This window comes from Oncorhynchus gorbuscha, linkage group LG09 (assembly GCF_021184085.1).
Source record: "Oncorhynchus gorbuscha isolate QuinsamMale2020 ecotype Even-year linkage group LG09, OgorEven_v1.0, whole genome shotgun sequence".
Lineage (NCBI taxonomy): Eukaryota > Metazoa > Chordata > Actinopteri > Salmoniformes > Salmonidae > Oncorhynchus > Oncorhynchus gorbuscha.
In genome coordinates this window covers 33,857,375-34,001,553 of record NC_060181.1, presented here as the reverse complement: position 1 = coordinate 34,001,553, position 144,179 = coordinate 33,857,375, and the positions used below count along the sequence as shown (strand labels likewise).

Below are 144,179 nucleotides of genomic sequence, written 5' to 3'. Positions count from 1 at the left end.
GGTGTAAAAGGTGAACGAAAAATCAAAAAGGAAATGGTCTCACTGTGGTTACCAGATACTGTGAGGGTTAAAGGTAGTGTCTCACATCTGATACTGGGGAGAAGACTACCATCTAAGGCGAACATGGGCATGGGCTTCCCTAACTGTCTGAGAGGAATGTCATGTTTCCGAGCCCATGCTTCGTCCATAAAACAACCCTCAGCCCCAGAGTCAATCAAGGCACTGCAGGAAGCAGCCGAACCGGTCCAGCGTAGATGGACCGACAAGGTAGTACAGGATCTTGATGGAGAGACCTGAGTAGTAGCGCTCACCAGTAGCCCTCCGCTTACTGATGAGCTCTGGCTTTTACTGGACATGAAATGACAAAATGTCCAGCAGAACCGCAATAGAGGCAAAGGCGGTTGATGATCCTCCGTTCCCTCTCCTTAGTCGAGATGCGAATACCGCCCAGCTGCATGGGCTCAGTCTCTGAGCCGGAGGGAGGAGATGGTTGAGATGCGGAGAGGTGGAACACCGTTAACGCGAGCTCTCTTCCATGAGCTCGGTGACGAATAGCTACCCGTCGTTCTATGCGGATGGCGAGTGCAATCAAAGAGTCCACGCTGGAAGGAACCTCACGGGAGAGAATCTCATCTTTAACCTCAGCGTGGAGTCCCTCCAGAAAACGAGCGAGCAACGCCGGCTCGTTCCAGTCACTGGAGGCAGCAAGAGTGCGAAACTCTATAGAGTAATCCGTTATGGATCGATCACCTTGACATAGGGAAGCCAAGGCCCTGGAAGCCTCCTTACCAAAAACTGAACGATCAAAAACCCGTATCATCTCCTCTTTAAAGTTCAGATAATTGTTAGAACACTCAGCCCTTGCCTCCCAGATAGCTGTGCCCCACTCCCGAGCCCGACCAGTAAGGAGTGAAATGACGTAAGCGATCCGAGCTCTCTCTCTTGAGTATGTGTTGGGTTGGAGAGAGAACACAATATCACACTGGGTGAGAAAGGAGCGGCACTCAGTGGGCTGCCCAGAGTAACATGGTGGGTTATTAACCCTAGGTTCCGGAGACTCGGAAGACCAGGAAGTAGCTGGTGGCACGAGACGAAGACTCTGAAACTGTCCTGAGAGGTCGGAAACCTGAGCGGCCAGGGTCTCAACGGCATGACGCGCAGCAGACAATTCCTGCTCGTGTCTGCCGAGCATTGCTCCCTGGATCTCGACGGCAGTGTTGTGAGAATCCGTAGTCGCTGGGTCCATTCTTGGTCGGATCCTTCTGTTATGCAGGTGAATGAGGACCCAAAAGCGACTTAACGGAAACAGAGTCTTTATTCCAGTTTTAAACAAAAGCGATAATCCTGGATATTATCTAGGTCAATGCAAAAACAGGAAAACTGAAATCCACTTGTGAGTAGAGAGGAATGACTGGAGACGCGACCACAGACTGCAGGTCGCTTCGGGAAGGCACCGGCCGTAGCTGACATTGACACCTGCTCACACGCAGCATCAGAAGAAGGTAAAACACGACAGGGCGGAACAAGGACACAGAACAGCGAACATCAAGCAAGGATCCGACAAGGACAGAAGCGGAAAACAGAGGGAGAAATAGGGACTCTAATCAGAGGGCAAAATAGGGGACAGGTGTGAAAAGAGTAAATGAGGTAGTTAGGAGAATGAGGAACAGCTGGGAGCAGGAACGGAACGATAGAGAGAGAGAGCGAGAGAGGGAGAGAGGGAGGGGGAGAGAGGGATAGAAAGAGGGAAAGAACCTAATAAGACCAGCAGAGGGAAACGAATAGAAGGGAAGCACAGAGACAAGAAATGATAACCAATGACAAAACATGACAACACATGCCTTGTATCCAACCTGCTGAATTGCTTCTCCATTAATCCTCCAATTGTTTAACCATTGATATGTTCTAGACCATTTTGAGACAACTCCACCAAAAAGCCCAAAACCCCAAATCCTTTGGTATTTGTTTCATTCGTCCAATGTTGATATTGTCAGAAAATGTTTTGCATGTCAGCAATCAAGTTTTCAAGAGAATCATACGCGGCAGAATTTTGTATTTTGAAAGTAAAGTACTGTACAGTCGTGGCCAAAAGATTTGAGAATGACACAAATGTTAATTCTCACAAAGTCTGCGGCCTCAGTTTGTATTATGGCAATTTGCATATACTCCAGAATGTTATGAAGAGTGATCAGATGAATTGCAATTAATTGCAAAGTCCCTCTTTGCCATGCAAATGAACTGCATTTGCATCTGCACGCACAGTGAAGTGAATACTTTTGGAGGATGGCCTGGTGTCAAGAAGGGCAGCAAAGAAGCCACTTCTCTCCAGGAAAAACATCAGTTACAGACTGATACTCTGCAAAAGGTACAGGGATTGGACTGCTGAGGACTGGGGTAAAGTCATTTTCTCTGATGAATCCCCTTTCTGATTGTTTGGGACATCCGGAAAAAAGCTTGTCCGGAGAAGAAAAGGTGAGCGCTACCAGCAGTCCTGTGTCATGCCAACAGTAAAGCATCCTGAGACCATTCATGTGTGGGGTTGCTTCCCAGCCAAGGGAGTGGGCTCACTCACAATTTTGCCTAAGAACACAGCTATGAATAAAGAATGGTACCAACACATCCTCCGAGAGCAACTTCTCCCAACCATCTAGGAACAGTTTGGTGACGAACAATAACTTTTCCAGCATGATGGAGCACCTTGCCATAAGGCAAAAGTGATAACTAAGTGACAAAACAAAACATTGATATTTTGGGTCCATGGCCAGGAATCTCCCCAGACCTTAATCCCAATGAGAACTTGTGGTCAAGCCTCAAGAGGCGGGTGGACAAACAAAAACCCACATATTCTGACAAACTCCAAGCATTGATAATGCAAGAATGGGCTGCCAACAGTCAGGATGTGGCCCAGAAGTTAATTGACAGCATGCCAGGACGGATTGCAAAGGTCTTGAAAAAGAGTGGTCAACACTGCAAATATTGACTCTTTGCATCAACTTCATGTAATTGTCAATAAAAGCCTTTGACACAATGCTTGTAATTATACGTCACTATTCCATAGTAACATCTTACAAAAATATCTAAAGACACCGAAGCAGCAAACATTGTGAAAATTAATATTTGTGTCAATCTCAAAACTTTTGGCCACGACTGTATAGAAAATTATTTTTACCATCTACTATTCTTTCTATTCAGAATTTCAGAAATAACCGTTTTTGCATTTTTTTGCTATTGGATTAAATGGTAGTTAAAACTCCTTAAGAGGTCCTATTGATGAACCTGGATGTCAATCTAAGTAACATAATAAAAATATCCTCATCAAAATCTTTCAATTTAAGATAGATATTTTTTGCATGGGTTGCATCTCAATCCACCACTTTCTCCTATGTCAGCATCTGCAGTGGAAGGTGGCTGAGCTACAATTTCATTGAAACTTTATTTAACTAGGCATGTCAGTTAAGAACAAATTCTTATTCGTTCAATGACGGCCTAGGAACAGTGTTTTTTAAAAATCTTGTCAGCTTGGGGATTTGACCTATTGGTTACTAGTCTAACGCTCTAACCACTAGGCTACCTGCCGCCCCGTTCACAATGGTGTTTGTCTGACCATGAGACATCCGAAAATCGGTCTGTCCAAATAGTTTGGCCTACAAACAAATGGAAGTATGGAGGTAGTTTTGTGCCAACAAAAATAAGGGGTTAAATATGTGTCCAAAAAACACAAATATTTCCTGAGCTCTCTTATCCCCTTGATATAGGACAGACACTTCAAAAGCTTATTCCTTATGTTACATTTTCTGACTGTCTTTTTTCACCATTTATGAATGTGTTATTCAATGCGTATCAAAAACATGTCATATGTTAGCTTACTATTTCTAAAACATAACTGGGGTCACTAGACAGGATGGAGGTAATGTGTAAAGTAAGGTCAAAAGGTAAAAAACTCTAAATAAAATGATCACAGACACGTTCTTGCGTACAGTATCTCTAAACATTGACACGTAAAGGAAAAAAGCAAAAACATTCTAAAGTCTTTACAGAATACAACTTTTGGTTCGGTGAAGCTAGTACTATCTAATCATGGATTGTAACATGGTAGAGTAAATAATGTCATAAGTTCAATTTCCAAATTCTGTAATTAATCCCCTTTGCATTACACAGTTGAATGGCACTCAAGACTCTGGAATGTGATGCAAAGCTGAGCCCATGTTGAGTGTGCATGATGTGTGAATATGTTTTTCTATTTTCTAAGTGTGGGCACATGCTTATGGCCACATTGGGATTGTACTTGTCTACAACCTGCATTGTGTACGAGGCCTTTTGGATCCTATGATCTCTAATTACATTTTTGACTCTCCGTTCTCAATGGAGTAACAATTGATCATCATGCAAATGGTACTGAAAGTACTGCCCACTCTATCGTCAGGCTATCGTCATTAAGAACAACTGTGTGTGTGTGTCACACCCCGATCTGTTTCATCTGTCTTTATGCTTGTCTCCACCCGCCTCCAGGTGTCTTCCATCTTCCCCATTATCCACAGTGTATTTATACCTGTGTTCTCTGTTTATCTGTAGCCGGCTTGTTTTGTTCGTTAAGCCGACCAACGTTTTCCGCCTTGCTCCTGTCTGTTTCTAGTTCCTTTATTCTAGCTTTCCCGGTTTTGACCATTCTGCCTGCCCTGACCCTGAGCCTGCCGTTCTGTACCTTGTCACATCACACTGGGTTATTGACCTCTGCCTGCCGTTCTGTACAATTTGGACTCTGAACTGGAATACCAACCCCTGGAACCCTGAAGCGCTGTTCGACATGTTCCTGCATGGAGTTTCGGAGAAAGTAAAGGACGAGCTTGCAGCCCGGGAACTACCGACAGATGTCGACTCACCCATCGCCTTCTGGAACGAAAGAAGAAGAGGGGATTCGATTGCACTCGCCTGCCCAAGCATTCAAACTCGCCTCTGAGACACACCATCCCCGTTGCCGAGAGAACCCGAGGCTACCCGGGTTCTCCTGAGCGTCTCCGAAGTCTACCAATTCACCCCTTCCCGAGCCAATGCAACTAGGCAGAGCTAAAGTAGGCTGTCTCCAGCAGAACGGCTATACAGCCTTCACAGTAAGAGTTGCCTGTATTGCAGAACTACTGATCATTTCGTCTCCACCTGTCCACTAAAAGACCAGGCTCACCGGTAGGAGCGAGTACTCTGGTGGGCCATACGGAGAACTTCTCTTCTTCCCTTACTCGCACCCCTTTTCATTGAGGACTCCATAACTGCTGGGTTCATCTGTCCTTCTGCCTCCCCCGCTGGCACAGGGTTCTTCTTTTTGGAGAAGAAGGACAAAACATCATGGTGAAGAATCGCTACCTGCTACCACTCATCTCATCAGCCTTCGAGTCGTTCCAGAGGGCCACTGTGTTCTCCAAGCTGAACCTACGGAATGCCTACCACCTGGTGAGGATACGGGAAGGGGACGATTGGAAGACTGTCTTCAACATGGACAGCAATCACAACGAGTATCTGGTCATGCCATTTTGCCTTACCAACTCCCCAGCTGTGTTCCAGGCTCTTGTTAATTATGTTCCTTGCGATGACATGTTGAACCGGTTCGTCTTCGTCTACCTTGACGACATCCTCGTCTTCTCCTGCTCCACCCAGGAACACGTGCTCCACGTCCGACAGTTTCTCCAACGCCTCCTGGAGAACCAGCTTTCTGTGAAAGCAGAGAAGTGCTTTCGCTCCACCATCCCCTTCCTGGGTTACATCATTACTGCAGGAGTGTACAGATGGGTCCAGGGAAGGTGAAAGTGGTGGTAGATTGGACGTTAACCGGATGTTTGCTCCTGACGAGGTCCGCTCCTCGGTCCTGGAGTGGACCCTGATAATGCAATTTACATGTTAAAAATAATGACTAAAGAATTCCACCCTGAAACCATATAATTGTATGAACTTTTCTTAGAATCATAAAACTATAATCTGATGATGTGTGTAGTTTTAATCAGAATTAGATCAAGGACCTTTGCTACTTTTTAGTATGTAAGCAGGGTGCAAGTGTGAAACAAATGATAAGAGGAGCGGTCGACAGACAAGTTGTACTACTGTGTTCCTTACAGGACATTCTCTCCCCACCCGTGGAGTGGAGAAACTGTTAGGCTTGCAGAAGATTATGAAACATGTTGCAGATTAACTTCTTGATGCACCCATCCTGTTAGCGGGATCATTTTCATCAACATCTGCTGAATTGCAGCGCACCAAATTAAAATTAAATTACTAAAAATATTACATTTTCATGAAATCACAAGTGCAATATAGCAAAACACAGTTTAGCTTGTTGTTAATCCACCTGGCGTGTCAGATTTCAAAAAACGCATACCAAGCGTTTATGTAAGGACATCTCTCTCAGCAGACAAAACATTACAAACGGCTAGCAGCAAAGTAGATTGGTCACGAAAGTAAGAAAAGCAATCAAATTAATCGCTTACCTTTGATGATCTTCGGATGTTTGCACTCATGAGACTCCCAGTTACACAATAAATGTTCCTTTTTTCCATAAAGATTATTTTTATATCCAAAATGCCTCCATTTGGTTGGCGCATTATGTTCAGAAATCCACAGGCTTGAGCGGTCACGATGGGGCAGACGAAAATTCCAAATAGTATCCGTACATTCCTAGAAACATGTCAAACAGTTTTTAGAATCAAACCTCAGATTGTTTTTACAATATATAATCAATAATATTTCAACCGGACCGTAGCTTCTTCAATAGGAGAGAGACAAAATGTCTGCTCCACTCTGTTGGCACATGCAAAATGCTGCTGGCACCCAGCCATCCACTGATGTGATGTGATCTTTCTCGCTCACTTTTCAGAATAAAAGCCTGAAACTATGTCTAAAGACTGTTCTCGCCATGGGGAAGCCATAGGAAAAGGAATCTGGTTGATATTCCTTTAAATGGAGGGAGGGCATGCAATGGAACAGAGAGCTTTCAGGAAAATCAGCACTTCCTGGTTGGATTTTCCTCAGGTTTTCGCCTGCAATATCAGTTCTGTTATACTCACAGACAATATTTTGACAGTTTTGGAAACTTTAGAGTGTTTTCTATACTAATACGACAATTATATGCAGATTCTAGATTCTGGGCCTGAGAAATAGGCAGTTTCATTTGGGTACGTTTTTCATCCAAACTTCAAAATTCTGCCCCCTATACTCAGCAGGTTAATTTAATCGCTATTTCTGACTTTTGTGAGCCCTCTCCTTGGCTGGAAAATGGCTGTATGGTTTTCTGTGACTAGGCGCTGACCTAACAAAATCGCATGGTGTGCTTCTGCAGTAAAGCCTTTTTGAAATCGGACATTGTGGTTGGATTTACAAGAAGTTTATCTTTAAAATAAATTGTGTATAATGCTTGTATGTTTGAGGAATTTTAATTTGGGGATTTCTGTTTGAATTTGGTTCCCTGCAATTTCACTGGCTATTGTTGAGGTGGGACGCTACCGTCCTGATGGGTACCTGATGGGTTCCCTGGTTTATCAGCCCCAGCTCTTCCTTGAGCAAGAGGAAGAGGTCGGCATACCTTCGGCCCAGATGTTTACCCGCCGCTGTCGTCATACCTGGAACAGAGCCCTTCTCAAAACCACCTCCAGGTCTCGACGACAAGCCGACTGCCACCGGACCCCGACTCCCAGGTATCGTCTCGGGCAGAAGGTATGGCTCTCCACCCGGGATCTACCCCTCCGAGTCTAGTCCCTCCAACTTTCCCCCATCAGTTTATTGGCCCTTTCCCCATCTTCAAGGTCATTAGCCCCTCTGCTGTTCATATTCTATTGCCCCGTACCCTCCGTATACATCACACTTTTCATATGAATCAAACAGCCCTTTGTCTCCTGTCTCCTGAAGGTTCGACCTCGGGGCAGGGGATTACAGTACCTGGTTGACTGGGAAGGTTATGGCCCGGAGGAGAGGTGCTGGGTCCCCGCTAGGGACATCCTGGACCCAGGCCTCATCGCTGATTTCCAATGCAGGCACCCATTCAACTAGGTATGCGCTCAGGTCCAGTTTCAACTGTTCTGCCTTACTATTATTCGACCATGCTGGTCATTTATGAACATTTGAACATCTTGGCCATGTTCTGTTATAATCTCCACCCGGCACAGGCAGAAGAGGACTGGCCACCCCACATAGCCTGGTTCGTCTCTAGATTTCTTCCTAGGTTTTGGCCTTTCTAGGGAGTTTTTCCTAGCCACCGTGCTTCTACACCTGCATTGCTTGCTGTTTGGGGTTTTAGGCTGGGTTTCTGTACAGCACTTTGAGATATCAGCTGATGTACGAAGGGCTATATAAATACATTTGATTTGATTTGATTTGAGGTAGGACGCAGGTTGCGCCTGGGGGTACTGTCATATCCTGATCTGTTTCACCTGTCTTTGTGCTTGTCTCCACCCCCCTCGAGGTATCGCCTATCTTCCCCATTATCCACAGTGTATTTATTGTCTGTTTGTCTGTTGTCAGTAAGTTTTGTTTGTCAATTGTACCAGCGTTTCCCCCCTTGCTCCTGTCTGTTTCTAGTTCCTCTTTTTTTTCTTCTTTTTTTACCCATTTTTCTCCCCAATTTCGTGGTGTCCTATTGTTGTAGTAGCTACTATCTTGTCTCATCGCCACAACTCCTGTACGGGCTTGGGAGAGACAAAGGTTGAAAGTCATGCGTCCTCCAATATACAACCCAACCTAGCCGCACTGCTTCTTAACACAGCACGCATCCAACCCGGAACCAGCCGCACCAATGTGTCGGAGGAAACACCGTGCACCTGGCAACCTTGGTTAGCGCGCACTGCGCCCGGCCTGCCACAGGAGTTGCTGATGCGCGATGAGACAAGGACATCCCTACCGACCAAGCCCTCCCTAACCCGGACAAGGCCAATTGTGCGTCGCCCCATGGACCTCCTGGTCGCGGCCGGTTACGACAGAGCCTGGGCGCGAACCCAGAGTCTCTGATGACACAGCTGGCGCTGCAGTACAGCGCCCTTAACCACTGTTCCTCTAGTTCCTCTTTTCTAGTTTTCTCGGTATTGACCATTCTGCCTGCCCTGACCCTGAGCCTGCCTGCCGTTCTGTACCTTGTCATATCACACTGGATTATTGAACTCTGCCTGCCCTGACCCTGAGACTGCCTGCCGTTCTGTACCGTTTGGACTCTGATCTGGATTACCGACCTCTGCCTGCCCTCTACCTGTGGTTTTGCCTGCCCCCTGTTCTAGTAATACACTTTTGTTACTTCAACACGCTCTGCATCTGGGTCTTCCCTAAAACGTGATAGTGTGAAACAGTTTGCAGTAGCTGATAAGTGTCTTATCATTTTGACCAGTGCCATGATAATCACAGCCATTGAAGAGGAGTGGGACAACATTCCACAGGCCACAATCAACAGCCTGATCAACTCTATGTGAAGGAGATGTGTCGCATCTGTCACACACCAGATACTGACTGGTTTTCTGATCCATGCCCCTACCCTTATTTAAAGGTATCTGTAATCAACAGATGCATATCTGTATTCCCATTCATGTGAAATCCATAGATTAGGGCCTAATGAATTGATATCAATTGACTGATTTCCTTTTATGAATTGTAACTCAGTGAAACCTTTGAAATTGTGGCATGTTGCGTTTATATTTTTGTTCAGTGTATATAACAGAAACCATGTTAAATGAACAATGTACAGGAATACAACAGTACCCAATGTCAGTCAATGAAAAATAAATCAAATGTAGTAAGATTCAGTTGGGTTGTTAGTTGGCTCTCTTTGTTATCTGTGTAACTATCATATAAAAACTACGCATCCAGGTATTTTATATTATTTAAACTGATATAATCACATTTGACAATTGATGTTATACAAGCGATGTTACACAAGCCTCGAAAGTTATAATGATGTTTAGGGTATAGGGAGGAGTAAACAATTGTTGAAGGCTGTGAGCTCCAAAACAACAGAAACCCGTGATTGTGGGTGGCCTGTGTGATCCATAGAAGGGTTTCATTCCATTTCTAGTTCCACATGTTCCTAACAACACAGTCACGAATAAGGAATGCACATAAAAGTTCAATATTGAAGAATCCTGAATGATTGGTCCAAAATAGGCATATCAAGTTTTGTATGTGCGTTCGTAGTTGGTAACTTTGCTGTTTGTAACGTGTATGGAACAAAAAAATGGAATAGAAATATATTAGATGGATTATACGGTTCTGGTTGAGGGTTTTTATAAGGTTTCCTCAAAACCATCTGATTTCAATCACACTGGGAGCATGTACAACAGGAAGAGCTCAGCTTAACACACCTGATTATTTGTGTAAAGCTTAGAGGGATTATGACCTGACAGACTGTTTTATTCTGTAGACTGTTTACTTTCCCTATCGTGTATTGACTCTGTACTTTACAACTCATAATGCACCAGCACAATGTGGATTTGGTGTTCATGGTTGAAAAGGAGGATTTTTAACAGGTTTATTATACTTATGTACAGTATATATATCCTTCTTATTCCGGATATATACAGTATATACACCTATAATACCAACTGGGTTTGAACCTCGTTTTGAATGTCTGTACTCCAACAGACGGTTAGCCTGCTGAGCTAAAGCATTAAGTACATATTTGGTTTTCATATATTTTATTTGAGTCAAAATAAATACATTGCAAGACAAAACAAAACATGCCACAATGTTTAATAAAGCATTTATCTTAATTTAATATTTAATAATGATTAAAAATAAATACTAAGCACAGGTTTTCAGATCTCAGCCAGGTTCATCATGCAAAGATAGTTCATGTTTCAAAGTACTTCATCAAACCACCTCCACGACACTTGCATCTTACAGTGAGATGGATGGAGAGATTTATAATTTTCTTGGAGCATCGTGTCATTCCCACATTACTCATATACCACACATGCTAAACAACCTGTCTGCTTACATAATGTTAATGGTATTTGCATTGGGTTCAAATAAATATGAAATTGCCATTTAAAAGGCGTATCCTTCCTTTAAGGGTGGGGTGTGTAGATTACATGGACAGAGGGAAGTGGTTGAATGCATTTTCATTAATGAATCTACTTTGTACCAGCCCACATCCTATTTCTGTAAATCAATAAAGCCTAAACCAAATTTCATGTAAATCAAAGGCTATTTGGGATTGCATGCATTTTGAATGACTTCAGATTAGATTACTTGAAGCATGTAGTTATTTCTACATTAAACTACATTTAAGGTAGAAAAATAGCAACTTTGATGTTGGAGTGAACTGTCACTTTAATGAGGACACTTCAATGAAGTCTTCCATTAAACTGTATATAACATGATGTGATACAAACTCAATACACAGAAATCAAGGACACTAATGATGTGTAGTGCTCAACTCCCAAAACTAACTTAAGATCTGTGCATGTAACTTGAGTTTTTGCAAATCTTCCATTGACATCAATGGGATCTCAAGTCAAGTTAGGATTCATTTCCATTTTGCAAGTTATCACATTATTAGTGTAAACTCCCTATTCAAATATCTGACCAATTAAGGAATGCACTCTGATTTTTACATATATTTTTTAACAATAATCTTTAACATTATACAACTGAACAGTTACATAAGATGCAAAGCAAAACATCTGAGATGTTTGTACCAATATTGTTTTGTACCAATGGACAAGTCAGAATATAATAAAAATGCTGGTTGTCTTGATAACAGGGTCAAAGATGATGACGTCATATAGAGTAATACAAATACTAGCAAGGTTGCCCAATATTTATGCACAAACAAAAGTGTAATAAATAAAAAAGTATGAAACCATTCATTCCGATCATTTTCATTCTTAAAATATAACATACTAAATTCCTGATGAACTATACATATCTACAGGGGCTGTGATTTGATTTTGCTTGTAGCTCATCCTTATCTGCTCTTGTTCTGTTGACCAGAGTTTGCCTGAAAAAAATAATAATGATTATCATTAATATCTGTCATATCAGATAGATTATTATTTTCTTGATCAAGCAAGGAAATAATAATATTGTTCAGGGGGGTTTGGCTTGACCAGACCTATTAATAAACATTCTCACCCATAGTATGGAACCAAGGCCCTACTGTTGATTTTCACAATAATTTAATTGCTTGTTCATGTCAATATCACATATTCTCATTGAACCCAATTTACTGGTCATTTACACTGAAACTGACAGGTTATTCAAACCACACACACAAGGTGGACAATCAGTCAATGTTTTTTTGCCATTCGTCAAAAATAATGACTCATTTCGATTGAGCCTCATATGGGAACAGATTGGCCAATGAATGACTCACAATGGGATGTGGGGAGAGGCAGCATTGTATAGGCTTCTTCCCATCCAAGATATATCCATTACATTTAAGGATATTATGAATATGATTGGTATGCACTGGGCAGGGCCACTAGAATGCAGGTGTGAGTCAATCTGCCGCCTTTATTACCAAAGTAAGTACAAGGGTATCAATCACCAACAAAACAATGGTGCTGGGTGCCATTCACAGGAAGTATCCCTTATAAGCCTTTGTAAGAGTGACATATAGTGGCATAAAAGATTGTAGGGCGTTGCTGTGAATGGACAAACTGGGTACTGATCCAACATAATCTGATATCAAATAGGAAAGACCAACTGTTTTAAATGGACTCCTCTTTGGCCATAGCAGGCCAATTGGATGTCAACAAAACTAAACTACAGATTGCAAATTAGATTGAATGTGTTCTATCATTCCATCAATGTGCACGTGACACTCAACACAATGAAAACATATGTATTTCATTTTTGTGCTGCAAATTATTTGCATAAATTCCTGTAATGTGATTTACCTGACTATGTCCTGTAACTCTCTCCGCTGTGTAGTGTATTTTAAATAGTTTAATGTATGTGTGTGCTCTGCTTGTGTGTAATCTGCTGCAATGTAAAAGCCATTGAAGAACAGTATTATGAGGTTGATTTGATATGTATTAATAACAACAGCAGCAAAGAGCAGAGCTGAATGCATTTCTTTGCATTATGCTTCTCCCCTATTGTTTGGATTATATGGCTGTGTACTGTGTGGCTTGGTTAAGTTTGTTTAAGCTGAAAGGGCTCGCTCTACCCATTTGTCCCTGTGGTAAGCACTTGAGCCCGAAGTTTTCTGGCCCTTCCTTCTTTCTCAGTCCTTTCGATACTGCTCTTTGTGTTTTGCAAGTGTCTTGGATCATTATTCTTGATGCTATGATGACAACTGGGAAAAGCAACAGATTTGGACAATGGGATATGGATACTATCAATAGGTGGAACCTGCAGACATCATTCAATCAAGTATCCATATGTACCTGAACTTGAATACGCAAAATGTGGCTGTCACAACTATCCTGAGCAATATGTTATTTGCATGTCACAGGTCAATGATGTTTTAAGCCATATTTTAGTGACATAAAATTCACAACCAATCTGGAAAGGTCTTAGATTGTGGGTCTGTTAACATCACCAATCAGGAGCTGTGTTGGATTTAGGTACCTGTTGGTATGTCACCTCCACATCTTCCTGCTCAGGGGTTCACTATGTACATGCCTGTTTTATTCTTCTTTCGGGGCTCATCCTGCTGAGAGATATAACTCAGTATCAGACAGATGCATTCATTTCAGAACTTCCTTTCAAAACAACCCTTCCTCTAATGTCTATTGTCAGATTATCCCATTCTCACTAAACGTATGCAAAAATGATGTAGGTGAAGTTCATGAAATCCATTCAGCATTGTTAGTCCAATACACTTAACACTCACAGTAATTCAAATATTTGGTTTAAAGTATTTCACTCTGGCTTTTCAATTTGCAGCTTTTGCTGTGATGTGGTTTTGTAGAGGTATGCCACATTGTTTCCCCCACTATATGGTTCTTTCTATTTGTTGCTATTACAGATAACCACGGCTTTTGACATCAAGATGCACTTGAGTTCTTACATCCGGACACTAGAGTGCTTTAATAACAAACTTTACTCAGAGATAGCCCCAAAGGAAGACCAAAGGCCAAAGGGAAGGCCATTAAGATTAAAGAGGAAGCTGGATTGTAGATGATCAAAAGTATTATTGTTCCTATTCTTTTGTTGTTGATCATATTAAGTATCATCAAATGTACAGAGGGGGCCAGGCCAATTTGATTCATTTGTATTGTACAGTGGCTTGCGAAAGTATTCACCCCCCTTGGTATTTTTACTATTTTGTTGCCTTACAACCTGGAATTAAAATTGATTTTTTGGGGTGGTTCATATCATTTGATTCACACAACATGCACAACACTTTGAAGATGCAAAATCTTTTTTCTTGTGAAACAAACAAGAAATAAGACAAAAAAACAGAAAACTTGTGCATGCATAACTATTCACCACCCCAGAGTCAATACTTTGTAGAGTCACCTTTTGCAGCAATTACAGCTACAAGTCTCTTGGGGTATGTCTCTATAAGGTTGGCACATCTAGCCACTGGGATGTTTGCCCATTCTTCAAGGCAAAACTGCTCCAGCTCATTCAAGTTGGATGGGTTCTATTGGTGTACAATAGTCTTTAAGTTATACCACAGATTCTTAATTGGATTGAGGTCTGGGGTTTGACTATGCCATTCCAAGACATTTAAATGTTTCCCCTTAAACCACTCCAGTGTTGCTTTAGCCATATTCTTAGACTCATTGTCCTGCTGGAAGGTGAAGGTGAACCTCCGTCCCAGTCTCAAATGAATGAATGAATCTCATGAAGACTAAAACAGGTTTCCCTCAAGAATTTCCCTGTATTGAGTGCCATCCATCATTCCTTCAATTCTGACCAGTTTCCCAGTCCCTGCAGACGAAAAACCTCCCCACAGCATGATGCTGCCACCACCATGCTTCACTGTGGGGATGGTGTTCTCGGGGTGATGAGAGGTGTTGTTTTTGCGCCAGACTTAGCGTTTTCTTGATGGCCAAAAAGCTACATTTTATTTATTGTTGAATTTTACCCCCTTTTCTCCCCAATTTCATGGTATCCAATTGTTAGTAGTTACTATCTTGTCTCATCGCTACAACTCCGGTATGGGCTCGGGAAAGATGAAGGTCGAAAGCCATGCGTCCTCCGAAACACAACCCAACCAAGCCGCACTGCTTCTTAACACAGCGCGCATCCAACCCGGAAGCCAGACGCACCAATGTGTCGGATGGAAACACAGTGCACCTGGCGACCTGGTTAGCGTGCACTGTGCCCGGCCCGCCACAGGAGTCGCTAGTGCATGATGAGACAAGGATATCACTACCGGCCAAACCTTCCCTAACCCGGACGACGCTAGGCCAATTGTGCGTCGCCCCATGGACCTCCCGGTCGAGGCCGGCTGCGACAGAGCCTGGGCTCGAACCCAGAGTCTCTGCCCTAGACCACTGCGCCACCCGGCCTAAAAAGCTACATTTTAATCTCATCTGACCAGAGTACCTTCTTCCATATGTTTGGGGAGTCTCCCGCATGCCTTTTAGCGAACACCAAACGTGTTTGCTTATTTTTTTCTAAAGCCATGTCTTTTTTTCTGGACACTCTTCTGTTAAGCCCAGCTCTGTGAAGTGTACGGCTTAAAGTCGTCCTATGAACAGATACTCCAATCTCCGCTGTGGAGCTTTGCAGCTCCTTCCGGGTTATCTTTGGTCTCTTTGTTGCCCCTCTGATTAATGCCTTCCTTGCCTGGTCTGTGAATTTTGGTGGGCAGCCATCTCTTGGCAGGTTTGTTGTTGTGCCATATTCGTTCAATTTTTTACTAATGGATTTAATGGTGCTCCGTGGGATGTTCAAAGTTTCTGATAGTTTTTTATAACCCTACGCTGATCTGTACTTTTCCACAACTTTGTCCCTGACCTGTTTGGAGAGCTTCTTGGTCTTCATGGTGCCGCTTGCTTCGTGGTGCCCATTGCTTAGTGGTGTTGCACACTCTGGTGCCTTTCAGAACAGGTGTATATATACTGAGATCATGTGACAGATCAGGTGACACTTAGATTGCACACAGGTGGACTTTATTTAACTAATTATGTGACTTCTGGAGGCAATTGGTTGCACCAGATCTTATTTAGGGGCTTCATAGCAAAAGGGGTGAATACATATGCACGCACCACTTTTCCATTTTACATTTTTTAGAATTGTTTGAAATAAGTCATTTTTTAAATTTCACTTCAACAATTTGGACTATTTTGTGTATGTCCATTACATGAAATCCAAATAAAAATCTATTTAAATTACAGGTTGCAATGCAACAAAATATGAAAAACGCCAAGGGGGATGAAAGGCATTGTATTGCAGTGCAAGGCACTGTATTGTACTAAATGTGGTATTAGTAATATTAGCTGCTGTAATATTCAACATTTCCAGCCCCAATGGCAGATAAAGTCTATGTTGAGGTAGACCACTATAAGTGCATGATCGGATGATCAGATTTCATGTTTAGAGGTATTCTTACAATGGTCTCAAAGGTCTTTCCATTGGGTTGCTCCGGCTGGTACTGGGGGCCATGGGAGACATGTCCGGGGAAAGAGTCGATGTTGGGGGTGCTCTTTTTTTCATCTTTTGACCTTTTACAGCACCAACGCACCACCTGTTGAGAGAGCAACATATAAGAAAGCTATCAGACATTGCGGAAAACTGTTTGCGTTAAAGTATCACAAAATATTTTTTTCCAAATGGACACAAAATACCATGCAGGTTACTCACCATCATGATGAAGATGATTATGAGGAGTAGCAGGATGACAGCGGCTAACACCAACAGAGCAATGGCCCATCCCGGTACCCAGTCTCTGAAACCACCACCATTACCTCCGGAAGCAACGTTGGCAGTTGTGCTAGATTTAGTTGTGGTGCTTGACTGAGGCCTGGTGGAAGGCTTCAGGGGACGTTTCGTAGAACCGCCAGATGGGGAGGTGGTTGATCTCTTACTGGTTTTTGCTGAGTCCACCCTCCCAGGTGAAGTACTGGCACCATGACTTTTGGTTGGTGGAAAAGTTGTATTGGTACTGTTGTTTCCCCCTGAGCCATCGGTTATCACTGAAGATAAAGTAGATGTAGCACTGGGTGTACTGCGTGCACTATCGTTTCTCATCCCACTGCCTATAGTGGTAGAGACGGTTGCAACGCCAATTGGACCTTCTTTGGTTTTGTCAAATGAGGGATCTTTCGTACTGGTAGCCAATGGAGTGGTTGTTGGCTGTTTAGTAGTAGTGGTTGTTGGCTGTTTAGTAGTAGTGGTTGTTGGCTGTTTAGTAGTAGTGGTTGTTGGCTGTTTAGTAGTAGTGGTTGTTGGCTGTTTAGTAGTAGTGGTTGTTGGCTGTTTAGTAGTAGTGGTTGTAGGCTGTTTAGTAGTAGTGGTTGTTGGCTGGTTAGTAGTAGTGGTTGTTGGCTGTTTAGTAGTAGTGGTTGTTGGCTGATTAGTAGTAGTGGTTGTTGGCTGCTTAGTAGTAGTGGTTGTAGGCTGTTTAGTAGTAGTGGTTGTTGGCTTTAGTAGTAGTGGTTGTTGGCTGCTGATTAGTAGTAGTGGTTGTTGGCTTAGTAGTAGTGGTTGTTTAGTAGTAGTGGTTGTTGGCTGATTAGTAGTAGTGGTTGTTGGCTGTTTAGTAGTAGTGGTTGTTGGCTGGTTAAGTAGTAGTGGTTGTTGGCTGTTTAGTAGTAGTGGTTGTTGGCTGATTAGTAGTAGTGGTTGTTGGCTGCTTAGTAGTAGTGGTTGTTGGCTGGTAAGTAGTAGTAGTTGTTGGCTGATTAGTAGTAGTGGTTGTTGGCTGTTTAGTAGTAGTGGTTGTTGGCTGTTTAGTAGTAGTGGTTGTTGGCTGTTTAGTAGTAGTGGTTGTTGGCTGGTTAGTAGTAGTGGTTGTAGACATGGGAGTTGTATTTGTTAGGATTTTAGCAGGTGTGGTGGGGATGGTTATGTTTGGAACCACGGCTGGTACTGGTGTTGCTTGAACTGAACAGAGAAAAGAGGAACTCACTCAGGTAAAACATTCAATCAGAGTAATGAATCAATAAATATGACATTATGTAAAAATACAATTGGTATATTTGTATGTCTTACATTCGGTATAATTTGAATTTATCTGGAGAACGGCAGAAGGATTGTCTTTGATATGTTTCAGGAAGAGATACTTGACCACCCATTGATTGATACCCTCTGTGTAGAAAACTATGGTAGCGTTTGCTATCACTGATCCATGACTGTGAAAGATAAGATTCAGAAAATTAAGAAAGTTAAAGATAATACAGTATAATAACAAATCCAACACCCAACCTTGATCAGGTGGATTGCGGGCATTAAACACGGCTTGCAAACCAGAATATCATAAGTTTGGCCCTGCGTGAGGCACAGCCATTTTCAATGTTTTTGTTTTGTTTCAAAGTTTGATATGTCTCTACGCTAACCCACCAAAACTTAACATTTAGGATATTGCGTCATTGAAGCTATAATTTCTACGAGATTATGTAGTTTAGACGAGACATGTCATTCCAAGTCATAATTTAACGTTTCTATCTAAGTCAAGGACAGATATAAATACAGTGTTTATACTTTAGTGACACATCCTCTTAAAAGCAGATTGAGGATCCAGGTGACTCAGCCAAGCTTACTGTACCTGAAAGTCATTGTTGCAATGCCCTCATAAACGGATCCTGTTGAGCACGTACGACACCCATAGACTTCAGCAAGCTGCAAAATACTACATTAGTCCACCATTTCCATCATTGTCATGAGACCATCCCTTACAGAGATCATTCCTGCTGTGATAATTGCTGTAAGTAAGTAAGTCAGCCTTGGACAAGGCCAGAACAGCGCATAGGTCCTTGCTGTGGTATAGTGGTATTGTTTAATTCAAGGCATGGTTCTTAAGCTTACCAATTGGTTGACCTCGTCATACATTTTCTTGTAGTCCTTAGAATTTGGACTCAACAGGGAGTCATTGAAGACACGATTGATGATCTCCAAGCAGATCTGGAAGGCCATTTTTGCTGTGGGGGTGGTGCTCATACCCGCTGGGGTGACTGAACGGGGCACTCGAAAGAAGCTGGCAGACAGGGCACCTGTGAGAAGCAAAAAGATACACCTTACTCAAGTGGATAAATTAAGGCTAAAGTGTAAGGTGAACAAACTTTCATCTTGGGAGTTAGAGGATACATGAGGGAGCCTAAAGTGCTAACAGATAGATGTCAAGTCTTCATTTGAGCCAGTTTGCTACAGCAAGAAAATAATCCTGCAGCAATAGGACATGTGAATTATTAAATGTATTACAATTAAATGGACACTTCTTGTTAGGGTTGATACATTTTATGTGAGGGCAAATCAATTAGATCAATTACACACTTTTAGAAGCCTTTTAAAATCTTGAAGACATGACAAGTTTGCATTTCCTGCTGTGTATGTAACTGTTATGATTTTTGTATTGTCAATTTGTTGTCTACTGTATTTAAACGCCACTTTAAACGTGTACATGATAATGCAATAAAATTGACTTGTGGAGACAATAAAGTCAGGAAAGTAAAGTGCAGGAAAATTCTCAGCAGCAAAAGAGATTAAGATCCCACATCTGTACACACACATAGAGTTAGCTGTTGGCTGTACAGTTTAAGATTGAAGATTAAAATTGTATTTTTACTTACTTTACCAGTTGTCCGTGCGGTTGGTCCTTTTGTAGGTAGGAATGTGAGACAACATATCCACAGGAAAGTATAATTACATCAGCTTGTCAAAGAGCTGGTAGTACTTTCAGATTTCTATCACCTGGCGCATGCGGAGAACCATGTAAACACGTTCTTGGGAAGTATGCATAGGTCTCTTGCATGTATTTTCATCTTGTGCGCATGCTTCAGGTGATATAAATCTGAACGCATTACCTGCACTTTCAAAAGTTGGATGGAATTATACTTTTCTGGGGATACTGTATATTGTATCACATTCCTACCTGTAAAAGGACACGTACAACCCGTAAAGTAAAATATAATTTTATTTAACATTCAGGCCTGTAGAGATCATAAAAGGAAACTTTGCTATCCAAACACTCATTTATGCCCGACATAGAATTCAATGTGTACCGGATTACTCTATCCTCATTACTCTTTAGCTTAGATTACTATATTCGCATCAGACATCAATTGAAGAACAATACCCCTCTCAAAAGTGTTTGCACTTAGATTGACTTTGCTAATTAGTTGTTGTGGGATGATCAACTCATGGAGATCTGAGTGTAGAGAACATTCGAGCGATTCCATCACTGTCATTAATATGCAAGGCATTTAGGGTTGGGACTAAGACTACAGTATACAAGGACCATTGTCCTTTTAGCTCAAATGAACCAAACCAAAGTAGATTGAATTGAATTATGGATATATTTCAAAATAATTGTATTTTCAAGTCACAAAAAGTAGGGCCTCTTTTCCCACTTAAAATCAGTCAAATATACCTGAATCAACACCAAGACAATCACCAGTCAATTTCTTTGTAGGGGTTGATACATTTTATGTTAGGGCAAGTCAAGTGTGACATTTTTCCAACTTCAAGCTACAGAAACATTTCTCCTTCCTTTTTCCACAAAGCAACAATAATGTTGTATTTACTTAACTGAATGAGTTTTCTTACCTGAGATTGCAAGTACTAAAATGCATTGTGTAGTCCTCAAAAGGTTAGTCGAAGGTCGTACCATCTTGATGATTAAAATCAGGCTATTTAAACAAATTCAACCAAATATATTATACAAATGATTTAACTTCTCAAGTATGGACTTTTCAATGATGAGTGGAATTTGTCATCTGCAGGGTGAGGTACCAGTCTTTTATATGGGTTAACCTAACTCAATTGCCACGTGGGTCTGAGGCTGGGCCGTGATAAAACTGAGTGAGAGGTGACTCATACCTCAACTTTGTTTGCTTCTGTGATTCTTGAGCTACAGCATCAAGGCACATTTGTTTGACCTGTACACACAATACACTGAATTGGATCAGAAAAAAGCAATATCTATATTTGTCCTGACACTTGTGTAAATTGTTGGCTGGGCTGCAATTTATTTAACAATTATTTGATCTTGGGAGTCATACTGAGACCAAGGTGTCATTTACAGATAAGCCCTGAATTACATAAATGACTGAGAATAAACACTTTAAAACATAACTTCAAAATGCAAGCAGGAACAAAAACATGGTCGTAAAAAACAAACACATTCATCAGTAAAAAGGTCCTCAATCAGCTTTCTGAATTACCATAGAGGCACCAGAACATCACTTTAACAACATTTTGAAGATTGTTCCACAAATAAGGTGCAACAAAAACTAAAAGCTGATTTACCTAACTCAGTAGAGACCAAAGTAATTCCCAGTTAGACATCCCTGAGACAGGGTGTGGTAACTCATATGTCTAAAGTTTAATAAGGATGTTAGGTAGAGTGAGACCTTTTGAAAAAGGGCTTTATACACGAAAACATAGTTTGTATCAACCTACGTGACATCAAAGAGGGCCAATCAACTTTCTGGTAGAGAATGCCGTGATGAGTACAAGAATTGTCGCCCGTAATATAGCGCTTTAATGAACTGGCAGCTGCGTTCATATAGAGGATGTTGCCATAGTCTAGGACCGATAAACTCAAATAATTAGGGGTTCAACAAGGGTTCTTCTAAGATCCTCAAAGTTCTTCAAGAATCTAAGGGTTCTTGGTACTGAAAATTGGCACCAAAAGGTTCTTCCAAGAACCCCATAGGAGATGGGGTTCATCGACCACCCTCCTTAGTCTTGCAGGAACCTAACTGCCCAAATGAAACATTTGAATTTGAATTTGGAACGATAGCTGGTGCAGGCACTTAACTGAAACATTTTAATATCTCCTCAATTTAAGGTAAGGTTTGTCCCTTGTGTTATCGAAATTGATGTTGTTTTATAATACCATCTATACATATTTGTGCAAGAGGTAAGAATATATAGGCTATAAGCATATGTTGAAGGCTAGCCGTATTGGGTGCAGAACTACTCACTTTGTGTCTGTGTCTGCAGGTATGCAGACAAGGGGGCACACAAAGGTATGACAATTGGTATGTTAAGCAGATCACTTGTACCATCCTCCTCCCTTACATCTTCAATGAAAATTCCATAGGCCTCTACATTCTGGACAAGGTATGAGTATGAAAACCATTATATAAAAAAACAAGATCATTCACATTTACCACAAAAAAGACAAGTTATGAATACTGTTGTGTGCATGTTTTGTTAATCATCTTTATAATTACTATTTTTTGGATTCTCAGACTTCACCCTCCTTACACCTCTGATGAATATAACAGGAAACCTGTTAGATCACCATGCACTGCAAAATCATTCTGGCTGTGGATACGTAGAACGTCAACACATTAACATCAACACGCAAGAGGGTATTCCCATTCCATTTGGGGCTCTGCTGAGTTTACCTCATATTTGCTTTGCCTCTAAAATCATAATATTCACTGACAACTAAAATATTTTGTTATTGTTATTATGCATGTTATTATTATTATTATTATTAATAGTATTAATAGGGTTCTTCCTCGAGGATCCATTCAAATCGGTTCTTTGAAGATCTTCAAAGAACTTATAGGGGTTCCCTGTAAGTTCCCTGCACTGTAACGGCGTTCGTCTGTTGAAGGAGAGTCGGACCAAAATGCAGTGTGGTGGTTACTCATGTTCTTTAATGTAGAATAGCGATACATGAAATAACTAAATAAATACAAAACAACAAACGGAACTTGAAAACCTAATTACAGCCTATCTGGTGAACACTACACAGAGACAGGAATAATCACCCACGAAATACACAGTGAAACCCAGGCTACCTAAATATGGTTCCCAATCAGAGACAACGAGAATCACCTGACTCTGATTGAGAACCGCCTCAGGCAGCCAAGCCTATGCTGGACACACCCCTAAATCAACCACAATCACAATGCCTACAAAACCCAATACGACAACACAACAAAAACCCATGTCACACCCTGGCCTGAACAAATAATGAAAGAAAACACAAAATACTAAGACCAAGGCGTAACAAGCACATCACAGATAGTCAATTGACAGGTTAACTGTCGAGTCAGCTAGAGGCTGGCAGAGGGAAGAGCAGTCGATTGACTGACCAAGGTCAACTACACCACAAGCCTACCGAGATAAAAACGATGATTAAAAGCATAATTTATCTCCTTCTTCTGTTTTGATGCCAGTCAGACAGAACTTGCTTGTTATTGGAATAGCTAAATAGTTTCAAATGCTGTCATTGATTAGGATCTGTTTATACACAAACAAAACATCACCTTGACGTTAGTTTTTGCCTAACCTATTCTTATAATTGTGCTTCAAAGGGGAAGGGAGTTGTGTGGCAAAGGAGGACACAAAGAAAGTTTTTGACGTATGTAGCTTGTCACCCGCGTGTAAAATTGCTTTTTAATCCATCTATAATAGGTTGTATTTGCTGTCACAAAGCCTTGGAGCCTTTGCTTACTGTTATTAGGTCCTTGTATCCACCCAAATGACTTGTCATGTTGGAACGATTTACACAATGTTGCGTAATGGCAAACCCTGTGGGATGCAATTCATCAACCAGAAAAAAAAACTATGAATAAGACCAGGGTTGGGGAGTAACTGATTACAAAAAAACTGTAACTGTAATCAGTTACCTGCAAAAATATGGTAATCAGATTACAGATACTTTAGAAAAAATGGATGATTACTCATTGGATTACTTTTAATTTCAGAATGGATGTTTCCAAAATGTTTTGATTATGACACTTTTCTGTTTTCTCAATGACATTCAATTCACCATTGAAAAAAAGGCTCAAGTTTAAGTTTGTTACACCTGAGCGAATCTGGCCACAAGTCAGAGACCACAATGATAAAATGCCAAATGCATTTGATAGATTATTTTTGTCTAGACTATGATTGAGCTGAGTGATTGACTATCCAACACAACATTAATAATCAACAACACAAGTGAGGTACAGTACCTGTAATCTTGAATTTTCTTCCATGGCCACAAAATGTTTCAAGGCTGGGATTGTATTAACCAATGTATGACCAAATGAACATCATATTACTCACAGGCTAGTAAGACATTGGGTGCAGACTTTCTGTTGATTTTCAACTATAAAAAATATGTTTCAAATCATTCTCAGCTGATATCTCAAAGTGCTGTACAGAAACCCAGCCTAAAACCCCAAACAGCAAACAATGCAGGTGTTGGCTATCTGTAGGAAAAATGCAGTTAGTGCTGGCTGTGCCGGGTAGAGATTATAACAGAAAAGTGGAAGAATGACCAGCATGATTAATATCTTAACTAACTTGTCTGCTATATACATTACCTATACCGTGGTCCTTGAAGAGCCTCTACAGGGTTCTCAGTGTCTATGTTTATTTTTTTATTTTTTTATCCCGCTTACCACAGACGTTGAATTTTGATGCAATTTTTGATGCAAGAACCGCGAAAAGGTTGGGTTTAGGTAACAATAAATGAAATACATTTTAAAAAGACGGAAACCAAACACTCCACATCATGCCTAGGTTTTGTATGGGGGTCAGGATGAAATCTCCATTTCAACATTTTACCTCTACCCTATGCTGCTTAGAAAGCATGATATTACTAAGCTTATTGTATCATGACTCAAGATATGACCCAGATGCAGACATGGGAGGCGGATAGTACAGTTCTCAGGTGATTTATTAGAAACTTGGGGCAGGCAAAGGGCAGGTCGAGGGCCGGCAGAGGTTGGTGATCAGGTCAGAGTCAGGCAGGTTCAGGACGGCAAGTAGGCTCGGGGTCAGGGCAGGCAAAATGGTCAGAACCGGAAAAAAATAGGAAACAGAATTAGAGAAACAGAAAGCTGGGAAAGAACGCTGGTAAGACCTGACAAGACAAGATGAACTGGTTACAGGCAAACAGAGAACACAGGTATAAATACACAGGGGACAATGGGAAGATGGGCGACACCTGGAGGGGGTGTAGAGACAAGGAATAAGACAGGTGAAACCAATCAGGGTGAAACATATTGAACACACAAGTACCTCACTATACCCAACCTCTGTAAGGGATATTGGCAAGTGCCATTGTCAGAGTCAACTAACCCGGAGTCATCAGCCTTCCACACAACATCTGATAATATCAAACATCATATGAACTGTAACTGACTTCTTCTCAAATGCCTCTCAGACCACAATGGAAAAAACTGAGAATAGCATATAAACATAGCATAGAATATTAATATTAATATTAAGCATATAGTTCAACACAATCAAACCATGATTAATCCACAATTCAATAAAATATAGCTTATAAAATAAGTTTAAAATCATTAATGTACAAGCTGTTATTGTGTGTGTTGACATGGCTGCATGTGTGTGCATAGCCGCATGCATGTGTGTGTGTGTGTGTGTGTGTGTGTGTGTGTGTGTGTGTGTGTGTGTGTGTGTGTGTGTGTGTGTGTGTGTGTGTGTGTGTGTGTGTGTGTGTGTGTGTGTGTGTGTGTGTGTGTGTGTGTGTGTGTGTGCGTGCGTGCGTGCGTGCGTGCGTGTGTGCGTGCGTGCGTGCGTATACCTGGCTGTGTGCCTGTGTGCATAACTGCGTGGGTGTGTGGGCATGCATAAAAACATGAATGTTCCTCGTTTTCTCATGCTCCTCCTCTGAAGGGGTGTCCCTCCATCCCCCTCAAGTACCCTCAACAAATCATCACATGGGGTTTGTTTGGACATTTCAAACTATTTTTAAAGCATGGCAAGCATTGTCAGCTTTTTAAAATAATAAGAGCACCATGAATTAAAAACATTGTTGCTACAGTCATTTCTTTGGAATACCAAAAAAAGTATCAGTAGAATGACCAGTAAAACACAGGTGGCCACAAGACCCACAACTGGGACTGATGTAGACGATCCAAAAGCTGGGACTGATGAGACTTTAAGGACTGCAAAACATCAGACCAATACTCAAAGAAAAATGTATATGAAATAGAGAATAAATATAAGTGGACACATTGCTGTAGATAAAATATAGAATAAATATCTTGACAACTGACTGGAAAAGACTGCACCTCCAAACCTGCTTGTTAACACTAACATCACAAATCTTAGACTATCAAAGACATTATGAAAAGATAACAAGCGGTCAAATAGGTTCTCTCACCTCCAACTGTCACCCAGCTCTCTAGTTATTCTCCTTCATTAGACATACACTTATAGGAGCTTTTACCTGCCTGATTATGCCACTATGGGGATAGTTAAATTCTCCGTTGGTCTCATTCTTGATGCGTAATCCGTCTTTGTAGTACTCAGTCCTGATATCTAAATCCACAGCGCATAGTAGTAGATTCTCCCTCCGTCTCCCGGATCGCAGCAAAAACATATTTACACTGTAAATCGGCATGCATTAATCAACATCACTGTAGACGTCAAAGACAGACATCACACACAATTGAACAATTTCGTCTGAGCTTGTGTCTCATAATGCATTGAACTCTACAATTACAATTGTCATGGAGTACAACAGTCATACCATGCAATGTGATGTTGACAGCAGTACTGTACTCTCCTGTTCCAGATTCACACCAGTATTACTCCACTGTCCCCTTCAAGAGTGTAGCTGATGGTACATGTGGACCCTGTTACTGACTCCTTGTTATGGTCAGACAGACATTGACAGGTATCCTCTTTCTGTACCTTTTCAGTCTCCATCCAGTAGCGTTCCCCTTCTCCTCAGAGCTCAATGTGACAGATTTCCATGCAAAATGCTGGGTTTTATTGGGACTTGTGGTAAAAGAAACTAAAGGAGGATGCATATCTAATACAAAGACATACTTGGTCAGAGTTTCAACTGAGATACAGTAGTGTGAGATAGACAAGCAGGCAGACCAGAGAAACTGAAGTTCGCTATTTGCCTCTCCCAGCTACACACACATACCCTCCTTCGTGAGTAGAACCAGCAGGGATAAGAGTGTAGAATCTCCCTGCGTTCCCATTACTTATGTCATATAAGGGCTCAAGAGGTTATTCTTTTCTGTAGAGAACAATCTTGTTCCAGAAGAATCTCCAGCCTGTAGATAACTCTTTAACCCCACAGCTCAGTCACCAAGTCTCCAGGGTTTGAACCTCTGTCAGTAATTTTGGCAGGACTGATTCTGTACTAGGGCGCTGTACTGGACATCCTGTCCTTATACCACTTATACTCCCAGTCTCTTACATCTAATAATGACTATCTATCCACCGAATATCTGGGTCCAGTCAGACTACAAGGTCACAACAGCATTGGGTCTGTCTGTACGAACACAACACACACAATTATCTCAGTTTTACAATTCTGAATATATTAATCGATACTCATGACAAAAAGCTTGAGGTTACATTAAGAACCGTAAATGGATCATGTGTAGACAATACAATTAAGTAAAATGCATCATCCATTCATGTTTTGGTAAAAAATATAGTTTATTTCAGATTCACCATTAATATTTATCTGGAGTGGATCACTGTACAGGGTGTAGTAGGCAGGGTCCTCACTCCCAGCTCTGCACCAGTACTGCCCTCCATCTGAGACACTGACTCGGTTGGTAGGAGTATCCAGCGATAGTAACTGGGTCAGAGCCTTGGCTGTGTCTGTACCAGTAGATTGTCCACCCAGAAGACTCGACTGTACAGGTCAGTGTCACTGTATCGCCTGTGAATACTGACCTTTGGCCGGACTTCAGTGTGGCTGTCGGACGATTATCTTTTGGAATTAAGGAAAGGGTGTTATGCAACAGGAAAACATCTCTCAAATCTGCTGCCTGATATGTCCTCTTGAGTAACTGATCAAAATTCAGTGAGGCAGAATAACCTACTGACACATAACATGTCTATGATTGACTCAACATTGACTCAATGTCCAACTGTATGACAAAAAGTCACACACAAGAGAGTAACTCACCATTTATTGTCAGAGTAAACACGTCGCTTGGTTATGAAGATGTGGGTCTAGAGAATCTGTTCCCTTCACACCAGTACTGACCCTGGTCAGATACAGAAGCTATACTAATGGAACACTATTGTTACCGCTGTCTTTGAACCACTGATAGCTCCAGTCACTGTGAGATCACACAGTACAGGTCAGAGTGACTGTCTCTTGGATATTTAGTCAGTGAAGCCTTGGGCAGATCTGTTGAGACATATTACAGATTAGACACATACATGATCTTAACTGGGTACATGCAATTTAAAATGAGTCTTTAAAAGAAGATAAATGTTTTGCTCAGAATGAGTACTGTGGCAGTAATGACATTTTGTCAGCTGGTGATTGTCAAGCAAATAACTGCCTGTCTCATGGTAATTGACCGTTTATTAACATTAACACATTTAGCATCTCCTGGCTCCCCTGCAGAGCCTACAAGCCACTGATGCAGACCTTCGGAACATCTACAGTCTAATAAATCAGAATAGCATGTTAGAACCTGATATGGCTAAGCCATATGACTGAGGGCTAGACTAGTTCATTTAGCAGACAAGATTTGTTTAGAATTCCGTGGCATTGGCCTCCCGAGTGGTACAGCGGTGTAACGCACTGCATCGCAGTGCTTGAGGCGTCACACAAAGGTACAAACACATGAGACACACACAAAGGTACAGACACATGCATACGCACACATTGTGATACTGTTGTATGGTGGTATTGAGCATTTTGTGTTGAGAAAATGTGGTGGTCTAGGGATGTTATAAGATGTACTGTTTTATCTTTAGCTCATTCAGAACAAACATAGTTCACTGTTTTATCTTTTGTCTTATATGTAATGTCGATGCTTTGGTGTGCTTGAAACCCAGGAAGAATAGCTGCTGTCTTGGCAGCAGCTAATAGGGATCCCTAATGAATCAAAATAAATATACTACAGACCCCGGTTTGATCTCAGGCTGTGTCACACCTGGCCGTGCCTGGGAGTCCCATAAGGCGGCACACAATTGGCCCAGCGTCGTCCGGGTTAGGGGAGAGTTTGGCCAGGGGGGGTTTACTTGGCTCATCGCAGTCTAGTGACTCCTTGTGACAGGCCGGACGCCTGCATGCTGACACCGGTCGTCAGTTGAATGGTGTTTCCTCCAACACATTGGTACAGCTGGCTTCCGGGTTAAGCACGCAGGTGTATAGGAGAGTGGTTTAGCGGGAGAAAAAGGGGGTCAAAAAATATATATATTCCGTGGCATTACTTTTTCTTTTTTTTACTGAAATATTTGTTATTGAACGCACACAAGAATGGTATGTAGGTACTCCGTAGAAAATACGATTCTTATATAAACATAAAATAGCAGACAGATACAAAAATAATAAATCATTCACAATAAGATATACAGAACAGGGACAGGTAAACAGAAATAGGGCAGATGTCACCCCCCATGTCCATCCTTTCATCAACACCCCCTTCAAGATCCCGCCTTTAATCTACCCTTGGGCGGCAAGCGCATGCCGGGTAGATTAAAATATCACAAGGAAATGTACAAATTCACAGCGCCAAATGGTCCAAATAAGAGAGGAGAAGTTGCCAGATTTGATAACATTTTGATAATTTATTGCTCAGAATATATCTAATTATTTCCAAGTGTAGCTTGTTTGCCAAATCGCTGAGCCATAAGTTGGTAGATGGAACTTCCTTCCTTTTCCTAAACAACAACATACATTTTATTGCCGAAATGAGACTGAGAGTTTAGTTGTTTTTGGAGGTTGGTTAATCTGTTTAGGGTTTCTGACACTCCCACGATGATCAGAAGCAGATCAAATCAAATCAAATCAAAAATCAAATTTATTTGAGTCTGAGTCGATTGAAGTCTCCAGAACTTCGGGGATCCTAAAAATTCCATACCAATAACCATGCAAGTTAGAGCACTTCTTCCGAAGGTGATGCCTCTCCTTGTTCGGGCGGTGCTCGGTGGTCGACGTCGCCGGTCCATTTTTAATTTTCCATTTGTCTTGTCTTGTTTTTCCACACACCTGGTTCTCATTTCCCTCATTATGTGTTGTGTATTTAACCCTCTGTTTCACCCATGTCTTTATGTGGTATTGTTTATTCTGTTTCATGTTATGCGCACGTTAGTCTGTTGCGCTGGGTTATGTTAACCCGAATTGTTATTTCGTGTTTATTTTGCAGTGTGCTTTTGGTTCGCCTAAATAAAAGGCTCAGTTGGCTACCCAATATCTGCTCTCCTGCACCTGACTCCCTTACAGCCATTTACGCATAACTGACACATAGGGCAAAGCAGTGGAGTAGTGTACACTCCTCAGCATGACATATATCACACATAGGGGAGGTATCAGGAAATATCCTATTCAGCTTAGTTTTTGAATAGTGTAATCTGTGTAATACCTTGAATTGTGTGAGACGATGTCTGGAGTTAATGGAGCAGGTCTGGATCTACTCCATATACTATCTTCCCAGTCTGCTACAGAAATATCAGTGCCTAGCTCTTCCTCCCATTTTGCCTTAATGGTATCTGTAGAAGGTGTGCTGACAGATTTAACAGGGTCTTATAGACAAGATATCAGTTTGCCTGTGGTGGGACAGATTTTTATGCATCCATCAAACATCGAAGGTTTAGCATTTCCAAATGTAGCAAGATGTTTTCTAACATAGTCTCTAATCTGTAGGTATCTGAAAATGTTACTTCTGGGAAGATTATAGGTTTCCCTCAGCAAAGCAAAGGAGGCAAAGGTCCCTTCCATATATAGATCCCCTATGGTATTGATGCCTAGTTCTCACCATTGCTCAAATGTGTTGTCAAAGTAAGAGGCAAAGGAGGGATTCCTCACAATAGGGAGCAGGAATGATATTGGATTAAGGTAAAAAAAAAGACTTGCGTCATCCAGCCGAAATGTAACAGCACGGAGTTTATCAGCCCAATAATAAAATATAACATTTGGGAGAGACAGTCTGACTTCCATCTTGGATTTACAGAGGTGTTTTTTACCTATCCTGTGTGTTTTTAGAATCCCAGATGAATGGATTGATAATTGAGTCCAGTTGTTTATGAAAGGATGTAGGTATGAATACCGGGATGTTCTGGTATAGCTAAAGCAGTTGTATGAGGAAGACTATTTTAATGGCATTAATTCTTCAGAGCAGGGAAATTTGGAGAGTTCTCCAAAATAGTATGTTTGCCTTGAGTTTTTGCATCAGATAGGGGAAATTCTCTTTAAATGGAGAGGAGTATTGTTTGGTAACTACAATTCCTAGAACGGTACATTAATTTAAATTGTAGAAGTTCTAACCAAGAGGGGTTTTGCAACCACATGGACATTAATTCGTTCTTGTTCCAATTAATTCTATATCCCGAGAAGGCACCAAACAGGTTAATAAAATCAAGAATAGATTGGGCTTCAGTTACAGAGAGAAGAATGCCATCTGCGTATAGAGAAATCTTGTACAGAGTATCTTTAGTATTATAGCCGTGTATTGGTGTGTGAGATCTGATCGCTTGAGCGAGAGGTTCAATGGCTAGACCAAAAAGCAGAGACGACAGAGCACAACCCTGCCTTGTCCCTCTATAAAGGTTAAGGTCCCTCTGTCATGTTTTGTCTTATATTGTCTTGTCATTTTGCTTTTCCTTCTGTTCGTTTTCCCCCTGCTGGTCTTTTTAGGTTCGTTCCCCTTTTTTCTCTCTCCCTCTCTCTCTCTCTTCTCTCTATCGTTCCGTTCCTGCTCCCAGCTGTTCCTAATCCCCTAATCAATCATTTAGTCTTCCCACACCTGTTCCCTATCTTTTCCCCTGATTAGAGTCCCTATTTCTCCCCTTGTTTTCCGTTTCTGTCCTGTCGGATCCTTGTATATTGTTCACCGTGCTGTGTCTTTGTATCGCCCTGTCGTGTCGTGTTTCCCTCAGATGCTGCGTGGCGAGCAGGTGTCTGAGTCTGCTACGGTCAAGTGCCTTCCCGAGGCAACCTGCAGTTTATTATCGAGTCTCCAGTCAGTTCTCGTGATTACGAGTGGAATTGTTTTTTATGCTTTATTTACCGCTCCGATTTGTCTAGGAGTATTGCTATTTCCTTAAACTGGATTAAAGACTCTGTTTTCGCCAAGTCGCTTTTGGGTCCTCATTCACCTGCATAACAGAAGGATCCGACCAAAGAATGGACCCAGCGACTACAGACGCTCGTAACACTGCCGTCGAGATCCAAGGAGCCATGCTCGGCAGACACGAGCAGGAATTGTCTGCTGCTCGTCATGCCATGGAGAACCTGGCCGCTCAGGTTTCCGACCTCTCTGGACAGTTCCAGAGTCTTCGTCCCGTGCCACCTGTTACTTCCTGGTCTGCCGAGCCTCCGGAACCTAGGGTTAATAACCCACCTTGCTACTCCGGGCAGCCCAAGGAGTGCCGCTCCTTTCTCACCCAGTGTGATATTGTGTTCTCTCTCCAACCCAACACATACTCTAGAGAGAGAGCTTGGGTTGCTTACGTCATTTCACTTCTTACTGGCCGGGCTCGAGAGTGGGGCACAGCTATCTGGGAGGCAAGGGCTGATTGTTCAAACAATTACCAGAACTTTAAAGAGGAGATGATTCAGGTTTTTGACCGTTCAGTTTTTGGTAGGGAGGCTTCTAGGGCCCTGGCTTCCCTATGCCAAGGTGATCGATCCATAACGGATTACTCTATAGAGTTTCGCACTCTTGCTGCCTCTAGTGACTGGAACGAGCCGGCGCTGCTCGCTCATTTTCTGGAGGGACTCCACGCAGTGGTCAAAGATGAGATTCTCTCCCGGGAGGTTCCTTCCAGTGTGGACTCTTTGATTGCTCTCGCCATCCGCATAGAACGACGGGTAGATCTTCGTCACCAAGCTCGTGGAAGAGAGCTCGCGTCAACGGTGTTTCCCTGCTCCGCATCGCAACCATCTCCCTCCTCTGGCTCAGAGACTGAGCCCATGCAGCTGGGAGGTATTCGCATCTCGACTAAGGAGAGGGAACGGAGGATCACCAACCGCCTGTGCCTCTATTGCGGATTTGATGGACATTTTGTCAATTCATGTCCAGTAAAAGCCAGAGCTCATCAGTAAGCGGAGGGCTACTGGTGAGCGCTACTACTCAGGTCTCTCCATCTAGATCCTGTACTACTATGTCGGTCCATCTACGCTGGACCGGTTCGGGTGCTACATGCAGTGCCTTGATAGACTCTGGGGCTGAGGGTTGTTTCATGGACGAAGCATGGGCTCGGAAACATGACATTCCTTTCAGACAGTTAGACAAGCCTACGCCCATGTTCGCCTTAGATGGTAGTCATCTTCCCAGTATCAGATTTGAGACACTACCTTTAACCCTCACAGTATCTGGTAACCACAGTGAGACTATTTATTTTTTTATTTTTCGTTCACCTTTTACACCTGTTGTTTTGGGTCATCCCTGGCTAGTATGTCATAATCCTTCTATTAATTGGTCTAGTAATTCTATCCTATCCTGGAACGTTTCTTGTCATGTGAAGTGTTTAATGTCTGCCATCCCTCCCATTTCTTCTGTCCCCACTTCTCAGGAGGAACCTGGCGATTTGACAGGAGTGCCGGAGGAATATCATGATCTGCGCACGGTCTTCAGTCGGTCCCGAGCCAACTCCCTTCCTCCTCACCGGTCGTATGATTGTAGTATTGATCTCCTTCCGGGGACCACTCCTCCTCGGGGTAGACTATACTCTCTGTCGGCTCCCGAACGTAAGGCTCTCGAGGATTATTTGTCTGTGTCTCTTGACGCCGGTACCATAGTGCCTTGTTCCTCTCCGGCCGGGGCGGGGTTTTTTTTTGTTAAGAAAAAGGACGGTACTCTGCGCCCCTGCGTGGATTATCGAGGGCTGAATGACATAACGGTTAAGAATCGTTATCCGCTTCCCCTTATGTCATCAGCCTTCGAGATTCTGCAGGGAGCCAGGTGCTTTACTAAGTTGGACCTTCGTAACGCTTACCATCTCGTGCGCATCAGAGAGGGGGACGAGTGGAAGACGGCGTTTAACACTCCGTTAGGGCATTTTGAGTACCGGGTTCTGCCGTTTGGTCTCGCCAATGCGCCAGCTGTTTTTCAGGCATTAGTTAATGATGTTCTGAGAGACATGCTGAACATCTTTGTTTTTGTCTACCTTGACGATATCCTGATTTTTTCACCGTCACTCGAGATTCATGTTCAGCACGTTCGACGTGTTCTCCAGCGCCTTTTAGAGAATTGTCTCTACGTGAAGGCTGAGAAGTGCTCTTTTCATGTCTCCTCCGTTACTTTTCTCGGTTCCGTTATTTCCGCTGAAGGCATTCAGATGGATTCCGCTAAGGTCCAAGCTGTCAGTGAGTGGCCCGTTCCAAGGTCACGTGTCGAGTTGCAGCGCTTTCTAGGTTTCGCTAATTTCTATCGGCGTTTCATTCGTAATTTCGGTCAAGTTGCTGCCCCTCTCACAGCTCTTACTTCTGTCAAGACGTGTTTTAAGTGGTCCGGTTCCGCCCAGGGAGCTTTTGATCTTCTAAAAGAACGTTTTACGTCCGCTCCTATCCTCGTTACTCCTGACGTCACTAGACAATTCATTGTCGAGGTTGACGCTTCAGAGGTAGGCGTGGGAGCCATTCTATCCCAGCGCTTCCAGTCTGACGATAAGGTTCATCCTTGCGCTTATTTTTCTCATCGCCTGTCGCCATCTGAACGCAACTATGATGTGGGTAACCGCGAACTGCTCGCCATCCGCTTAGCCCTAGGCGAATGGCGACAGTGGTTGGAGGGGCGACCGTTCCTTTTGTCGTTTGGACAGACCATAAGAACCTTGAGTACATCCGTTCTGCCAAACGACTTAATGCTCGTCAAGCTCGTTGGGCGTTATTTTTCGCTCGTTTCGAGTTTGTGATTTCTTACCGTCCGGGTAGCAAGAACACCAAGCCTGATGCCTTATCCCGTCTTTTAGTTCTTCTGTGGCTTCTACTGATCCCGAGGGGATTCTTCCTTATGGGCGTGTTGTCGGGTTGACAGTCTGGGGAATTGAAAGACAGGTTAAGCAAGCACTCACGCACACTGCGTCGCCGCGCGCTTGTCCTAGTAACCTTCTTTTCGTTCCTGTTTCCACTCTTCTGGCTGTTCTTCAGTGGGCTCACTCTGCCAAGTTAGCTGGTCATCCCGGTGTTCGAGGCACTCTTGCTTCTATTCGCCAGCGCTTTTGGTGGCCGACTCAGGAGCGTGACACGCGCCGTTTCGTGGCTGCTTGGTCGGACTGCGCGCAGACTAAGTCAGGTAACTCTCCTCCTGCCGGTCGTCTCAGACCGCTCCCCATTCCTTCTCGACCATGGTCTCACATCGCCCTAGACTTCATTACCGGTCTGCCTTTGTCTGCGGGGAAGACTGTGATTCTTACGGTTGTCGATAGGTTCTCTAAGGCGGCACATTTCATTCCTCTCGCTAAACATCCTTCCGCTAAGGAGACGGCACAAATCATCATCGAGAATGTGTTCAGAATTCATGGCCTCCCGTTAGACGCCGTTTCAGACAGAGGTCCGCAATTCACGTCACAGTTTTGGAGGGAGTTCTGTCGTTTGATTGGTGCGTCCGTCAGTCTCTCTTCCGGGTTTCAACCCCAGTCTAACGGTCAAGCAGAGAGGGCCAATCAGACGATTGGTCGCATACTACGCAGCCTTTCTTTCAGAAACCCTGCGTCTTGGGCAGAACAGCTCCCCTGGGCAGAATACGCTCACAACTCGCTTCCTTCGTCTGCTACCGGGTTATCTCCGTTTCAGAGTAGTCTGGGTTACCAGCCTCCTCTGTTCTCATCCCAGCTTGCCGAGTCCAGTGTTCCCTCCGCTCAAGCGTTTGTCCAACGTTGTGAGCGCACCTGGAGGAGGGTGAGGTCTGCACTTTGCCGTTACAGGGCACAGACTGTGAGAGCCGCCAATAAACGTAGGATTAAGAGTCCTAGGTATTGTTGCGGCCAGAGAGTGTGGCTTTCCACTCGCAACCTTCCTCTTACGACAGCTTCTCGTAAGTTGACTCCGCGGTTCATTGGTCCGTTCCGTGTCTCCCAGGTCGTCAATCCTGTCGCTGTGCGACTGCTTCTTCCGCGACATCTTCGTCGCGTCCATCCTGTCTTCCATGTCTCCTGTGTCAAGCCCTTTCTTCGCACCCCCGTTCGTCTTCCCTCCCCCCCCCTCCCGTCCTTGTCGAGAGCGCACCTATTTACAAGGTACGTAGGATCATGGACATGCGTTCTCGGGGACGGGGTCACCAATACTTAGTGGATTGGGAGGGTTACGGTCCTGAGGAGAGGAGTTGGGTTCCGTCTCGGGACGTGCTGGACCATTCACTGATTGATGATTTCCTCCGTTGCCGCCAGGATTCCTCCTCGAGTGCGCCAGGAGGCGCTCGGTGAGTGGGGGGGGTACTGTCATGTTTTGTCTTATATTGTCTTGTCATTTTGCTTTTCCTTCTGTTCGTTTTCCCCCTGCTGGTCTTTTTAGGTTCGTTCCCCTTTTTTCTCTCTCCCTCTCTCTCTCTCTTCTCTCTATCGTTCCGTTCCTGCTCCCAGCTGTTCCTATTCCCCTAATCAATCATTTAGTCTTCCCACACCTGTTCCCTATCTTTTCCCCTGATTAGAGTCCCTATTTCTCCCCTTGTTTTCCGTTTCTGTCCTGTCGGATCCTTGTATATTGTTCACCGTGCTGTGTCTTTGTATCGCCCTGTCGTGTCGTGTTTCCTTCAGATGCTGCGTGGTGAGCAGGTGTCTGAGTCTGCTACGGTCAAGTGCCTTCCCGAGGCAACCTGCAGTTTATTATCGAGTCTCCAGTCAGTTCTCGTGATTACGAGTGGAATTGTTTTTTATGCTTTATTTACCGCTCCGATTTGTCTAGGAGTATTGCTATTTCCTTAAACTGGATTAAAGACTCTGTTTTCGCCAAGTCGCTTTTGGGTCCTCATTCACCTGCATAACACCCTCTATAGGTGCGACAATGATTGGTTAGTGAGTATTCTTGCACATGGGTTCCCATGTAGAAGCTGGATCCATTTTATGAACCCATCTCCAATATTACATTTCTGTAGGACCTTAACTAGACCGGACCACTCAATTTGGTCAGAGGCCTTTCGGTGTCCAGCGATATAACGGCAAAGTCCACGTTCGGTAACCTCTGAAAATACATAATGTTGAAGAGACGCCTGCGATTGAATAATTAGTTTCTCTTAGGGATAAAGTTGGTCTGATCTGAATTAACCAATTTGCCCACTAAAGTGCTAAGACTGTTAGCCAGAGTTTTTGCTAAGCTCTTTTGGTCTGTATTGAGGAGAGATATTGGTCTGTATGACCCTACTTCTTACAGATCTTTACCCTTTTTCTGTATAACTGTAATAAACGCCTCATCCTAAGTAGGTGGGAGAGCTCCATCCTCATTGGCCTGAACAAACAGTTTGTGCAGGTAGGGAGAGAGCATGTTGCTGAATGTTTTATAGAATTCACAAGGGAATCCATATTTTATTTTATTTATTTATTTTATTGTATTTAACCTTTATTTAAGTAGGCAAGTCAGTTAAGAAGAAATCCTTATTTACAATGATGGCCTACCAAAAGGCAAAAGGCCTCCTGCACTGACGGGGGATTAAAAATAAAAATAAATTAAATGAAAATATTGGAAAAAACACATATGTGAGAGACAACACAACACTACGTAAAGAGAGGCCTAAGACAACAACATAGCATGGCAGCAACACATGACAACACAGCAAGGTAGCAACACAACATGACAACAACATGGTAACAACACAACATCGCAGCAGTACAGGGCACAAACATTATTGGGCACAGACAACAGCACAAAGGGCAAGAAGGTAGATACAACAATACATCACGCAAAGCAGCCACAACTGTCAGAAAGAGTGTCCATGATTGAGTCTTTGAATTAAGAGATTGAGATAAAACTGTCTAGTTTGAGTGTTTGTTGCAGCTTGTTCCAGTTGCTAGCTGCAGCGAACTGTAAAGACGAGCAACCCAGGGATGTGTGTGCTTTGGGGACCTTTAACAGAATGTGACTGGCAGAACGGGTGCTATATGTGGAGAATGAGGGCTGCAGTAGATATCTCAGATAGGGGGAGTGAGGCCTAAGAGGGTTTTATAAATAAGCATTAGCCAGTGGGTCTTGCGACGGGTATACAGAGATGACCAGTTTACAGAACAGTATAGAGTGCAGTGATGTGTCCTATAAGGTGCATTGGTGGCAAATCTGATGGCCAAATGGTAAAGAACATCTAGCCTCTCGAGAGCACACTTACCTGCCGATCTATAAATTACGTCTCCGTAATCTATCATGGGTAGGATGGTCATCTGAATAAGGGTTAGTTTGGCAGCTGGGAGGAAAGAGGAGCGATTACAATAGAGGAAACCAAGTCTAGATTTAACTTTAACCTGTAGCTTTGATATGTGCTGTGAGACGGACAGTGTAGCATCTAGCCATACTACCAAGTACTTGTATGAGGTGACTACCTCAAGCTCTAAACCCTCAGAGGTAGTAATCACACTTGTTGGGAGAGGGTAAATCTTCTTAGCAAACCACATGACCTTTGTTTTGTGGGTGTTCAGAACAAGGTTAAGGGCAGAGAAAGCTTGTTGGACACTAAGAAAGCTTTGTTGTAGAGCGAGGCCCGTGGTCTTGCCACTCTTTAGAGATGTAATTGTTTCTCGAATTTCTCAGCGAGATATTTTCTCATTCAGGAAGTTAGAATCTTCCTGGTTCAAGTAAAGGAGATTCCAGTCCTTTATATTTTGGGTTTGCATAATTAAGGGGTTAGGATCTGCTTTAGATGTATATAGAGTCTCGTAAAACTGATGGAATCTGTCATTAATGTCCTTGGGGAAAGAGAGTAATTCCCCGGTTTCAGATTTAACTTTGTGAATCATTTGGTCACTCACTTTTTTAAAGTTGTCTGGCAAGTCATTTGTGCGGTTTGTCACTAAACTCAAAATATTTTTGCTTGGAATAGAGAAAAGATTTTGCAATATATTCAAATTTAAATAGTTTATTTATTTTGTTTCTCCATAGATGAATGACTAGCATTCTCCCAATCCAGTAAGTGAATTTGTTCCTCCAATTCTACACATTTTTCTCTGCTTTACCTTCTTCTGGCAGCCTTAAAGAAGATGATACAGCCTCCCACAATACTGCTGGGGAAGTCTCTGTGTTGTTGTTGGTATCAAAGGAAAATGTAATTTGGTCTTTAAGATGCTCACAGAATATCGGTTCTGTGAGGAGCTGACTTTTCAACCTCTCGCTTGATACGATGTCACCCAATCTCAGGGAAGAGGTGAGTGAACTGTGGTCAGAGATGATAATATCATGATACCTCACATTACAGGTATCCAGGAGTAATTTAGCATAAACCAAAAAGTAGTCAATACGGGTATAAACATTTTGAACATGAGAATAAAAGGACTATTCCCTACACGTAGGGTTGGAGATCCTCCAAATATCAAATAAGTTAGATTTTTTTTATGTAGGTATTTAAAAAATTGTTTGAGTAGGGGGCAGGGGTATGCCCCGTTAGAGGATTTATCCAAATATTGGTCTTGCACACAGTTAACGGTCCCCTCCAATAACCAGGTTAGTATAGGAGATAGCTGGAATTAGGACAAGGACTCTTTTGAAAAAGGTGGGGTTATCAATTTTTGGCCCATAGATATTCAATAAAGTTACAGAAGTAGAATGGATCTCTCCTATTGCGATCACATTGCGACATTCTTTATCTGCAATAGGGGTTTTATGTACAGTAGAAAGGGAATTATTTTCTGTACCAGAATTGCTTTGCCTCTCGTTTTGGCGGAGAAGCTAGAATGATACACTTGACCCACCCACCCACCAACATTTAAGTCTGCTATAAGATTTTTTTTTCAGACGAGTTTCTTACAAAAATATAATATCAGACGAGAGTGATTTCAAGTGGGCTAGGACCTTGCCTCTCTTGAATGATTCATTTAAACCCTTGACATTCCAGGAAATAAATGTAAGCCCCGCCCTCCTCTCCTTTATTGTTCCTATGGTGACCTGCATAACATGCAACTCAATAAAAAGGTATAAAAGCCCACCAAACCATCAAGAGCAGCATATGTAGCACTTACACTGACCCCCCCCCCCCCCCCCAGCAAGCACCCTTACTAGCCACCCTGTCCCCCAACCTTCCCCAACATCTACCCTCCCCCTCAACCAACCTTGAACAAGCATATACAAATAGGAAACAAATTATTACAAATTTAAATAAAGAACACACTGTCTGGCTGATGCCAAAAATTCACGCCGTGACCTCAAACGAGAACAAAAATAAAATCCCAAATATACAGTATGTTCACCACTCACTAACCTAGAACTTCTACTAACATATGAACTGAGGAGGCTCCCGCAAATCAAGTGTTAACTTAGCATCTAATAATTCAAAACAAAAAAAGTTGCAACGTAAATGTATTACGCACTTAAGCTCCATCCTGGATTGACTCCATGAGATAAACAAGATGTAACAGCTCAAGGTTATATTGCTGAGCAATGCAGATCTAAACATAAACCCTCAGAAACTGATACAGACAGCAGTACATTTCCATATTGTGTGTTGGGAAATTGGAACAAGGATCTTGCTAAATTAAATGTACCCCTCAACCAAAAAATAGAAAGAGAAAATGTATATATAGAAATTACATATATATAAAATAAATACTAATAAAAAAATCTACACTAAATTAAAATTAAAACATACATAATAACAAAACGATGAGAAAAAATAAAGTACAAATACTAAATATATGTACACACACATTTATATATATACTGTACATACATCCATACATACACAAACACCACAGGAGGCTGGTGGGAACCTAATTGGGGAGAACGGGCCCGCAAAATGATCGGCGCAACCAGCGGAATGGCACAAAACACCAACACGATTTCCAGGTGTCTGATGCAACCCCATCTACCCTACCCCAACCATCGCCCCCTGCAAAACAAAAAGGTATGATAATGATAATAAGTAAGAATTGATAAATAAATAAATGATGAAACAAAACTAAAAAATTGAGGAATATAAGGACACTCGTCCAAAAGTGTCAATAATCAAACCTGGCAAGCTAATCAAACAGGCATTGCTCTAAAATTCAACGACAGGTCAGTCGTCGAGACCCTAACACGCAATGACAAGGCCCTCTAACCCGTACTAACCCGTACTAGTGTGTATTAAACTTATTTACGTCCAAAACAGAGTAGAGACAAATCTTCTTACCAGAAGGAGGGGTAATTCTAAGTCTGGCAGGGAAAAGCAAGGCTGTGCGAAGATGGAGTTTGTAGAGTTTGGTCATGACATCACTGTAGACGGAGCGCTGCTTGCCACATCGGGCGTGTAATCATCATAGACACGGAAGGGGTGTCCTTTATGTAACAGCTTACCCCTCATTCAACTTGTCCTTCTGATGACGTCAAAGTTGCCCCAACTTTCAGGATTTCAAAACTTGTTTGGAAGATTGCCTGCCCTGTGAGTTCTGTTATACACACAGACATAATTCAAACGGTTTTAGAAACTTCAGAGTGTTTTCTATCCAATATTAATTATAATATGCATATATTAGCAATTTAGGACAGATTTTGATGCAGTTCACTATGGGCACGCAATTTATCCAAAGTGAAAATACTGCCCCCTATCTGGTCCCCTAGGAAACATGGACCAAAACTATGGTTCTTACACTCTCACATGTATTGACACTTGTATCTCTGTAGTCTGGATATATTTTTACAAGTATCATAAATTAAGTATATTTTTAGTTCAAGAAACATGTATCCTGTCCTCTCCAGAGATGGAAGAGGAAGCGAAACATTCCATTCTCTTATTTTTTCTGTTTCAATGGAAGTCAATGAACTGGTCAACCAGACCAGGCTGCTGTCACATCTGTGTCAATGGGAGAACCACCACCTTAATTAGACAGGAACTGATCATTTTTTCCATGAATGGCATGAAGCGAGATGGTGGTTGGAAGAGCGCGCTTGTTTGAAATGGAAAAGCGTTGCGGTAGCTTTTGATAAAGAACAACATCAAGACGAAGCAGCTGCTTTATTAGTGGGATGCACTGTTGAGCGCTACATCTCGAGGGGTTCGTGCTGATTGTACGGAGATTGTGACAGCCAGTTAAATGGCATCTCTTGAGAAGACAAGAACAAGATGTATGTCAGGAGAAGTGCAGTATTATCATAAGGAGACGTATACTTGGAATACAGAGGAGGAATGGAGGGAAAAAGAGAGCGAGGGAGAGGGAGGAAGAGTGTGAGCATGAGTCGGTTAAAAATGGTGGGGAAAAAGTAGATAGTTTGTTAAAGAAGAATGGTAGAAAGTGTAAGCAGAATGAGCTGAAGACAGGAGGAGAAATGGAGGTGAATGAGGTCAAAGTATTGGAGATGGTAGGCTTGGTGAAGTTCTCAGAGCATGAGGCTTGCACTGATGGTCAGGATAGAGATGAGTCTGTGACAGTAGAAGTGAAGTTTTTGGAAAAGTGGACCCTTGCCTTTTGGCTGATCCATTTGTGGTTTCGGGGTGGGTGAATACAGAGTTGGGTGCTGTGGAATCGGTGAAGGTAACCAGAAGTGGTCTTGTGATAATTGTTTGTGTTTCTGCTGGTCAGAGGGAGAGGCGTTCCACATTAAATGAATGGGGGCAAAAAATGTGAATTGTTTTGCTCTCAAGAAAAGGGTGCCATTGAAAGGAGTGATTACCGGGGTTACAGTAAATGTCAAAGTTGACCAACTGAAGGGGAAGATTCCCGGTGTTTGGGATGCTCGTCATTTGGTGCAACAGACAGGGTGGCATGAGTGGGGAAACAGAAGAGTCATTGTCTGTTCTTATGAGTTTTGATGTTGAGACTTTGCCCGACAAAGTGATGCTAGGATATATCATTTATTCAGCTTTTGTGCCGAATAAATGATGTTGTTACAGTTGTCAAGCTTCTGGGCATGTGGCGGCAGTGTGTAGGAGGGAGGTTCCTAGGACCATGCCTCAGGACTACCTGGCAGGATGACTCCTTGCTGTCCCCAGTCCACCTGGCCATGCTGCTGCTCCAGTTTCAACTGTTCTGCCTGCGGCTATGGAACCCTGAGCTGTTCACCGGACGTGCTACCTGTCCCAGACCTGCTGTTTTCAACTCTCTAGAGACAGTAGGAGCGGGAGAGATACTCTTAATGATCGGCTATGAAAAGCCAACTGACATTTACTCCTGAGGTGCTGATTTGTTGCACCCTCGACTACTACTGTGATTATTATTATTTGACCATGCTGATCATTTATGAACATTTGAACATCTTGCCAGAAGAGGACTGGCCACCCCTCATAGCCTGGTTCCTCTCTAGGTTTCTTCCTAGGTTTTGGCCTTTCTAGGGAGTTTTTCCTAGCCACTGTGCTTCTACACCTGCATTGCTTGCTCTTTGGGTTTTTAGGCTGGGTTTCTGTACATCACTTTGAGATATCAGCTGATGTAAGAAGGGCAATATAAATACATTTGATTTGATTTTATCATAGGTGTGAGAAGTGTGCAGAAGGGCATGAGATAAATTAATGTGTAGCATAGGGGAAAGTAGTGGTATGTGTTAATTGTAGGGGTGCCCATGGGGCTGGGGATCAGAAATGTCCCGTGTGAGAGAGGCAGGTTGAGGTTTCCAGAGTTAGAGTAGTGCAGAAGTTGTCATATGGTGAGGCAGTGAAGAAAGTAGAGGTAGATGGGTAAAGTGGGCAGGATCATCAGAGGAGTGGTGTGAGTAGTAGATCTTTACCAGTACATATGGATTGGCCAATAAGTGATATATGTTTCAGTGAGATTGGATTGTTAGCATTTTTAGCAATGGTTATCAACTGTACAGCAGGGATGGAACGTAAGTTGCAGAAAATTGAGGTTGTGGTGGCAGCTGCAGAGAAGTAATTGGGTGTGTTAAGTGGTGGTGTCGCATGCCTTTCAGGTTGTTGGCCTGAGGTAGGACTAAATAGATTTAAATAGGGTAGGGTGGTGTTATTTGTTATAAAAATAAATACAAATATGAGTGTGGTGTTAGATGGTAGGGTGTGTGTTTATTTATCTATTCAAGCAAAGTGTACGGGGTTGTACTCCAGTCTAGTAGGTGGTGGTAATACAACATTTATTGGATGCCAACCGCCATTAAATCTCATCGAAGAATAATATTTTTTTTCATTGGTAAACAGCCTCAGTGAATTGATACCTCAGTATTCACCATCTTTGTCCTCCCTTCTTGTGTCTTCATCAAATAGCTCATTGTTATATCTGTTCCTTCATTCAACGTTGCTAGGGAAGTCCTGATAGTGTTGTCAGTGGTTACAGTGGCGCGAACGCCTTGATCACACCGACAGTGTTTCGGGTTTTGGTACCCCAGAAGTACATTCATTTCCAATGGAACGCTGTGTGTACCTTGCAGCATTGCGTTGCAGAAGCAGTGCGTTCTGTGTGGATTTATCGAACGTATGCATCAAATTGTATGCACAGAAGGCTTGACCGAAATGGTAGTAGAATGTGAATGTTTAACTTTCATTGGACACATCCAGATGATGCTGCGTACGATTTTGCACAATGACACTGTCGATGTTATCGAGGCGTTCGCAGCTTAGCTTCCGAGTGAAGGGTTAACAAATTAAGATGGCTGCCCCCTTGGAGTTGTACTGCTGGAAAGGCGATTGGGGTTTACCCTCAGTTGATACAGACTGTCTAACCGTTTTGGTAAGAAATACAATAGGTGATTACAATACGTAAATTATTATTCACCGTTACTGTCGTCGCATAAATAATTTCCCTTCAACACAAGGCAACAGAGGGTGAGGACTGAGGTGACCTAGCTAGCTAGCTAACGGTTAGCTCCGCTTTGATGAATGACTTGAATGCACACTCATGTTAGCTAGCTAACTAACTACATCATGTGATATTGACAACATAACATGCATTGATCCAACAATCCTAGGCTGGTCAATGATCGTCACGTTCCCATTACCTTAGCTCAGTTATAACATTTAGCTCAAATCCAGTAAAACATACTCTTATTATTTAGCCAGGTAACGTTAACTAGTTGGATATGCAACTTGGTCAGGGAACAGCCAATTTCAGGTTTCTGGTTGCTTGCTTTTGACAAGTCAAGTGTGACATGACTTAAACGGCCTACTGTACTACTCTGTTTGAATATTGTGTTGAGAATTTCTAGTAATGAATTTGATGACAGTTTGAACTAGCTACATGTCTTGGTATTAGCTAAAGCCAAGGATCGAGTAATGGCCTAAATTGTCAAAGGTCAAATGTTAAACGCTTTCCATTCTATTTTGCTCAACTGTTTTTGTTCAGACACAAATTTCATAATTTGCCCCCTGAAAAAAAGTTAGGCCTAAAATAAATGTCATTTATAGTGTCATTTTTTTCTTTTCTTAAAGTGACTAATAAGTGGCCACTGCAATGTCCAGTTCACAATACGCATTCATTTGTGAAGTGAAACATTTACATTATTTACAATGGCAATCATTTTTAGTGTAGAGTTAGTTTGATTTACTACTTCTAACTAAACATACAATTAGCCAGCAGCATACCACCCTGCATTAGGGACGGCAGCGTTGGACTAGTAACCGAAAGGTTGCAAGTTCAAATCTCGAGCTGACAAAGTACAAATCTGTCATTCTGCCCCTGAACAGGCAGTTAACCCACTGTGCCTAGGCCGTCATTGAAAATAAGAATTCATTCTTAACTGACTTGCCTAGTTAAATAAAGGTAAAAAAAATCAACGGTGCCATCTTTTGGATGGGATGTTAAATGGATGTCCTGACTCTCTGCGGTCCCATGGCACTTATCGCAGGAGTAGGGGTGTTAAATTCCCAATTTGGCCACCTAATAATCCCCAGTTTACAATTGGCTCATTCATCCCCCTCCTCTCCCCTGTAACTATTCCCCAGGTTGTTTCTGCAAATGAGAATGTGTTCTCATACACCCAAATATTTGTGGACAGATTAAACACTAGGCTAGGCTATTTCATGACTTTAATTCCCAGATGGTGTTTGAGATCTTTGACTGTAAGAAAAAGTGTCAATAATTTAACCGATTTTTAGCCTGGTGTTTTCTTTGTATTCGGCATAGGGTAATTAATATAGAGGCTCATTCCTCCAGTGAACATCGGAGGGCTGGTAACATAGAGATCCTATTATTATAATTCCTCATTCTATGGCAGACTTCATTTAACTAACACACAATTGATGCTGATGTCATTGTGAATGGTGGCGACTGGAAAGGGACCGGCTCACACTTTAGCCCCATTTTGTTGGTGTTATAGGGACTTGCTTTGAACCCTGGCTAGCCTGTTATTACTTGTCTTTGTTTTAATTTACCCAGCATGGATTATCTCACTGTCCAGTGCAGCTGTCTAAACAGCATGTAGCCATCATCATCACCACCACCACCCAACTAGCGGGGATCTAAGAAACTAGAGAAAATACCAAGAAAGGGGAAGAAAACATAAATAAGCACACACTCTTCCCCTTGTATAATTTACAAAAAATTGTGTTTCCTGTGGATAGATGCCCTGTTACCCCCTCCCCACACCCGCTGCTGACAGGTCTATAAAATCGAGCATTGACTAAAATACAGGAGAATATAATATAGTATATACATAAGAGATGAGTAAAGCCGTATGTATGCGTTATTTAAACATGTATTAAAGTGACTTGTGTTCCATTATTAGTGGCCAGTGATTCCAAGTCTATGTATACAGGGCAGCAGCCTCTTAAGGTGCAGGGTTGCGTAACCGGGTGGAAGCCAGCTAGTGATGGCTATTTAACCATCTGATGGCTTTGAGATAGAAGCTGTTTTTTAGGCTCTCGGTCCAAGCTTTGATGGACCTGTACTGACCTCTCTGTGGAAGAACTTGACTGGCTAGCATAGAACCCTGACCTCAACCCCAACAAATACCTTTGGGATGAATTGGATCAATGTCTGCGAGCCAGGCCTAATCGCCCAACATCAGTGCCCGACCTCATTAATGCTCTTGTGGCTGAATGGAAGCAAGTCCTCACAGCAATATTCCACCATCTAGTGGAAAGCCTTCCCAGAAGTGTGTAGGCTGTTATAGTAGCAAATGTGGGAACCAACTCCATATTAATGCCCATGGTTTGGGGATAAGATTTTTGAGAAGGTGTACCTTTGGTCATGTAGTGTAAGTTCCAACAAAATATGTGTAGACATGATTGGGAGCCACAAGGACATTTCCTGCTGCCTGACAAAGGTCTCTGTCAATTACTGTGGCTCCCTCCTTTGTCTGTATTTTTAGGGGATCTGAAACCCAATGCTTGTCGAGCTTTCTCAATTTACATGATTTGCACTGCACAATACTACCACACTCTTACTTTAAAGCTCCAATGCCGCCTATACGGCATAAACCATAGACTACATCATCTCTCTCCCCATCCTCAGGCAGGTGTTGGCATAATCGACAGTAGTTAAAACCATGTTAATGAACAATGTTCATTCCACAGCGTCTGTTTAATGACTTAGGCATATTAGGATAGTGATCTAGACCTTAGTGTTTCCCTCGAGCCAGACTCACTTCAGCTGGCAAACCCAAATAGCTTTTTTTCCTGAAGGAAATGGGATTTAAAAGCGTCTGGCAAATCCCACAGTGGGAAGGAAACACTCCTACTATTTTTCCTGTGGCAGGGAAAAATGTAATGATTTTCATTCTCATCTGCAACAAAGTGGGGTCTCCATTTACTAAACCCATACCCGAGGGGGATGAGGGTGGGGTTATGGTTTCTAACATATGGTACAATGTCCTGAACCCTCTCTTATTATAACTACAGTCACAAACAGAGGCCATATGGGAGGGGTAAAGGTGATTTTCTTGTATACACATCCGAGTATTAAGGTTGTCTTCATTCTGAGAGCTTCTGTGCTGACCTGGTTACGCATAGGTTAGTTGCTTGAACCATGCTAAAAATTACGATCTAGGGTCAAAGGCATATCCAAGCCAGACCAGCACAGTTCGGGTCAGCACGATAGTGCCTAAAGGGTAGGCTATGATAATTGAGCTACTCAAAGAGAGATGAGAGCTCTATAGGCCCAAACTGTCTCCATTCAGACATAAGGGAATCTACTGTTCAGTTACTGTGCTGAGAAAGTGATGTTTGGACTTCATCACACTCAGATTGAGGGAGGGAGGAATGTTTTGCTGAGCTGCTCTAAAGCTGCACAGCAGTCACTGTGGGGTTGGAGGCTACTTGGCAGTGTTATATGATCTGCCATGACAAGGCAGACAGGGCTTTATTTTGTCAGGCCACAGAATTCATCTCTTTCACTTAAGATATTTTCCTAAGTCATGGGCCGTTTTCTAAAGCTGTGTCAGTGTTGTGAACCCACACATACTGGGCACAAAACACATCATGGTATTAAGAACCATTGTTTGACAGCATGCATTCACAGTATCAACATTCAGGCCAGTTGACCTAATTTGACTTTCTAGCTACCCATTTTTTTTAACAATAAAGGTGTCTCGGTCAGGTGTAGGGTTGCAATTTACCTACAATCCACAGGTTTTCTAGAAATCCCGGATTCTGGATTTTGCACTTATTTCCTCCTGATTCCAGGATATTCCCAACCAGGATTTATGGAAAAACTGGGAATTCTGGGAAAGTCATTGATTTTGTTATTATTATCCAGGGATAGCCAACATCTAATGTTGGCACATTTTCGTGGTATAGCCTACTCTACGCTAGATCCTTGCAGGAACTCAATTCTTCAGCAGTCTAGCTTATTTGTAAACTCAGCAAAAAAAGAAATGTCCTCTCACCGTCAACTGTGTTTTATTTTCAGAAAACTTAACATGTGTAAATATTTGTATGAACATCACAAGTTTCAACAACGGAGACATAAACTGAACAAGTTCCACAGACATATGACTAACATAAATGGAATAATGTGTCCCTGAACAAAGGGGGGATCAAAGCCAAAAGTAACAGTCAGTATCTGGTGTGGCCACCAGCTGCATTAAGTACTGCAGTGCATCTCCTCTTCATGGACTGCACCATATTTGCCAGTTCTTGCTGTGAGATGTTACCCCACTCTTCCACCAAGGCATCTGCAAGTTCCCGGACATTTCTGGGGGGAATGGCCCTAGCCCTCCCCTCCGATCCAACAGGTCCCAGACGTGCTCAATGGGATTGAGATCCGGGCTGGCCATGGCAGAACACTGACATTCCTGCCTTGCAGGAAATCACGCACAGAATGAGCAGTATGGCTGGTGGCATTATCATGCTGGAGGGTCATGTCAAGATGAGCCTGCAGGAAGGGTACCACATGAGGGAGTAGGACGCACAGCGTTGAGATTGCCTGCAATGACAACAAGCTCAGTCCGATGATGCTGTGACACACTGCCCCAAACCATGACCCTCCACCTCCAAATCGATCCCACTCCAGAGTACAGGCCTCGGTGTAACGCTCATTCCTTTGACGATATATGCAAATCCAACCATCAGCCCTGGTGAGAAAAAAACGTGACTCGTCAGTGAAGAGCACTTTTTGCCAGTCCTGTCTGGTCCAGCGACGGTGGGTTTGTGCCCATAGACAACATTGTTGCTGGTGATGTCTAGTGAGGACCTGCCTTACAACAGGCCTACAAGCCCTCAGTCCAGCCTCTGTCAGCCTATTGCGGACAGTCTGAGCACTGGTGGAGGGATTTTGCATTCCTGGTGTAACTCGGGCAGGTGTTGTTGCCATCCTGTACCTGTCCCGCAGGTGTGATGTTCGGATGTACCGATCCTTTGCAAGTGTTGTTACACGTGGTCTGCCACTGCGAGGACGAGCAGCTGTCTGTCCGGTCTCCCTGTAGCGTTCTTAGGCGTCTCACACTACGGACATTGCAATTTATTGCCCTGGCCACATCTGCAGTCCTCATGCCTCCTTGCAGCATGCCTAAGGCACGTTCACGCAGATGAGCAGGGACCCTGGGCATCTTTCTTCGCTCTGGATAAGAGCGTCTGCTAAATGACTTAAATGTAAATGTAATGTTTTTCAGAGTCAGTAGAAAGGCCTCTTTAGTGTCCTAAGTTTTGTTTATGGTTCATTGAACAAGCATGGGAAACAGTGTTTAAACCCTTTACAATGAAGATCTGTGAAGTTATTTGGATTTTTACTAATTATCTTTGAAAGACAGGGTCCTGAAAAAGGTATGTTTATTTTTTGCTGGGTTTAGTTCAGGCCCTCGTTTTAAACATTTCCAGGATGGATTTCAAAATGAATGTGATAGCTGGGCCAAGTTTAGGCTGTAGCATACTTGGCTTGTATATCCTTGTAAATGTCAGTCAGTGTTTGTTCAGGGTACTGTAGGTTTTTATTGCTCTATGTGAAATAGGCTATGCATTCCTCTCCATCCCTATGGACACCCAAAAATGAAGATGATTTATAGAGCGCTCCGAACGCCACTGAGTACTTCAATCCTCAGTGAAATTTGCCAACAGTTCCGCGGTTGAGGGTATCTGCGTTTTATGTTTTTTTTTACTGCGGTTTCCTAGGGGTTTCAGAAAATGGGGGGTTTGAACCTCAGGAAGACTACTTCGGGGCTCGTCACCCCTCCTTTCTTTTTCTTTCCCCTCCTACCACCACCACCCAGATAGATTTTAAGTTAACCCCTGTAAGGATGACTACTTTTAGCCTACTTTATGCCAAAGCGATGATTGACATCTTTGATTTCAATTAAACCCAGCTAGTTTGAGTCTAGTGAATATTGAATGTATCCCCCCTCAACTTTCAAGAGGCCTAGCCTACATGTAGACCTCATTTAGGGAGTGCAGGTTGGTTGTTTCATTTTGTTGGCCTGACGACCTCAGGGTTTAACTTAAAGTTGAGGTAAATAGAAATATTTGGACACTTGCCCTGTCAGCATAATGCAAGTAATGTGCCCTTAAGGGTTTCGGAGTGCTGTAAGCTCTACCTCGTAAAGGTAGGATAATCCTGGATATCAAATCAAATGTTATTGCGCCGAATACAACAGGTGTAGATCTTACAGTGAAATGCTTACTTACGAGCCCTAACCAACAATGTAGTTTAACATTTTTAAAGTACCTAAAAAAAGAGAGAATAATAAACAAAACTAACAATAATTGAAGGAGCAGCAGTAAAATAACAATAATGAGGCTATATACAGGGGGTACCCGTACAGAGTCAATGTACCTGTTATTTGAGGTAATTGAGGTAATATGTACATGTAGGTAGAGTTAAAGTGACTGCATAGATAATAAGAGAATAGCAGCGGTGTAAAATAGGGGGGGGGGGGGGGGCAATGCAAATTATCTGGGTAGCCATTTGATTAGATGTTCAGGAGTCTTATGGCTTGGGGGTAGAAGCTGTTTAGAAGCCTCTTGGACCTAGACTTGGCGCTCTGGTACTGCTCGCCAGTCTATAACTAGGGTGGCTGGAGTCTTTGACAATTTTTAGGGCCTTCCTCTGACACTGCCTGGTATAGAGGTCCTGGATTGCAGGAAGCTTGGCCCCAGTGATGAACTGGGCCGTTCGCAGTAGTGCCTTGCGGTCGGAGGCTGAGCAGTTGCCATACCAGGCAGTGATGCAACCAGTTCAGCTGTAGAACCTTTTGACGATCCATGCCAAATCTTTTCAGTCTCCTGAAGGGGAATAGGTTTTGTCGTGCCCTCAAACCATGTTAGTTTGTTGGTGATGTGGACGCCAAGGAACTTAAAGCTCTCAACCTGCTCCACTACAGCCCCGTCGATGAAAATGGGGGCGTGCTCGGTCCTCCTTTTCCTGTAGTCCACAATCATCTCCTTTGTCTTGATCACGTTGAGGGAAAGGTGGTTGTCTTGGTGCCACACGGGCAGGTCTCTGACCTCCTCCCTATATGCTGTCTCGTCGTTGTCAGTGATCAGGCCTACCACTGTTGTGTCATCAGCAAACCTGATGATGGTGTTGGAGTCGGGCCTGCCCGTGCAGTCATGAGTGAACATGGAGTACAAGGGGGGACTGAGCACACACCCCTGTGGGGCCCCCGTGTTGAGGATCAACGTGGTGGATATGTTGTTACCTACACTTACCACCTGAAGGCGGCCCGTCAGGAAGTTCAGGATCCAGTTGCAGAGGGAGGTGTGTAGTCCCAGGGTCCATAGCTTATTGATGAGCTTTGAGGGCACTATGGTGTTGAAAGCTGAGCTGTAGTCAATTAATAGCATTCTCACATAGGTGTTCCTTTTGTCCAGGTGGTAAAGGGCAGTGTGGAGTAGAGGTCGACCGATTATGATTTTTCAACGGCGATACCGATTATTGGAGGACCCAAAAAAAAGCCGATGCCGATAAATCGGCCGATTTAAAAAATAAATAAATAAAAACTGTCTCTTTTATTTGTAATAATGACAATTACAACAATAGTGAGTGAACACTTATTTTAACTTAATATAATACATCAATAAAATCAATTTAGCCTCAAATAAATAATGAAACATGTACAATTTGGTTTAAATAATGCAAAAACAAAGTGTTGGAGAAGAAAGTAAAAGTGATATCTGTGCCATGTAAGAAAGCTAACGTTTAAGTTCCTTGCGCAGAACATGAGAACATATGAAAGCTGGTGGTTCCTTTTAACATGAGTCTTCAATATTCCCAGGTCAGAAGTTTTAGGTTGTAGTTATAAAAGGAATTATCGGACTATTTCTCTCTACGATTTGTATTTCATATATCTTTGACTATTGGATGTTCTTATAGGCACTTTAGTATTGCCAGTGTAACAGTATAGCTTCCATCCCTCTCCTCGCCCCTACCTGGGCTCGAACCAGGAACACATCGACAACAGCCACCCTCGAAGCAGCGTTACCCATCGCTCCACAAAAGCTGCGGCCCTTGCAGAGCAAGGGGAACAACTACTCCAAGTCTCAGTGCGAGTGACGTTTGAAACACTATTAGCGCGCACCCCACTTACTAGCTAGCCATTTCACATCGGTTACACCAGCCTCATCTCGGGAGTTGATAGGCTTAAAGTCATAAACGGCTCAATGCTTGAAGCATTGCGAAGAGTTGCTGGCAAAATTCGCTACGGTGCTGTTTGAATGAATGCTTACGAGCCTGCTGGTGCCTACCACCACTCAGTCAGACTGCTCTATTAAATATCAAATCATAGACTTATTATAGACATAATAACACACAGAAAAATGAGCCTTAGTTTATGGATTCGACCAAATTTATAACCTATAATTTAGAAAACATAGTTTATTCTTTCAGTGAAATATGTAACCGTTCGGTATTTTATCTAACGGGTGACATCCCTAAGTCTAAATATTGCTTTTACGTTGCACAACCTTTAATGTTATGTCATAATTACGTAAAATTCTGGCAAATTAGTTCGCAATGAGCCAGGCGACCCAAACTGTTGCATATACCCTGACTCTGCGTGTAATGAACGCAAGAGAAGTGACACAATTTCACCTGGTTAATTTTGCCTGCTAACCTTTCTTTTAGCTAAATATGCAGGTTTAAAAATATATACTTCTGTATATTGATTTTAAGAAAGGAATGGATGTTTATGGTTAGGTACACGTTGGAGCAACGACAGTCCTTTTTTGCAGATGTGCACTGCATCGATTATATGCAACACAGGACACGCTAGATAAACTAGTAATATCATCAACCATGTGTAGTTAACCAATGATTATGATTGATTGATTGATTTTTATAAGATACGTTTAATGCTAGCTAGCAACTTACCTTGGCTTCTTACTGCATTCGCGTAACAGGCAGGCTCCCTGTGAGGCAGGTGGTTAGAGCGTTGGACTAGTTAACCGTAAGGTTGCAAGATTGAATCCCTGAGCTAACGAGGTAAAAATCTGTCATTCTGCCCCTGAACAAGGCAGTTAACCCACAGTTCCTAGGCCGTCATTGAAAATAAGAATGTGTTTTTAACTGACTTGCCTAGTTAAATATAGGTGTAAAAAAAAATGTTATTGTTATGAAAACTTGAAATCGGCCCTAATTATTCGGCCATTCCGATTAATCGGTCGACCTCTAGTGTGGAGTGCAATAGAGATTTCATAATCTGTGGATCTTTTAGGGAGGTATGCAAATTGGAGTGGGTCTAGTGTTTCTGGGATGATGGTGTTGATGTGAGCCATGACCAGCCTTTCAAAGCACTTCATGGCTACAGACATGATTGCTACGGGTCGGTAGTCATTTAGGCAGGTTACCTTAGTGTTCTTGGGCACAGGGACTATAGTGGTCTGCTTGAAACATGTTGGTATTACAGACTCCTACAGGGGAGGTTGAAAATGTCAGAATATTCTTGCCTTTTGAGGTTTCCTAACGAGATCTCTCGGTCTTTGAAGGAGTCGTTGTGTTATTTAAACATTCACTGAATTTTCAAGAAGGTAATGAGCTTTGTAATCTGGTATTTTGGCCAGAAAAGAGTAATGCACCTCTCTTCAGTTCCAAAGACATGTAATTTCTTCAGTGCGATCTGGAAGAAGTGGTGTTCTTCTTGCTTGAATAGTTTCTCTGTGGTGAAAAAGGCATCTCGCTGTACTAAAGTATAAGGCACCAAAGTAATCCATAAGACTCCATTACTGTGGTCCTGTATGGCAGAGTTGGTAGAGCATGGGGCTTGCACAGCCAGGGTTCTGGGTTTGATTCCCGGGGCCACCAATATGTAAAATGTATGCACGCGTTAGTGTATCTTGCTTTGGATAAAAGCTTCTACTAAATGGCATTTATTATATTGAGTCATAAACTTTATTGGAAACTGTTTGCTCATCTGTTTCTCTGTCTTTCTTTCTCTCAGGCCTATGCCAAGTTTGCTGGTGCTCCACTCAAAGTCCACAAGATCACCAACCCCTGGAGAAGCCCCACAGGTAATTCCAACCCAGAGCACTGCTATGTTCTGTTCTCACTATCGTAAAAATCGATACATATTGAAAAATTATTTTGGATGATATTATATTGATATTTTGACTTCAAGTATCAATTTGAAATGTTGTATTTTTTTGCTAGGTAGCTTGGCTAGCGCTAGTCGGCAGTACCTGCGCTAAAACTCCAGTATTTTCATCTTCTTTTAAATACGTTTTCAGCACTTTTATTTCCATGACTGATCAAAAGTCATTTTCTTATGCTGTCTCGTCTCTCTTCAGCAGACACACACTGAGTGTCCAAAACATTAGGAACACCTGCTCTTTCCGTGACATAGACTGGACCAGATGAATCCAGGTGAAAGCTTATTGATGTCACTTGTTAAGTCCCCTTCAATCAGTCTAGATGAAAGGGAGGGGACAGGTTAAAGAAGGATTTTTAAGCTTTGAGACTATTGAGACAGGGATTGTGTATGTGTGCCATTCAGAGGGTGAATGGGCAAGACAAAGCTTGAAATGTCTTTCAACAGGGCATGGTAGTAGGTGCCAGCTACACCGGTTTTAATGTGTCAATAACTGCAATGCTGCTGTTTTTCACACTCAACAGTATCATGTGAGTATCAAGAATGGTCCGCCACCCAAAGGACATCCAGCCAACCTGGCACAACTGTGGGAAGCATTGGAGTCAACATGGGCCAACAACATCCCTGTGGAATGCTTTCGATACCGTTTAGAATTGAGACTGTTCTGAGGGCAAAAGGGTGTGCATGTAAATATTATGAAGGTGTTTCTAATGTTTTGTACACAGTGTATGGTGAGCAATATGTTTGGAACATCAAATCGCAATCAAATCACAATACATATAGAATAGGGAGAATTGCAATTCTTATCTTATCAGCATCTAAGCATTTTGAAATCGTAATGAGGTCCCTGGCAATTCCCAGCCCTAATACTCACCGTGCCTTTTTTGGAATGAACTCACTGAACTCAGTACAGGCTCACACATCACACAACTCCCATAGCGTTACTTTACCGTCTGCGTTCACTCACCCTTAGGAATGACGAAAGCGATGGTTTGATATATGAGAACAGGAAGCTCTTACTTTCCCCCTCTTCTCACTGGAGTAGAACAGGGGTCACAGGTCGTGTGGTAACAGTCAAAAGGTCAGCGAGCACCTGACGTTCTCATATCTCTCAGTACCACCTTCTTTGTATGCCAGCCCAGTTTTGCTGCACCCTCCTGGCTTCCTCACACCACAGGGGGTTCAGACGACTTCAGAGGTCTTTATGGTTACTGTCTGGATCGTTGTTTTTTTGCATTCCCGCTATCCATTTCAGAAGATCGCTATATCATTTTAATGTGTTTCCTGAGAGGTTAAACACTTTTCCACGCATTGTGAGTGAGGTCTGATAATCTGCGCACAGCGATTGCAATAAAGACTACCTTGATTGCGCCCTTTCGGCTGACTGCTCTGGTCCCTCGTTTCAGGTACCTTGCCGGCACTGAAGACCACGGAGGAAAGTACTCGTAGTCTTTCCAAACCCAGTAATATCATCATTCACCTTAGAAAACAGGTGAGTCCTATTCCTACCATGTCTCTTCTTCCCACAGGGGAGATGAATGGTAAGCCGTTGAAAGACAACCTCCCCCTCCACCCCCATCCTTTTGGAGAGGGAACAGGTGGGTAATGATGCTCTGCCAAATTATGAGCTGTGTGTTAATGTAACACTAAAAGGTTGAGACATTCTTAGTAACAAACAGGTGAGTGACATCCGGAGCCATTTGTAGATATCGTCATAGTCAGGAACTGATTTCCAATGTGTACTGCTTTTGGCCTCAAGGTATATATAAATTTGAGGCACAAATTAGTTTCACGAGTGTTTTCTTGAGCTCCAGTAACAACATGGTAATCTCTACAAGACCTCCACATCTATAGTTGGGTTGGGCACTAGTTATTTTGTTGGTGCGTTCAAGTTAAATCGTCAGTACTCAAAGTGGAGGTTCACACACTCGGATTTAAAGTTTAACATTTTTTTATTTGATATAACCATTTAACCAACCATATTAAGAAGTATAGTTAAGAAACTTAAAAAAGCCACTCTTTTGCATAAGTGCAAGGGGTCTTTCTCGTCTGCCAAACTGATACAACTGGTATGCAAAAGGAAGACCGTAGGCAAAACTTGAGGTCCTTAAATATATTGCAGTCCAGGGACAGTGAGTCTTGGGGGTGGAGATTAACTGGTTATGAGTTGTTGCATTGACCTTTATTGGTAGAAAGTCTTGGCATAGTGATTTACTAGGCTTAATTTCGTGTTTTTGGCTGGGTTGTGAGCCTCTGGTGTAGAAATCTTGGCCATAAACTCTGCATAGATGGAAGGCGTTTCTCATCAAGTCACCAGAGGGGTATACTACAAATCAGGATGAATAAATTAGGCAGCTAACTTGCCTTAATATTCTAAAATAACCTTTTACAATTTAGAAAGATACGCTTGAAATGGACATTGTCTAATTGACTACAACAACCAAAAACACATCTAAGTTTAGCTTTCAGAAATCAATCAATAGTTGTTTCTGGTTGTTTATCAAATTACTTGGCTAACTCATTGATCCTACTTTGTAGTATACCCCACAGGTTGAGCAACAGATGATTTGTTTAGCAGTGTTGTGGTAAAGCGTCTCCCATATTGCTTCGACCTTAAGGATTGAGGGGTTAGGGCCAATGGCAACAGTCGTATTGGGGTCCGACACATAACGAAAAATACATTACAGACAAAAACCTTTATTTACATACATTTAAAAACATTAACATCAAATGTTATTGGTCACATACACATGGTTAGCAGATGTAGCCCTTGGTTCACTCCAGACTTGTCTGCCCTCGACCAGGACAGAAACATCCTGTGGCGTACTGCATTAGCATCGAATAGCCCCCGCGATATGCAAATTTTCAGGGAAGTTAGGAACCAATACACAGTCAGTTAGGAAAGCAACGGCTAGCTTTTTCAAACAGAAATGTGCATCCTGTAGCACAAATTCCAAAAAGTTTTGTGACACTGTAAAGTCCATGGAGAATAAGAGCACCTCCCAGCTGCCCACTGCACTCAGGCTAGGAAACACTGTCACCACCGATAAATCCACGATAATTGAGAATTTCAATCAACATTTTTCTACGGCTGTGGCCATGCTTTCCACCAGGCTATCCCAACCCCGGCCAACAGCTCTGCACCCCCCGCTGCAAATTTAACCAATCGCTGCCCGCCCGCCTGACTAGCATCACTACTCTGGACGGTTCTGACTTAGAATATGTGGACAACTACAAATACCTAGGTGTCTGGTTAGACTGGACATTCTCGTTCCAGACTCACATTAAGCATCTTCAATCTGAAATCAGCATCCTATTTCGCAACAAAGCCTCCTTTACTCATGCTGCCAAACATACCCTTGTAAAACTGACTATCCTACCGATCCTTGGTATCGGCAATGACATTTACAAAATAACCTCCAACACTCTACTCAGGCAAATTGGATGAAGTATATCACAGTGCCATTTGTTTTGTCGCCAAAGCCCCATATACTACCCACCACTGCGACCTGTATGCTCTCATTGGCCTCATTCGCTTCATATTCGTCGCCAAACTCACTGGCGCCAGGTCGTCTATAAGTATTTGCTAGGTAAAGCCCTGCATTATCTCAGCTTACTGGTCACCATAGCAACACCCAACTACCTCATCCCCATATTGTTATTTATTTTTGCTCTTTTGCACCCCAGTATCCCTACTTGTACATCAACTTCTGCACATCTATCACTCCAGTGTTAATGCTAAATTGTAATTATTTCACCACTATGGACTATTTATTGCCTTACCTCCCTAATCTTACTACATTTGCACACACTGTATATAGATTTTTATATTGTGTATGTTTGTTTGTATAACTCTGTGGTTTTTGTCGAAATGTTTGCTTTATCTTGGCTAGGTTGCAGTTGTAAATTAGAACTTGTTCTCAACTGGCCTACCTGGTTAAATAAATGTGAAAAAAAATCTATATATTTTTTAAATGTTAATGCAAGTGTAGCAAAATGCTTGTGCTTCTAGTTCCGACAGTGCAGTAATATCTAACAAGTAATCTAACAATTCCCCAAAAACTACAGTTGAAGTCAGAAGTTTTCATACACCTTAGCCAAGTACATTTAAACTCAGTTTTTCAGAATTCCTGGCATTTCATCCTATTAAAAATCCCTGTCTTAGGTCAGGTAGGATCGCCACTTTATTTTAAGAATGTGAAATGTCAGAATAACAGTAGAGAGTGATTTATTTCAGCTTTTATTTATTTCACCACATTTCCAGTGGGTCAGAAGTTTGCATATACTCAATTAGTATTTGGTAGCATTGCCTTTAAATTGTTTACTTGTGTCAAACGTTTTGGGTAGCCTTCCACAAGCTTCCCACAATAAGTTGGGTGAATTTTGCCCCATTCTTCCTGACAGAGCTGGTGTAACTGAGTCAGGTTTGTAGGCCTCCTTGCTTACACACACTTTTTCAGTTTGGCCACACATTTTCTATAGGATTGAGGTCAGGGATTTGTGGTCAGGCCACTCTAATACCTTGATTTGTTGTCCTTAAGCCATTTTGCCACAACTTTGGAAGTATGCTTGGTGTCATTGTCCATTTGGAAGACCCATTTGCAACCAAGCTTTAACTTCCTGACTGATGTCTTGAGATGTTGCTTCAATATATCCACATCATTTTCTTTCCTCATGATGCCATCTATTTTGTGAAGTGCACCAGACCCTCCTGCAGCAAAGCACCCCCACAACATGATGCTGCCACCTCCGTGCTTCACGGTTGGGATGGTGTTCTTCGGCTTGCAAGCTTCCCCCTTTTTCCTCCAAACATAACGATGGTCATTATGGCCAAACAGTTATATTTTTGTTTCATCAGACCAGAGGACATTACTCCAAAAGGTACGATATTTGTCCCCATGTGCAGGTGCAAACCGCAGCCTGGCTTTTTTTTAATGGTGGTTTTGGAGCAGTGGCGTGTGTGTTTGCATCAGTTACACATACGTCAGTTCATATACACAACAAGTAGGTCACATGCTATATTTGTATTAAAAAAATAGCATTTAACTTATATTGTACATAATATTGTTGCTACCGTCTCTTATGACCGAAAATAACTTCTGGCCATCAGAACAGCGATTACTCACCTCGAACTGGAAGAAGCTTTTTCCTTTAACGAGTCCGACCTGAAGGATATACTGCTTTCTCGGTAACAGGGCCAAATCTCTGTCATTTGCATGAAGAAAAGATGGAAAAAAGGGGATCGGAGGTCAGACTGCCTTCTGAGAATTTGTAGGCGAGCGAGTAAACTCCCACTGCCATCCATTCTATTTGCCAACGCGCAATCATTGGAAAATGAAATCGATTACCTACGATCAAGATTATCCTACCAACAGGACATTAATTGTAATATCTTATGTTTCACTGAGTCGTGGCTGAATGACGACACGGATAATATAGAGCTGACGGTATTTTCCACCCACCGGCAGGACAGAGGCTACTTCTGGTAAGACGAGGGGTGTGTGTCTATTTGTCAATAACATTTGGTTCAGAATGTCTTGAGGTATTGCTCGCCTGAGGTAGAGTACCTTATAAGCTGTAGACCATACTATCTACTATCTATTATTCGTGTCTATTTACCAACACAAACCGATGCTGGCACTAAGACCGCACTCAACCAACTCTATTTAAGGCAATAAGCAAACAAGAAAATGCTCATCCAGAAGCGGCACTCCTAGTGGCCAGGGACATAAATCCATTTTACCTCATTTCTACCAGCATGTCACATGTGCAACCAGAGGGAAAAAGCTCTAGACCACCTTTACTCCACACACAGAGATGCATACAAAGCTCTCCCCCACCCTCCATTTGGAAACTCTGACCACAATTATATCCTCTGATTCCTGCTTACAAGCAAAAACTAAAGCAGGAAATAGCAGTGACTCACTCAATACAGAAGTGGTCAGATGATGCGAATGCTACGCTACAGGACTGTTTTTCTAACACAGACTGGAATATGTTCCTTGATTCATCCAATGGAATTGAGGAGTATACCACCTCAGTCATCGGCTTTATCAATAAGTGCATTGACAACGACGTTCCCACAGTGACCGTACGTACATATCCCAACCAGAAGCCATGGATTTACAGGTAACATCCTCATTAATCTAAAGGCTAGAGCTGCCGCTTTCAAGGAGGTGGACACTAATCCGGACACTTATAAGAAATCCCGTTGTGCCCTCAGATGAACCATCAAACAAGCAAAGCATCAGTACAGGATTAAGATTGAATCCTACCACACCAGCTCTGACGCTCGATGGATGTGGCAGGGGTGAAAACTATTACAGACCACAAAGGGAAACCCAGATGTGAGCTGCCCAGTGACGCGAGCCTACCAAACGAGCTAAAGGCCTTTTATGGACCCGAGGCAAGCAACACTGACACATGCATAAGAGCACCAGCTGTTCTGGACGACTGTGTGATAACGCTCTCGGTAGCCAATGTGAGCAAGACCTTTTAACGACATCACATTCCCCAAGGGCACCCACCCCCCACACTCAACTCAAAAGGTGGCGCACAGAATGCAAAAATATTCTTAGAAGTATTTAACCTCCACACATTAACAAGTCCAATAGCTCAAATGAAAGATAAAGACATTGTTCATCTAACCAGCAAGTCAGATTTCTAAAATGTTTTACGGCGAAAACATTTATGTCAAACCACCACCAAAGACACAGCTAATTTAAATAGCCATTTTGTCGAACAAAAGATGTAATCATAAACGCAGGATAACCCCTGTTATGGATCATACGCATTTTCGCAGCTTTTTGTTAAAAATCGCGCAACATTTCAGTGTCCTGCTACTCGTGCCAGGAATATAGTATAGGCATATGATTAGTATGTGTGGATAGAAAACACTCTGACGTTTCTAAAACTGGTTAAATCACGGCTGTGACTATAACAGAACGTGCGTTTCATCGAAAAGCGCAGGAAAATCTGATCACTGAAAACTGGAAAATATATCAATGCGCCACTTGAATGTATTGTTGAAAAGAAACCACATTAAATGGGGCCGAGGTTGCAATACCTACAGCTTCCACACGATGTCAACAGTCTTGTCATTTGTCTCAGATTTGTTTCTTGGTCAAACGGACACGAGGCAGCGCATTTCTTCCGGTCTCCGACCGGATGTTTTGGTTGAGAAATATTTGGACATGATATGATATCAGGACGTGGAGCTATTGAATATACATCGCCCGTGATCATTTTGATAGATTATTAACGTTTACTAATACCTAAAGTTGCATTACAAAAGTATTTAGAAGTGTTTTGTGAAAGTTTATCGTCGACATTTTTTATTTTAAAAAATGACGTTGCGTTATCAAACTCAGTTTTTTCCTTGATTACACAGTCTTCATAGATCCATATCTAGGCTATATATGGACCGATTTAATCAAAAAAAAGACCCAATAGTGATGTTTATGGGACATCTAGGAGTGCCAAGAAAGAAGCTCGTCAAAGGTAATGAATGTTTTATATTTTATTTCTGCGTTTTGGGTAGCGCCGGCTACTGCAAAATCTGTTGTTTTAGGTGACGTTGCAGTATTTTGGGGGTGCATGCTATCAGATAATAGCTTCTCATGCTTTTGCCGAAAAGCATTTTACAAATCTGACTTGGTGGATAGATTCACAATGAGTGTAGCTTTAATTCATTACCTTGAATGTGTGTTTTAATGAAAGTTTGAGTTTTATAAAAAAAACTATAGGTGGCGCTCTGAAATTTCCGCTGATTGATGTTCCTGCAGGGGAACTATATTCTGCGTCATCCTTAAGAAGTTTTAATAGAAAAATAATTCACTAACCTTTTGAAAATCTTCATCAGATGACAGTAATAGGACATGTTACACAGTACATTTGTTTTTTTCAATAATATGCCATTCATATCCATAAATCTCTGTTTACAATGACGACATGTTCAAACAATGCTACTAAAATGTCCGGAGAAAATATGATAACTCCACCAGATAACAGCAATACACATCATAAACTTTGACTAAATATACATGTTCTACATATAGTTAGAAAGATACACTGCTTCTTAATGCAACCGCTGTGTTACATTTATTTTTAACGTTACAGAATTTGTTCACTAGGCAATAATCTGAGACGGCGCTCAGACATTAGCAATATTTCTCCTCTATGTTGGAGTCAACAGAAACACAAAATTACCACATAAATATTCCCTTACCTTTTGATGGTCTTCGATCAGAAGTCGTGCAAGGAGTCATACTTATCAAAAACAGCGTTTGGCTTTCAAGTCTGCGTCTTTGGGTTATCAAACGCGACAAATTCCGGCTGAAATGCAGCCAAAATTTGAGGTGTTGCGCATCAAAACTTCAAAATTACATATTATATGTCGACTAAACTGGTCAAACTAAGTGCAGAATCAAGCTTTCTAAACGTGCAAAACAATTCTCAACTCGAACAGACAAACTCACATCGTGTAATGATTCCTGGAACAAAGGGATCTCCAGACACGACGTGCGCATGAGAGTGCATGTATTTTCGCGTGACCCGAATGTTTTAGCCCGCCAAAGGGTGAAAGAGCGCGCGATTTTCACAATGAAATGCCCTATTGAAAGGAGACATCTCACTGAAGACATAGAAACTGTTCCCAGATCTGTAGCTGGTTGGGAAGGGTGGGGGCGATGATGTCAAAGTTGGCCCAACTTTATTGATGACAGAGAGAGTTTGGGAGAATGGCTGCCCTGTGAGTTCTGCTTCACATACAGACATAATTTGAACGGTTTTAGAAGCTTTAGAGTGTTTTCTATTCAATAATTATTATTATATGCATATATTATCAATTTTGGACATATTTATTTTTCTGTTTACTATGGGCACGCAATTCCTCCAAAGGGGGCAGTATTCTGCCTAGCTCAAACAGGTCAAAATTCACAAAGCCGCGGAGCCAGACAGATTACCAGGACGTGTACTCAAAGCAAGCCCAGACTAACTGGCAAGTGTCTTCACTTACATTTTAATCCTCTCCCTGACCGAGTCTGTAATACCTACGTGTTTCAAGCAGACCACCATAGTCCCTGTGCCCAAGGAACCAAAGGTAACCTGCCTAAATGATTACCGCCCCGTAGCACTCACGTCGGTCGCCATGTAGTGCTTTGAAAGGCTGGTCATGGCTCACATCAACAGCATCCTCCTGGATTCCCTAGACCCACTCCAATTCGCATACCGCCCCAACAGATCCACAGATGACTCAATCGCATTCCACACTGCCCTTTCCCACCTGGACAAAAGGAAGAAATATGTGAGAATGCTGTTCATTGACTACAGCTCAGCGTTCAACACTATAGTGCCCACAAAGCTCATCACTAAGCTAAGGATCCTGGGACTAAACACCTCCCTCTGCAACTGGATCCTGGACTTCCTGACGGGCCGCCCTCAGGTGGTAAGGGTAGGCAACAACACATATGTCACGCTGATCTTCAGCACTGGGGCCCCTCAGGGATGTGTAGTCCCCTCCTGTACACCCTGTTCACCCATGATTGCGTGGCCAAACACGACTCCAACACCATCATTAAGTTTGCTGACGACACAACAGTGGTAAGCCTGATCACCAACAACGATGAGACAACAGCCTCGCCCTCAATGTGAGCAAGACAAAAGGAGCTGATCGTGGACTACAGTAAAAGGTGGTCCGAACAGGCCCCCATTAACATCGACGGGGCTGTAGTGGAGCAGGTTGAGAGCTTCAAGTTCCTTGGTGTCCACATCACCAACAAACTATCATGGTCCAAACACACCAAGACAGTCATGAAGAGGGCACAACAACACCTTTTCCCCTTCAGGAGACTGAAAATATTTGGCATGGGTCCCCAGATCCTCAAAAAGTTCTACATCTGCACCATCGTGAGCATCCTGACCAGTTGCATCACCGCCTGGTATGGCAACTGCTCGGCATCAGACCGTAAGGCGCTACAGAGAGTAGTGCGTACGACCCAGTACATCTCTGGGGCCAAGCTTCCTGCCACCCAGGACCTATATACTACTAGGTGGTGTCAGAGGAAGGCCCAAAAAATTGTCAGACTGTTTTCGCTGCTGTTTTCTCTGCTACCGAATGGCAAGCAATACCGGAGTGCCAAGTCTAGAACCAAAAGGCTCCTTAACTGCTTCGACCCCCATGCCATAAGAATGAACAGTTAATCAAATGGCCACCAGACTATTTACATTGTGCCAAGAGGTGTTGCTTTATTTGTTTTTTGAAACCAGGTTTGCTGTTCACCTGCACTGTATGAGAAAGAAGGGAGTTCCATGCTATCATGGCTCTGTATCATACTGTATGTTTCCTTGAATTTTGCCAGTGCTGTGTGTAAATTGACTATGTAAACAATGTCTCTTTATAAAAACAAGAAGCGATGCAGTTAGTATTTCCTCAACTATTAGCTAAGAGCTTGATATTTGCACTCTGATTACAATGTAGAGCAAAACTTGCCATTCTGTTCTAGGCCAGCTGCAGCCTTCTTTGCAGCACTTCTGACTGGACAATAATCAAGATAAGATACAACTAGAGCCTGCAGGACTTGCTTTGTGGAGTGTGGTGTCAAAAGCAGAGCATCTCTTTATCACGGACAGACTTCTCCCCATCTTTACAACCATTTGAATCAATATGTTTTGACATTGTAAACTTCAATCTATGGTTACTTTAGTCTCCTCAACAGCCACACCATTCATTACCAGATTCAGTTGAGGTATATAACGGTTTTGTACTACTTGTGGTCAATTTGCAGTCTACAAAATATTTGTAATTAAGTTCCGGCCCCCTGACCATCCGTTCAATAAAAAATTGGCCCGGCGGTTTAATCTAGTTGAAGATAGTGATTGTTAGCACTTGGTGACCTACAGTATAGTAACTCCCTGAAATAATAGGGGTTTTATGAGGCAGGTGAACCTACAACCACAGCACTTCAATAACACTTGTGTCCTTCTGTAGCTCAGTTGGTAGAGCATGGAGCTTGTAACGCCAGGGTAGTGGGTTCAATCCCCGGGAACACCCATACGTAGAATGTATGCACACATGACTGTAAGTCGCTTTGGATAAAAGCGTCTGCTAAATGGCATATATTATTATTATATATATTACATTAGATTTTCTCTAAGCATTACAGGGAAATGTCTCTCAACTTTGTATTAAGATTTTTACTGAGTTAGTTCATATGAGGAAATCAGTCAATTGAAATAAATTCATTAGGCCCAAATCTACGGATTTCACATGACTGGGCAGGGGTGCAGCCATGGTTGGGCCTGAGAGGGAATAGGCCCACCCACTGGGGAGCCAGTCCCAGCCAATCACAAAAAAAAAAAATTCCCACAAAAGGGCTTTATTACAGACAGAAATACTCTTCAGTTTCATCAGCTGTCCGGGTGGCTGATCTCAGACAATCCGTCAAGTGAAGAAGACGGATGTGGAGGTCCTCTGCTGGCGTGGTTACATGTGGTCTGCGGTTTTTAGTCCGGTTGGACGTAATGCTGTTGCTGTATGTTGGAGGTGGCTTATGGCAACCACTCTGGTGGATTTTCCTGCAGTCAGCATTCCAATTGAACATTCCCCCAACTTGAATCATCTGTGGCATTGTGTTGTGTGACAAAGCTGCACATTTTAGAGTGGTCTTTTATTGTCTCTAGCACAAGGTGCACCTGTGTAATGATCATGCTTTTTAATCAGCTTCTTGATATACCACACCTATCAGGTGGATGGATTATCTTGGCAAAGGAGAAATGCTAACTAACAGGGATGTAAACAAATGTGCACAAAATTAGATAAATAAGCATTTTGTGCATATGGAACATTTCAGGGTTCTTTCATTTCAGCTCATGAAACATGAGACCAACACTTTACATGTTGTGTTTCTGTTTTGGTTCAGTATAGATTCCTCTCTGTGCTTTGTAAAGGCCTTTTCACCTGAACTTTTGCTATGACTGTCTTTTTAACTGGTGAATTCTATTGACTATTTTGTAACGGCATCCATACTCTCATCTAGGACCTGATATCCCATATCTAAACTAAATGACTGACCGTCCTTGTCTTTCAGAAATACAACGCTGACTATGACCTCTCAGCCAAGGAAGGGGCGGACACTCTGGCCTTTGTGTCACTACTGGAGGAGAAACTGCTGCCCGCATTGGTGAGATAACGTCTACATTTGGAGAGGGCGAGGGAAGGCCAGAGGAAAGAGATGACAGTTTGTTTTTCTCTCTTCACATACCGTAGAACATAGAAAGGGAAAGTGAGATGAGAAAAGGGGTAAAGGGTGGATATGGTTTAGCAGATCAGGGTAAAACAGGGGCATGGGGTCAACACACACACACACACACACACACACACACACACACACACACACACACACACACACACACACACACACACACACACACACACACACACACACACACACACACACACACAAATAACTATATCCACATCTTAACATTCCCATTATTGCCTTTCTATGGTGGTTGATGATGATCCAAACATTATCGAAGGTCTCTGCTCTTTCAGTCTGTGCCAGGGGGAGGAGTTGGAGTTACCCCTGTGGATTCAGGAAAATAAATTCTGTCTGACACAATGCCCAAACCGGGCGCGTGTGTTCGTCCACCCGCCATCGTGCGCAAATTGATTTTGTCCCCCCCACACCAAACGCGATCACGACACGCATGTTGAAATATCAAAAACTCTGAACCAATTATATTAATTTGGGGACAGGTCGAAAAGCATTAAACATTTATGGCAATTTAGCTAGCTTGCAGTTGCTAGCTAATGTGTCCTACTTACCAAGCTTGCTATTGCTAGCTAATTTGTCCCGGGATATAAACGTTGAGTTGATATTTTACATGAAATGCACAAGGTCCTCAACTCCAACAATTAATCCACACATAAAACAGTCAACCAAATCGTTTCTAGTCATCGCTCCTCCTTCCAGGCCTTTTCTTCTTTGGACTTTATATGGCGATTGGCATCTAACTTTCATAGTATTACCACGACGACGACCGACCTTAATTTGTCTTTCAATCAACCATGTGGGTATAACCAATGAGGAGATGGCACGTGGGTATCTGCGTCTATAAACCAATAAGGAGATGGGAGAGGCAGAACTTGCACCACGCTCATCGTCACAAATAGAACTAACTTCTATTTTAGCGCCTGGCATTCATCGTCAAAGCTTTTGAAGCTTAATTGAGCATTGATTACCTAGCGATAGTACCCAGCTCTATGGTAATGTACCAATTTTCATTCTAGCATACCACTTAGTGTGCAGCAATGTATTGGGCATGCATTCTTATCAGTTGGCTAATATGGACAATGGAACATGGCTCAGGGACAGTGATTGAGCAAGACAGGCTTGCCTGTGTTTACTGTTTGGGCCCTGCGGAGAATCCTCATAAGTTTACTGTGCCCAACCTGTGCTGCTTTCCTGTATAAAAGTGTCTGGCTTCCTGTGTAAAAAAAATAATCCTGAAACAGTCGACAGAAGTTGTCTCTGAGGGGAAAGAGATAAGACTCTTCCGCTTGTTTCCAGACGCAAGTATGTTTGACCATACCTGGGGTGACCCCTTGCATCTGCACTGAGCCCCTGGGAATAGAGCAGCAGTGTAGCCTTACTATTAGGAAAATGGCACCCCAAGATGGTCAGGTTAAATAGCATTGTGCCCCTGGTTAAATCGCATGAATTAGGTCATCAAACATCCAGTTTTCAAAATTGGAGTCCTAGCCATTGATACTATTTTCAACAAAATGTTTCCCATATTGGAAAGTCAGGGTGGTCCTGTCCTATTAATTCTGTCTGGTATTGGGAGTTTACCTTTTGATAACCTATGGTGTTGACAGGGTAGGACCTAGTGTGGAACACCCATGTTTCTCTACCTTGAAAAGATCACAGGTGTGTTTTGAAAAAAGTTGCATTTGATCTTCATTGTTGTGTGTTGGCTCTATAACGTGCCTTTGATTATTTGTTGTAGTTGCTCTAGCAGTACTTTATGGTTGCAATCTATGGTACCTGCCTCTTCTGTTCTCCTCCTCCATCCATTTACAGTGCCTTCAGAAAGTATTCATACCCCCTTGACTTATTCCACATTTTGTTGTTACAGCCTGAATTCAAAATTGATTAATAAAAAAAATCTACACACAGTACCCCATATAATGACAATGAAAACAACATGTTTTTAGAAACGTTTGCGAATGTATTGAAAATGAAATGCACTAAATGACCAAAAGTATGTGGACACCTGCTTATTGAACATCCTCATTTGAAAATCATGGGCATTAATATGGAGTAGGTGCCCCTTTTTGCTACTATAACAGCCTCCACTCTTCTGGGAAGGCTTTCCACTAGATGTTGGAACATTTCTGCAGGGACTTTCAGTCATTCAGCCACAAGCATTAGTTAGGTCGAGCACTGATGTTGTGCGATTAGGCCTGGCACGCAGTTGGCGTTCCAATTAATCCCAAATATGTTTGACAAACCATTTCTGCATGGACATGGCTTTGTGCACAGGGCCTTCCCTAAACTGTTGCCACAAATCACAGAATCGTCTAGAATGTCATTGTATGCTGTAGCTTTAAGATTTCCCTTCACTGGTCTTCAGGGGCCTATCACAAACCATGAAAAACAACAGACCATTATTTGTCCTCCACCAAACTTTAGAGTTGGCACTATGCAATCGGGCAGGTAATGTTCTCCTGGCATCCGTTAAACCCAGATTCGACTGTCGGACTGCCAGATGGTGAAGCGTTATTCATCACTCCAGAGAACGTGTTTCCACTGCTCCAGAGTCCAATGGCAGAGAGGTTTACACCACTCCAGCCAACGCTTGGCATTGCACATGGTGATCTTAGGCTTGTGTGTGTCTGTTCGACCATGGAAACCCATTTCATAAAGCTTCCAACCAATAGTTGTTGTACTGATGTTGCGTCCAGAGGCAGTTTCGAACTCTGTAGAGAGTGTTTCAACTAGAGGTCGACCGATTCTGATTTTTCAACACCGATACTGATTATTGGAGGACCAAAAAAAAGCAGATTAATCGGCTGATTTAAAAAAAAAAAAAACATTTTTGGATTTGTAATAATGACAATTACAACAGTACTGAATGAACAATTATTTTAACTTAATATAATACATCAATAAAATCAATTTAGCCTCAAATAAATAATGAAACATGTTCAATTTGGTTTAAATAATGCAAAAACAAAGTGTTGAAAGTAAAAGTGCAATATTTGCTATGTAAGAAAGCTAACGTTTAAGTTCCTTGCTCAGAACATGAGAACATATGAAAGCTGGTGGTTCCTTTTAACATGAGACTTTAATATTCCAAGGTAAGAGGTTTTAGGTTGTAGTTATTATAGGAATTATAGGACTATTTCTCTCTATACGATTTGTATTTCATATACCTTTGACTATTGGATGTTCTTATAGGCACTTTAGTATTGCCAGTGTAACAGTATAGCTTCCATCCCTCTGCTCGCTCTTACCTGGGCTCGAACCAGGAACACATCGACAACAGCCACCCTCGAAGCAGTGTTAGCCATGCAGAGCAAGGGGAACAACCACTCCCAAGTCTCAGCGCGAGTGACGATTGAAACGCTATTAGCACGCACTCCGCTAACTAGCTAGCCATTTCACATCGGTTACACCAGCCTCATCTCGGGAGTTGATAGGCCTGAAGTCATAAACAGCGCAATGCTTGAAGCACAGCGAAGAGCTGCTGGCAAAACGCACGAAAGTGCTATTTGAATGAATGCTTACGAGCCTGCTGCTGCCTACCATCGCTCAGACAGACTGCTCTATCAAATATCAAATCATAGACATAATTATAATATAATAACACACAGAAATACGAGCCTTTGGTCATTAATATGGTCGAATCCGGAAACTATTATTTCGAAAACAAAACGTTTATTATTTCAGTGAAATGCGGAACCGTTACGTATTTTATCTAATGGGTGGCATCCATAAGTCTAAATATTCCTGTTACGTTGCACAACCTTTAATGTTATGTCATAATTACGTAAAATTCTGGCAAATGAGTTCGCAATGAGCCAGGCGGCCCAAACTGTTGCATATACCCTGACTCTGCGTGTAATGAACGCAAGAGAAGTGACACAATTTCACCTGGTTAATATTGCCTGCTAACCTTTCTTTTAGCTAAATATGCAGGTTTAAAAATATATACTTCTGTGTATTGATTTTAAGAAAGGCATTGATGTTTATGGTTAGGTACATGTTGGACAACAACAGTCCTTTTTCGCGAATGCGCAACGCATCGATTATATGCAACGCAGGACACGCTAGATAAACTAGTAATATCATCAACCATGTTTAGTTAACTAATGATTATGATTGATTGATGTTTTTTTATAAGATAAGTTTAATGCTAGCTAGCAACTTACCTTGGCTTCTTACTGCATTCACGTAACAGGCAGGCTCCTCGTTAGAGCGTTGGACTAGTTAACCGTAAGGTTGCAAGATTGAATCCCTGAGCTGACAAGGTAAAAATCTGTCTTTCTGCCCCTGAACAAGGCAGTTAACCCACCGTTCCTAGGCTGTCATTGAAAATAAGAATGTGTTTTAACTGACTTGCCTCGTTAAATAAAGTTGTAAAAAAACATTTTTTTTTAAATCGGCGTCCAAAAATACCAATTTCCGATCGTTATGAAAACTTGAAATCGGCCCTAATTAATCAGCAATTCCGATTAATCGGCCGACCTCTAGTTTCAACCAAGGATAGACAAGTTTTACTCGCTCATTCTGTGAGCTTGTGTGGCCTACCACTTCGTGGCTGAGCTGTTGATGCTCCTAGATGTTTCCACTTCACAATAACAGCACTTATAGTTGACCGGGGGAGCTCTAGCAGAGAAGAAATTTAACCAACTGACTTGTTGGAAAGGTGGCATCTTATGACATCTTTAGATCTTTAGTAAGGCCATTCTACTGCCTATGTTTGTCTATGGAGATTGCATGGCGGTGTGCTCAGTTTTATAGACCTGTCAGCAACAGGTGTGGCTGAAATAACCAAATCCATTACTTTAAAGGGTATGTATGTCCACATACTTTTGTATATATAGTGTGTCTCCTTTTACATTAATATTCACACTCCTGAGTCAATACATGTTACACCTTTGGCAGTGATACAACTTTTGGCAGTGATTAAAGCTGTAAGTCTCTAAGACCTTTGCACACCTGAGTTGTACAACATTTGCCCATTTTTACTATATTCTAAATTCTTTAAGTTCTATCAAATTGGTTGTTGATCATTGCTAGACAACCATTTTCAAGTCTTGCAATAGATTCAAGCAGATTTAAGTCAAAACTGTAACTCGACCACTTGGGAACATTCACTCTCTTCTTGGTAAGCAACTCCAGTGTAGTTTTGGCCTTGTTTAGGTTATTGTACTGTTTTAAGGTGAGTTCATCTCCGAGTGTCTGGTGGAAAGCAGACTTAACCAGGTTTTACACAAAGATTTTGCCTGTGCTTAGCTCCATTCCATTTCTTTTTTTTATCCTGAAAAACTCCCCGGTCCTTAACGATTACAAGCATAACCATAACATGATCCAGCCACCACTATGCTTGAAAATATGTAAAGTTGTCATCAGCAATGTGTTTTATTGGATTTGCCCCAAACATAACACCTTGTGCTTTGCCAATTTTTTTTGCAGTATTACTTTAATCCCTTTATGAAAACAGGATGCATGTTTTGAGATATTTGTTTTCTGTACAGGCTTCCTCCTTTTCACTCAATCAATTAGGTTAGTATTGTGGAGTAACTACAATGTCACAGCCATTAAACTGTGGTAGGAAGGACGCCTGTATCTTTGTAGAGACTGGGTGTATTGATACACCATCCAAACTGTAATAAATAACTTCACCATGCTCAAAGGGATATTCAATGTTCGCTTTTTTTATTTGTACCCATCTACCAATGGGTGCCCTTCTTTGTGAGGCATTGGAAAACCTTCCTGGTCTTTGTGGTTGAATCTGTGTTTGAAATTCACTGCTCAACTGAGGGATGATAATTATATGTGTGGGTTACAGAGATGAGGTAGTCATTCACAAATCATGTTAAAAACTATTATGGCACATAGTGACTCCATGCAACTTATTATGTGACTTGTTAAGCACTTGTTTACTCCTGAACTTATTTAGGCTTGCCGTAACAAAGGGGTTGAATACTTATTGACTCGAGACGTTTCAGCTTTTCATTGTTAATTCATTTGTTAAAATGTTGTTGTTTTTTAAAACTGATTTCACTTTGACATTATGGGCTATTGTGTGTAGGCCAGTAACAAAACATCTCAATTTTAAATTCAGGCTATAAAAAAGTCCAGGGGTATGAATACTTTCTGAAGGCACTGTATGTGTCTGTCCCTGCCTTTCTCTGTCTCTCTCCATCTCCCTCCTTAGATCTACACACAGTGGGTGGACTCAAAAAACTATGTGGACGTGACGCGGCGCTGGTACGCCGAGAACATCCCCTTCCCACTTAACTTCCTGCTGCCCAACCGCATTCACAACCAGCAACTGGAAAGGCTGAGGCTGGTGAGGGGAGACCCCACACTGGAGCCTGGGGAGCAACTGGAGAAGGAGGTGAGGAGGAATGGTTGAGGGTGAGAAATACATATTATGGAAGAAGATAAGAGCGTGTGAATTGACACAATGGGATTCTGCAAATGGGCAGGTAGCAGGTGGAGGGATGAGATAGAAGGTGAAGAAGAGGTTGATGCAGAAGAGAGGAACAAAGAGTTTACAAAGAGTTTATTCAGACGGTGAGAATGAAGAGATGGAGGGGAGTGATGAAAGAGGGTCTTGAGAAGGAGGTGAAAAACGAGTATCACCACAGGGCATAAATTAGGGGTTATACGGTCAAGTCTATGGAAGGACTATTATCATTCAAATGGCAGCTAGCTATTACTAGAGAGAGGCCCTTGAATTGGCTCTTTGGTACACTGACATGGAGAGGATAGTTCATAGTAATCCCAAAAAGCCAAAACAGTCTGTGTTTTTACAACACATGGTAATTGGGTCAGGCGGTTTATCTCCATAGTAAAGGAGGTATTGTTTTTTTATGCTATACTTTGACTCTAACTCTGGATGGGCAAATCTGGTCCTTGGCAGAGTTGCCCAAATCTGGTTTAACTGTACACACAACAATGTTCTGGCTTCGTTGAAGGATGGTTCGTAAATAAGCCCCATGGGCATTTGCTCGCTGACTACCTTTTTCATGAATGCAGATACAGCTGATCAGGCTGTGAATGCCTCTGTGTGTCCATGCTGATGGTTGTCTGGGGGCTTTTCATCTTCTCCACAGCTCTACCATGATGCGCTAGAGTGCATGACCCTGCTCTCTCAACGGCTGGGCTCACACAAGTTCTTCTTCGGGGATTCGTAAGTGGCTGCTGTGTGCAAACTGCAAACAAATTGCATGTATAACACGTTTGCCACACTGTCTTTCATATGAGTGTGTGTATACTGTCATTTGTGGATTGTCTCCACAGCCCATCCTCTTTGGATGCCTATGTGTTTGGTCACCTAGCCCCCCTGCTGAAGGTGAAGCTGCCCAATGGGAAACTCCAGCAACACCTCAACTCCCTGGACAACCTGCGGCACTACTGCACCAACATCCTCATCCTCTATTTCCCCTCAGAGGGCGGAGGTAAGTTCCCGGTCCTCGAGCAGTACCCCCAACCGTACACACATTTGTTGAAGCACAGGACAAACACACCTGATTTCAAATAGTCAAGTGGATGATTGGTTGATTCAGGTGTGCTTGTCCGTGGCTACATCAAAAAAAGTTGTACTCTTTGGGATACTCGAGAACCAGAGTTTAAGAATGCTGATCTTGAGTGCCTAGTCTTGCAGTCTGATACTCAATTCCAAAACACTGAAAACTAACTGTATTGAGCATCTATTGCTAAAATGTTAGATCCACTGTGTGCAGAGACTTCATGCTTTCTGCTCTTGGACTCTCATCCTGTTTTTTCTTCTCTGTTTTAGAGCCACCCATTTGCAAGGTGTCAGTCCATTCGGACAGTAGTGACTTTGACAGCGAGCCCCATAAACGACGCAAGCAAATCCTGTCGGTCCTGTTCGCCATGGGCTCGATGCTGGGCTACGCCATTTTGATGGGGATCGTCAGCATCCAACACATCCGACCGCAGGCAGCGCTAGTGGGACCCCGCCACATCGAAGAAGGAGGCGAGGAAGAGGAAGAGGAATGAGCAGTACTGTCTCGGTGTAGGACCAGGTAGAAGGAGATGTTGTGAGGGGAAAATGGACGTTCTCTGACTTATTCTGTGCATATTGACGGAGAATAGATGGACAGGAATTACGTTCCTCAAACATCTCAATCTCCCACAATGCACGATAATCCTCTGTCAGTTCAGACCACTTCTAGGCATCCACAAACATGCCTAGTTATGCAGTCTCTGTTTTTGGTGCTTGATTTTTGTTTTCTCGACATCCCAGGAAGGCATACCTTTTCTTGTCTCAGAATCTTCAAGAACGCTTTAATTTAATTCAAGAATGGTATGCCTTTTCTTTTTTCCGGTTTCTTTCTTTCAGGTAGAGGTTATGTGGGTTGAGCCACTTCCTGAAATGTTTTGTCAGGTTTCACTTTCACAAACAGAATTTTGACTTGATTTCAGGTCATTAAAAGGAAAAATGCTGAACCATCTGTCACAAGGTGTTTGTTGTATGTTTGCCAACATTCCAGTTTCTCCAAGCTTCAAATATGTTACCCTACCCCTAAAACCACAATGGAAAACATAGACAGAATTATACAGTACAGCAGATATATTAACTGGAAGTTGTTATTTAAATTGCTTGATCTTTCCAAGAAGGGGAAGGAGACAGACTTTAGTTTAACACAGAGAAGGTTTCTGTCACAACAGAAAAAAACACACATTTATACACTGAACAAAAATATAGACGCAACATGAAACAATTTCTAAGATTTTACTGAGTTACAGTTCATTTAAGGAAATCAGTCAATTTAAATAAATGGATTATCCCCTAATCTATGGATTTCAAATGACTGGGAAGGGGCACAACCATGGGTGGGCCTGGGAGGGCATAGCCCAGCCAATCAGAATTTTGTTCTTCCCCACAAAAGGGCTTCATTACAGACAGCTGATGAAACTGTGGGTTTGCAAAACCGAAGAATTTCTGCACAAACTGTCAGAAACCATCTCAGGGAAGCTCATCTGCGTGCTCGTCGTTCTCATAAGGGTCTTGACCTGACTGCAGTCCAGTGTCGAAACCGACTTCAGCAGGCAAATGCTCACCTTTGATGGCCTATGGAGAAGTGGGCTCTTCACAAATGAATCCTGGTTTCAACTGTACTGGGCAGATAGTATGACGTTGTGTGGGCGATCGGTTTGCTGATGTCAACGTCATGTACCAGGTACCCCATGGTGGCAGTGGGGTTATGGTATGGGCAGGCTAATCTATGGACAACGAACACAATTGCATTTTCTCAATGGCAATTTGAATGCACAGAAATACAGTGATGAGATCCTTTAGGACCATTTATTTTTAAAGGTATCTGTGACCAACATATATCTGTATTCCCAGTCATGTGAAATCTATAGATTTAGGTTCTAGTGAATTCATTTGAATTGACTGATTTCCTCATATGAACTGTAACTCTGTAAAATCTTTGAAATTGTTGCATGTTGTGTTTTATATTTTTGTTAGAAATGCTTTGTGGAGACAATATATACCTATCTGAATGTTATGTTACACCCTCCTAAACACGCCCTGGTTCTTATGCTGAGGTTGAACTGAAGCATATAAACAGTGAAATACAGTACACTCAATAGTATGCTGAAAAATGGCTCCAACTGACATTGTTTGTGTGTTCTATGAGCTACACTTCAGGCAACTGCTACAAGGAGGGAGATATTATTTTCACCATATGTTTTGTCTCCACATTCATCATTTGACCTGTGTGTTGTCATTGTGTACATTGTAGGCCAAAACATTGCCAATGAGACACAACATATGGATGAAATCACAATAAGTGTACTTTAGTTTAAACAGTCTCGGTAATCAATCTAAAACCACATTATTTCAGAAAATAAAACTGTAAATTGAAGGCAAAAGCCCAGAGCAATGACATAATCTCATAATCTTTTTGAACCAAAAAACAAGTTTTCATAAATACATAAGATAATTCTCAAAGTTTCTGGCAGGCCATTCCAAATGTTGTCAAGGGTAAAGTTTGGTAGTTTGGACCTGGTCTAGTAGGATTGTCAATTAGATCCTGTGGGATGCTTTTTTAATCAAAATTGTGCTTTTGTTAAATGAATATCCCGTATTTACCAGCTCTTAAGCAAATCGTATGTATGCACACAAATGAAACGGAATCATTGCACCATAACTAAACATTAATTGTGTGATTGCAATTCATGTACAGTAAGAAGTGATATTTGTTTTCATTTCGTTTGAATACTTTTCAGATTATCAGTATGCAAGTTGGAGACAGGGAGCGCACAGAGGCAATTGCCCTGTTCACTCTGTAGTAGCTCGCAGACCAGCTCATGTTTCTCATTTGGGAGATGGGGAAAGTGTTCGGTGCAGCACACCCCAAGCTGCGCGTATCACGAGCGAGACCCGCTGACCTGCCTGGCTGTGCGAGCCTAAACTCCTTGACAACTCCACCCGCGCTGGTCAGCGTGCCGGTCGAGGAGTGTTCTTCACACACTCCCACTCACGTTTCGTTACTTCGGTGTAGTCACAGTTGAAAAGTTATACATTCGATTATTTAGGTAACGTTTATAAACCTTGTGCCTTGAGGATGGATATGGTGAGGTTCGTGCTAAATTTGCTGCTTGCGAGCGCGGCGGTTCTCTTGGGCTTGACCAGGGCTTCAGAAATGCAAGGTAATGAAAACTATAACGCATGATATGACAAAATAGTATTCTGATGTTAGTTTTAATTGTATTGTAAGTGAAGCCACTGCATCGTTCAGTGGCTGTATGCCACAGCCTATATGTAAAAAGTTTCATGATTATTATGGTAATTCCTATCAAATTAACTTTCGCGGTGTTGAGGCATTCTGATTATGCTATGTTCAATTTAACCAATATAGACTCGAGTGTATTAAAAATAGACACTTATGTAGCAAACGCGAAATGTGCGCTCTTGTGGAATGCTTGCCATCGCCCACGACCTCTTCAACATTTGAGGTCATGCAAATTGAAGGACTTTTTTTGTTGTTGCGTGTTGTGCCGAAAATCTCCCCCTGCCAGAATCCCCCCCTTCTAATTTCCTTAAATTTGTGGCTGCGTATTACATCATCTCTATCATTACATTGCGATGGCATCAGAATAATAAATAGCATATTAAGCATACATTTGCTTTATAAAGAGCTCCTAAACTTGAAACGGTAAACATCTATAGCCTACTCTTTTCCTTCTTAATTCTGCATACAATGGCTGCCGTCTCTATACAATAGAGATGACCAGATGTCCTGCTAAATGCAGTTTAAGAAATAAGATTAATAAGATTCAACCAGTGAAACAAGGAACACTCACTGATGGGTCCGCCTCCCACTAGAAGGTGTTTGCTGAACCATATGGTGGAATGGGGCCAAACAGATGATGGGCATCAATAGGTTTTCACAGGGACATGCCCACGATGATGGTGCAGCGGTCAAATGGCTGTCAACTCAAGGTGTGCGCATGTCAACTATGACTTAGGGAGAGCGAGAAAGAGATATTCTAATTACACCTGTCCGTCACACTGATTACTAATCTGTTCTATACGGTGCATTTCTATCTGCAGTGGTAAGTGTTCTGGTCTACTGAACAAGCCCATCCCAAGTTTACAAGTGATTTAATAGTGTTCTGAAAGTTGCGGATAGAGTAAAGAAGAGGGTGTCCAGAAGGAGACCTTTCGGATTCGATCAAACAGTGGAGGCTGATTTTTTTTTTTAAGAGAATAATTTTTGTTAGGGTTGATATCAAATGCAGAGAGCCTTGTTTTTGCAAGCCAGGACCGACTTGCGGGACTTCCAATAATGTTGAGCTCTACCCCAATCAATTCTTGCAGCTTTGACTTTCAGCCATGTGTCAGAGTGAATATCTGAAGTGAGAGAGAATGGGAGAAGACTGAAGAGAGAATGAGTGTGAGATGATAAGGACTTGGAGGAAGATCATCAAAGAAAATAAAAAGGAGACCAAGTAGAACTAACCAACAAGCAACGCAGCAGTTGAGATGGGGAGGAGACCAAGGTAGAGAGTGAGAACAATTGATTGAAAGCAAAGGTGACCAACAAGAGGAGTTAGCATTGTGTGACAATGGAATAAGATGCCATGGAATACCTGGGGTGCTGATGTGACCAACTGGGTTCGAACCAATGATTTATATATACACTATATGACTGACAGGGGGTGCTGTTTTCAAGCCTCCAACATGGCACTCCACCACCACTGTAAAAAAAGAAAAAACATTTTGGAAGCTATACAAATGCATTTATTCATGTCTACATTTATTTTTGCTAGATGTATTATATTACATACATCTTAATGCATACTTTTAAATGATATGTGAGCTGATATGATATGTGAGCTAAACATAAAATAAATCCTTAAAGTACAATGAATTCCATTCATTCCTATCGAGGACTGCTTCTTCTGAGGAGTGCCAATATTGCCAACCGGTGCCAATATTGCCAACCGGTTGCTTCAAATCCTCTCATTGGCCAATACATAGCATCAGCAATTGGTTTGAACCCGGATCTCCTGCACACCACAATACTGTATTAACCCGCTAAGCTAAAGACTAAGGTTCATTACTAACTGGTGATTTGGTAAACCATGAAGAGATGAGTACTGTAACTGCCTTACACATGTATGTTTTAGCTGAGTTAGCTAATCTTCTGGCGTGCAAGAGAACTGGGTCCGAACGCAGTTGTTCACACATTAGGTCCAGGTATATATTCAACATAATTCAGACTGAACAAATCCTGGGCTTGTATTATAAGGGGGGGAAGATATGTTGTTGTCTGCGTTCTGTTGCTGCACACATTTGCAACTCATGATGGTTACAAGCATTTTAAGACTTTTCCTGTCATCTGCACCCCATGTTTTTCTCCCTGCAGTATTTCCAACCTCTCAAAGGGTTTCCAATATCTTCATAGACAAATATAAGAAACCGTTTTTTTTTTTTAAGCGAAGGAGCATAATGTATATTGCAGCCCCACACCAGTCGCCATTGCCAACCATGGCCAATAACTTACCATTATAACACCACCGAAATTCACCATAAATGGAGAGACGTCTCATAAGGACAAGATTCCAGCAGCACCCAGTGTAATGACAGACATAAATTCTGCCACCAACAGTGACAGCAAAGGCTGGTCTTTTCAGTGACAGTGTTTATTTTGTGTCAGGTGCGACGGAACAGAAAGCTGACAAGGCGTTAAGTTTGTGTCTGGCTTATAAATTCTCAAAAAACCCTCCAAAGTGGCAGTAAACGCAAAAATGATGAATCCCCCATTTGTCTATTCATTCCTATTTTCTCTTTCACTCTTACTCCATCCGATATCTCCTTTTTTGTGTCCTCTGTTTGGCCTTCTTTCTTTTGTGTATTCCTATTTTCTCTCTATTGCAATATCCCTCTTTCTCTACCTTCTCCATCACTATCCATCCCTCCTCCTCTTCACACCCGACACACGTGCACACTTTAAGGAGGCATTTCCAAAGTATTCCAACTGGACCCATGTAATTCACCACCACCCCTCCATCATTCAGTGATTGACATGCTGGAGCTGCACGATGCCAGGCAGAGTGCGTCCGAGGTGGGGAAGATGTCGGGGGCTCTGGGCTTCGTGTCGGACCTTTACCTGGTGTCAACTCTTCGTCTGCCGCCCAAACTGGGAGGAGTGCTGTTGGGAGTCTACAACAAAGGCGACAACAGGAAGTACCTGGAGGTGGCCCTCATGGGCAAGGTCAACAAAGGTAGGGTGTACTGTCAGTAGAGGGGATAGGGAGGGAAGTGTGGTAGATAAATATTTTGGTGTAGCCTAAATTGATTCTCTTCATGGCCTATAACTAAGACACAATCATCCAATCCCAATAGTGGGATTCCCCAATCGACCCCTAGCCCCTACACCTATACATCTAAGATAGTTGCAAAACAGTTAACAATATGTATGTTGTTTTTTCATATGAAGCTCTCATTCTACAAACTCTTCTACAGTATGTAGGCTAGCTTCAATGATGCTCAGGGTTGCCTGATCTCTATGTTCTGGGTACATACAGTACATTTTAAGAGAAGGGATTAAGAGATGCTAGAACGAGGAGCGGAACCGGAACGAGGATCTCCACCTTCTTTCTTTGCTAAATTACAGGCAAGTTAATCTCAGTTACCTAGAAGTAAAATTCTCCCCTGAAAGTGTGTAATTTCCTGTTTTACTTTCTGGGGGAATGCGTTACCCTCGCAAATGGTAACTCTTGGCTAAACACCTCCCTTCCGCTAATTTCACTTGTGTTTATCTTGGGCAAAAACGTTTTTTATTGTATTTGTATGAATTTTTATCATACAGCCGATTCTGACTTTGTGGCTGTGGAATCTAGTGGAAAGTACACCGGCTTGAAAATCACCCCACCAGTTTAAGCACCGACTTCATCCAATCCTGATTCGTTCAAATAATCAACGTCTAAAACTCCAAACCAGGAACTACTAGATTATTGCCGTTTCATCTTTTCACGAGAATCTGTCCAAGAGAGATTGCGGGTTATGGACTGAATGTCCCCTTCCCTTCTGTAATTTGAAAAATGCTAACACCTATGAAATTGTGATTTGTCCAAATAACCAGTGATGAAAAATCCAAACACAGGAACTACTGCTGCTCGTTATCCAACCCATTCCTTCCCGACAGATTCTATGGTACCAGTTATGTTTACGTAGATCTGTCTACAAGAGATGACCTGATCTTAGAATCCTCTCTGTTTCTCAGTTCTGGTGCGCTACGTACGCGAGGATGGTAAACTACACACTGTGAACCTCCAGAACCCTGGCCTCTCCGATGGACGCACCCAGTCACTCATCCTCCGTGTGGGTGGGCTCCAACGAAACCACCTCCACATGGAACTCTATGTCAACTGCCGATTGGCTGACTCAGCACAGGTCCTGCCATCCATGGTCCAGCTCCCAGCCGAGGCAGAGTCTGTGGAGATACGCAACGGCCAGAAGGCCTATGCCAGGCTACAGGTGATGAAACACAACTTTAATAAGTTCCGAACAGACCTAGACTGAAGTTAAAGGTAGACTTAGCAATAAGATATCATCATACACAGTGGGGCATCCTGCTTACAGAAATCAACAACAACATTTAAATCTGCCCTATGGCTTCTACAATTGACTCTCCCCAATGTGGGCACGTGTGCCTCAAGCGAGTGCAACAATTGGGAAGAGCTCATATTTTTTGTATAGCAGAAGGTGGCAGGGCAGCAAAATTATGATGTCATATTGCTTAGTCTACCTCTATTTATTAGGAGCACATTTTAGAGCATGCTCTCAGACTCAAAGTCTCTAATCATACTTCCTAACTCAACCATTTGTACTACACTACTTGTATGTAGTTGGCAGGAGTCTGGCAGATTAGCTTTTATAAGACCAAAGCAATTAAGCCATACAGTACATGAAACACAAAGCCAGCCTGACCACAATGGATTCCTCATTTTAATAGTGTTGCTCATTTATGGTTGATTTACATGCCTAATCTTCTATCCACAACTGCCATCTATGCCACTTAAGCAAATTACCTGGATTTTGCATGGCTAATAAAATGTCGTAGATATTAGTTATGAAATCAAATGTTATTTTATTAGTCACATGTGACCAAAACAACAGGTACAGTGAAACCTTACAGTGAAATTCTTACTTACGAGCCAACAATGCAGTTTTAAAAAAATATGGATAAGAATAAGAGATAAAAGTAACAAGTAATTAAAGAGCAACAGTAAAATAACAGTAGTGAGATTATTTACAGGGGGGTTACCGATACAGAGTCAATGTGCGAGGGCACAGGTTAGTTGGTGTAGTATGTACATGTAGGTAGGCACTCCGGTACTGCTTGCCGTGCGGTAGCAGAGAGAACAGTCTATGACTAGGGTGACTGGAGTCTTTGAATTTTTTTTAGGACCTTCCTCTGACACTGCCTGGTATAGAGGACCTGGATGGCAGGAAGCTTGACCACAGTGATGTACTGGGCCGTTCGCACTACCCTCTGAAGTGCCTTGCGGTCGGAGCCCGAGCAGTTGCCATACCAGGCAGTGATGCAACCAGTCAGGATGCTCTCGATGGTGCAGCTGTAGAACCTTTTGAGGATCTGAGGACCCATGCCAAATATTTTCAGTCTCCTGAGGGGGAATAGGTTTTGTGCCCTTTCACTACTGTCTTGGTGTGCTTGGACCATGTTAGTTTGTTGGCGATGTGGACACCAATGAACTTGAAGCTCTCAACCTGCTGCACTGCAGCCCCATCGATGAGAATGGGGGCGTGCTCGGTCCTCCTTTTCCTGTAGACCACAATCATCTCGTTTGTCTTGATCACGTTGAGAGGGGTTGTTGTCCTGGCACCACATGCCAGGTCTCTGACCTCCTCCTTATAGGCTGTCTCGTCATTGTCCGTGATCAGACCTACCACTGTTGGAGTCGTGCCTGGTCGTGCAGTCATGAGTGAACAGAGAGTAGAGGAGGGGACTGAGCACGCACCCCTGTAGGGCCCCCATGTTGAGGATCAACGTGGCGGATGTGTTGTTACCTACACTTACCACCTGGGGGCGGCCTGTCAGGAAGTCCAGGATCCAGTTGCAGAGGGAGGTGTTTAGTCCTAGGGTCCTTAGCTTATTGATGAGCTTTGAGGGCACTATAGTGTTGAACGCTGAGCAGTAGTCAATGAATAGCATTCTCACATAGGTGTTCCTTTTGTCCAGTTGAAAAAGAGCAGTGTGGAGTGCAATAGTGATTGCATAATCTGTGGATCCGTTGGGGCGGTATGCAAATTGGTGTGGGTATAGGGTTTCTGGGATGATGGTGTTGTAGTGAGCCATGACCAGCCTTTCAAAGCACTTCATGGCTACAGACATGAGTGCTACGGGTCGGTAGTCATTTAGGCAGGTTACCTTTGTGTTCTTGGGCACGGGGACTATGGTTGTCTGCTTAAAGCATGTTGGTATTACAGACTCAGACAAGGAGAGGTTGAAAATGTCAGGGAAGATACTTGCCAGTTGGTCAGTGCATGCTCGTAGTACCCATCCTGGTAATCCGTCTGGCCCTGCGGCCTTGTGAATGTTGACCTGTTTAAAGGTCTTATTCACATCGGCTGCGGAGAGTGTGATCATACTGTCTTCCAGAACAGCTGGGGCTCTCATGCATGTTTCAGTATTATTTGCCTCGAAGCGAGCATAGAAGTAGTTTAGCTCGTCTGGTAGGCTCGTTACACTGGGCAGCATCTCGGTCGTGCTTCCTTTTGTAGTCTGTAATGGTTTGCAAGCCATGCCACATCTGACGAACGTCAGAGCCGGTGTAGTATGACTCGATCTTAGACCTGTATTGACTCTTTGCCTGTTTGATGGTTCATCGGAGGGCATAGCGGGATATCTTGTAAGGTTCAGGGTTAGAGTCCAGCTCCTTGAAAGCGGCAGCTCTAGGCTTTAGCTCAGTGCAGATGCTGCCTGTAATCCATGGCTTCTGGTTGGGGTATGCACATATGTAAATTGAGTGAACTGTCAAATGTCTACTATTTTATAAGTAACTTTTCATCAAAAAAATGGAATAACATGGAGTAGAGCTGTACATCCTATCTATCAGCTACATTTTTATGGCTCATGCTGAGGCTTATATGGAGAACACTGTAGTTATCTGTAACTCTGTGGTGCTGTTTGCATGTGTGACTATCTGACTGATAGATGCCACACTCCCTGTCAGGATGGATGAAAGAGAATGGGAAGGAGGGGGGGGGGGATTGTAGAAGGAAATATCTAAAATGAGAGGGCACACTGCAGCTATTGTTCCTAGTTTGTATCTCTTATCTTGAATGGACCGCTCAGGTGATATGCATGCAGATGTACACGGGTACTGACCAGGGTCATGTTCACGAGGCATAAAACCGAAGGAAACGGTCAGAAGGGGAGTGAAATTGGGAGATACTATCAGAATTTGTCCAATAAGAAACACATGTTTTGCTTTCCGTTGCACAACATTTTGATTATTTTTTGCTACGGTGTGCCCCAATGAACACAACCCAGAGCATGTGCCTCAATATGTCTAAGTAAGACTGGGGGTCAATGTTCCCTCTAATTGTTTTCACACTGAGCAAATTTCAGGTCTACTGAGCGCAAACTTGTATGTTGTGAATATTCTGTGCAACTTCCTGTGTGCGTTTACTGTGAACACTGAGATTGTACCCACTTTAAGTTACAGTTTTAACAGTGATCATAATGTAGGCCTACCAGAGTGGTCTGCCATGAAAAACAATATTATTTACATGGAAATAGCAGTTCTAGCATTCAGCCTACAGTAGCAGCCAATGTTTGGTATTCAATGTAGAATTACATTCCATGAGACTTTTTTTTAAACCATGCAGGGCTTAACATTAACCTGTTTATCCACTTGTCCTTCAGACAAGGAAGTGCCAGAAAATATTGTTGTGTTGTGTTTGATGCAAGACACCACTTTACAAAATAAAATGCATTATTATTCCCATACCATTATTATTGTTACAAAGAATCAGACACAAATGTATGGTATCCTCTGCCTATTGGCTACTTATTAGCTTATTCAAGCCTGTCTCAAAATATAACACTGCCCCTTTAAGACATAAAAAAGCTCTTTACCTGACTCGTTTTTCAAAGATGCTGACCAGAAATTAGCCATAACTCAATGACTAGCAAAGAAGATGAATAAATGTGCACACACTTTGATCTCAAAACAAGTGAATCTACTCGCATCCGCTCATGCTTGTCACGTTTCATTGAAAGTGGCAAATATTACATTGATTTTATGAACATTTTTGAGTGGAGGGAAACGTTGACTGTGTTAACTAACGGGGATTTTTTTTTTGTACTTCTATGCACGAGCTGGTATTTCTTTAGCGCAGCAGTCCTGGGGGAGCTGCAGTCCCAGAGGAGTTGTAGGGAACATTGCATGTTGTCAGTTGCATAACATAGCCCTAGGCCTAGACATTCATTTAAAAGTGACAGTTTACTCCGAATACAAATTAGCATGATTTTCCACCTACCATGCCCCTTTGTGTGTGTGAGAGAGTTAATTAATTTAACTGTACTGTGCTTGTGTGTGTGTGTGTTTCAGGGCTCAGTGGACTCTTTGAAACTGGCTTTGGGTGGCTCTATAGCCAAAGCAGGAATCCTTACCGACTGTCCGTTTCAGGGAGATACACATTTTCAGAATTCAGGTAAAATCTTTGTATACAACCATAAACACATGCAAACAATCCTCATACTAATTTATTACACTGAGTATACAAAACATTAAGAAAACCTGCTCTTTCTATGACATAGACTGACCAGGTGAATATTATGATCCCTTATTGATGTCACCTGTTTAAATCTACTTAAATCAGTGGAGATGAAGAGGACGAGACAACTAGGGGGACCGTATGACCGCCACAATGGCAGTCACGAGTCATGAAGGCAGTCACATTCCACTTGTAATAGGCTTCTCCAAGCTCTGATGCTGCTGATGGTCATTAGTAGCCTACCAAACTTGCTAACTGCCTGGTACTCAGCACTCAATTGTCCCTCTAATCACTCTGACATAAATGCAAATAAACAGTACCAGTCAAAAGTTTGGACACACCTACTCAATCAAGGGTTTTCTTTATTTGACAATTTTTTACATTGTAGAATAATAGCGAAGACATCGAAACTATGAAAGAACACATATGAAATCATGTTGTAACCAAAAAAGTGTTAAACAAATCACGGACGTGAAAATACCGCCCCCCTAGCCTTAATGGACATTAGACCAGTGGAAATCTGTCCTTTGGTCCGATGAGTCCAAATCTGAGACTTTTGGTTTCAACCGCTGTGTCTTTGTGAGACGCTGAGTAGGTGAACGCATGTATTTCCCACCGTGAAGCTTGGAGGAGGAGGTGTGATGGAGAGGTGGTGCTTTGCTGGTGACACTGTCAGTGATTTATTTAGAATTCAAGGCACACTTAATCAGCATGGCTACCACAGCATTCTGCAGCTTTACACTATACCATCTGGTTTGCGCTTAGTGGGACTATCGTTTATTTTCAACAGACAATGACGCAACACACCGCCAGGTTGTGTAAGGGCTATTTGACCAAGAAGGAGAGTGATGGAGTGTTGCATCAGATAACCTGACCTCCACAATCACCTGACCTCAACCCAATTTAGATGGTTTGGGATGAGTTGGACCACAGAGTGAAGGAAAATCAGCCAACAAGTGCCCAGCATATGTGGAAAGTCCAGGTGAAGCTGTTTGAGAGAATGCCAAGAGTGTGCAAAGCTGTCATCAAGGCAAAGGGTGGCCACTTTGAAGAATTGAAAATAAAAAGTATATTTTGATTTTTTTAACCCCTTTTTGGTTACTACATGATTCCATATGTGTTATTTCATAGTTTCAATGTCTTTACTAATATTGTACAATGTAGAAAATAGTAAAAATAAAGAAAAACCTTTGAATGAGTAGAGGTGTCCAAACGTTTTCTATAGGCTACCACATTTCCATAGACTCTGCAATTGCGTGAGAAAACAGAGTGATGGCCTCTATTAAAATGAGGATGATTCCATCAGCGTTCTATAGATTAGGTATACTATATTTACAACTTTTCTAATATTAAGAAAATGGATTCTCTTTACAACAGGAGTATAGCCTACCTAGCTGGCATGAAAATGAACTACAGGAAAAGCATCCTCCATTCGCTATTTAAGTGCATAGATGACATGTATTGTTTTTGCCTTGCCCCTGTTTTGAGACAGGTGCATGATAATGGTCCATTCTAAATCAAAACAAATTATACACATATTATTTAGTATATGTAAACACAAGACTAAATCAAGAATAGTCTGATGGGTGACAATATTAGCCTATCACTTGTGAATTATATACTCAGCAAAAAAGAGACGTCACATTTTCTGGACCCTCTTTCAAAGATAATTTGTAAAAATCCAAATAACTTCACAGATCTTCATTGTAAAGGGTTTAAACACTGTTTCCCATGCTTGTTCAATGATCCATAAACAATTAATGAACATGCACCTGTGGAACGGTCGGTAAGACACTAACAGCTTACAGACGGTAGGCAAATAAGGTCACAGTTATGAAAATGTAGGACACTAAAGAGGCAATTTTACTGACTCTGAAAAACACCAAAAGAAAGATGCCCAGGGTCCCTGCTCATCTCCGTGAACGTGTCTTAGGCATGCTGCAAGGAGACATGAGGACTGCAGATGTGACCAGGGCAATAAATTGCAATGTCGGTACTGTGAGACACCTAAGACAGCGCTACAGGGAGACAGGACAGACAGCTGATTGTCCTCGCAGTGGCAGACCACGTGTAACAACATCTGCACAGGATCGGAACATCCGAACATCACACCTGCGGGACAGGTACAGGATGGCAACAACAGCTGCCCGAGTTACACCAGGAATGCACAATCCCTACATCAGTGCTCAGACTGTCTGCAATAGGCTGAGAGAGACTGGACTGAGGGCTTGTAGGCCTGTTGTAAGGCAGGTTCTCACCAGACATCACCGGCAACAACGTCGCCTATGGGTACAAACCCACCGTTGCTGGACCGGACAGGACTGGCAAAAAGTGTTCTTCACAGTTTTGTCTCACCTGGGGTGATGGTCAGATTTGCGTTTATCATCGAAGGAATGAGCGGTACACCGAGGCCTGTACTCTGGAGCAGGATCGATTTGGAGGTGGAGGGTCCGTCATGGTCGGGGCGGTGTGTCACAGCATCATCGGACTGAGCTTGTTGTCATTGTAGGCAATCTGAACGCTGTGCTTTACAGGGAAGACATCCTCCTCCCCTTCCTCCCCCATGTCATCCTGACATGACCCTCCAGCATGACAATGCCACAAACCATGCTGCTCGTTCTGTGTGTGACTTCCAGCAAGACAATAATGTCAGTGTTCTGCCATGGCCAGCGATGAGCCCGGATCTCAATCCCATTGAACACATCTGAAACCTGTTGGATAGGAGGGAGAGGGCTAGTGCATTCCCCCCAGACATGTCTGGGAACTTGCAGGTGCCTTGGTGGAAGAGTGGGGTAACATCTCACAGCAAGAACTGGCAAATCTGGTGCAGTCCATGTGGAGGAGATGCACTGCAGTACTTAATGCAGCTGTTGGCCCCACCACTGACTGTTACTTTTGATTTTGACCACCCCCCTTTTTTCAGGGACACAATTATTCAATTTCTGTTAGTCACATGTCTGTGGAACTTGTTCAGTTTGTCTCAGTTGTTGAATCTTGTTATGACCATACAAATATTTACACACTTTAAGTTTGCTGAAAATAAATGCAGTTGACAGTGAGAGGGATGTTTCTTTTTTTGCCGAGGTTATTATCTCTTGTGAATGATGACCATCATAAGGCAAGAAAGAAGACATACCTTTTTTTGTGACTTTTTAGTCGCACAACTCATGTAGCCTAGCCCATAGGCCTATATGTTTCGGTAAGGTTTGTATCACAACTAAAGTGGCCAAATAACCTCTTAAAATTAAGCAAAATGAATCCACTTTGCAACAGGCGTAGAGCCTAACTGGCATACATACGCAGTGCGTGAGTTTGAAGTTTTGGGAAGATAATTTTCACCATAAAAATGCACCTCTATAATAAAAGCATTATATGCATAATCCTTTGTGGTCACCTTTGATAATGGTGTTTTCCCGTTAATGGAACATTAGCGCTTATCGCCTACTGCCGTGTGCACATGGCTGCGCTTATAATGTGAAGAAATAGCCTAATAGTTTATCAACATTTTAAGCTAAACATTCTTATCTGTTGCGTAAGCCTCATTGCTTAAAAAAGGGGTTTGGATGCTAATGGTTGTATTAATGTGTGATCTATCGCATCCCACAACTGTCCCAGACTATGCTTGTAACATTTATTTCTCACACAGAATAGGTCAACATTTGTACCATGGGGGATAGTAGACTGACATAGGCTCGTGCTTTTGCTGTTTGTTAGGCCTACTCACCTAGTTGGCTGACAAATGAAATGTGGACCGTTCAATATCTTCAGTATGCGCCTCAGAATTGGATAAAGACACAAGCAGTTGCATCCCTGATGTATCGGTCTTCACTTGCAGCCTGTGAGAAAGGCCTGATCACGTGATAGAGAGCCTGTCACTTTGGTAACAATGATTCGGGAGACAGGCGCAGGAATGCGTAATAGGGTTTTTAATACGCCCCCAAGTTATGGCGTGCCATGTGAGGGCACGGGGACGAAGACCAAACAAACACATATACAACACACAGGGTTGAAACCCAAACAAATGAGCGAGGAATACCTCGAAAATATATACACACACACCCACGGAACGAGACCCGTAATCTTCTGCGCAATCCACAAGGGCACGAAAGCCCAAAACACACAGCACAGGTACTCACACGCACCAACAAACATTATAATAATAATTGACAGCCCAATGGAAACCATTGGGCACACTTATACAGTTGAGGTCGGAACTTTACATACACTGTAGCCAAATACATTTAAACTCAGTTTTTCACAATTCCTGACATTTAATCCTAGTAAAGATTCCCTGTCTTAGGTCAGTTAGGATCACCACTTTATTTTAAGAATGTGAAATGTCAGAATAATAGTAGAGAGAATGATTTATTTCAGCTTTTATTTCTTTCATCACATTCCCAGTGGGTCAGAAGTTTACATACACTCAATTAGTATTTGGTAGCGTTGCTTTTAAATTGTTTAACTTGGGTCAAACGTTTCAGGTAGACTTCCACCACCTTCCCACAATAGAGCTGGTGTAACTGAGTCAGGTTTGTAGGTCTCCTTGCTCGCACATGCTTTTTCAGTTCTGCCCACACATTTTCTATGGGATTGAGGTCAGGGCTTTGTGATGGCCTCTCCAATCAATACCTTGACTTTGTTGTCCTTGGAAGTATGCTTGAGGTCATTGTCCATTTGGAAGACCCATTTGCGACCAAGCTTTAACGTCCTGACTGACATCTTGAGATGTTGCTTCAATATATCTACATAATTGTCTTTCCTCATGATGCCATCTATTTTGTGAAGTGCACCAGTCTCTCCTGTATCAAAGCACCCCCACAACATGATACTGCCACCCTGTTGCTTCTTCCTTGCTGAGTGGCCTTTCAGGTTATGTCGATATAGGACTAGTTTTACTGTGGATATAGATACTTTTGTACCTGTTTCCTCCAGCATCTTCACAAGGTCCTTTCTGGGATTGATTTGCACTTTTCGCACCAAAGTAACTCAGTATTAGGAGGTTGTTCCTAATGTTTGGTAAACCCCCGTGTATAATGTTATATTCACTTTAGTCATAGAAACTCAGACCTAGGAGTAACATCACTAGATCTGGGATTAATGACATTGTCTTGGTAACAAAAAAAATACATTTTGTGTCTGGGGGTTTACGCTACGGCAACTTGCAGATAAGACAGTGATGTAGGAAAGCCAGATGTCCCAACTCTGCCTTTTCCTCTGTGCCAAACTGACATTTATTATGTACAGACAAGTAAGCCAGAATATTGGTACATTGTGGGAGGAAACCTGTCTGTCTATAGAGAGTGTTCACTTTGATATCTGCTGATATATATTTCCATCCACTTGTTCATCCTACCCATACGTCACATTAGATATTTGGTCAGCAGAAGCTAATCTCAGTAATGTATTCTTATCACTTTAACCCCCTCTAGTGGTGAGCCCACGTAACTAACATATAATTGTCATGTTGGTTGTCCTTTTTCCATCTCTGTTTACATGTACTAGTTCATGTCTGTGAAAGACATTGTTAGGAATAGTATATTAAAATGAGTAGTGTGTTGTGATTGAAATGATTAAAGTGGACTTTCTTGTCTTCATAGTTAGCGCCGATGTCAATGCCATTCTGGGTGAGTATCAATCAGAAACACTGGTTTATCAACCTCCCCCTACCCAAATGCTACCTAACATTTATAGTTACCGGTATAATGCTATCATTTACTTTAATGGTTTCCTTGTGCTTATGTTCTAATGCTTGGCCATCACTGTGTCAGGTGACCACACCAAGGCTTTGATTGGCCAGCTGATCATCTTCAACCAGATTCTTGGCGAACTCCGAGAGGACATCAGGGAACAGGTAAGAGATGGAGAGAGAATGAGAGGGGGAAGAGGCCCAGGTGGAATGAAAGAGAGAGAGGGGAGAAGGCGGGGGGGGGGGGTGACAGGATAAGAGGCACAGGGACTGAGGGTGAGAGGGGACTAAAAGAGAGAGATGAAAGAGAGAGGAAACAAGCAGAAATGTACAGGTTCATCAATTGTGTGCTCACATAAACAAGAACGTAACTGTTTGAGAGATGGCAGTGTTCTATAGCACGGGTTTTCAAGCTTTTCTTTCCCAGGGACGACCTCCCAGGAAAACCAAACAGGGACCCCCATTATATGTCATGTCTCATCATCAGGCAAGGAGCAGTTATCATATTTTAAAATGAATAGATTTGCTAGATCATTTTTCATTATTTTGACCTCCACAGCCACATTATAGCCTATTATGTTCGAGGATGCCTTTTCAAAGCCTATGTCAGATACTCCAGTGAGTGTAACTGGCTCCAATGAGTGTAATTTACTCAATATTAGGAGTTGAGAAATAAAGTTGACATCATTAGAAAGAAGATATTTTCCCCTTTTCTACTGTGGGTATACAATTCAAACTTAGTTCATTGTATTGTTACTAGCGATATTCATTAAATAAACATTACATTTTCCACTTTAAAAATGTGCTGACTCCCTGTACCTCCCCCAGATGAATACCGTGTTCTATAGAGCAACTACAGTATACTACTGTTCTATAGAGCAACTACAGTATACTACTGTTCTATAGAGCAACTACAGTATACTACTGTTCTATAGAGCAACTACAGTATACTACTGTTCTATAGAGCTCCTACAGTATACTACTGTTCTATAGAGCTCCTACAGTATACTACTGTTCTATAGAGCAACTACAGTATACTACTGTTCTATAGAGCAACTACAGTATACTTGTTATGCAGGTGAATGAGGACCCAAAAGCGACTTGGCGAAAACAGAGTCTTTAATCCAGTTTAAGGAAATAGCAATACTCCTAGACAAATCGGAGCGGAAAATAAAGCATAAAAAACAATTCCACTCGTAATCACGAGAACTGACTGGAGACTCGAGAATAAACTGCAGGTTGCCTCGGGAAGGCACTTGACCGTAGCAGACTCAGACACCTGCTCACCACGCAGCATCTGAGGGAAACACGACACGACAGGGCAATACAAAGACACAGCACGGTGAACAATATACAAGGATCCGACAGGACTGAAACGGAAAACAAGGGGTGAAATAGGGACTCTAATCAGGGGAAAAGATAGGGAACAGGTGTGGGAAGACTAAATGATTGATTAGGGGAATAGGAACAGCTGGGAGCAGGAACGGAACGATAGAGAGAAGAGAGAGAGGGAGGGAGAGAGAAAAAGGGGAACGAACCTAAAAAAGACCAGCAGGGGGAAAACGAACAGAAGGAAAAGCAAAATGACAAGACAATATAAGAGTATCTACAGTACACTACTGTTCTATAGAGCAACTACAGTATACCCCTGTTCTATAGAGCAACTACAGTATACCCCTGTTCTATAGAGCAACTACAGTATACCCCTGTTCTATAGAGCAACTACAGTATACCACTGTTCTATAGAGCAACTACAGTATACTACTGTTCTATAGAGCAACTACAGTATACTACTGTTCTATAGAGCAACTACAGTATACTACTGTTCTATAGAGCAACTACATTATACCCCTGTTCTATAGAGCAACTACAGTATACCCCTGTTCTATAGAGCAACTACAGTATACCACTGTTCTATAGAGCAACTACAGTATACTACTGTTCTATAGAGCAACTACAGTATACTACTGTTCTATAGAGCAACTACATATACTACTGTTCTTTAGAGCAACTACAGTATACTACTGTTCTATAGAGCAACTACAGTATACCCCTGTTCTATAGAGCAACTACAGTGTACCCCTGTTCTATAGAGCAACTACAGTATACCACTGTTCTATAGAGCAACTACAGTATACTACTGTTCTATAGAGCAACTACAGTATACTACTGTTCTATAGAGCAACTACATATACTACTGTTCTTTGGAGCAACTACAGTATACTACTGTTCTATAGAGCAACTACAGTATACCCCTGTTCTATAGAGCAACTACAGTATACCCCTGTTCTATAGAGCAACTACAGTATACCCCTGTTCTATAGAGCAACTACAGTATACCACTGTTCTATAGAGCATCTACAGTATACTACTGTTCTATAGAGCAACTACAGTATACTACTGTTCTATAGAGCAACTACAGTATACTACTGTTCTATAGAGCAACTACAGTATACTACTGTTCTATAGAGCAACTACAGTATACTACTGTTCTATAGAGCAACTACATTATACCCCTGTTCTATAGAGCAACTACAGTATACTACATTTAGAGTTGAATACCGTAATTTCCGGACTATAAGCCGCTACTTTATTCCCACACTTTGAACCTTGCGGTTTATACAATGACGCTGCCATTTTATGGATTTTTCCCGCTTTCACAAGATTCATGCCGCCAAAAAACTGAGCACCGTCACATATTATTATTATTATAATGTGACGTAAATCGAGCGCGCTCAAACTTCCCATCATTCTGATTACTGTAGTAATTTTGTCACCCTCATCATGGCAAAGACACGGAGAAAAGCATATGATGCAGCTTTCAAGTTGAAGGCGATCGATCTGGCTGTTGGAAAAGGAAATAGAGCTGCTGCATGGGAGCTTGGCCTTAATGAGTCGATTATAAGAATTTGTAAACAGTAGCGTGAGGAACTGACTCAGTGCAAAAACACAACAAACTTTTCAGAGGGAAGAAAAGCAGATGGCCCAAAGTATTTGCAGCCACTCAACATCAGTGTAAATCGTGTATTTAAGGTGGCGCTCCGTGTTCAGTGGGAGGCTTGGATGTGGGAGAAATCTTCACTAAAACGGGCCGCATGCGAAGAGCAACTTATGGTCAAGTCTGCCAGTGGGTCCTGACAGCGTGGAGCATTGTCAAAAAATCCACTATGATCAACGGGTTTCGAAAGGCTGGACTGCTACGTGTTGAAGGGGCAGCAGCGTGAGCTCAGCGGGGTATTTGCCTCCGGATGAAAGTGACGAGAGCGACAATGAAAATTCTGAGGCTAATCATCTCCGACACCGAAGGAGATGACTTCAGTGGTTTCAGTGCACAGGAGGAGGCTTGGTAGGCTACTGTTTAAATTTTTGTTACAAGCCGTGTTTCATTAAAGCCTATTTATTTTTGTTACAAGCTGTGTTTCGTTTAAAGGCTGTGTAAAGTTCATTTGTTTCAATGTACCGGTAGGCACCTGCGGCTTATAGACATGTGCGGCTTATTTATGTACAAAATACATATTTTTTAATAATTCAGTGGGTGCGGTTTATATTATAATAATAATAATAATATATGCCATTTAGCAGACGGTTTTATCCAAAGCGACTTACAGTCATGTCTGCATACATTCTACGTATGGGTGGTCCCGGGGATCGAACCCACTACCCTGGCGTTACAAGCGCCATGCTCTACCAACTGAGCTACAGAAGGACCATATTCAGGTGCGCTTAATAGTCCAGCAATTACGGTACATTAAACAGTTCTGGTGACTGCTGTGTTTGTGGTCTTCACAGGTAAAGGAGATGTCTCTGATTAGGAACACTATCCTGGAGTGCCAAGTGTGTGGTGAGTACATGAAGAGCAGTACCATACCATCAGGCTGGGCCTCTGTGTATAAAACAGAGGGGATTCATATAAAGAAAAGATAAACCAGATGAGATGAGAAGCACAGGAAATCAGAGCGAGAGAGAGATTGAATATATATGAAGTACTTTAGCTGTCTTTGATTGATCTTCCTTGGCGCAATGGAACCAATTGAAAAATTGTTCCTTTCAATTTAGCAAAAAAGAGTTCCCCGCCACTGTTTCGGTAAAAAGCTGAGGAAAGGGGCTGGAGAAATGTAGCCACTCTCAAATTCATAGAAAAAGCTATTGATGCAAGGACTGACCATCCATGATAACAAAAATGATAGTTTTGAGGCTATACAGTGTGTGTTTACATTTAATTTCTTTACAAACATTGGAGTAAAACAAGCTTATATTTTGGGCTCTGATGGGATGTGACAGTTGAACTGAGCTCATTAAGCATTTATAAGTTATATTCTTCAAGAATCAATGGATACATATAATTCATTTCTAAGTAGCAACTGCAGATTGCCCGTTTAAGTGCAAACCCTGCCCATATGGCACTCTGTGCAAGCTCGAAGGCATGCTAAAAGATTTCAAATCCTATTTTGAACCCAGCTCTGGTATGCTCTATATCTTTGTTAAACAGGCTTCCACGAGACGCACTCTCGCTGCGAGCCCAACCCCTGCTATAAGGGCTTGGCCTGTACAGAGACCAGGGAGTACCCAGGGTACCGTTGTGGTGCCTGCCCAGACGGCATGATGGGGAATGGCACCCACTGCCAGGACATTGACGAGGTATTCTAAGGGTCTTATTTATTTATATTTCCAGGACATTGACGAGGTATTCTAAGGGTCTTATTTATATTTCTTTAACACCACAAGATGATAGCACGATATGCTCCCTTCATTGGTCCTTCTGTAGCTCAGTTGGTAGAGCATGGCGCTTGTAACGCCAGGGTAGTGGGTTCGATCCCCGGGACCACCCATACGTAGAATGTATGCACACATGACTGTAAGTCGCTTTGGATAAAAGCGTCTGCTAAATGGCATATATTATTATATTATTATTATTATTATTATTATTTTATTTTTTATTTTTTTAAACATTCTTGGTTGAGTTTCCCAAAAGCTTTGCAGCTAAGGTGGAACAATATTTCCCCAGATGACCCAGCTGCAGAGTAACAATTTGAAAGTTGATGTTTGGCGACCAATCGCTTTGAGGTGTGACAAAAACACAAATACACTGATATGTGTATTGTTACTTTCTGTCTCTCTCTCTCTATGTCTACTAAGTGTGCTCTAGCCCGGCCCTGTTTCTCGCCCGAGGGTTGCGTAAACACGGCAAAGGGCTTCACCTGTGAACCATGTCCCGTGGGCTTCTCCGGACCCATCCTTAGCGGGCTTGGGGTGGAGTTTGCCAAGAGCCACAAGCAGGTCTGACCAACATTAGACCCCCTGACACACACACACACACACTTTGTTTTCGTGAAACGTCAGGACTTTTTGGAGTGTAAAAATGTTTGACCATTAAAAATCCTATTTTCCCTAACCCTACACACATACATTAACATTGTGCACACACACATACACAGCGGGCACACACCACCACCACTATTGACATCTCTTCTCACCCACTGTATACATAGATGTGCACTGTGTCAAAGTGATTGCCGCTATGGCCATCATAATAGGTGGTCTGATATGTTTTGTCCTTAAATTGAGGTGTTCTGTCTGTCTATGTAGAAGTGCAGAGATGTGGATGAGTGTGCTGTCCTCTACAAGGCCTGTGTGCCGAACTCTGTCTGCATCAACACAGAGGTCAGTAGTGGAAAGGGAGTCAGAGGTTGCGAGGTGAAATATTTTTATCACTTAAAAGAAATACATGATTGCCTTTCTGTGTCTTTCTCTCTGTCTCCCTCCTCGCTCCCCTTCTGTCTTGCCCCAACTCCCTCCTCCATCTCGCCCTCCCACCAAAGGGCTCGTTCAGGTGTGGTCTGTGTAAGGAGAGCTTCGTAGGCAACCAGACGGTGGGCTGTTTCCTGCGGAGGTCCTGCGCCACGCTGGGCTTCAACCCCTGTGACGTCAACGCCCACTGTGTCATAAAGGGTGCTGCCAGGGTCTCCTGCGAGGTAAGACACGCATAGCACATCTCAATAGGCTAAAGACGCATTTAAAAGGAAGTTGTTAAAGGGATAGTTCACCCAAATTACAAAATGACAAATTGGTTTCAAATTAAGTTTCCCTGGCATTGTTTTCTAATGCTAATGTTTTAGCATTTGTGGCACAAATCCCATTCATGTCATGGGACCGATATTATAGTTTTTCGTGCATCGTGTCCAAATCCTCCAAAAGTATCTAAAATTGATTGTAAACCTCAACAACGTCCCTTATAGTTTATTTGAACATGATGTGCGAAAAATCCTAACATCGGTCCCATGACTTGAGTAGGATTTGTGCCAGAAACGCTAAAATATTGAATGTGGAAACTAAACTAAACCAACGCATAGTTTTCTGTCATACCTTGTCCCTATACTGCTTACGGGGTAAGGAAACCAATATGTAATTTTGTAATTTGGGTGAACTATCCCTTCAATGTCTTTTTAGCAACAAGAAAAAGATAACAACCAAAATATGACATTTTCCCTAAAATGTGTTGCCATGGAAAATAGGTCTTTATTTGGTTGTAACAGAGACCAGTTGGTTGTAATCTGGTTATACAGTATGACATCATTAAGAAATCCTGTTCCAATTTTTTACCACTTGGTATATTCTCTCTGAATATCTCTTCCCTTACAGTGTAATGTGGGCTGGGCAGGTAATGGGCATACATGTGGCCCAGACACAGACATTGATGGCTACCCCGACCAACCTCTCCCCTGCATAGACAATGACTATCACTGCCGAGCCGTAAGCTTGTTACACACACACACACACACACACACACACACACACACACACACACACACACACATACACACACACGCACGCACGCACGCACACACACACAAAACACTAACAAAATGTCTTATTTACCACAATCATCATGTGTTGTGTTCCCTATGCAGGACAACTGTGTGAACACGCCCAACTCTGGCCAGGAGGACGCAGACGGAGACGGTATAGGTGACCAGTGTGATGAAGATGCGGACGGAGACGGCATCAAGAACGTGGAGGTCAGTCGAGCCTTGTATCCAAGACAGTACATTATGAAGACAGGCTAAAACTGTTCCTCCAACAGAAATCCCTGATCACACTTGTAGGCGATGTCATGGTGACGTTGCCGAGCTAAGCGCACGCGCCTCTGGGTTTAGAAATTCCGTGCTTGTATTTTGTCAGTGGGGGATCATGTTCAGTAGGCAAAATGGAATCTCTCTGTTTCCACTTCACACCATTTAGTTTTTCCTCTTTGTTTTTCTAGGACAACTGCCGTCTGGTCCCCAACAAGGATCAACAGAACTCGGACACAGACTCGTATGGGGACACGTGTGACAACTGCCCCAACGTTCCCAACGGAAGCCAGAAGGACACAGATGGAAACGGGGCTGGGGATACCTGTGACAATGACATTGATGGGGATGGTAGGCTATGGATCGCTTAGGACAGGGCTATTCAATTACTGTCCCACAAGGACCAAAGTACTGCTGGGTTTTTTTCTCACCTGGTAGTTAATTGATTGGTTGATATTATTGATTATGTACTTGTCTGATTTAGTTCATGAATAGAGGGAGAGAATGGAAGTGTTTGTTTCGCAAGTGTTCCCGGAAGTGTTTTGGCCCTCCAGGGTCAGTATTCACAAAGAATCTCAGAGTAGGAGTGCTGATATAGGATCACTTTTGCCTGTCAATCATAATAAATAAGAGTATATGAACAGGGAAGACTTAATCCTAGATCATCACCACTCTACTCTGAGGCCCTTTGTGAATACCGGCCCAAAACCATAAATGAATCGCTCATCTTCCTCCTCCTTGTCCTTTCGCCAGGTATCCCAAACGTGCTGGACAACTGTCCCAAGGTGCCCAATCCTATGCAGACTGACCGTGATGGGGATCGAGTGGGGGACGCTTGTGACAGCTGCCCGGAAGTCAACGACCCCATGCAGGTCAGAGGTCAAGAATAACATTCTAGAGAGTTGAAATAAAACTATAGTTTACTGAGGAAATCTTTTAAACCTATTTTCTCCGTTCAGTCTGATACAGACAACGACCTGGTGGGAGATGTGTGTGACACCAACCAGGACATGTGAGTGCTCTTACTAGTTTTCTGGTTTAGGGGACTTCAGCAAAACATAAAGAAGCTATTTTGGAGCTGTTATCTGGTTATATAACCAGATGACAACCAAGCTGAACAAGGTAAAGCTGTCTTTTTCTTGTCACTAACAAGATGTGTAAAAAACATCATTTTACAATAAGTATACAACCTGTCCATGATCTCAGGTTGTATACTTGAGCCTTCTTCTAATGTCCCAATCCTGTCCAGGGATGGGGACGGCCACCAGGATTCAAGGGACAACTGTCCAGACGTCCCTAACAGCTCCCAGCTGGACTCAGACAATGACGGCATCGGCAACGAATGCGACGATGATGACGACAACGATGGCATTCCAGATGCGAGACCTCCCGGGCCGGATAACTGTCGTCTCATCCCTAACCCCAGCCAGACAGACACTAATGGTATGGGAGGAGTTCCAGGGAAAGAAATTCTTTGAAGCGCAGTGTTTTAACCCTTTGACACGTATGAACACGTGTGTGATCATGCTACAATGGTCCCTGCAGCGTACGCTCAAACCGGTGTGGTTAGAACACTTATTTAGAAGGTTACAGTTATGATTGACGCAACAGTCCGTGTTTGAGCTGGCCACATTAGTTGTAGTGTTAACTGAGGAAAGAGTGACCTAATACAAGCAGTGATATTTAGCTAACTCTCGGATGACAGAAACCATAATATGAATAAGGCTAATAGCATTTACTATTTACAATTCATCACATCGCTGGTGACCTCACCAGTGATCTAAATAATTGAGTAAAACCCTTTCTAAAAATCGAATAAAAGTCATCCGTGGTCTAACAGACGTTTACGTGAATGCATTGTATGAGGTCAGCAAACATGGCGCCACACATACAGTTGAAGTCGGAAGTTTACATACACTAAGGTTGGAGTTATTAAAACTAGTTTTTCAACCACTCCACAAATTTCTTGTTAACAACCTATAATTTTGGCAAGTCGGTTAGGACATCTACTTTGTGCATGGCACAAGTAATTTTTCCAACAATTGTTTACAGACAGATTATTTCACTTATAATTCACTGTATCACAATTCCAGTGGGTCAGAAGTTTAAATTCACTAAGTTGACTGTGCCTTTAAACAGCTTGGAAAATTCCAGAAAATGATTTTATGGCTTTAGAAGCTTCAGATGGGCTAATTGACATAATTTGAGTCAATTGGAGGTGTACCTGTAGATGTATTTCAAAGCCTACCTTCAAACTCAGTGCCTCTTTGCTTGACATCATGGGAAAATCAAAATAAATCAGCCAAGACCTCAGAAAGACAATTGTAGACCTCCACAAGTCCGGTTCATCCTTGGGAGCAATTTCCAAACGCCTGAAGGTACCACGTTCATCTGTACAAACAATAGTACGCAAGTATAAACACCATGGGACCACGCAGCTCTCATATCGCTCAGGAAGGAGACGCGTTCTGTCTTCTAGAGATGAATGTACTTTGGTGCGAAAAGTGCAAATCAATCCCAGTACAGCAGCAAAGGACCTTGTGAAGATGCTGGAGGAAACAGGTACAAAAGTATCAATATCCACAGTAAAAATTAGTCCTATATCGACATAACTTGAAAGGCCGCTCAACTAGGAAGAAGCCACTGCTCCAAAACCGCCGTAAAAAAGCCAGACTACAGTTTGCAACTCCCTTTGAGGACAAAGATCATACTTTTTGGAGAAATGTCCTCTGGTCTGATGAAACAAAAATACAACTGTTTGGCCATAATGACCATTGTTATGTTTGGAGGAAAAAGGGGGAGGCTTGCAAGCAAAAGAACACCATCCCAACTGTGAAGCATGGGGGTGGTGCACTTCACAAAATAGATGGCATCATGAGGAAAGAAAATTATGTAGATATATTGAAGCAACATCTCGAGACATCAGTCAGGAAGTTAAAGCTTGGTCGCAAATGGGTCTTCCGAATGGACAATGACCCCAAGCATACTTCCAAAGTTGTGGCAAAATGGCTTAAGGACAACAAAGTCAAGGTATTGGAGTGGCCACCACAAAGCCCTGACCTCAATCCCATAGACAATTTGTGGGCAGAACTGAAAAAGCGTGTGCGAGCAAGGAGGCCTTACAAACCTGGCTCAGTTACACCAGCTCTGTCAGGTGGAATGGGCCAAAATTCACCCAACTTATTGTGGGGAGCTTGTGGAAGGCTACCCAAAAAGTTTGACCCAAGTTAAACAATTTAAAAGCAATGCTACCAAATACTAATTGAGTGTATGCAAACTTCTGACTCACTGGGAATGTGATGAAAGAAATAAAAGCTGAAATAAATTATTCTCTCTACCTTTATTCTGACATGTCACATTATTAAAATAAAGTGGTGATCCTAACTGATGAAGACAGGGAATTTTTACTAGGATTAAATGTCAGGAATTGTGGAAAACGTATTTGGCTAAGGTGTATGTAAACTTCCGACTTCAACTGTAGCTGGCAAATAGCTTAGCATTAGCTCATCATAATAATTACATCCTTCAAAAAAGTATTTTACACACTTCATATGTGTCCATTATAATCTATGCAAGAACCGGAATGCATGATTTGTCACCAGTACTTGAAAACGTGAATAAAACAGTTAATACATTATGCTCCATACATACGGTGTTCTACATTAGAACCGACAACACGATATACAGAAACTATAATGATAGCGTAACAAGGCATTTACTTTGATAGGAATGTACACATGTCAAAGTTATTATTAGTAGTGAAGGAAGCTGGAAAATGTGCCAGGGAGGAAAAAGTTTGTGCTTGGGCTTTCATTGAAGAGAGAAGTATGTCCTGCTCGGTAAAGCCTCAAACGTAAATTGTCCGCAACAGTGAAATGGACTACTTATATGTGAATTGACTAGTTGAAACATAGCCTATAGATAATTAGCAGGCAGCGTGGCTTGGTTTGAATCACATTTTGGAACAGTGAGTAAGTATATTCTGACATCGCGTGCATAAAGAGACTCACACTGGGGCGACTGTTCGAGATAGTTGAAACTCACACGTGAGAAGGTGACTAGGATTTAAAGGCCCAATCTGTAACTTTTCAGACACACACAGAGGGGTAGCACTTTTTACTGGAAATTAAAGTTAGAGTAGAATTTCGTATTCTGTTTTAAATGGTTTGACATTTTATTGGACTGCTGGCAAACTACCACGGGCCACCTATGTTTGTCCTAACCTATACTGTATGTCATACTACAGTAACCTATTTCCGCTATACTCCCCACCCCATCTGTGTTCTCTGAGTGGTGTATGTTTGTGTATTTTTGTGTCCCCCTTATCCAATCAGGAAATGGCATTGGTGACATGTGCGAGAATGACTTTGACAACGACTCCGTGATAGACTTGATTGACGTGTGTCCAGAAAGCGCTGAAGTCACAATGACCGACTTCAGAAACTATCAGACGGTCATCCTGGACCCGGAGGGCGATGCCCAAATCAAACCCAAGTGGATTGTGCTTAATCGGGTGACCATTTGGAATATTCCCATGTAGAAAACAAACATTATATTGTATGTACTTCAATTAATTTTGTATTGTTCTGAAATGTATTTTTAGGGTATGGAAATTGTTCAAACCATGAACAGTGACCCTGGTTTGGCCATAGGTAAGTTTGTAAACCTCCTTCTGCCACTCTGTGGTGTATCTTTCTGTTTGTCTTCCTCTGACCCCACCCCTCTTTATCCCACTTTCTCTCCTTTTTACGTGAAAATCTCTCAAAAAAAGAGCATGAAAAGTCAAGTATCTCGCTCTCTCTCTCTCCCTCAACCCGATCCCCACCAGGCTACACAGCCTTTAACGGGGTAGACTTTGAAGGGACATTCCACATCAACACGGCCACAGACGATGACTACGTGGGCTTCATCTTCGGTTACCAGGACTCGTCCAGCTTCTACGTGGTCATGTGGAAACAGACGGAGCAGACCTACTGGCAGTCGCTGCCTTTTAGGGCCATGGCCCAGCCAGGCCTGCAACTAAAGGTGGGGCACACAGTAAACTGCACCAGTTGACTTTAAAGGGACATTACACTCAAACATCAGAAGTTTGTCAGATGTTTTAGACCTTCAAAGTAGTCTTGTGTCAATAGGAGTCCACATCCCACTTCATCGACCTTGCCAAGGCTTTCGACTCTGTCAATCACCAGATTCTTATCGGCAGACTCAGTAGCCTCGGTTTTTCGGATGACTGCCTTGCCTGGTTCACCAATTACTTTGCAGACAGAGTTCAGTGTGTCAAATCTGAGGGCATGCTGTCCGGTCCTCTGGCAGTCTCTATGGGGGTGCCACAGGGTTCAATTCTCGGGCCGACTCTTTTCTCTGTATATATCAATGATGTTGCTCTTGCTGCGGGCGATTCCCTGATCCACCTCTACGCAGACGACACCATTCTATATACTTTCGGCCCGTCATTGGACACTGTGCTATCTAACCTCCAAACGAGCTTCAATGCCATACAACACTCCTTCCGTGGCCTCCAACTGCTCTTAAACGCTAGTAAAACCAAATGCATGCTTTTCAACCGATCGCTGCCTGCACCCGCATGCCCGACTTGCATCACCACACTGGATGGTTCCGACCTTGAATATGTGGACACCTATAAGTACCTAGGTGTCTGGCTAGACTGCAAACTCTCCTTCCAGACCCATATCAAACATCTCCAATCGAAAATCAAATCAAGAGTCGGCTTTCTATTCCGCAACAAAGCCTCCTTCACTCACGCTGCCAAGCTTACCCTAGTAAAACTGACTATCCTACCGATCCTCGACTTCGGCGATGTCATCTACAAAATCGCTTCCAACACTCTACTCAGCAAACTGGATGCAGGTTATCACAGTGCCATCCGTTTTGTCACTAAAGCAACTTATACTACCCACCACTGCGACTTGTATGCTCTAGTCGGCTGGCCCACGCTACATATTCGTCGCCAGACCCACTGGCTCCAGGTCATCTACAAGTCCATGCTAGGTAAAGCTCCGCCTTATCTCAGTTCACTGGTCACGATGGCAACACCCATCCGTAGCACGCGCTCCAGCAGGTGTATCTCACTGATCATCCCTAAAGCCAACACCTCATTTGGCCGCCTTTCGTTCCAGTACTCTGCTGCCTGTGAATGGAACGAATTGCAAAAATCGCTGAAGTTGGAGACTTTTATCTCCCTCACCAACTTCAAACATCAGCTATCTGAGCAGCTAACCGATCGCTGCAGCTGTACATAATCTATTGGTAAATAGCCCACCCATTTTCACCTACCTCATCCCCACAGTTTTTATTTATTTACTTTTCTGCTCTTTTGCACACCAATATCTCTACCTGTACATGATCATCTGATCATTTATCACTCCAGTGTTAATCTGCAATATTGTAATTATTCCCCTACCTCCTCATGCCTTTTGCACACATTGTATATAGACTCCCCTTTTTTTCTACTGTGTTATTGACTTGTTAATTGTTTACTCCATGTGTAACTCTGTGTTGTCTGTTCACACTGCTATGCTTTATCTTGGCCAGGTCGCAGTTGTAAATGAGAACTTGTTCTCAACTAGCCTACCTGGTTAAATAAAGGTGAAAAATAAAAAATCCAGTTGGGTAGTTCCAGCTACGTGCCTCAACTCCAAATGTAGTAGATATTAGATTACCCCAGCCACACACTTGACTTTACTCGCTTCTCTCTACAGGCAGTGAAGTCACGTACGGGTCCAGGCGAGTACCTCCGGAATGCCCTGTGGCACACGGGCGACACCCCGGGCGAGGTCACCCTGCTGTGGAAGGACCCCCGGAATGTGGGCTGGAGGGACAAGACATCCTACCGCTGGCACCTCAGCCACCGCCCGCAGATGGGCTACATCAAGTGAGCAAAAAGTCAAAGGGCATTACAGCCACAAATGCTCTACTCCTAGTTGTATTCTTCTGCCAATGTATTATTTGTATTTAACCTTTATTTTAACAGGGAAAACATTTTGAGATCTAGAGACCTATAAATATACACATTTGACACAACCCAAAAAGTATATATACTGAACAAAAACATAAATGCAACATGCAACAATTTCAAAGAAGTCAGTCAATTGAAATAAATGCATCAGGTCCTAATCTATGGATTTCACATGACTGGGCAGGAGTGCAGCCAGGCCTACCCACTGGGTAGCTTTGCCCAGTCCATCAGAATGAGTTTTCCCCCACAAAAGGGCTTCCCCCCAGCAGACCTCATCTGAGAGAGAGCTCTCCCACGATCCCACAGTTGAAGAAGCCGGATGTGGAGGTCCTGGGCTGGCGTGGTTACGCGAGGTCTGCTGTTGTGAGGCTGGTTGGACGTACTGCCAAATTCTCTAAAATGACATTGGAGGCAGTTTATGGTATAGAAATTAACTATCTATTCTGTCAACAGCTCTGGTGGACATTCCTGCAGTCAGCATGACAATTGCACGCTCCCTTAAAACTTGAAACATCGGTGACATCGGTGGCATTGTGTTGTATGACAAAACTGCAAATTTTAAGTGGCATTTTATTGTCTCCGGCACAAGGTGCACCTGGGTAATGATCATGCTGTTTAATCAGCTTATTGATATGCCACACATGTCAGCTGGATTATCTTGGCAAAAGAGAAATGCTCACTAACAGGGATGTAAAAAAAATTGTGCACAAAATTTGAGAAAAATATGTTTTTTGTGCGCATGGAACATTTCTGGGATATTTTATTTCAGCTCATGAAACACGGGACCAACATTTTGCGTTTATATTTTTGTTCAGTGTATATATATATACATATATATATATATATATATATATACACACACAGTGGGGCAAAAAAGTATTTAGTCAGCCACCAATTGTGCAAGTTATCCCACTTAAAAAGATGAGAGAGGCCTGTAATTTTCATCATAGGTACACTTCAACTATGACAGACAAAATGAGAAAAGAAAATCCAGAAAATCACATTGTAGGATTTTTAATGAATTTATTTGAAAATTATGGTGGAAAGTAAGTATTTGTGTATTGTGTGTATTGTAAGTAAAACTCACGGAAGATTAGTAAAGCTGTGCGAACATAATTGCAAAAGGGTTTTCTAATGACTAATTAGCCTTTTAAAATGATCAACTTGGATTAGCTATCACAACGTGCCATTGGAACAGAGGGATGATGGTTGCTGATAATGGGCCTTGTAGATGCCTATGTAGATAATCCATTCAAAATCAGCCGTTTCCAGCTACAATAGTCATTGTCTCCCGTTTGATGCGGGAGAAAAAAAACAATTTAATCAATTTTGAAATAATTCTATAACGTAACAAAACGTGGAAAAAGTCAAGGGGTCTGAATACTTTCTGAATGGACTGTATACAGTCATGGCCAAAAGTTTTGAGAATGTCACAAATATTAATTTTCACAAAGTCTGTTGCCTCAGTTTGTATGATGGCAATTTGCATATACTCCAGAATGTTATGAAGAGTGATCAGATAAATTGCAATTACTTGCAAAGTCCCTCTTTGCCATGCAAATGAACCTAATCCCCCAAAAATATTTCCACTGCATTTCAGTCCTGTCACAAAAGGACCAGCTGACATCATGTCAGTGAATCTCTCGTTAACACAGGTGTGGGTGTTAACGAGGACAGGGCTGGAGATCACTTTGTCATGCTGATTGAGTTCAAATAACAGACTGGAAGCTTCAAAAGGAGGATGGTGCTTGGAATCATTGTTCTTCCTCTGTCAACCACGGTTACCTACAAGGAAACACATGCCGTCATCATTGCTTTGAACAAAAAGGGCTTCACAGGCAAGGATATTTGTGCCAGTAAAATGTCACCTAAATCAACCGGATCATCAAGAAATTCAAGGAGAGCAGTTCAATTGTTGTGAAGAAGGCTTCAGGGTGCCCAAGAAAGTCCAGCAAGCGCCAGGACCCTCTCCTAAAGTTGATTCAGTTGCGGGACCGGGGCACCACCAGGTACAGAGTTTGCTCAGGAATGGCAGCAGGCAGGCGTGAGTGCACCTGCCTGCACGCAAAGTGAGGTGAAGACTTTTGGAGGATGGCCTGTTGTAAAGAAGGGCAGCAAAGAAGCCACTTCTCTCCAGCAAAAACATCAGGGACAGATTGATATTCTGCAAGAGGTACAGGGATTGGACTGCTGAGGACTGGGGTAAAGTCATTTTCTTTGATTAATCCCCTTTCTGATTGTTTGGGGCATCCGGAAAAAGCTTGTCCAGAGAAGACAAGGTGAGCGCTACCATCAGTCCTGTGTCATGTCAACAGTAAAGCATCCTGAGACCATTCATGTGTGGGGTTGCTTCTCAGCCAAGGCTCACTCACAATTTTGCCTAAGAACACAGCCATGAATAAAGAATGGTACCAACACATCCTCCGAGAGCAACTTCTCCCAACCGTCCAGGAACAGTTTGGTGACGAACAATGCCTTTTCCAGCATGATGGAGCACCTTGCCATAAGGCAAAAGTGATAACTAAGTGGCTCGGAGAACAAAACATTGATATTTTGGGTCCATGGCCAGGAAACTCCCCAGACGTTAATCCCATTGTGAACTTGTGGTCAATCCTCAAGACGCGGATGGACAAACAAAACCCCACAAATTCTTGCAAACTCCAAACATTGATTATGCAAGAATGGGCTGCCATCAGTCAGGATGTGGCCCAGAAGTTAATTGACAGCATGCCAGGGTGGATTGCAGAGGTCTTACATTTACATTTAAGTCATGAAAAACAAGGGTCAACACTGCAAATATTGACTCTTTGCATCAACTTCATGTAATTGTCAATAAAAGCCTTTGATACTTATGAAATGCTTGTAATTATACTTCAGCATTCCATAGTAACATCTGACAAAAATAGCTAAAGACACTGAAGCAGCAAACTTTGTGGAAATTAATATCTGTGTCATTCTCAAAACTTTTGGCCACGACTGTACATACATATACATACAGTAGCTCGGTGGAGGCCCTAGGAACATCAAGTTAACCAATCATGTGAAAAAGTTAGGTAACTCAGAAATCTGTAATTCAACAGCAAATTTAGAGAAGATGGAAGGTTATTAAGTAGGGCCTTCCTCACTGTTTCATTGAGCTGTTTACTGTATGGAGATAGATCTATAGCTCTTTATGGCTATACAGTATCTATATATAATTCAGATGATAGAGCGATCTGTACAGCTTTTCATTGTGTATATCTATGCCAGAGTGAGGCTGTATGAAGGCATGACATTGGTGGCAGACTCGGGCGTGCTGGTGGACACCTCAATGAGGGGCGGGAGGCTGGGCGTCTTCTGCTTCTCCCAGGAGCAAATCATCTGGTCCAACCTGGGCTATCGCTGCAACGGTATGTCAACCTTCTTGAATTGGAATTTAACCTCTTGAATTAATTCAATTGAAATTGTTATGGCTTCCTGGTTATAACCTTTATTTATTTTTCCCATCAGATACTGTACCAGAGGACTATGAGTTCTACCGCAAGCAGATCCACATCAGGGTGTGACTTTAAGCCTAGCACAGCATCTGTGCAGATACATTCCATCACCTGTGCCTTCGCTGTATCCTGTGTGTCTGTGTGTGCGCATATACATGCATACTTTTGTGTGTTTTTAAGGTACATTTACTTTACAGTGGTGCTCTTTCTGTCTTTAACCCCACAGCAACCTTACACCTGACTACAGGTTGGCCAAGTCAAGAGTTAAAGATTGATTGACAAAATAATAGTTTTTATTATTATTTTTATACAAAATGTCAAAATAATAGCTTTTATTATTATTATATAAAATGAAGAATGAAAGCTATACTGAACAAAAATGTTAACGCAAAATGCAACCATTTGAAAGATTTTACTTAGTTACAGTTCATAGAAGGAAATACGTCCATTTAAATATATAAATTAGGCCCTAATTTATGGATTTCACATTACTGGGCAATGAGCGCAGCCATGGGTGGGCCTGGCCCAGCCAATCAGAATGAGTTTTTCCCAACAAAAAGGCTTTATCACAGGACAGAAATACTCTTCATCTCCTCAGACGATCCTGCAGGTGAAGAAGCCGGATGTGGACCTCTTGGGCAGGCATGGTTACACGTGGTCTGCGGTTGTGAGGCCGGTTGGACGTACTGCCAAATTCTCTAAAATTATGTTGGAGACGGTTTATAGTAGAGAAATTAACATGACATTCTCTGGGTAAAGCTCTGTTGAACATTTCTGGAGTCAGCATGCCAATTGCACACTCCCTCAAAACTTAAGACATCTGTGGCATTGTATTGTATGACAAAACAGAACATTTTAGAGTGGCCTTTTATTGTCCCCAGAACAAGATGTCCCTGTGTAATGAGCATTCTGTTTAATCAGCTTCTTAATATGCCACATCTATCAAGTGGATTAATTATATTGACAAAGGAGAAATGCTCACATTTACATTTTCATTTTTGTTCAGTATACTTTTAAGAAATCAAGATTGTGAAATCCCAAGGTACAGGATGACACTGAGTGTACAAAACATTAGGAACACCTTCCTAATATTGAATCAGAAGAGCCTCAAGTCGTCGGGGCGTGGACTCTACAAAGTATCGAAAGGGATGTGGCCCATGTTGACTCCAATGCTTCCCACAGTTGTGTCAAGTTGGCTGGATGTCCTTTGGGTGGTGGACCTTTCTTGATACACACGGAAACTGTTGAACGTGGAAAAACCCTGCAGCGTTGCAGATCTTGCATTGTTTGTCATGCCCACTCACCTTTTGAAGAGCTCTAATGTTTTGTACACTCAGTGTATGTGTAGAATGGAAAATTAAATGCATTGTTTTTTTTAGTAGTGAATATATGTTGGAAAAATGTAAAAGCCTAATCTTAGACTTAAACTGAGCATCATGAAGGTTTCAGACTCACACTTGTCATATTACACACCACTGAATCCACTGTTAAATTGTACAATATTTCTCATGATGACGGGTTTAACACAAGGCTGAGTTTATAATGAATTCTATACTTGTTCTTTCTATGAGGATCATCGAAAACAAAAGGTGTGTGTGTTATTTTTGCCCAATAAGGAAATAATGCTATACATAGCTATTACAGATATGGAAGTAATTCAAGAGAAGTACTGTATATCTCACTGACTTTTGTGAAGAATGAGATGAGACAGACCTATGTGGAAGCCTGCGAGAAACACATTTCACAGTAATAAACATCCAAATCTCCATCCACCATCTTTTTTACTGAGTCTGTTTGTATGTAACCCATAATATCTGATCTCACCAACCCAACATATACATAAGATTCATTGGCTACATTTACACAAGCAGCCTAATTCTGAGCCTTTTTTTTCACTAATTGGTATTTTGAGTGAATAAGCAAGCTGAGTTCGTTCCTCGGAAACAAAAGACACGCTGCTTCTTAACACACTGCTCGCTTAACCCAGAAGTCGGAGAAATCAGGTCATGGCTAGAAGGCATCCAGCTTTGATCAAATTAACGTCAGGTTTTACTGTTTGTAGCAAGTTAGAAGAACTTATGCAACAGGTTAGGATAATTAAAGTAGAAGGTTAGGAGAATTAGGTTAAGTTGAGGAATGGGGTTAAGGTTAGCTAAAATGCCAACTTTTGATCAAAGCTGGAATCCTTCAGCACATTGGTAAGGCTGACTTCCGGGGTTAAGCGAGCAGTGTGTTAAGAAGCTTAAGAAGCAGCACGGCTTGGCAGGTCACGTTTCAGAGGATGCCTGTCTCAAACTTCGCCTCGTTGCAGGGATGAGACAAGGTTGTAACTACCAATTGGATATCATGAAAATGGGGGCAAAAAAATAAGATGCATTGTGATCTGATCCTCCTGCCCATCTTCGGAGGTAGCCAGGCAGTAGTCATGCACGCATTTTGTCTCTGGATATCTTACAAGTGTAGTCGGCTCTGGACAGTGAATCCATTTAAATAATTATTCTGCCCTCTAAATTAATTTACAACTGGCACCACTGACTTAATGCATCAGCAGGCATGTGCGTCTTACAGGAGGGCCGGGAAATCTGGTCACAATGCATACACAGTGCATGGATAAAATACATTTTAACACCATGTGTAGACAAGTCTGAAAATGTGGGCACAAAAAGAATGAGGACAAGATCAGGACACAGGATTCATGTTATAACCAGGAGTGTAATTCATTACGCAGACTCTGTTGCAAAACATTTCGTCTGTTGCAACTGAAACCATTTACTCCAAACAGAAACCATTTTGAGATGAAAACGATAATTTCTATAGAAAAAATTCAGGTAGGTCCCTCTCCGTTTCTTTCTTTTCAACCTAGCAACAGAAAGGTTGCGAGATCGAATCCCCGAGCTGACAAGGTAAACGTCTGTCGTTCTGGCCCTGAACAACGCAATTAACCCACTGTTCCTAGGTCACCATTGTAAATACGAATCTTAACTGACTTGCCTAGTAAAATTTTAAAAAGTCAGCGGTGTAAAATAGAAATATTATTATTATAAATATCACTTGTTATAATTCACAGTTGAATTACCTCCAAAAACGATGCAACTATCACTGAAACCCCACCTCTTTAAGGAATACCTAGGATAGGATAAAGTAATCCTTCTCACCCCCCTTAAAATATTTAGATGCACTATTGTAAAGTGGTTGTTCCACTGGATGTCATAAGGTGAATGCACCAATTTGTAAGTCGCTCTGGATAAGAGCGTCTGCTAAATGACTTAAATGTAAATGTAAATGTAATGTTGATGCTATCCATCTGGTCAGTCAGTCTGGCTGAAATCGCTCACTAAAAATATATTTTAATGCAGCTTTATATTCACAATTGGGAAAATGCAAGGTATGTTTGGAAATGTTTTGGTCTCTAGCGTGCTTCATTCTCCCAGGGAACAACCGCGGGCGTGGATAAAAAGACGCTGCAGGCGTTTACGTAGAAAATAACTATAGCAGCACACGTTGACCTCTAGATGGAGCAATGTGATCACAGTTTTAGTGGTGACAGGGGAAACATTAACTTTCTCTGCACTTCTGATTCACGCTCCAGACATTCAAATTCAAACACCAGTCAAATGAAGCAGATGATTTGATGAAATTTGACCAATTTCGACCGTTGACTACCCAGCTAGCACACTACCCAGATAGTCAGGTAAGTCCCCACCACGTCTCGCCAGTTAGCAAACATTCTCCATACAACATTTTCCCGATGTATCATGTGTACAACATCGGCGAGATGTATGTGCGCTATCTGGGTATAATATATGTCATGACATCCAATCTAATGTCTCCGGAAAAAAGGGTAACACTTGAAGTCTTCATAACTTTGCAGCATTTAAATAAAGTCACAGAAAAAAAGTAAGGAATGTAGGTAAACGCCCAGGTATACGTTTTATAACTTAAGAATCTATAACTATTTGGAACTATGTAATATGGCTCATATTCAGTCATAGGTCAAACTTACAGTATGAGTATTACCTATGAAGCCAGCGTTTAAACATTGACATTGCTTGAGTCAGTTGTTTTCCTGCTTCAAAGAAAGCACCTGGCATACTCATAAACATCCGCCGCAACAGCAGTCGACCTCTCTTCAAACTTTATTCATACATTATGTAATTGGCACAAAGCCAGCTGTCGTTTTGTAATGGATATTACAAGCAATTTCAGGAATGAGCTATGTGTGTGACCCATTATTCTGAGATTGTTTACCAAATTTGTCTTCAACCCCAAATTAGTTTGTCTCATGTTTGGTAGTTTACGGAATATTTTATTCATGCTATGGTTTCTCACTAGAGGGCGCTTTTCTCATAGCAAAACAGCAATATCACCCACGCGAAGCTACAGAGTAACAGTTTGGATTAGAATTCCATTACACTTCCGTTTCCATATCCTGGTGCATGTCTCATACTGTATGAATCGATGAAGGACTAGGGTATATTAGTAACACTTTTCTTAAAGCCGAATGGTATAATGCTTTATTAAATCAAATTGTATTTGTCACATGAGCCGAATCCAACAGGTGTAGTAGACCTTACAGTGAAATACTTATTTACAAGCCCTTAACCATCGATGCAGTTTTAAGAAAAAGAAGTGCGTTAGAGCGTTGGACTAGCAACTCGGAGATTGCAAGTTCGAAACCCCGAGATGACAAGGTACAAATATGCCGTTCTGCCCCTGAACAGGCAGTAAACCCACTGTTCCTAGGCCGTGATTGAAAATAAGAATTTGTTATTAACTAATTTGCCTAGCTAAATAAAGGTAAAATAAAAATGTACTTGCCGGGCCACAGGTTAGAAAATGTAATTGAGGTAATATGTAAATGTACGTAGAGTTAAAGTGACTATGCATAGATAATAAACAGGGTTTACCAGCAGAAATAGTCTGTGGAGCCGTTTCATTAGCTGGATTATTTCCTTTTGAAACAACCGAAAGTGAGCAGTTGTAATCTGAATAAATGGTAAAGGTCATTCTTGAACATGGAGTGAGACATTCCTACCAATTTACTAGAGAACCAGTTTGGATTTAAGTATAACTTCTGTATGACTATAGGCTAATGCTTTAATATTTAATAATTTCTGCCCTCCAAATTCATATTCGTTATATGAATAGGCCATTTAAATTTTGTCGGCCTTGCCATTCCAAATAAAATGTAAACATTTTTGTTCATATAATTTAAAAAGTAGTTCACTAGGGGTAGGCAAAACAATAAGCAAATAGGTAAACTGTGATATGACTAAAGAGTTCATCAGGGTGATTTTTCCACAAATAGGCTGGTATTTTCCTTTCCATGGTAGCAAGATCTTATCTATTTTTGCTAACTTTCTATAAAAATGTATTGGAGTGAGATTATTTCTTTCTTTTGGGATTTGTATTCTGAGTATGTCCACATCCCTAGTCAGACCATTTTATTGGTAAACTACACGGTAATGTACACATTAGCATTTTTTAAAACATAATATAAGGTTAGCAAAAGTATCTAGATCCTCTATGAGGTCGTGGAGGGATTCTAATTGTGGTTTTAAAAGAAAACATGATTCATCCGCGTACAATGACACCTTTGTTCTTTCTAATCACTTAATATTATTGTTGGATCTAATCTTAACAGCTAACATTTCGATGGCAATAATAAATAGATATGCCGATAGTGAACAACCTTGTTTTACTCCTCGAGACAGTTAAAAATGTTCTGAGATGTGGCCAATATTTACTATTTTACACCTGGTTACTATATATAACTTTAACCTATTTTATAAGAGATTCCCCAAAATTGAAATATTCTAGGCATTTTTATATAAACTTCAAATGTACTTTATCAAAAGCCTTTTCAAAATCAGCTATGAAAACCAGGTCTGATGTTCCCGATATTTCATAGTATTCTATTGTTTCCAGTACTTGTCTTATATTATCTCCAATGTATCGTCCATGTAAAAAAAACTGTCTGATTAGGATGAATAATATCTGACAATACTTTTTAAATTCTATGCGCCAAGCATTTAGCTAGGGTTTTTGCATCACAACACTGAAGTGTAAGAGGCCTCCATTTTTTTAAATGGACTGGATCTTTATATATACCACTTGGGTCCTGTTTCAGTAATAATGATATCAGAACTTCTTGTTGTGTGTCCGATAATCTACCATTTATATAGAAGTGCTTAAAACATGCTAATAATGGTCCTCTGAGTATATCAAAAAAAGTTTGGTATACTTCCACTGGTATGCCATCCAGCCCTGGAGTGTTCCCCAGCCTTAAAGGCATTAATTGCATCAAGAAGTTCCTCCTCTGTAATATGGCCTTCACATGAGTCTTTCTGTTCAGATGTTAATTTTACATTGTTACTATGACAAAAATCCATACAATTAGCTTTGGTTAGTGGAGATGGAGGAGACTGAAATGAAAATATAATTTGGTGAATGCGTGACTCCATCATTTGTAACAAGTTTCAATACATTATTTTTGGTAGCATTTCTATATTGAAGATTGAAAAAGAAGTTGGTGCATTTTTCCCCATATTCCATCCAGTTTGCTTTATTTCTTTAATATATTACACTGGATCTTTCTTGATTAAGGCCATCCATTTCTTTTTGATTTACCTATAATTTATTCTCTGCCTTTATGGTACACTTTTTATTGCTATCTGACTGCACTGTTAGCCCTTCAATTTCCTTTGTTAATATGGACTCTTTTGATCTAAATTGCGTTTGTTTTATAGATGAGTACTGAATTGCATGGCCTCTAAATGCACTTTTAAAAGTGTCCCATACAATAAGGGGATCTGTAGTACCTATGTTATGTCTGAAAAAGTCTGTTATAAATTCTTCTGTCCTAGTTATAAACAATTTATCATCTAGTAGGCTTTGATTAAATTTCCAATATCCTTGCCCACGTGGACATTCTGTAAGAGTAATATATATGCCAATTATGTGATGATCCGACCACATTCTGTCCCCTATCAACACTTTTTTGGTGCCAGAGAGAATGACATAAGAAAGTAATCAAGACGACTAGCTTGATTAAGCTTCCGCCATGTATATCTCACTGGGTCAGGGTATTTAAGCCTCCATATATCCACTAATTCCAATATATCCATGACATTCATGATTTCCTTAAGTGCCTGAGGGTGATAGTTTGTAGTGCGATTTCCTTTACGGTCCATAGAGGTATTTAAGACCGTATTAAAATCTCCCACCATAATAATAGTCTAGTGTTGTTTATAGAGTTGATCAATTCTTATATATATTTTCTAAGAAGCTTGGATCATCATTATTGGACCGTATAGGTTAATAAGCCATATCTGTTTATTGTCCAATAACATATTTAAAATGATCCATCTACCTTGATGATCTGTTTGGACAATTGCACAATTGGATCAAAATGACTGTTAATTAATTCCAATTTCTTTGAATTTCTTTGCCCATGGGAGAAATATATTTCGTCCCCCCATTCCTTTTTCCACAAAACATAATCTAAAATTGTTGAATGAGTTTCCTGTAAACAATAGAAATTATATCCCTTCTCTTTTAGCCAGGTAAATTATAATCTTTTGTTATTATCTGCTAAGCCATTACAATCATTTCCATAATGAGACACAACTTTAAATTCTATTTATCAAAATATATGTTTGTAAACATACCATTCAAAAGTAACATAATTATTGAGTGTCTATATAAACCTCCAATTGGTCCCCACTATTCCACCCACTAAAAGCCCTCCTCATCCCGAGCTGGGTTGTCATCCCAATGCCCGGGCAGACCACCCCCAACCGCCCGGATCCCATAGCCCTGAAGAGACTGGGATCCATCCTTCGAAAAGAGCACACAGTGCCACTCACAGAACAGAAGTACATCAATTGCCAAATGCATTTCCATCGCCCTCACCTCGATTTGTATTATATATAGCCATCAATATATATAAATAAATCATAAATCCTGTTTATCTTATTTTCCATAATTAGCTATTAATATTTGTAGTAATGTAGGCAATTTATGCAAAGGATTTTACCTCTCACCATTACCAAAATGACATTATTGCAAGCCATTATTATATTAGCAAACAATTATTGTGAATCATCCTGTATTATTCCTAACATCTTTTACTCCCTCGCAACAGTTGTGGCATACACACATACACCCACACACTCATACACACACAACCCCTTTCCCTCACACAACCATATGCTCACATTTTCAACAGTTGCACCATCCCAGAGCCCAACTCAAGAAAGGTCTTGATTTACGAATGCATATACAGTTGCAGCTGTATGAGAAGGCCTGCAAGACTGCAAAAAATGGACAGAAATGGGGAGATTTTATTAACCATTGTCACGTCCTAGATGTACCCCTTTCCCCTGAAACACCCACAACACAGTCCCCCATATTGACCATATTCCCAAGCATCTCCATGCAGTCAGACGATTGATTTTGTGCCACCAGGGCCACAATTATATACCCCCTCATGATAGTTTGTTGGTGATGTGGACACCAAAGAACTTGAAACTCTCAACCTGCTCCACTACAGTCCGGTCATTAAGAATGGGGGCGTGCTCTCCTTTGTCTTTATCACGTTGAGAGAGAGGTTGTTATATATAACTTTTTATAAGCATGTATGAGCCTTCATGATGTGTTATTATAAGGGTTATATAATATGTCTCTATATGTATAATATTTTGAACTGATTCAAAATGGCTGATATTTAGTTAGGATCATTACTTATGGGATAATGATAAGACATAGGATCTACATGCTAAAAAGATGACAGTTGTTGAAAAAGCTTTCCTGTGACCCAAGGTTGCAGGCTCTTCAGTCCTTGTCATGGTTGAAAAGAACCCAAAGCAATTAAGCGTGTGTGTGTGTGCATGCATGCGTGCGTGCTCCTGCATGCATGCATGTAGGCCTATGCTGAAGGGTCCAGGCCTGTGGGGGACCCATGAGGAAGCAAAAAAATAGTATAAAAAGGAAATATATACTGTATATTTAGTTTAGTTTCTTTTATTTTTACAGGGACAGTGCACATTAATCAACGTTTCAGTAAAAGTGCCGGTTTTAGCCAGCCGGCTAATTTTCAACCGCAGTCCCTGGGCAGGTTATATATACATATATATACAGTATATATTATATATGTAGTATATATTTTATATTTTTATTTTACTGCAACCACCAATCACAGGAGGATTCAAGAGCCTGCTCGCAATGAGAGTAGACTGCTTGCTGCTGCCACTCTGCTAATCATCATATGGGGGGTGGAGAGAAGGTAGGAGACACACATGGGTAACTGGCATAATAAATAAATGTGACTGGTCAATTGTGTGAGTCAGGGGCTGGGCCCAAGAGGCAAAATAACAAATAAATAAATAAAAAATGAGGCTATTTTGTTTTATTGTAATATTTTTTTTATCCAACCACAGGAGCCTGCTCTCAATGTTCAAAATACACCAGAGAGCATAATTTAGCTACAGAGGATCAATAGTTCCTTACACAATACTGTGGATTAAGTTTTATCACAAGCACATACAGGTATCTGACAAAAATAAAGGAAACTCCAACACAAAGAGTCTTAAAAGGGTGTTGGGCCACCACGAGCTGCCAGAACAGCCTCAATGCGCCTTGGCAATAACTTCTACAAGTGGACCTTAACCATGCCAGGAAAATGTATCCTTTATTTTGGCAGTTACCAGAATGCCTACCTTTGGGAAGGCCAGTTTGGGCAGCGTGCACCAAATATGCAGTGGTGTAAAGTACTTAAATAAAAATACTTTAAAGTACTACTTATATTCTCCTACATTCAATTAACATTTCCACAAACTTCAGAATGTTTCCATTCAAATGATACCAAGAATATGCATATCCTTGCCTCTGGAGCTGAGCTATGGGTATGTCTTCAGGTGGAAATTGAGAACAAAGGGATGCAGCCATAACAGGTTGTTTTTTTTGGGGTATCTGTACTTTACTATTTATATTTTGACAGCTTTTACTTCACTACATTGTTAAATAAAATTTTGTACTTTTTACTCCATACATTTTCCCTGACACCCAAAAGTACTATTGATGTATTATTGAAACACTCGTTACATTTTGAATGCTTAGCAGGACAAAAAAAGTTAAATTCATGCATTTATCAAGATAACATCCCTGGTCATCTCTACTACCTCTGATCTGGCAACTCACACAACTGCTTTGTTTCTGAATGATGTCTGACTGTTTGAGTGTGCCCCTGGCTATCCGTAAACAATTGTGCAGTCTGGTTTGCTTAATAAAAGGAATTTTAAATAATTTATACTTTTACTTTTCATGCTTAAGTACATTTTTGCAATTACATTTACTTTTGATACTTAAAAATATTTAAACCCAAATACTTTTACTATAGTAGAATTTTACTGGGTGACTTTCACTTTTACTTGAGTCATTTCCTATTAAGGTATCTTTACAAGTATAACCTTGGGTACTTTTCCCACCACTGCAAATATGCCTTGTGGTCATAGACATATACCCCATAGAAGGGACTTGTAACCTCTTACTCTGGCAATTCGAATGTTAAACTCCTGGGCCCTAGCAATGTATGCCAGTCATGCTTTGAATGGGAACAGCCATGTATGGATTATATTTAGGACTGGTTTCAGAAACCGAAGGAAAAACGTAGTTTGGAAAGAAAATGCATACAGCTGAAAAGAGAGTACTTATCTGTCTGTAGAACCGTTAGAAACAATTTATTTGCTAACAGCATCTTGAGATAGGTAACAACAGTACGCTACTGCCACTACGAGCGCATTGGCCACCAACGGTCCATGAGTAGCCTAGCTATGGCTAACATCTTCATCATTAGGTGAGTCAGTGTGCCACTTGAAATTGTATTTAGTAGCCTACTGTAGCCTATGATATACACTGAGTATACAATACATTAAGAACCTATGTTCTTTCCATGACATAGACTGAATAGGTGAAAGCCATAGACCCTTTTCCAGATGTGCGCGACTCTAGGCGGCGGTAAGAAAGCCATCGCCAACTGCCCTCCTTTCAATATAGCATAGATGTACGTTTTTATTACTTCTAAATAAAATGACTGTTGGGTTATCATACGCTTATAATGATGTTTTGATTATTGCTTGAACAGTCGCTAAGATTATATTTGCTTGTGATCTTTGCATAAATAACTATTTTGGATGCAGCAGTTGTTAGCTAAAATGCTAACGTCATTGATATAGGATAGGCTGTCACGTTAACTAATTTAATACCAAAAGCTAGCCAAAGAGACATTTTACTGGTTGAAGTTGAAGTGTTTTTTAAAAGTATAATGCAGTTGATTTGCGATGATGACACAGAAATTCTATTAAGAACGAATTTCATCCCAGTTTTACAGTTAAATTATAATCCAAAAGTAGTGTGAAATGCACTCATATGCAACATGTAAATAGAGGCTTTTTTGCTGGCGGTCTATAAGAACTCCCCCTTGTTCTGGCACCCGCTATCAATTTGCGTACCGGCTTTTGTCAAGAACTGCAACGGCGCAGTGTTTTCCACGCTAAAGTTTCCTGTGTGTATCATGAATGATCCACCACCCAAAGAACATCTAGCAAATATTATACATCTGTGGGAAGCATTGGAATCAACATGGGCCGAAATCTCGGTGGAGTGCTTCGATACCTTTTAGAGTCCGTGCCCTGACGAATTCAATACCAATTGATCTCAGTTTGTCAGTCAAGAGTTGCCACTCATGTATGTAATTTGTCTGTTATTAAAAAATATCCAGCTATTCTCTTCTGTCATGTAAATTACGTAGAATTGCATGGGGAAAAAAACAAAGCCATGGGGCCAATGATTTCTTAATTACAAGGTCTACAGCCTATGCTGGGAACTATAGAGTCCATATGTTAGTTATCAATATGTCGTTTTGGATGTTGATTTGATAATAGCAGTGGATGTACACTGAACATCACCCCTCATAAGTCTCGTTAAAATGCAGATCTGGCTACTTTTTCTAAATTGGTTTAATGGAATAACAAACCTGAGGAAAATGTATGTAGTTCATTTGGATCATTTTGGGGGATGGTTGTAAGTTTTATGTTGTGTGCAGTGACATGTCTGACTGTGAACCTAATCACGGTGTGCTTCCTTGAAAGCCTACTGAAGGCATGGCCAAGCCTATGTAGAAATATGACCAAAAGGTTTTTACAAAAATATTCCAAAGCAAGCTTGTCCTCAAACAACTGTTAAATTGTTTTCCCAACACGACTGACAATAGTTAGAGCCATAACACTCATTTATCCACTACCAAGATGGAAAATGTAAATCGATGGGGCTGTAAAAATACTACATCACGTTATAGATTTGAGGGCAAATTAATTATATTATTCCTGTCCCGGGCTTGTGAAGTTAATTTCTTTCTCTAGACAAGCGTCTCGTCTAGCCACTCCTCCACATCCGTTACAACTGCTGAGCACTCGCGCTCTCTTCTCAGCCACGAGGTGTCCACGCGCAGTTCCCGGGTGGTGATTGGTTAAGGACGACACAAGCATATTTTTCAACCAATGACAGTGATGTGCATGCGCTGAGCCATACTGTGCATTCTGCTTCCACATGCTCAGCTGAGGTGATCGACAACCCTGGTGAATCACTGGCTGGTCTCCACATATAAAAGCTGCGCCTTCTTGGTTTGTAGCTCACACTGTTAACATGAGAGAAGTTTAGTCGTACGCTATAAAGCAAGCATTTTGCGCTGCATCCCAATCGTAGACCTCTGAACCTCGCCCAATCATATTGACAGTCTAATTGAACAACAAAACTTCGAGTTGGAATAGCTCTGAACTTCTTGTAGTTCAAATCTTCTTCGACTTGGATATCGATTAAATAGCGAACATGGTTGTTATATCAAAGAGAGTGAAGACCTTCGAGGTTATTTTCAGCGATCCTAGCAAGACTTTTTACTGCAGTGGAGACAAAGTAGCCGGGAAGATCCTGGTGGAAGTAGCTGAGGTGACGAGAGTCTCGGCTATGAAAGTGCTCGGAGTTGGATGCGCAAAAGTGGAATATGCCAAAGGAAAGCAGAAATGCCGAGAGAAGAATGAGTACTTGAGATACGAAGAGGTTGTTCAACTTGATGACCAGCCAGCTGGTAAGATCCTCATATAAATTTTCCAAGCATTCACCATGATAACTTGTTTTCAAGTGTAGCCATGTGGATGCCCGTTTAGCTGGTCCTGCTGTCGATGATGATTAACTTCCTAGCTAAGGTTAGTGACTCAAATCATTTTCGTGATTATGACATGCATTTCAAATGTCACTGTAAGGGTTGAATTACATATCAATGTGAAATAACGTTATTAGATTTGTTTACCGAACTGTTATTTAGACTGAAAGTGTCCCCTACTTATGAGGAGTCATTGATTTAGAGTTGACTTTCGTGGAATGAACAATGCAAAATATTTTGGCAGCATTAACTGAGCAGTGCATGGTCAGTCGATACAGGGAATCCCCTTATGAGGTGTCAAGCATTTAGTATCTATGTTTCACCGTACTTGGCAGAGTGGCATAGTGTCCTTGGCAAACCCCCCCCAACACAAGGCTTGGCAGGAAGTTAACATAGCTGATAGTCTAAAGTAAAAATAAAATAAACTAACCTTTTGCCTGATTAGTGGAATTGGCAAGATAAATCACCTTTATTAAATGGCTTTCTTTTTCATTTTCAGATCATGATGGCTCAGTTATCCTTAGACCTGGCAACAAGTATGAGTACATGTTTGGATTTGAGCTTCCCCAGCAAGGGTATGTCTCTGCATTGGCCTGTATTATTTTATTGTCAATACAATACATCTTCCTCTCTGGGTCTGTGGCTCTGTCTTATCTTTACCTTTGTTTCCCCAAAGGCAGATTGTGTCTTCCTACAAGGGCAAGTTTGGCTATGTCCAATACTACGTCAAGGCCTTTATGGAGAGACCTGCTCAGCCTGCCCTGGAGTGCAAGAAACACTTTGAGGTGGAGGAGCCCCTGGATGTGAACACACCAGATCTGTTGGTGAGTTCATCTCATTTACTGCAGCCTGAACTGCAAAAGTAGAAATAGCTGAGTTGCACGCTAACTTGCCACTTGGATGTCTGAAAAGAAACTCCTCTGTTAATAGTATTTCTGATACACAACATATGACATTTTGAAAGCATTATTATTGCCCCCCCCCAACATTCAGCTGAAAAGGCAGCGCGGGATATTCAAAAATATTTTTTGAAATATTTAACTTTCACACATTAACAAGTCCAATAAAGCAAATTAAAGATAATCATCGTGTTAATCTAAACATCGTGTCTGATTTTTAAAATGTTTTACAGCGAAAACACAACATATATTTGTTAGATCACCACCAAATCCAAAAAAAACACAGCCATTTTTCCCAGCCAAAGATGGTCACAAATGCAGAAATAGAGACAAAATGAATCACTAACCTTTGATAATCTTCATCAGATGACACTCATAGGACATCATGTTACAAAATACATTTGTTTTGTTCGATAATGTGCATATTTATATCCACAAATCTCGGTTTACATAGGCGCCATGTTCAGAAATGCCTCCAAAATATCCGGAGTAATTACAGAGAGCCACGTCATATACCATAAATACTCATCATAAACATTGATGAAAGATACATGTTTTTACATATGATTAAAGGTGCACTTGTTCTTAAAGCATACCATGCAATAATCTGAGACGGTGCTCAGAGGTACACAATATTTCTCTGCCATGTTGGAGTCAACAGAAATACAAAATTACATCATAAATATTCTCTTACCTTTGATGATCTTTCATCAGAATGCAGTGCCAGGAATCCTAGTTCCGCAATAAATCGTTGTTTTGTTCGATAATGTCCATTACTAGTGTCCAATTAGCTACTTTTGCTAGCATGTTTAGTTCACATGTCCAAATGCTGGCGCCAGTCCAGGCGAACTCGGGACGAAAACTTCAAAGTTATATTCCAGGTCGAATAAACTGGTCAAATTAAGTAGAGAATCAATCTTCAGAATGTTGTTATCATATATATCCAATAATGTTCCAACCGGAGCATTCGTTTTTGTCTACAGAGTAATGGAACGCATGGCGTTATCATGAGAAATGCACCTGACCAGGACCTGGCACTCTGCCAGACCACTGACTCAAATAGCTGCCATCCGGTCCCACATCACACTAGAGGCTTCAGTCAGTAGAACGTGGAAGGCGTAGGAAGTGCGAACAGATCTATATCTTACTGGGATGTGAATAGGCGATGAGTTGAAAATCAACCAGCCCCAGAAATTCCACTTCCTGTTTGGAAGTTCGCCTGCCATATGAGTTCTGTTATACTCACACACATAATTCAAACCTTTTTTGAAACTTCAGTGTTTTCTATCCAATAGTAATAATAATATGTATATATTAGCATCTGGGACAGAGTAGGAGGCAGTTCACTATGGGCACGCAATTCATCCAAAGTGAAAATGCTGCCCCCTATCCCTAAAAAGTTAAGGGTGAGCAGTCTGTATCGCAGACTTTTCCCTTGCACTATAATTTCAAATGTGGGATTAGTCGGGTCCTGATGTAAAGCTTCAGGTCGGGCAGCTCGGTCATATGCTGCGCATCTGCCTTGTAAAGCATGGACAGATTTGTTCCTAGAAGTCTTCAAATTATTACGTTAACTTGGCATTTATGTGGACATGAAGGAAGAGCGATATTGAATTGGAGCTCTAAAAAACATGGTTAAACATCTGTTAAGTGAGCCCCTGTGAAACCACTATATTTTTCTTGCCCTCTCTTCAGTCTCCTACAGGTGGCATGAAGGAGAAGAAGGTCACCTGCATGTTCATTCCTGATGGCCAGGTATCCCTGAATGCCAAGATTGACCGCAAGGGGTTCTGTGAGGGTGAAGACATCTGCATCTGCGCCAAGTTTGAGAACACCTGCTCACGGATTGTGGTCCCCAAGGCAGCCATAATCTCCAAGCACACCTACCAGGCCAATGGCAGGACCAAGGTCTTCCGGCAGAAGCTCTCCTCTGTGCGCGGCAACCACATCATCTCCGGCATGTGCGACGCCTGGCAGGGAAAGACCATCCGGGTGCCCAAGATCAAGCCCTCTATGCTGGGCTGCAACATCATCCGTGTAGAGTACGCCCTCATGGTGAGCATCTTGATCCCCTCCAACTAGCAAAATAGCAGAGTGCTAATGGCTTTGGTGGTAAGCAGCCGTTTCGAGTAGCAAAGAACTTTCATTGGGGAAATTAAGTGTATTGATCAACCTTCAAACTAACGCATCATAGACATGCTTGTAATACTATGGTCATTACTGTAAATCCGCCAGATCCCTTCAGTTGGATAAGGGGATTAGCCAAGTGACCGCACTAGTTTAGACATGCAGCCTTTTGAAATGGCCACTCGGCAAGTCTGGTTTCTAATGTTATCCCGACCTCCAGATCTACATGCACATCCCAGGCAGCGAAAAGCTGATCCTGGAGCTGCCGCTGGTCATCGGCACAGCCGGCCTGGGAAGCCGCACCAACAGCATGAGCAGCACAGATGGCTCGGTCAGCAACGCCTCAGCCAGCTGGGTGTCCCTGCGCATGCCTTCTGCTCCCCCCAGCTACTGTGACGTCACACGTGACTGCCGCCTGGACCAGCCCCTCACGCCCCTTCTGAATGACTACGATGGTGACGACAGCCCCATCTTCATGCACGCCTCTGCGTTCCAGTTCCCGAACCTGCCTGCCTACTCTGAGGTGAGTGTCTTGAAAATAAATGCAGAGTGATTAAGTGATATCTCCATGATGGCACTAGTTGAAGGGTGATTGAATTGAGCAGGTCATCTAACAAAGCGTCTCGTATGTTTCAGGTTGATGAGGAGTTCAGTGGCAACGCTCACATGCTGCAGGTCTGCTGAACTACCTTGTAGCTTCCAGAACTCTGGTCCATTGCATAAGGGCCACTTTCGGCACTTAGCTCAATTGAGTAGAGGAGCCAAACTACTTATGGAGAAGTGTTGGGCGGACTTTGAGAAGTGATGTGGCGGATATCGGAGCTGGCCCTGCATCGAGAATGGAAGAGGATGTGAAGGGCAAGAAGCTGAAGAGTTCTTGTGCCTGCGCTGTCGGCAATCTTTGCTGCGCCATCTAAGCTGATCTTGTTCTGTTGCTGTTCCGGTTTCTGAACGTGCCACTGCAGACCTTGTGGTTTGAGATGTCTTGTCCATTAGTTTCCCACCGGGGCCAATCACACGTTGACAAGTCCCCAACTGATTATGAATAAGCTCTTTGCTTGTTGGATGTCATAAGGTGAATGCACCAATTTGTAAGCCGCTCTGGATAAGAGTGTCTGCTAAATGACGTAAATGTAGTGTGTAGTCAATTCTTATAATTCCTGTATTTCATGAAAATTGGGATTTCATCTGAGCAACCATATTTTGTTTATTTCTAAAATGAAAGTAAGCTATTTTATTATAGAGTTTGTTTGACAGACTGATGTTAAGAGAATATTTGTTGCTTTTGATAATTGCGACATGTTGAGAGATATATATTCTCCCAAGACAATCGTGCCGAGTCCATATATTTTTCTGTACCAGTGTTTTTGAAAATGTGCACATGCTATCAGACGTTGATATGTGAATATTATTGTCAACATATTTGGTTTCTCCTAGACAGTGTTGCACTGTGGGATGCCTAAGCAGGCCCTCAACTGAATGACTAAGACTGATCTGTGAGAACACATATGCAATGCATCTTTTATATTTTGTGCAGATCATAAATGAAAAGTTTTTTTTTTTTTGTGAGACCCTATGGGTTAGTATCTCTATTAATAAAAAGTTGTAATTAATTTGTCTTGTGGTACAAATCTAATGTGCATGACGACAACCTACAATCATTACGGTTTAGCCAAGTGTTAATGGTACCAGGCCACAATTGCTTATAGAGATGATCCCTTTGCTGAAAGGGAATTTTAATTAAAAGCCTAGGGTGGGATTTAATCTGTATTGCAGAAAAATCCTCGTTATAGCTCAATTTGAATGGCAATGTTCCTGCATTCCCAGTAAACTCATGTCGGCGCAATGGGATTTTTTTTGAATGCAGATCTGCGATCTGGATTGAGTTCTGCCCCTAGTATTTACACAATGGTTCTGAAACCTTCGGTTTCACCAAATTCCATTTTATAACAAGTCATACTGACTTTATTTTTATTGAACTTATGTAACTACAGCTTCACGACTATTGGAGGTAGCACCTTTTCAGAACTAAAATCGGGTACAATTTTTCAAGAGACCCACAATAACGAGAGCAAATATACTTGAACCGGGATTCAATCTGATTGCGCTTTGCAATGCATGTTTTAAAGGCAACGTTACCCCATTCACAGTAAATGCTGCATGTGGCGCCTCAATCAGAACTGGCCAAAAAGTGACACATTGTGCAAATCCACAATTGATTTCAATCCCTGTCCTTGCCCATAAAAACCTCCCCTACCAACTGAACAAGGATAAACACAATTCTTAGGAAACATTCCATGAAATAGGTCAAGACAAACAGAAATACTCACTGTTTACCTAGCTAGAAAAGATACCTGAAAGGCATTTCAAATGAGAGTGGAGCGAATGCAGGCTTAGTTTAGTTGTGCTATGCATGGTGTATACACTATTGGGTTTGTGACCTCTTGTCTTTGGGAAGCTTGTACTTTTATCCTTTCAAGTTACCTCCATGTCTAGTGATCCCAATTATGTTTTGTAAATAGAGGGAGATTAAAAGAACACCTGTCCCCAGGTTTTTACCATTTCACCTTATAATACTAAACTCAGCAAAAAAAGAAATGTCCTCTCACTGTCAACTGCATTTATTTTCAGCAAACTTAACGTGTAAATATTTGTATGAACATAAGATTCAACAACTGAGACATAAACTGAACAAGTTCCGCAGACATGTGATTAACATAAATTGAATAATGTGTCCCTGAACAAAGGGGGGGGGGATCAAAACCAAAGTAACAGTCAGTATCTGGTGTGGCCACCAGCTGCATTAAGTACTGCAGTGCATCTCCTCATGGACCGCCAGATTTGCCAGTTCTTGCTGTGAGATTGTTACCCCGCAAGTTCCCGGACATTTCCGGGGGGAATGTCCCTAGCCCTCACCCTCCGATCCAATAGGTCCCAGACGTGCTCAATGGGATTGAGATCTGGCTGGGCATGGCAGAACACTGACATTCCTGTCTTGCAGGAAATAACGCACAGAACGAGCAGTATGGCTGGTGGCATTGTCATGCTGGAGGGTCATCTCACGATGAGCCTGCAGGAAGGGTACCACATGAGGGAGGAGGATGTCTTCTCTGTAACGTACAGCGTTGAGATTGCCTGCAATGACAACAAGCTCAGTCCGATGATGCTGTGACACACCACCCCAGACCATGACGGACCCTCCACCTCCAAATCAACCCCGCTCCAGAATACGGGCCTCGGTGTAACACTCATTCCTTCGACAATAAACACGAATCAGACCATCACCCGTGGTGAGACAAAACCGCGACTCTTCAGAGGAGAGCACTTTTTGCCAGTCCTGTCTGGTCCAGCTACTGTGGGTTTGTGCCCATAGGTGACGTTGTTGCCAGTGATGTCTGGTGAGGACCTTACAACAGGCCTACAAGCCCTCAGTCCAGCGTCTCTCATACTATTGCGTCCTCATGCCTCCTTGCAGCATGCCTGTAGCATGTTCACACAGATGAGCAGGGACCCTGGGCATCTTTCTTTTGGTGTTTTTCAGGGTCCGTAGAAAGGTCTCTTTAGTGTCCTAAGTTTTCATAACTGTGACCTTAATTGCCTGCCGTCTGTAAGCTGTTAGTGTCTTAACGGCCATTCCACAGGTGCATGTTCATTAATTGTTTATGGTTTATTGAACAAGCATGGGAAACAGTGTTTAAACCCTTTACAATGAAGATCTGTGAATTTATTTGGATTTCTATGAATTATCTTTGAAAGACAGGGTCCTGAAAAAGGGGCATTTCTTTTTTTGCTGAGTTTATGTCTCAAATGAGATGTTTTCTCCTTTTTGTCTGTCTAGCGTGGGAATCCAAAGTCATGTAATTTTGCTTATATTACCTGAATGCGATGGTTATCCTACAAGCCTGTGGCCAGAATATTTCGGTAATTTGGCCTTTTAACGCTTGATTGAGGGAGACAGGCAGATATGGAGTTTGGAGAGCACTCCTTAATTGTTTGTGCCCTTGTCTAGTTAGTGATGGATTCAGTCAAGACTGAGAAGCATAAACAGGGGTCATTTTTCCTAAGCATATTCTCTTTTATTTCGGTGCTGACGTGCCTGAGTGCTCCTGTGGGTAGAGCGATAAGGGCCGTCGCTTATCTTCTGTCCAGCAGCTCCACCCCCTCTCTTCTCTGACTTAACCTCTGAAGCCGATGCTTCAATTTCACTTTCTGTCTGAACATATAGGGTTGATCCTAAGTTGAGATCCGCAAGGTCTGACTCTTCAGACGTCATAGGGTCACCGGTCACATGACCTGGGGAAACCTTAACAAATTTGTTTCCTGGGCCCATCCCTCGTATCCATTCAGGATCCCCTCACGTTTGTGGACACATGGCCTCACACAGCTCTGTGAGGTCACACCGACTAGTAGTAGAAGTGCCCATCCTCATGCCGTGCCATGCTTTTCCGTTGCCATTTTGCCAACATCTGCACTAATGTACATGGGCAAACTGTTTGGTTTGTACAGGTGTACACAACTTCCCTGTGGTCAAAGGATGAGGGTGGCATAGGACAGATTTGGAGAAAAAAAACTGTAATGTCCACCTTCTTCTGGAAACATTCCCAAAGTTAATGGTTGACCAAAGGAGTAGCAGATGGCGAACTGAAATGGTTGAAACCCACCCACGCATATTGGTTAATGGCTGTTTCCCTTGAGATTGTTCCACTCCATTGAGTCACCATTACTTGCCCATTCTGAACTTAATGAGTGGGTATGGCTAATGTGGTGGCTGTGGAAGAAATATCAACAGCAGATAACAGAGCTACCCACATGAAAAGATACTATAGGAAATGTTATAAATAATATATTATTCACTGTAGTATTATACATATATATATTATATATATATATATATATTATACACTGTAGTGTTTTTGCGGACTAATATTGTAGTATTTACAGTTAAAGCTGCAATATATTTCAGCCATATTAGCGTTTACATGAAATCAGTAAAAATACCTCAAAACAAGACATGCTATCAAGAACAAGATGAAACGAGCCAATTAAGATTCCCCACATGGCAGTTTCTTGTCATTGTTGCTAGCTATCTGGCCATCCAAAATCAAAACAACACATGGACTTCTGCCCAATTGAAGCGTGCACATTGTTTTCGTGACGTTGTCAGCTAACCCATCTATAGACATTGAGACAGACCTGCCCAGTAGTTCCGATTTTGTTTACATAAGATCACACAACACAATACTTGCGAAATACTGCACCAAACACTATAGTTAGATGTAAAATTGCGCAACTAAAATATTTTTTGTAGTTTGGGTACAACAGAAGGCAATTTAAACACAGCCTGATTCTGAGTATTTTATCATTGCAGTGTTGGAGAGATTGGTCTGTAACCCAACTATTCAACTACTACCCCCACAACCCACCCCCAGAGCCAGTGTTATGAAAACAAGTACCATCTTTTGACAGCTATATACTGTATATCTCTGCAGCTGACTGACCACCACCAGAGCTGTCAGCAGCCCCTGTTTATCTCACAATCAATTGGCTGACCAGTGATCCAGTGTTGTGTAATGGGGGATACCATCCACATGTACAGTGCATTCGGAAAGTATTCAGGCCCCTTGACCTTTTCCACATTTTGTTACAGCCTTACTCTAAAATGTATTAAATGGTTTGTTTCCCTCATCAACCTTCAAATCTACACAGAATACCCCATAAATACAAAGCAAAAACAGGTTTTTAGAAATGTTAGCAAATTTATTCAAAATAAAACCTGAAATATCACATTTACATATGTATTCAGACCCTTTAATATAATAATAATAATACTCAGTACTTTGTTGGAGCACCTTTGTCAGATATATGGGTATGACACTACAAGCTTGGCACACCTGTATTTGGGGAATTTCTCCCATTTTTCTCTGCAGATCCTCTCAAGCTATGTCAGGTTGGATGGGGAGGGTCGCTGCATAGCTATTTTCAGGTCTCTCCAGAGATGTTCGATAGGGTTCAAGTCCGGGCTCTGGCTGGGCCACTCAAGGACATTCAGAGACTCCTGCGTTGTCTTGGCTGGGGTCGTTGTCCTGTTGAAAGGTGAAATTTCACCCCAGTCTGAGGTCCTGAGCGTTCTGGTGCAGGTTTTCATCAATGATCTCTCTGTACCTTGCTTTGTTCATCTTTCCCTCAATCTTGACTAGTCTTTTTGTCCCTGCTGTTGAAAAACATCCACACAGCATGATGCCTCCACCATGTTTCACTGTAGGGATGGTGCCAGGTTTCCTCCAGAAGTGACGTTTGGCAATCAGGCCAAAGAGTTTATTCTTGGTTTCATCAGACCAGAGAATCTTGTTTCTCATGGCCTGAGAGTCTTCAGGTGCCTTTTGGCAAACTCCAAGCGGGCTGTCATGTGCCTCTTATTGAGGAGTGGCTTCCATCTGGCCACTCTACCATAAAGGTCTTTGTAACGAGTGCGCTGAGAGTCGGGAAGCAAATACAGGGAGTGAGTTTTTTAATAAATAAATAAAACGATAAACACGAAACACAAACAACACACCAACATGAAACATAGTCAATAACACCTGAGGAAAGAACCAAGGGGAGTGATAGATATAGGGAAATTAATCAAGGAGGTGATGGAGTCCAGGTGAGTGTCCTGAGGCGCTGGTGCACTTGACGATGGTGACAGGTGTGCAGGATAATCAGCAGCCTGATGACCTTGAGGCCGGGAAGGCAGTATATGTGACCGCCTGATTGGTGGAGTGCTGTAGAGATGGTTGTCCTTCTGGAAGGTTTCCCCCATCTCCACAAAGGAACTCTAGAGCTCTGTCAGAGTGACCATCATGTTCATGGTCTTATAGCAAAGGGTCTGAATACTTATGTAAATAAGGTATCTTTTTTTATTTGTATAAAAATTGGCAAAAATTTTGACATACCTGTTTTCGCTTTGTCATTATGAAGTATTGTGTGTAGATTGCTGAGGATTTTGATTATTTAATACATTTTAGAATAAGGCTGTAACGTAACAAAATGTGGAAAAAGGCAAGGGGTCTGAATACTTTCCAAAGGCACTGTATTTCAGACATGTATGCAAATGATCAAGGCCCCCTAAAAACAATTGAACACTAGAGCCAGTTCTTAAAAACACTACTGGAAGTCTCGCTATGTTCCATTGGCATATGACAGAAACTATTTCTCAGCCGAGTGTGGAAAGATATCTCCGGTGTTACATTATGGTCGTCTTTCACATAGTCATACCAGGTTATGAAGAGGACAACTCGATGTCCAAAATCGACATGCTATTGCTATGTTTCACCATTTCTCTCATTTGAAAACTGTTGCGTGTATTTATCCCAAAACAAAACCTGTAATTGCATATACGTACATAGTGTGTGCTGTAAACAGTGTTACTCAATGGGAAATATAGGGCACTGGGAGTAACCAGTACTTTGCAAAGTGCAAAGGCAGAAATCTTATCTGTGTGGACTGCTTATCTGCTAATATAAACAGTTTAGTATGTGAGCAGCTCCTTACTTTCTTCCACTCAGATTTCTGTGCACAAGTTCTGAGGTCATTTAAGGTTGGTGAAATATATAGAAGAGGCTTTTCATTCTAAACTCAAACTTTTTCCATGGCATTGCATTTGTGCACTCAGATAGACAAGCAGGTTATAAATAAAGAGTGTGAGAGCGTTGTAATCCTCGATCCCTCGCTCCCTTTGTCCATTGCATGACCTAGCCACGGCATACCTCTAATCTTAGGCCCTAAACCTAGCGGAGACAGGAAACGGTTAGCATTAGCGTAATCTCGGTTAACCCAGAACTAAAACCTCATGTAATTTGGTCAGATGCTCTGGGGAGAGACGTGTTAGAAAATGTGAGAACGGGATTTGCGAAGTCTCCAGCCTTGTAAATGGAAACTCTCTGCCAAAGCCCCCAACCTTCCTTTCACCTGTGTTTATCACCATGCAGTGTCAACATGAAAGTGTGCGAGCATGTTTTCGACACTGCTATTTTGAATCTTAGCCATGTCCATTCCATCCCTTTGCTGAAAGTCACTCCACCAGATGTGTTTTAAAAGGTTGACTTGCAAAATAGACCTTGTACTGTGGCATGCTTGCCAACTGGCTATGGTAAAAGTTGAATATATCAAGCGTGGCAAGGTTTGTGCAGTTTGCTGTCGGAGGTAGCCTCTTCACTCGGGAGACTCATAGCTGAAAGCTTCATGCCTTACCCCCGCAGGCCCTGCACACCACAAAGCACCATGATCTTTTGAAGCGGTAAGGTTCAAATGGCTGGTATTGAAAATAAATGTGATTGGAATTGAAAGGAATAATGTTCATAGAAATGCATACTCCACACACTATATGACGCAAAAAAATATATGCAATTAGTTCTTTATTAATTAATTTTCTTACAAAATGCAATTACACAGTGGACATGAAAATTCTGAAATCAAATGCACTGTATACTATGATAACAATCATGTCAGCAATGTAAAAACACATTGGTTAAAACACATAATTAATGCATTGGCCATTTACATTTAACTGTTGGCTCCTCTGTCCACCAACATAGCCCAGCAGTCCCATTGGTCAGTGTCCTAGTGAGCCCCTACAGACACCCCATCAGCAACCCAACACTGTTGTTTACTCCACGTGCAACTATTCTTAGAATAGAGCAAGACTCCCCTTTGGACTTGACTCCACTACCTCTCACCTCCTTACCCTCACCCCTTGGCCAATCAAACCCCTAGCTGTCAAAATAGCAGTCCAGGTAACTACAGACAGGGGAAACCAGACACGAGGGAGCGTCAAGTGAGGCCAGGTCAAACCCTGCCCTCCTCCCTTCCATCACCACTTCCCCATTATGTGTGAGCATTTATTACCCTCTCATCACCAACTAACGACAATTGGCTTTGTTTTAATGATAGTACCAACCTTGTCAACCTTGTCAACATGTCCCCACCTCACCAGGCTCACCATGACTTGCCTAGTTAAAGGTTAAATATTATATATATATATATATATATATATTTTTTTATCCATGGAAATAGCATGAACCTGGATCCTATGATCCAGGTTCATGCTATTTCCATGGATTAAAAAAAATATATAATATTGAACCTTTGTTTAACTAGGCAAGTCATGGATACTTTGTTGTGTTTGTGAGAGAAGGTAGTGTCGATGTAATTTGGAAATGTGACAGTTAAATGTTCTGTTAGATGTCATTGACCCCACCAATCTTTTGGTACAACCCACCTGAGGTAAATAAAGGATAAATAAAAAAGCTTAGGACTGCTCTATTTACATCTAAGCTGTTTTTGCACTGACCCCAAACTATGCCCTACATCCCATAAACCCTTTGTAACCGAGAACTCTATTTTGAAGGTTTTTCTTGAGATCCTTTGGATCTTTGTGGAACTATTAGTTCAATTCTTTTATTTTTATTGAACCGTTATTTAACTGGGCAACTCAGTTAAAGAACAAATTCTTATTTGCAATGACGACCTACCAAAAGGCAAAATGTCTCCTGCGGGGACAGCGGCTGGGATAAAAAAAATAGAACTATAACTATAGCATTATAGACTATGGAAATAACTAAATTCATCTTAAAGCGCCAATCTGCAGATGCTACATACATTTTTGGATCTATACATTTATAATATATAGCCGTTGATTCTTGAAGAATATAACAGAACCCAGCTTTTTTGACTCCAATGTTTTGTAAACATAGCAAATGTAAACAAAAACCCTGTATAGCCTCAGAAAATTGTTAAAACTATATATTTTTTAATCATGGATGGTCAGTCCTTGCATCCACAGCGCAGTCTATGAATTTGAGAGTAGTTACATTTTCTCTAGCCCCATGCCTCAGCTTTGGACCAAAACAGAGTCGTGGTGTCCACTTTGTTAATGTTTCAACTGCGGACAACAAACAACTTTGAATCAAGCAGTATTAGAATCTCTGCATTCTGAAGAGGCATATCTTTAGCATCACAAATGGAACTGACTGTACTGTGGAGCAGCATGAGCTGGGAGTACAGTATGTGTACAGTGTGAGTGGGAAAATTGGCCTGATGAGCCTTTTATGTTACATTACGCCATGTGGAACAAAGGTGAGAGGATCAACCTGTTCTCCAGTTTCCATCACCTGCTGGGGAGCCAGCGACATCAACATTTCTCTTAAATATTTTTTTATCCAGGTACTCTGGGAGACATGTAACATGTGGTATAAATGTGTTTGTTTTGGAAAGTTCAATGCCAAGCGAAGCCAAGAGGTGGAACAAACAAGGTCATGTCCTGCGACAAGAGGACGTAATATGAGACCTGTTCTGGGATCTTTCTGAGAGAATTATATCAAAACAAGGCTTACTGAGTATCCCCATCTAGACTGATCTCATTACCATCTTCCCTTTCACCCAGTTGGCAAGATAAGGATCCTCAAGAACAAAATGGATTATATTTCTGAGACAGTTGTGAAAATGATTCTGTCCGCAATCAATGAAAAATATGTGTATTGAGATATACGCAGAAACTGCGTGGTTATAAATGTATAAAAATCCACTTCAGTTTATAGGTCCAGTAACGAAGCCTATCTCAGGATCTTATAAGAAACACGGTTCTTTTTTCCCTAAAGCTCAGTCGTTATAGAGTAATAAATATAACATACATTTGACAGTCAATCCTCTGTCTATGAGCAAACCAAATTCATCAAATAAAGCAGTTCTGTGAGTGGTGTGCTTTTGGGTCGTCAAAAGAAATAAAGGACCCCTGAGTGTATAAAACATTAGGAACACCTTCCTAATATTGAGTTACACCCCCCTTTGCCCTCAGAACAGCCTCAGTTCATTGCCCAGGTTGACTCCAATGCTTCCAACAGTTGAGTCAAGTTAGCTGGATGTCATTTGAGAGGTGGACTATTCTTGTTACACGGGAAACTGTTGAGTGTGAAAAACCCACCGTTGCAGTTCTTCACACACTCAAACCGGTGAACCTGGCACCTACTACCATACCCCGCTCAAATTCACATAAATCTTTTGTCTTGCCCATTCACCCTCTGAATGGCGCACATACACAATCCATGTCTCAATTGTCTCAAGGCTTAAATATCCTTATTTATTAACGTGTCTCCTCAATAAGGGATCATAGATATCGCCTGGATTCATCTGGTTAGTTTATGTCATGGAAAGAACAGGTGCTCCTAATGTTTTATACACTGTGCCTTTCAGGAAACTCATCTGAGAATTGTGTCACAGAGAAGACACTCCACTCCATTGAACCCCAGGGCAATATGTGTAAAGCTTGCTAGTGCTTCCCAGACAATATTACCACCACCAGACAATATTAATATGATATAATTGAATATATATAATTATATTTTAAATGTGCATCTGTTAATGCAAGCATTGCAAATTATTGCTGAGCCATCCATTCCATACTTAAAGGTGCTGGAATGTTACAGGGACAGGGCAAGTGTGCACACTGTCAGATAGCAGCCTGTTGATTAAGCCATTGAAATCCTTAGATTAGTGGGGGCTAATTTTATACAGTGCTCATTAGTGCTCTGAGGCCCTGGCATGCTGTAGGATAAAGTATTTTTACACCTGCAATCACTGTCACAGTGCCAAGTTCACAAGCAGTCAAATGGGATTAAAAACAGAGGGTCAATTCACATCTTGGAATACAATTCAGAGTTCTAGATTCGACTTTTAGAAAGATATATATGACAACTCTACAAACAACATCCCTATCCTTATAAAAATGTTTACGGTGTTAGAAAGCCTATTTACAGTTGAAGTTGGAAGTTTACATACACTTAGGTTGGGGTCATTAAAACTCATTTTTCAACCACCCAATACATTTCTTGTTAACAAACTATAGTTTTGGCAAGACGGTTAAGACATCTACTTTGAGCATGAGACAAGTCATTTTTCCAACAATTGTTTACAGACAGATTATTTCACTTATAATTCACTGTGCCACAATTCCAGTGGGTCAGATGTTTACATGCACTAAGTTGACTGTGCCTTTAAACAGCTTGGAAAATGGCTTTAGAAGCTTCTGATAGGCTAATTGACATCATTTGAGTCATTTGGATGTGTACCTGTGGATGTATTTCAAGGCCTACCTTCAAACTCAGCGCCTCTTTGCTTGACATCATGGGAAAATCAAAAGAAATCAGCCGAGCAATTTCCAAACGCCTGAAGGTACCACGTTCATCTGTACAAACAATAGTAAGCAAGTATAAACAGCATGGGACCATGCAGCCATCATACCGCTCAGGATGGAGACGTGTTCTGCCTCCTAGAGACGAACATACTCTGGTGCGCAAAGTGCAAATCAATCCCAGAACAACAGCAAAGGACCTTGTGAAGATGCTGGAGGAAACAGGTACAAAAGTATCTATATCCACAGTAAAATGAGTCCTATATCAACATAACCTGAAAGGCCGCTCAGCAAGGAAGAAGCCACTGCTCCAAAACCGCCATAAAAAAGCCAGACTTTGGTTTGCAACTGCACATGGGTACAAAAGATCATACTTTTTGGAGAAATGTCCTCTGGTCTGATGAAACAAAAATAGGACTGTTTGGCTATAGTGACCATCGTTATGTTTGGAGGAAAAAGGGGGAGGCTTGCATGCCGAAGAACACTATCCCAACCGGAAGCACGGGTTGGCAGCATTATGTTGTGGGGGTGCTTCGCTGCAGGAGGGACTGGTGCACTTTACAAAATAGATGGCAACATGAGGGAGGAATATTATGTGGATAAATTGAAGCAACATCTCATGACATCAGTCAGGAAGTTAAAGATTGGTCGCAAATGGGTTTCCAAATGGACAATGACCCCAAGCATACTTCCAAAGTTGTGGCAAAATGGCTTAAGGACAACAAAGTCAAGGTATTGGAGTGACCATCACAAAGCCCTGACCTCAATCCTATAGAACATTTGTGGGCAGAATTGAAAAAGCATGTGTGAGCAAGCAGGCCTACAAACATAGCTCAGTTGCAACAGCTCTGTCAGGAGGAATGGGCCAAAATTCACCCAACTTAATGTATGGAGCTTGTGGAAAGCTACCCAAAATATTTGACCCAAGTTAAACAATTTAAAAGCAATGCTACCAAATACTAACTGAGTGTATGTAAACTTATGACCCACTGGGAATGTGATACAAAAAAATAAAAGCTGAAATAAACCACTCTCTACTATTATTCTGACATTTCACATTCTTAAAATAAAGTGGTGATCCTAACTGACCTAAGAGGGAATTTTTACTAGGGTTAAATGTCAGGAATTATGAAAAACTGAGTTTAAATGTATTTGGATAAGGTGTATGTAAACTTCCGAATTCAACTGTATATGATTGGTGTCTTGTGAGGTAATTGGAGGAAAAACCGCATGGGAATTTTCATCCTTATCTCAGGTAGCTAAAGGCATTGCAGATGCTCTTTATTAGAGCTCTGATTGGTTATGGGGAGTTGTTCATCCAGTCTCCCATTGGCTGCCATGTCCCAGACACTTGCTTGGCTCCTGACAGTTTGGAGCATGTCTCGAGTTTCATAGATTTCTTTGGCCGCAGGCAAAAGAAATTGAGACGCGAAGTAAACACACTAATGGTTTTACTGTATGAGTCTTGGTTGTTTTCGCAGATTGCAAAATCACCTTGAGGTGTGCATGGCCTAGACTACAGAGGTGAACAGGATGGCATCTGGTATGGGTGTGGGCTTCGTAGAGAGAGTTCTCTTGGACACCAAAACAAAAAAAAACGCTTTAGGTCTGCTAACGGAGAACACTCGAGAAGCCACTACTTCTCAGTGACACATGTTGGAGTTTAACTGTTGTTTTGTCTGGTTGGCTTGGAGTTTTCACTCTTGGGGTATTTCAAAGAACTCTGTTTCTGTGACAAAGTGGTGGTGAAGGGGGATTTTGGTTCTCATTTTGCCTTTACTTTCTGTTCCACTAATTATTTTCTTATTTTGCAATATAACTTGCCTCAGGCTCTAGTAGTCACCACCTCTCCCATTCATGTTTTTGGTGTGTCACAGCAAGTCAATCTCACAAAACATTGTATAACTTTGTAAGAAAAACAGAACTCAAAACCTAGATAAGTCTTATAAGTCTTGAACTTGTATTTTTAAGAGAAAGGACAACTGAACAACTGAGGATGTTTATGACAAAGCTGACGATGTTGCCTTTTGTATGTGTTTGCTTAATGAAAATTCCTGAAGGGTGAAATCATTGTGATGATGCCTTACTTGCCAGTTCATGTTCATCAAGAGTTTCATGATTATAAATCCAGCATGACCCAGAGCTCTGGGAAGTGCTGTGCATGCAGAGTGCATGTGGCAGCCCATGTGAAACTGCTCTCAGCCAATTGCATTGCAAGTGATTTAGCTCTCTGGCCAATCAGAAACGAGTTGAGTCAGCATGTGAAATAGGAAGTCCTTGGTGATGGCAAATATCAGAAACCAATGTACTTTAGGAGAGACTCTTTCCCTCTGGCTGTTATCTTAGAACATCTGTACGTGGAATATATAGTGCCTTGCGAAAGTATTCGGCCCCCTTGAACTTTGCGACCTTTTGCCACATTTCAGGCTTCAAACATAAAGATATAAAACTGTATTTTTTTGTGAAGAATCAACAACAAGTAGGACACAATCATGAAGTGTAACGATGCCCATATGCGCATGTAACAATATGTGCTGTTGGTACTTGTATAGGCTACTTTGTATTTACAAACATAAAACTTTTGTTGTGTTTGATTCAAAACCAAGAATAGCCTCTCCTCCTCTCAATGAAGGCTGTTTTATTTTTGTCCTGCCCAATGTAATCAAGTAGGCTAGTCAAGTCCAACCACTTGGAAATACATCTTCATCAACAAAGCTTTAATAAAAGACAAAGTTTGAGAGGGGAAAAACAGTGAGAGGACAGTCCTTTTTTTACCTATATATTGTAGGCAGGCTTACATTATTTTCACCATGTTTAGACATGCGTAAAAAAAAACTCCATGATGTAGGCTACATGTGTCCATGTCCATCATGAAACAAGAGATGAGGATCTCGGTAAATACTGGTGAACCTCGTATTTATAAGTAATTTTCCTGTAACAAAGGTTTGTTTTCCGTTTCATATTTTTTAAACCCAAGCCCTCTGTAGGTTACCCTTCGCCTAAGCCTACTTTAACGAAGCCTGGTTCAACAGCGATTTTATGATATCATTACATTTTACATTTATTTATTGTTGTTGAAAAACTTCAAAAACACAACAGATTGCTGTTTTTTTTGTAGAATTTGACTAAAACCCAGTGAAATGATTCACTGTCCTGATTCTTATGGGGATAACATCCATGGTGCGCATGCAATGCAACTTCTGGAGAACTGGGAATGCGATCTGTATGTTGGTTCCAGTATATACAGTGTCCTCCTGAGGATGGCACCCTAGGTAGATATGAACAAAAAAATGCTGTGAAAAAAATGTCATTGTTGTTTATCAGCTTGATCTTACACTCAAAATATCATATGAATCTTAAATTTAGTTAAAATTGTTCAAATAAGTTTTTTTTGTATACTGTAGTTTAATTTCTTGGCTCTCTGTATGTGTCCTAGTGTAAAGAGAACTCACCCCGTAGCACTCACATCTGTAGCCATGAAATACTTTGAAAGGCTGGTCATGGCTCACATCACACCATCATATCCCAGACACCCTGGTGGGCCGCCCCCAGGTGGTGAGGGTAGGCAACAACACATCCGCCACACTGACCCTCAAAACGGGGGCCCCTCAGGGGTGCATGTTTAGTCCCCTCCTGTACTCCCTGTTCACCCATGACTGCTTGGCCGTGCACGTCTCCAACACCATCATTACGTTTTCCAACAACACGACGGTGATAGGCCTGATCACCGATGACGATAAGAAAGCCTAGAGGCAGGAGGTCAGAGACCTGGCAATGTGGTGCCAGGACAACAACCTCTCCCTCAAAGTCATCAAAGGAGCTGATCATAGACTACAGGAAATGGAGGGCATGGGCATCCCCCATTCACTTTGACAGGGCTGTAGTGGAGCTAGTCGAGAGCTTCAAGTTCCTCAGTGTCCCCATCACTAAGGACCTATCATGGTCCAAACACACCAACACAGTCGTGAAGAGGGCACGACAATGCCTATTTCCACACAGGAAGCTGAAAAGATTTGGCATGGACCCTCAGATCCTCAAAAAGTTTTACAGCTGCACCATTGAGAGCATCTTGACTGGCTGCATCACCGCTTTGTATGGCAACTGCTTGGCATTCGACAACAAGGCGCTACAGAGGGTATTGCATACCACCAAGTAGATCACTGGGGCCGACCTCCCTGCCTTAAGGACCTCTATCCCAGGCAGTGTGAGAGGAAGGCCCTAAAAATTGTCAAAGGCTAAATAAAGGACATAGAATGCCCACCCAAATCACACCCTGACCACACCTGTGACAGTACCCCCCCCCCCAAAAAACAAAAAAATAAATAAAGGTGCGGACTCTGGATGGACATCTATCTATGGTGGCAGCTCTGGTGCGGGAACGTAGCCTCTGGATCACCCCGCATTGGTGGCGCCTCTGGCCACCGACCCCGGACTGGGCACCCTGGTTGCGGGCCCCGGACTGGGCACCCTGGTTGCGGGGCCGGACTGGGCACCCTGGTTGCGCGCCACGGACTGGGCACCCTGGTTGCGGGGCCGGACTGGGCACCCTGGTTGCGCGCCACGGACTGGGCACCCTGGTTGCGCGCCACGGACTGGGCACCCTGGTTGCGCGCCACGGACTGGGCACTCTGGTTGCGGGCCCCGGACTGGGCACCCTGGTTGCGGGCCACGGACTGGGCACCCTGGTTGCGCGCCACGGACTGGGCACCCTGGTTGCGCGCCACGGACTGGGCACCCTGGTTGCGGGCCACGGGCTCCAGGCTCTCTAAGGTCAGGGAGTGACATCTTTGATCATCTTTTCATACTTTTTAACTCTGCATTGTTGGAAAGGGCTTGTAAGTAAAAAATTCACAGTTAAGTCTTCACCGGTTGAATTCGGCGCAGGTGACAAATACAACTTTAGTTTTGATTTGATTATTTGTGTTCCCTATAGCTTTTCTGGAACAGAAGTGGTCAGTCATTTGACAAACTGTTGGAAAGGATAAAATGCATTATTCATGTTACAGTGATATTGAACGGAGATGATGGTTTAAATTGAACTACTTCACATAAACCTGACAGTCATGAAGCTTTATGACTTGTTATAACATTTATGAGCCTTTATAATGTGTTATTATTTTAAGGATTCCTGTATTATACAGTATGTTATGTCTCTCTCTGTAGCAAATTGTTGTACTCAAAATGGCTGTTATTTAGTCAGGAAGTCATACATGCTGATAACAAGTCTTACAGTGCATTATAAATGGATCATAATATGTTACACCTGTCGGTGTTAAGTATTGTGTTGTGACCGAAAGCTTGGCCAGCATTGTAAAGCTGAGAGAAATACCCAATGTTCTCTTAGCCGTTCTCTGTGACCAAACAAGGTTACTCTGTCTGCTGCAATGCTCTCCTTCCCTGCTCAGTGCTGCTCTGGTATGCCTTGACTACTATGGCATGTGCTTCAGGATTTCCTGACACACGTACACTTACACTGGTCTCTTGCCAAGATATGTGCAGCCGGTCTTCTAGGAAAAAAGGAAATACACCCCATCCAGTTTCCACACTTGACCAGGCTAGTAAACTGCAGTGGTGTAAATTACTTCAGTAAAAATACATTAATGTACTACTTAAGTATTTTTGGGGGGTTTCTGTACTTTTACACGTTATATTTTTGGCAACTTTTACTTCACTACATTCCGAAGGAAAATAAGGTACTTTGTACTCCATACATTTTCCCTGACACCCAAAAGTACTTGTTACATTTGGACAGGAAAATTGTCTAATTTACACACTTATCAAGGGAACATCCCTGATCATCCCTACTGCATCTGATCTAGCAGACTCACTAAACACAAATGTGTTGTTTGTAAAATATGTCTGAGGTTGCCCCTGTCTATCCATCGATTAAAAATGTTTTAAAAATTGTGCCGTCTGGTTTGCTTAATATAAATAATTTGAAATTATTTACACTTTTACTTTTGATACTTAATTATTTTTAAGTCTTTAAAACCAAATACTTTTAGACTTTTACTAAAGTCGTGTTTTACTGGGTGATTTTAACTTGAGTCAATTTCTATTAAGGTATCTTTACTTTTACAAAAGTATGACAATTCA

General features: G+C 42.0%; 3 protein-coding genes across 4 annotated transcripts; all 3 read left to right on the top strand.

The window, feature by feature from the left end:
* The first annotated feature begins 44,447 nt into the window (after positions 1-44,447).
* LOC124043429 (metaxin-1-like) lies at positions 44,448-75,651 on the top strand. Its single transcript, XM_046362035.1, has 8 exons — positions 44,448-44,718; positions 54,791-54,860; positions 56,344-56,429; positions 67,024-67,116; positions 73,388-73,570; positions 74,292-74,368; positions 74,479-74,636; positions 74,978-75,651. Exons 1-8 carry the CDS (start codon positions 44,638-44,640, stop codon positions 75,199-75,201), a joined length of 972 nt encoding a protein of 323 aa, XP_046217991.1. The 5' UTR covers positions 44,448-44,637; the 3' UTR covers positions 75,202-75,651.
* Positions 75,652-77,549: 1,898 nt separating this feature from the next.
* Positions 77,550-111,451, top strand: LOC124043428 (thrombospondin-3b-like). 2 transcript variants are annotated; one of them, XM_046362033.1, is made up of 23 exons: positions 77,550-77,865; positions 80,740-80,946; positions 81,948-82,201; positions 86,305-86,407; positions 92,068-92,094; positions 92,239-92,321; positions 95,946-95,997; positions 96,646-96,794; positions 97,293-97,433; positions 97,743-97,817; positions 97,976-98,128; positions 98,796-98,906; positions 99,065-99,172; positions 99,418-99,577; positions 99,980-100,098; positions 100,186-100,238; positions 100,476-100,669; positions 103,561-103,739; positions 103,830-103,878; positions 104,055-104,251; positions 105,946-106,118; positions 109,452-109,591; positions 109,692-111,451. In XM_046362033.1, exons 1-23 carry the CDS (start codon positions 77,781-77,783, stop codon positions 109,745-109,747), a joined length of 2,868 nt encoding a protein of 955 aa, XP_046217989.1. In that variant the 5' UTR covers positions 77,550-77,780; the 3' UTR covers positions 109,748-111,451. The 2 variants fall into 2 exon arrangements, with proteins under 2 accessions (XP_046217989.1, XP_046217990.1); XM_046362034.1 differs by lacking the exon at positions 97,293-97,433.
* A 10,898-nt stretch (positions 111,452-122,349) lies between these two features.
* Positions 122,350-127,533, top strand: LOC124043427 (thioredoxin-interacting protein-like). Its single transcript, XM_046362032.1, has 6 exons — positions 122,350-122,819; positions 123,394-123,469; positions 123,571-123,718; positions 125,489-125,848; positions 126,141-126,443; positions 126,557-127,533. The coding sequence occupies exons 1-6, from the start codon at positions 122,564-122,566 to the stop codon at positions 126,602-126,604; spliced, it is 1,191 nt and encodes a 396-aa protein (XP_046217988.1). The 5' UTR covers positions 122,350-122,563; the 3' UTR covers positions 126,605-127,533.
* Positions 127,534-144,179: the final 16,646 nt, after the last annotated feature.

Excerpts from the sequence above, each read along its gene's own strand:
- LOC124043429 (XM_046362035.1), top strand. The coding sequence starts at position 44,638 with ATGGCTGCCCCCTTGGAGTTGTACTGCTGGAAAGGCGATTGGGGTTTA. Across the intron at positions 54,861-56,343 it reads CCCCTGGAGAAGCCCCACAG|GTACCTTGCCGGCACTGAAG; the intron begins GTAATTCCAACC and ends CCCTCGTTTCAG. Across the intron at positions 73,571-74,291 it reads GGGAGCAACTGGAGAAGGAG|CTCTACCATGATGCGCTAGA; the intron begins GTGAGGAGGAAT and ends TCTTCTCCACAG.
- LOC124043428 (XM_046362033.1), top strand. The coding sequence starts at position 77,781 with ATGGATATGGTGAGGTTCGTGCTAAATTTGCTGCTTGCGAGCGCGGCG. Across the intron at positions 82,202-86,304 it reads AGGCCTATGCCAGGCTACAG|GGCTCAGTGGACTCTTTGAA; the intron begins GTGATGAAACAC and ends TGTGTGTTTCAG. Across the intron at positions 97,434-97,742 it reads TTGCCAAGAGCCACAAGCAG|AAGTGCAGAGATGTGGATGA; the intron begins GTCTGACCAACA and ends CTGTCTATGTAG.
- LOC124043427 (XM_046362032.1), top strand. The coding sequence starts at position 122,564 with ATGGTTGTTATATCAAAGAGAGTGAAGACCTTCGAGGTTATTTTCAGC. Across the intron at positions 122,820-123,393 it reads ACTTGATGACCAGCCAGCTG|ATCATGATGGCTCAGTTATC; the intron begins GTAAGATCCTCA and ends TTTCATTTTCAG. Across the intron at positions 123,470-123,570 it reads TTTGAGCTTCCCCAGCAAGG|GCAGATTGTGTCTTCCTACA; the intron begins GTATGTCTCTGC and ends GTTTCCCCAAAG.